Consider the following 144179-nt stretch of genomic DNA (forward strand, 5'->3'; position numbering starts at 1 on the left):
TATTTTCCTACTCTGCAACAAAGTGGAGTAAGTACTGGGCTTGACACCTGTTTTTGAGACCTGGCCCTAGACAGTCAGCTTTTACAATGGTTTTCTATGGGATTGTGCAAGTGGGGCAGTATTGGTCATATGATAATTTCTGATGTGTAGGTGGTAAATATTCTAATCATAATGTACTTAGGTAAATTGGTGATGTTGAGGATTAAGCCAGGAATGAGTAGTATATGGACAAAATAGTTTGTTGTTCTCCACAGCACTTCCCTAGTCCATATTTGCCATTTCTAGACTTTTATAAATCCAAAATTACAATTAATTTTAAAACCCTTTCACACATCTTTCACAGAAGATGTTTCAGAGGACTTTAGAAGCAGCCTTGTTTGTGTCAAAATTCTTGTGTCCAATGTGTTGACAGTAGTGAATGGAGAGAAAAAAGGCTGAGTTGTATTTGCCTTGTGATCAGGGCATGAGTTGTACTTTACAGCAGCCCATATTTCTGTTCCTTACCCTGAGGTGTATCATTTGGCATGATCAGACATTCTAGCAAACACCCTCTCCCCCTCCTCCCCTATTATCCTTGGAAGTTGTCGCTAGAAGGCTCTTTCATGTATTACCCTTTAAAGCAATTATCTTTTCCTTGAAGAATATTCAGAGCATCAAGTTAGCTAAAAAATAGGCTTCATGACATTTCCACGTTAAAAGTTCTTATTTGTAAACAATTTTTGACATTATTCTTTGATTTTGACAGTAATGAAATCTTCATTGCACCATCAGGGGTGCAGAAGGAAAGGATAGAGGTAAATAGTTCATACTTTCAGAGCAAAAAAGCTTTGCCAAGCTGTTTTTAAATTTATTTTCATTTCTTCCTTCACTCTTTAATGAACAAAAAATTATGTTAATACTAATGGCCTTATTAGACAGTCTGCAACCTCATAAAAATACTTTTTTGTTGTTCTTTATATTTCATATACAACTGTAACTATTGAGAAAACACCAGTTGTGACTTTACACATTCATCTCAACACAATTTGATTTTTTCTCTTATGTTTTGTTCCTTGTAGCCTGAAGACATGTTTGTGTGTGACATGGATGAAAATGAGCTTTGTTCTCCTCCTCCAGAGTAATTATAATTTCAATACATTCCTTAACATTTATCTGCTTTTAAAAAATGTGAATAGAGAAATTAACCTGTACTTTATTTATTATGTCATCTGTTATTTCTAACTTAGAGTATTTTCTGATTCATATCACACATTACAGGAAGAAACTCAAGAAAAGCCAATGTACTCCTTTATTTATGAATGCCTTCACAATGAGAGGTAACCACATACACAGTATTATTACACTTCATGGTTCCATTTAATAATGAGTGAGCAACACACCAGAAAATTTTGTAGCCAATGGAGACAAATCTGATCACCTGTGTGCAGAATTTGCCAGCAAATTTTTTCCAATAATTGACTTTTGCAGTGTACGCCATTTTGAATAGTATTATAATGATGAAAAATGTGTGAACCAGAAAAGTTGACTTTAATTCACAGCAATAAGCAAAGAAAGATGACAGTGATGGGTACGTAAGCTAATGATAGTGAATTTTATATACAGTAAGTATATCTAGTGAGACTGATATTAGCCTTTTAATCATGATCAGCCAATTGCTAAAATTTGCAAAAATTCCCATCCCAGCTTGTAACGTACTGTGAGCAATTCAGTGTTCTTTCCTCAAAGCAGTTGCTTGTTTATCATGTTAGGAGCTGGAGCAGTGATTCACTCGCACTCCAAGCACTGTGTTATGGTCACTCTACTGTACCCCGGAAAGGAATTCCACATCACTCATCAAGAAATGATTAAAGGGTTGAAGAAAGGTACAACAGGTGTGAATTACAGGTGAGTGAGGAGGTTTTGTTTTATTACAGTGTTGGGGTAAGGTGCAGAGTGTTTAAGTGTAACCTTATTCCTGAGGTGTTTGTTTTTCAAGAAGAAAGATCCTAGGAAAGGAATTAGTTCAAGGTGTCTTTTCTCACTGTCAAAGATGCCAAAGGTTTGACTTTTCCACCTTTGTGGGATTTTGTGAAAGGTATTTATTATACCCTCAAGAGAGAGCATGTGAAATCAGTTTCTTTAAAATGTTGTTTTTGGTGAGGTTCTTTCAAGTCATATTTCTGTGAAGTTAAAAGTAAGTTGTACATAATTATTAATTTTATACGAGTCATTGAAGATTGGAAGAATCTTTTCACATCTGAGAAAAAGAGACTGGAAAGTAATTCTAAGGGAAGGATGTTATTATAAAATAGGTTTTTGTCAGGAATATTTCTAAGGGGAAGGAGATACAAGTGGTTCTTTTTAATAGTAGATGAAGAGCCCTTCCTTGAAATTTCATTAAAGGTGAACTGAAATCAGACAAACATTTTTTCTTTTTTTTTTTTAGATATGATGAGGAGCTTGTTGTTCCTATAATTGAAAACACACCAGAGGAACGAGACTTGAAGGTGTACAATGCTAGGATTTAGGGATTGAAATATCTGTACTGACTTTTGTGTGTATCCTGCACATAAAAGGTGTTTTGTATTAGGTATAAGTGTTAATTCATTAATGTTTAGTAATACATGAAAAAGCATTGAATTTAAGTACAACACTTGGAGTGAACCCTGAAGTCAAATGGGGATCTGTAAGGCAGGTTAACCTCTAAAAACTATTGCATTAGAATGTAGTACTGGTGCCTAGTAACAAATTTAATATATGTGGAGTTTATATGAAATAATTCATATTTGTACTGCGGTTGTAGATGAAAGTGGAAATGTGATCATCGCAGTAAATTTTCCAATTTAAGCAATTGGAAAGAAGAAGCCTGAAAAAAATCAGGGCTTCAACGGGATTCGAACCCGTGACCTCCGCGATACCGGTGCGATGCTCTACCAACTGAGCTATGAAGCCACACATTGGGAGCAAGGTCAATTTATTGAGTTCATATCTTCCCGTGCAGTGAAATGATGTGGAGTTTATATGAAATAATTCATATTTGTACTGCGGTTGTAGATGAAAGTGGAAATGTGATCATCGCAGTAAATTTTCCAATTTAAGCAATTGGAAAGAAGAAGCCTGAAAAAAAATCAGATATGAACTCAATAAATTGACCTCGCTCCCAATGTGTGGCTTCATAGCTCAGTTGGTAGAGCATCGCACCGGTATCGCGGAGGTCACGGGTTCGAATCCCGTTGAAGCCCTGATTTTTTTCAGGCTTCTTCTTTCCAATTGCTTAAATTGGAAAATTTACTGCGATGATCACATTTCCACTTTCATCTACAACCGCAGTACAAATATGAATTATTTCATATAAACTCCACATCATTTCACTGCACGGGAAGATATGAACTCAATAAATTGACCTCGCTCCCAATGTGTGGCTTCATAGCTCAGTTGGTAGAGCATCGCACCGGTATCGCGGAGGTCACGGGTTCGAATCCCGTTGAAGCCCTGATTTTTTTTTTTTTTCAGGCTTCTTCTTTCCAATTGCTTAAATTGGAAAATTTACTGCGATGATCACATTTCCACTTTCAAATTTAATATAATTATTCGAAAGTAAACAACTGAAGACAAAGGTTTTGAGACAGCTCTGTAAAGTCATGATTTGATATCTCAACAGCTTTATGGCAGAACTTATTTTATCTGTTTTGGTTTAATTGGTGCATGCATTTGTATGCATTTATAAATAATTTATGAAGTAGGAGGATTGGAGAGCACAAAAGTTGTGTAAGAGTTGCTCTAGGTGCAGCTGTAAGTAATTCTAGTGTCTCACATGCTCACCAAACTTTACAAGTGCTTTATATCTTGATGGTGGCACATGACACTATTGTTTCATAGCATTTTTGACAGGAAATGTTAATGATTTGTTGAAGAACATTTATAATAAATGTGCTAAGCTTCGTTATATTCACTGACATAATCAGCATGTTTAATAAGAGACAGTGTGAAATGTGCTCACACTATTGAATTTAGGTAAATAAATTTTCCAGCTTGATGTAATAGGTATTTCTGACTATAATGACAACTCATTCAGTATGTCTTTACACCCAAAAGGAAAGTATGGCAAAGGCCATGGAGCAGTATCCAGACTCTTGTGCAGTCCTTGTACGTCGACATGGAGTGTATGTCTGGGGAGATACATGGCAGAAAGCAAAAACAATGTGAGTGGTATATGTGTGATGAATCATAACTTACAGATTGTGATGTATAATATCAGTCTAATAAGTGTTTATGGTGCAGCTGAGGAGATTGTCATGTTGTGTCTCTCAGTATTGCTCAATGGCCTTAAGAGAGATTCTACGAAAAGGTACAGTCAGTACCTGTTTATTCTCCTGACTGAAGGGTTTACTGTAGGAAAACTACTGTCACTAAAACAGACTAAGATAAAAACCTAGAATTCTCCAAGCGAATTCCTCATTTGTCACCATCAGTACCAGTCTTGTTTTTTTGTGTGTGTTGTTTGACTAGCCATGTTTGTTAATCCATTACATCCTAACATCAGTATGCATATTCTCCATACTGTTCTCAATACATTTCCCAAGATGCTCACCAGAAGAATTTTGAGCAACAATCAAGACCTTTTGTAGTTGGTGATCATTTCCTTTATTCTTGTAACCATATTGTGTAATCCAGGGGCAATATTAGTAGGAGAAAGTACATGCTAGTCACTCTTAGGAGTTTAAAGGGTTTAATGTCTGAACTCAGTTTACTTACTTCTCTATTTCAAATAACTTCTCTTGGATTTACAAATTTAGTCCTTCATGTGAAGCCTTCCTAAGGCTTTGGATTTTAGTTATTCTTAAGAAGAATTGGAGTGTTTTGTGTTACCTTGTTCTTTCAGTAATAAATGACCTACTTAAAGTCCTCTAAGGAATGAATGCATCACTTAAGTCAAAGAGGATAATTGCCAAAAAAACAGTTGTACAAGAAACGAAAACGAAATTTTATGGTGCCTAATTTGTCTCTTTTTGGACTTTTCCACATCCTTTTTCCCAGGTGTGAGTGTCTGGATTACTTGTGCGACATTGCTGTACAGATGAAGAGTCACGGACTGGATCCTACAGAAAAACCAAAACCCAGGGAAGATATGGACAATGGGATCTTATAGAAGGACATCTGTTTAAACTGGTTTACATTGTTGACCATACAAATATTTGTAGCTTTATGGTAAATTTGGCCTGGAGATACCAGTGCATCATGTATACAGGCAGCAAGGTGGTGGTTCTGAGTGCAAGGGCTTGTGGGATACGTGATAATGATGATGATGATAAACTTTTAGTATGAAAAAGGGTTTCCTACAAAGAAATTTTATAATAATGGTCAAATGAAATTATTTCATTTAAGAAAGTCTAAGTACGGTAGGTTGTAAATATACCAAGAGTTCCAAACTGCAAGAATACAAGTGATGAATTTAAATAAAATTTAGACGAAAATATTGATATTTATTGCTCACAGCTGCACGTGCAATATTAATGAAAATCATGGTAAAAAATTCTCATATGAAGGCCGTACGCCATAGTGCGAGCATGGCAAGAAATAACCCACACGACCCACACTCCTAGACACATTTGTTGGGGCCCTCTGCCTCCCCTGCCCCTCTCCTTGTTGGTTTGTAAGATGGCGCAGGAACATTGGCGATTGATAACCTTGGAGGGGAGAGAGGAGTGAAAAAACCTCATAGTCGTGTTTCTGAAGTAGTGTCTCAACTATTTTTGTCTGGGAGTTTCGCTCGTTTTTCGTTTCTTTTTTCGATATAACGTGACTTGGAATATGAGCTGATCACCGGAGTTGAGTGAACCAACCAGAACACTAGAAATGCAAAACTCGGAATTGAAAATTTAACAACAGCTTCTAATCAGCTTCAAAAACTGATGAATCCGGGGATATTTACATAGATTAAGAAAGGGAGCAAGAATCGTTACCTCGTTAGAATATATGTAGGATTTGAAGGTTTTTAACCTGTCATCAATACGTCCACATATCAGCTTACAACTTTCAACACACGTTGAAAAAACTAACAAAACCTCTAAAATCTCTATAACTATAAACTTTTACAATTTAAAATACGCCATTTTCCCTATTAAAAAAAAAAAAAACAAAACAAAAAAAAACAGCAACAACAACAGTAACACAACACGACTGGAAATTTGATACATTAAAGCACGCGGTACTCTATGCTGCAATGAAGCCGCTACATCTTTAACAGCGAAAAGATAACAATGATAAAGTGGCAGAGATGGAGCAAATATGAAACATGAAACAAACTTAACGTTAAAATTAAAAAAACAGCAGCGTTTCCACCGACATTGAGATAAATAACTGTTTGATAAACAGATTCTGTTGCCCTGCGTCGGTTCAATGATAGATCACGTGGAGATGACGACAAAATGTGGCGAGAACAAAAAAGTGGCACACGAGGCACAGCCAAGTGAATTGTTGATGTTCTTATCTCATTTTGGCCTCGTCTTTCGTCTAGTACTGTGCAGTTCCCGGCCACATAAAATATTTTTGTTTTGTATTGTAATAAAGAAAATATTGTTAATGGTGACGTCATATATGTAATAGCTAATCGTATTATTTCGTAAGTACCACACAAGTTGAATTATAAGTGGAACAAAAAAATTCTCTTTTTATTTCTGTAAAATGATAGGAAACTGGAAAATCTTGCACCCTGCGCAATACATGCGCATTAGCGATTGAGTGGTGTACCAGGAGTGGTATGTTAGGGAAAGCGGCTAAGAGTTCCTCTAAAACAAACTGATTACCCCAAATATATTCTGAAATAAATTTAGACACCAGTTTAAATGATTGAAAAGGGGAAACACGATTTCGAAAGAGGTCCCTACACGGATGTCAAAAAGAGAGATCATTTGTTATGTATCACAATCGTCTGTCTGATATTTGACACTTAGGGAGTTCTATCATTGGCAAAGCTATCAAAGTCTTCCAGCTTTTACTTGCTACACTTTCGAAAACCCGCTTTAATGACGTATGAAAAACCAAACTTCAACTTATTGAAACTAGTGGTTTAGCTCCCCGTCAAAAAGATTCCTTTTCCCTTTTCGTATTCAGCTCATGCTATTTCAGAAAATGGCATTTCATCTATACGACACTGTTTTACCGTAAATTATAAGAGCACCATTTTGGTAAATATCATTGATTCTGCTTTTTATCACCGAACGAATCTTAATCAACGATTCATGTTACATATGTCAATTTTCGTGCTGATGTAATCATTTTCCCGTCAGATCGTGAGGTGTCATTATCCCCAACGTCTTCCAAGCGTTCTATCATTCACCTGTTATCATCTGATAGTCTTATAATGTAATGGTAGACATTCTCTCTGTTTCTTGTCAAACTCCTTCAAATAAGTTTGATATCAAACACAACCTTTTCTCTTCATAGTAGCTCATAAAATATCAAGAATAACATGCTACGAAAACAGTTTTTTCCAATTTTTCAGCCAAGAATAACAGGATTTCACGTGAACTGTTGAAATTAATGAAAAAAATTAGGCTAAACAGCGGGTGGACAAGACTTTCATTCTTCGTGCGATTCAACGTAGAATTTCTTCACGCTGTAGGAAAGGAAAGAGTACTGTAATTCAATAAACCAAACAGGTTTCTACAAGTGACAATCAAAAGAAATTCCAATCCATCATCGAAACTGTACTAAAAGAACGGGGAAAAGGATGGAACATTGAGCAGAATCGAAAAACGGATGAAGAAACTGAGGAGAAAAAGCGGTAGTTTCCCGATTTTAGATATTTACTTCAACGCCAAATTAGGAACACTCAACTGAATAAAAGAGGAGAGAAACATCACTCGGCATCAAAATCAACTTCAGAGAGAAAAGAAACAAGAACAAGTCAACAAAAAATACTAAGGAATTGAGTTATGGAGGTTTACAAGGTAAAAAAATTAACCATGGCTATTGTAAAACGTTTTTATAGAATTCAATAATTTCTTTATTTTTAATTCCTCAGTTAGGTATTTTATTTTACATGGTTTTACCTGGTGATGATGGTGTTCGTTCTGATGCAGTTTAACAATGTCAATTGTGTTATACGATGTTGTTAATAAGTTGACAAAGGATCTCGATGTTTTAGGTTCTCGTCGTTATCCTCGCAATTTATCTTCACCATGGAAATTGCCGGGCATCTACATTAAACAAAATCGTCCGTAGAATTCAAGATGGCGGAGTCCAGTCCAAGCTGGGTGCTGCCGCATGGAGACAAAAGAGGTCCCCTGGTGACGAGCCCGGTTGTTACACTGGCACGTATGCGTCACTCACTTTGCAAAGCAACAGAACAGTTACTGTTCCTCTTTGTAAGACAATTACGTCTTACAAAACTGCATGTTTCAGTTCGATGGCAAACAACAACAACCAGAGGAAATGTGTTCCGTCTCAGATAGTCACAATGGAAGGAATGGCGTTTAACACAGCCTGTTCATGTGCACCATAGAATACTTAAAAACCAAACCGTTTGGACTCGTGTATGTACCAGGGTCTGTCAGGAACACATTGACTATAATTATATCGAGTAGCAACTGCTGTTGAAAACTGCTGCATTATTTATCATTATATTATGTATATGCCGCGTATTTATTTGTATGTATTTATAACCTTATCCAAATTCAAGTGATGCTTGATGGCTGTCCTTGTAAACCGTTTTCACAAAACCGTCAATAAAGTTTTTAAATCCGCAGTCGTTATATTCCAAGTAATTTTACTGGATCAATTAAACATGTTGACCTCACTGGTTAGGGCGGTGGATTCTAGGTTGGAAAGTCCAGGTTTACAGCCTTGCGGTATCACTGTGTTGTGCTCCGAGGCGAAACACTTTACTCTCACAATGCTTCTGTCCACCCAAGATTTTTTTTGATCATATATCATTGAATTATCCTGCAGGGAAGCCGGATGAAATGTTGGGGAGTTACCTTGTAACCTCGTGATGGACTGGCATCCCATCCATGGGGGAGTAATAACTTTTCTTGTTGCCTCATGCAACGCGGAAACCGGGATAAACTCCGGCTGTATGGGCCACCATAAACTCCGGCTACATGGGCCACTTGGCTCGAATACAAACTAAACCTTTGTTAATGATATATCTTATTATATGAGAATTAAGTCTTAAGGCAAATCTGAGCGTTCTGATTGGTTCTTGCTTGGTCTGTATTTTGCCGTGCTATCCGTAAGGACCGTTTGTACTGGGAAACTACCGCTTTTCTCCCTGGAACTCTTTATCCTTTCAAGGTTCCATTCAGTTTCGATGAGGGATAAGAAATTCAAAAGACTGTTTGGAAACTGATTTGATGGGATCAGCAAATACAATTGTTCTATTTTAAGGGATAGAGGAGTATTAACGGCGTTGCATTTTATTGTCAGAAGTCTGTTCGGTTAATAGTTATTTTATAGTTTCTTTTTCTGTATGAGAAGCTGCTGCGTGGAGAAATTTTATGTTGAATCACACGAGGAAGGAAAATCAAGTTAATCAGCTGTTTATTCTATTTGTTCATTACTTCTAACAGTTAAAACGAAATCCTTCTATTATTGACCGAAAAATTGAAAACAATTTTTGTGGCATATTACTCATTTCATTAGCTGCTATCAAGGAAAAAGGTTGTATGATACCAAAATGATTTGAATAAGTCTGAAAGGAGACAGAGAGAATGTTTAGATTTATGTCATATGACCATCAGATAATAGCAAGTAAATGACGTAATTCTTGGAAGAAATTGAAAGTCATGTTACCTTAAAATCTACGAGGATATAATTACAACAGCACGAAAGCGTACTTAAGTAACATGAACCTTGATAAATATTCGTTCAGTGACAAATGTATTATCATATTTATCAAAACAGTGTTACAGTGATTTTCAGTAAAACGGTCTAAGACAGGGTCACATAGATGAAATTCCATTTTCTAAAATAACATGAGCTAAACACAAAACAAGGAATACGAATAATTTTGATAGGGAGTTAAACCCCGTGTTTCAATAAGATGATGCTTGGTTTTTTAGACTTCATTGAATTCAAGGAGGTTTTCGAAAGTGTAGCAAGTAAAAACTGTAAGACCTCGGTAGCTTTGCTAAGGAGAGAACTTCCCAAAACTATTTAGCGTCCGGCATAAATACAATACTACGAAGGAAAGTTGTGGCAATTGTGATAAGTGGCAAATGATCTCTCCTTTTGGCATCCGTGACGGGACCTCTTTCGAAATCGTGTTTCCCGTTTTAAATCATATAAACGTTGCTCCAAAATATTTCAGAATATATTCAGATCCCAAAGAGAAAGTAATGTTTATAGTATTAGAGGAATTAACAGGTACTCTTTCTCATTTACCGCTCCCTGGACAATACCTGATCGCAGACGCCCACTCACTGCTTGGAGCACATGATTTTAAAGTTTCTGAGTATTTGATAGAAAGAAAATGATGTTTTAGTCCGTTTTTAATTCAGCTTATGTGGTATATACAAAAACAATTTTTCACCTCAGTGTCGGTGGAAATGCTTATCTGGTTATTGCAGTTTTACGTCATCAGTTTTTTGCCTTATTCTTATTCGCCTGATTACGGGATTTTTATGCGCAGTACAGGATACGTAAGGAAATACTAAGGAATCACCTCAAGGACATAGAGGTTACGTGTAAACGACAGAGAATTAAAGTCAGCAATTTTTTTTTAATATGGGTAAGTTCTTAAAAATACATATATATAAGTATGAAACGTACAGATGATGCAATAATAAATATTAAAATGTTCGATATAAATTTAGTCCTTGTGTTCCAGACACATTGTAGAGTAAAGGCGTTTCTAGCTTTAAATATCCTATGGTGCGCATGAACAGGCTGTGTTAAACGACACTCCTTCCATCGTGATCGTACGGGACGGAACACATTTCCTCTGGTTGTTGTTGTTTGCCATCGAACTGAAACATGCAGTTTTGTAAGACGTTATTGTCTTACAAATCGGAACAGATACCTTGTTGTTGCTTGGCAAAGTGAATGACACAACTCTGCCAGTGTAACAACTGGGCTCGTCATCAGGGGACCTCTTTTGTCTCCATGCGGACGTGTCTAGCGTGGACGGGACTCCGCCATCTTGAGCTCTACGCCCCATTTTATTAAACCAAGTTGCCCGGCCATTTCCACGGTGAAGGAAAATTGCGAGCATAACGATGAAAACCTAAAGAATATAGATATTTTATCAGCTTATTATCAACAGCATATATCTTACAATCGATTTGATGGTAAAACTGCAGCTGAATGATGATTCATTAAGTCAGTTGACCAGAAAAAGTCAGGAAGTGTTCTTTGTTGTCATGCAAATCCATTTAGAAAAATTTCTAATTGTGGGATGATATTTAGAAATGAGAAGAATTCTCAAGCACGCGTTTAACAAGAATTAAGGTATATTGTTTTACCATGTAAACTTCCATGACTCAATTCCTTAGCTAATTTTTTTTGTTAGCCTCTGCAAAGAGTCTTCACAACTTGTTTCTTTTTCTTCTTGAAAGTGGATTTTGATGCCGAGGAAATTTTCTCTTCTTTTAAATACAATTCAGTGTTCCTAATTTGGCTCTGATGTAGATATCTAAAATTGGATGACTACCGCTTTTCTTCCTGAGTTTCATGTTGTTTTGGTACAGTTTCGATGATGAAGTAGAACTTCTTTGATTTATCTTATAACAGGAGTTTAAAAACGTCTTTCTAAAGAAATTTATCAGAAATCCGTTTGGAAACTTATTAGATAATACAGCAAATAAAATTGTTCTATTTAAAGAGATAAAGGAATGCTAATAGCGTAACATTTTACTAGTAGAAACGTGTTTGTTTTAACGAATCCATGAGCACATGGAGAAATTCTATGTTGCATTGCAGGAGAAATGAAAATCATGTTAATCCTCTATTTGTTCATTCATTTTGACAGTTCACACAAAATCCAGGTATTATCGACTGAAAAATTGAAAAGAAAATTTAAAAGTACATGAAGCAACACTTGGTCGAAGCGTAATTAAGTAAAAGGAATTCTTTATTCGCTCAGTGATAAATGCAGAATCATATTAACCAAAACAGTGCTATGGTGATCTACAGTAAAACGGCATGAAACAGTCTCACATAAATGAAATGCCATTTTCTGGGGTATCATGAGCTGAACACAAAAAGAGGAAAACGAATGTTGGGTTTTTCAGACGTCATTAAAGACGGTTTCCGAAAGTGTAGCAAGTAAAAAATGGAAAACTATGATAGCTTATGACTGCAGAACAACAGAATTGCAAATTTGTCACACTTAACCATTAATTTTTTGGTACTCTATTTCAATGCTGTAGTGATGTATTAACTGCGAAAAAAGAACAATGATAAAGTGGAAGAGATAGAGCAAACAGACAAAAAACTGATGACGTAAAAATATACTCTGAAATGATTTTAGATTCGAGTTAAAATAGTTCAAAACGGGGAATCACGATTTCGAAAGAGGTCCTCCGTGTCACGGTGTCAAGGAGAGATCATTTGTCACGTATCACAGTCGTATCACAACTTTTCTCTTCAGTATCATTTATAACTCTTCTGGGAAGTTCTTTCTTTGGCTAAGCTACCATATTCTTCCATTTTTACTTGCTACACTTTCGAAAACCCCCTTTAATGACGTTTCAAAAACCCAACATTCGTTTTCCTCCTTTTGTGTTCAGCTCATGATATCCAAGAAAATGGCATTTCATTTATGTGAGACTTTTAGGCTGTTTTACTGTAGATTACTATAGCACTGTTTTGGTTGATATTATTCTGCATTTATCACTGAGCAAATAAAGAATTCCTTTTATTTATGTTCGCTTCGTCCAAGTGTTACTTCATGAACTTTTTAAAATATTTTTTTAATTTTTCAGTCGATAATACCTGGATTTTGTGTGAACTGTAAGAAAAAAATGAACAAATAGAGGATTAACATGATTTTCATTTCTCCTGCAATGCAACATAGAATTTCTCCATATGCTTATGGATTCTTTAAACCAAACACGTTTCTAATAGTAAAATGTTACGCTATTAGCATTCCTTTATCTCTTAATATAGAACAGTTTTATTTGCTGACTCTATCTAATAAGTTTCCAAACGGATTTCTAATACATTTCTTTAGAAAGACGTTTTTAAACTCCCGTTATAACATAAATCAGAGAAATTCTACTTCATCATCGAAACTGTACCAAAACAACATGAAACTCAGGAAGAAAAGCGGTAGTCTTCCAATTTTAGATATCTACATTAGAGCCAAATTAGGAATACTGAATTGTATTTAAGGGAAGAGAGAGTTTCTCGGCATCAAAATCAACTTTATACAAGAAAAAGAAACAAGTTGTGAAGGCTTTTTGCAGAAGCTAACAAGAAACATTAGCTAAGGAATTGAGTCATGGAAGTTTACATGGTAAAACAACGTACCTTAATTCTTGTTAAACGTATGCATGAGAATCCTTCTCATTTTTAAATACCATTCCACAATTAGATATTTTTCTAAATTGATTTACATGGCAACAACGAACACTTTCTGACTTTTTCTGGTCAAATAATGTAAAAACACTTTTGGAAGGAAAAAAAGTACTTTAATGATCATCATTCAGCTGCAGTTTTACCATCAAATCAATTGTAAGACATATACTGTTGATAATAAGTTGATAAAAGATCTATATTCCCAAGGTTCTCATCGTTATCCTCGCAATTTTCCTTCACTGTGGAAATGGCCGGGCAACTGGGTTTAATAAAATGGGGCGTACAGCTCAAGATGGTGGAGTCACGTCCACACTAGGTGATGCCGCATGGAGACAAAAGAGGTCCCCTGATGACGAGCCCAGTTGTTACACTGGTAGAGTTGTGTCATTCACTTTGCCAAGCAACAACAAGGTATCTGTTCCTATTTGTAAGACAGTAACGTCTTACAAAACTGCATGTGTCAGTTCGATGGCAAACAACAACAACCAGAGGAAATGTGTTCCGTCCCGTACGATCACAATGGAAGGAGTGTCGTTTAACACAGCCTGTTCATGCGCACCATAGAATATTTAAAGCCAGAAACTTCTTAACTCTACAATGTGTCTGGAACACAAGGACAAAAGTTAAATCGAACATTGCAATATTTATCATTGTACCATTTGTACGTTTTATATTTATATATATGTATATTTACGAACTTATCCATATTAAAAAAATTCCTGACTTTATTTCTCTGTCGTTTGCACGTAACCTCCATATCCTTAAGGTGATTCCTTAGTATTTCCTTACGTATCCTGTACTGCGCATAAAAATCCCGTAATCAGGCGAATAAGCGCGTGCGATTTCCGGGAACATGGCCTCTGTACTAATTAACTAACTTATGTTGTGGTATAAGCTAACAATAACAAGGGCTAAAAAGGTAAATTGATATGAAAGATTTGACTTAATCAACTCCAGTGGAGTTTACCTTAAAATACAATTTTTACATTCTGAGAAAGAAACATTTTCCTTTAATCGACACCTTTAACAGCTTTTATCGCATACATTGCGCTGTTTTATAACGATTTCTAGGGCCTGAGAAAAGCCCCAACAGTACACGTCTAAAATTAGGATAATTTTCAATTTCTTTTGACACGGCACTGTCCTTCGCTCCACTCTGTCAGACTGATGAATGAATGGTGAAGCGCTCACAATTCTCTATTTTTCGGCACAAAAAATTCTGATGTATCATGGTAAATCTACGTACACGAAAATGAGGGGCTTGATTTTACCTCATTAGAATATAAGTAAGATGAAGAGGTTTTTAACCTGTCATCAAATCGTCCACATATCAACTTACAACTTTCAACACACGTTGAAAAAACTAGCAAATTCCCCAAAACTACTATTTCAAATACAATATTTTACCTGAAAAACTAAACTGTAGCACAACAGAATTGAAAAAATGACACATTTTAGCACATGGTACTACATTTCAAATGCTGTAATTAAATACATATTCAACGGCGAATAATAATAACCACGATAAAGTGGCAGAGATGGAGCGAACAGGCAAGAAACTGATGACATAAAAACACAATAACCAGATAAGCATTTCCACCGATACTGAGGTGAAAAACTGTTTTCGTCTATACCGCATAGGCTGAATTACAAGCGGACTAAAACATCATTTTCTTTCTATCACATGCTCAGAAACTTTAAAATCATGTGCTCCAAACAGTGTGTATGAGCCTGCGATCAGGTGCCGCAAAAGGAGCGGTATTTGAGAGAGAGCACCTATCAGTTCCTCTAACATAAGCATTACTATCACTTTGGGCTCCGAATATATTCTGAAATAATTTGGAGCAATGTTTATATGATTTAAAAAGGGAAACACAATTTCGAAAGAGGTCCTGTCACGGATGGCAAAAGGAGAGATCATTTGTCACGTATCACAATCGTATCACAACTTTTCTTAGTAGTATTGTATTTATGTTTGACATTTAATACCTATAGGAAGTTCTCTCTTTAGCAAAGCTATCAAAGTCTTCCAGTTTTTACTTGCTACACTTTCGAAACCCCCTTAAATTAAATGAAGTCTTAAAAAAACCAAACATCAACTGGTTGAAACGCGGGGTTGAGGTCCCAGTCAAAATTATTCGTATTCCTTTATTTGTGTTCAGCCTATGCTATCCCAAAAAATGGCATTTCATCTTTGTGACACTTTTTCACACCGTTTTACTATAAATCACTATAGCGCTGTTTCGGTTATTTTGATTATGCATTTATCACTAAACGAATCTTAATCAAGGATTCGTGTTACATAAGTACGTTTTCGTGCTGCTGTAATTATATCCTAGTAGATGTAAAGGTATCATTACTCTCAATTTCTTCTAAGAATTGCGTCATTCACTCGTTATGATCTGATAGTCATATGACGTGATTCTAAACATTGTTTCTGTCTCTTTTCAGACTTATTCAAATCATTTCAGTATGATACAACCTTTTTTCCTTTGATAGTAGTTAGTGAAATGAGTAATATGCCACGAAAATGGTTTTCAAATTTTTGGTCAATGATAGAAGGGTTTTGTGTTAACTGATAGAATTAATGAACAAATAGAATAAAAAGCTAATGAACTTGTTTTCTTTCCAAGTTTTATGCAACGTAAAATCTCTCCACGCAGTAGCTTCTCATACAGGAAAAGAAATCATAAAATAGTTATTAACCAAACAGATTTCTAACAATAAAATTTTGCGCCGTCAATACTCTACTTTCATTTAAAATAGAACAATTTTATTTGCTGATCCTATCAAATCAGTTTCCAAACAGAGTCCTACGAATTTCTTAAAAAAAGACATTCAAATTTCAGTCAGTGGATCAGTCAAAGAAATTCTTACCCATCATCGAGACTGTAATCAAAAAAGGATGGAATCTTGAACAGATACAGAGTCTCAGGCAGAAAAGCGGTAGTTTCCCAATTTTAGACATTTACTTTAGCACCAAATTAGGAACACTCAATCGTATATAAGAGGGAAGAAAAGCATTTCTCGGCATCAAAATCAACTTCAGAGAAGAAAAGAAACAAGTTGTGAAGACTCTTTACAGAAGCCACAAGAAATACTAAGAAATTGATGGAGTTTTACAAGGTAAAACAATGTATCATGGTTATCGTAAAACGTGTTTCTAGTAATTCCTTCATTCATTCAATTTTATTCCTCAGTTAGGTATTTTTGATATGGTTTACTGGGCAACACGGCGGGCTTTTCTGAATTTTCTGGTAAAACAATTTAGAAATCTTTTTCAAAAGTATAAAAAAACAAGGTTTTTTTCAGATCTCTATTAGGTTGCAGTTTAACCATGAATATCATTACAATATTTGTAACTTAGAGCGCAAAATTACAAAATGCTGATTGCCTGAGACAAAGGGCATTATTTCTTAACTTTCTCAATTGCCCTGGGAAATTATAAAAATTTGGAAATCATTATGATTGCACTGATGGCGAATGTTTTCCAGCAGGGTTGCTTTCATCGCTTTACCGTTGTTGTACAAAAATATAATTTTATTCAGCTGACTCCTGCGTTTTACAGTCCTTTGACTCTAATTGAACACTAAACAAGCTTCCTAGAGTGTGCGTTGATCTTCTTTAGAAAATAAAAATTGCCCTTTATATTATAAACAAGCAATGGCTCGTTTCCTCGTAAAAGGGAGGGATTAATATCACTTGTGTTTTCAGAAGTTGCAGAAATTGCCCACGTCGCTACGCGACTCGAGCAATTTCTGGAACTTCTGAAACGCGCGTGAAATATTAATCCTAAATCTTACTCGGCCCCATGCAATTAGCTATAAGCATCGTTGAAAATAAATTGACAATGGATCCTGTATTATAGGTTCTCGTCGTTTTCCTTGCAATTTATCTTCACTGTGGAGATTGCCGGGCAGCTGCTTTGACCAAAATCATGGGTAGGATCCAAAATGGCGCAGTCCCGTCCACGCAGGGTGCTGCAGCATGGAGACAAAAGAGGTCCCCTAGTGATGAGCCTAGTTGCTACACTGGTACACATGCGTCACTCGCTTTGCCAAGCAACAACACGGTATCTGCTCCTATTTGTAAGACAATAACGTCTTACAAAACTGCATGTTTCAGTTTGATGGCAAACAACAACAACCAGAGGAAATGTGTTCCGTCCCATATGATCACGATGCAAGGAGTGGCGTTTAACACAGCCTGTTCATGTGCACAATAGAATACTTAGAGCTAGAAACTTAACTCTAGAATGTGTCTGGAACACAAGGACTATAGCTATATCAACCAGCAACTGCCACGTAGAACTGTTGTAGTATTTATTATTGTATCATGCACGCTTCTTATTTATATGTATGTATTTATGACCCTATTACTGGATCAATAAAGTATGTCATATTTTTTCACTTTTTGTATCAAATCGTTCTTCACATAACCAAATGACGGAATACTTCGAGGAATACTCTGAAGATAAACAGTTTTGGTGCAAAGATAGCTATATCGCGGAGCATTTTTTAAAATTTATTTGACTGCAAACTCTGTAGAACATAGATTAGCGTGATTTTGCTCTTTTTGCCGCCTTTGTGAATGTGGAGTCTAGTTTTTGTGATAGATTTCGTCTGTTGTATTTGGTGTGCTTATATCGTTGCGTAATGCTGGAAATAGAGAGGGCAAATTCTAAGCCTGGTGGCGTTTTAGTGAAAGATGATGTTATTCAGTGAATGACACAGCCATTTTGTTTATTGTGTTTTCGCGACTTACTTGCCAGTCGATAAAATAACTTTTTGCACTCAATTGCAACTCTCTGCACTACTTGCGATTAATTGAAATGTTCTCGGCCGATGAGCATGCTGATATGTTTGCATGTAAGGTATTGATATAAGTATACACATGATTTCGAGTGCAATTTCGGATAAATTATCACGTGTAAACTTTTCATAGGCTAACCAAATTACACGAGCCCATAAGGCAAGTGCAATTTGTAGTCTTTTACACGAAAGCTGCTCGCTCGTAATCTTCACTGTCTATCGTACCAACTGTTGCGTATTACTCCTCGAGAATTTCATGTTATTCTGGACCACGGGTTCGTACCTTTATGTCCATTTTGGAAGGCAGACTTGAAGCTATTTATTTTCTCTTTGTTGGGTTTTTTTGTTTTGGTTTTCTCTCTCAAACTCGGAATTAAAACGTTGTTACTTTCTCCTCATCTGTTCGCCATTTTGTTTTGTTGTGCTTTCCTGACTTACCTGTCAATCAATTTAATTTCAACTCTCTGCACTCAATTTCAATTTTCTGCACTGTTTTGCATTAAATGACGTATTCTCAGCCACTAAGCATGCAGAGATTATTTCATGTTTATTCACGAATCGCACCATTTTATGCTCAAAACTGCATCTTTCATCCAACCAATGAGACAGCTTCACTAAGTCACAACAACCAATCAGACTTCAACGCTTGTTTTAAGAAATCTACCAAATTGCAGGAAAATGAAAGACAGCTTTATCAACTTTTTACAAAACAGCTGAATACTGGATAAATAAAATATTTTTGCAGATAAAAAAACCGTATTTTGAATGACTGAATTTTATGATTTCAAATGCAATTTTGGTCTGATTTCAAATCCCACCAATAATTTCAGACCTAAAAATACATTTGCCTAAATTTCAGCATGCTCAAGATTTACTCGTGCTGATTTATCCCAAATTGCACTCGAAATCATGTGATTACCTCTACTCATTGACTGCCTGATACCCGCTTTATTGCCTATAAAGACCTATTCAGAATAAGAAGTTTTGAAAGGTCATTTCCATTCAAGTATGTACAACAACAACCTTCGTGTCGTGTTTTCACGATCTTCATTGTACAAACATGAAACATGACGGGCAGAAGCGGATTGGTGAGCACATCAAAAACAACAGTTGCCTCACACGACTTTGTGCCCTTTGACGATTACGCGATGAATCGAAACAAAAATTAACTATAGAACACAGCATTTTTTCTGCGTGTTCCATAAAAAATGGACAGCTGCTTTAAAATTGACGGCAAAGAGTACAAACATACCTGACGGCCATCTCTTCTAATCGTCAAGTAAACTTGCTCAATCAACCACCAACGGCCGCCACATGGGCACTCACAAAGTTTTTTCTTTCTCTCAAGGTGATCGCGTGGAACTCTGGGTAGACAAAGCAAACAATCAAAAATTTGACGAACAAAGTTGATGTCCTCCAAAACTTATCGAGTTAAGCATGGTCGCTATGTTGTGACGTCATGGGCTTATCAAATTTGATAACTGTGCCGGACTGGTTATGTTCTAGACATTTCGCAGTTACGTAACATTAAATATAGTTACTGTGAACCTATTGGAATCTTTTTCGTTTCACTGAAGCTTTTATATATGGGATCGTATGGCAAAATATGGACCAAGCAAGAACCAATCAGAACGCTCGAATTTGCCTTAAGACTCATTTGCCATATAATGACATGTATCATTAAAAAAGGTTAAGTTTGTATTCGAGCTAATTAAGTGGCCCATATAGCCAGAGCTTATCCCTGTTCCCACGTAGCATGAGGCGACAAGAAAAGTTATTACTCGCCCCTGGATGGGATGCCAGTTAATCACAACGTTACCAGGTAACTCCCCAGCATTTCATCCGGCTTCCCTGCAGGATAATTCACTGGTATATACTCAAACAAACTCCTGGGTGGGGAGACACATTGCGAGAGTAAAGTGTTTTGCCTAAGAACACAACACAATGATACGGCACCCCCCTAACCAGTATATTTAATTAATCCAGTAAAATTACTCGGAATATAACAACTGCGGATTTGAAAATTTTATTAACGGTTTTGTGAAAACGGTTGACAAGGCAGGCCATCAAGTATCTCTTGAATTTGGATAAGGTTATAAATACATACAAATAAATACGAGGCACATACATGACATAATGATAAATACTGCAGCAGTTCTCAACAGCAGTTGCTGCTCGATACAATTATAGTCATTGTGTTCCTGACAGACTCTGGTACATAAAGGAGTCCAAAAAGTTGGATTTTTAAGAGTTCTATGGTGCACATGAACAGGCTGTGTTAAACACGACTCCTTCCATTGTGAGCATATGGGACGGAACACATTTCCTCTGGTTGTTGTTGTTTGCCATCGAACTGAAACATGCAGTTTTGTAGGATGTTACTGTCTTACAAATGGGAACAGTTACTGTTTTGTTGCTTGGCAAAGTGAGTGACTCATGTGTACCAGTGTAACAACCGGGCTCGTCACCAGGGGACCTCTTCTGTCTCCATGTGGCAGCACCCAGCTTGGACTGGACTCCGCCATCTTGAATTCTGCGGACGATTTTGTTTAATGCAGATGCCCGGCAATTTCCACGGTGAAGATAAACTGCGAGAATAACGACGAGAACCTAGAATATAGAGATCATTTGTCAAATTATTATTAACATCGTATAATCGAATTGACTTTGTTAAACTGCATCAGAATGAACATCTTTAAAAAAGCCCTTTCTTGTTATTACATTTCAAGAATATTTCTAAATCATTCAACCAGAAAAGATCAGAAAGTCTGCCATGTTGCCAAGTAAAACCATGTAAAATAAAATACCTAACTGGGGAATTAAAAATAAAGAAATTATTGAATTCTATAAAAACATTTTACAATAGCCACGGTTAATTTTTTACCTTGTAAACCTCCATAACTCAATTCCTTAATATCTCTTGAATTCTTCTCTTTCTTTTCTCTCTGAAGTTGATTTTGATGCCGAGTGATGTTTCTCCCTCTTTTATTCAGTTGAGTGTTCCTAATTTGGCGTTGAAGTAAATATCTATAATTGGGAAACTACCGCTTTTCCTCCTCAATATCTTCATCCGTTTTTCTATTCTGCTCAATGTTCTATCCTTTTTCCCGTTCTCATGACGAGCTTTGCTCAAGAAAAGAATTCTCACCAGGGATGCGTAAAATGATCCATAGGCTTGTCAAAGTAAAGCGAGAGGGCTCAATTAGCAAGTGAAAGCGAGGTGTTTTGCTTCGAGCGTGAAATTAATTGAAGTTAACAATTAAAATGTAAACAGGCGTGAGGATCCGCGCGGCTTGCGCGTTAGGAATGCTACTTAAATTTAGGACTCTTTTGCACAATTTTCTCTTTGGAAATAACTACGCATTCATGGCGTGGATGGCAATTTTCATAATTATAGAATGGTTCGGCGACAAGAACGGCTTAGCTAAGCCGTAGTGTGTCATGGCATTTGAGGATAGCCTGGTTGTAGTGCGTGACATGACTATCAAGTAACAGTTGTTGTACCCAGCATGTTTTGTCCGTGATCTACAGATTTATTGGTTTGTGACGCAAAGAGCGATTATCTGTTCTGTCACGACAATACCAAAATTAAATTGTGTTAGCCAACTTATATTTCACTCTGATCAGACCTTTGACTCTAAGTCAGCATGGAGGCCGGTGAGCCGCTCGGTAAGGACCTTGTTTTCAAGAGAGATTTCGACTGCGGTATGTTCTGGAGATACAAGAGTATCATTTAACACTTGAAACGATTGGGTAGATATTTTGATAATACTTTTTTGGCGTCCATACTAAGGAGCTCTTTCAGTATAAAATATCATTTTAGTAAGTCCCAATCATCAGGTAAGCGCGGGAACTTATCCCGCGAAAATTCTGTGCGAAGGTACGAGTGTATCCGGCGATATCTGCGAAAAGGGGCCATCGTTCTTTCCTTAAGGTAAGGTCTTAACTGTGTATTACTTCGCGAGGAAGAAATTCTACTCGCTGGCCTGTCCAATTTGGCTTTTAGGTAAGGTTGTATGCCTAATAATTTCTGTCTAGAGCTATATGATGACGCGCGATAAATCTCGCTGCTTAATAACCTTTGAGCGGAAAATGATGATGCCCAAACCATTTAATCAGCAAAGCAAGGTTTACCTTTACTTCTGCATTATTTCTGTGATGGTTAGGTGACAGATGCTTAAAATCACATGGTGTATTATCCAACTGTTGAAACCTAACATGAGCAAGATGAACTAATTATGGAATGAACCCTGACATCACAGCTCAAATATTCCTTCCCTATAAGATGACGCGCTCTTGGCAGGTTAGTGTGTTTTCTTACTAATCGTACTGTACTATTTCGCACTTTCGAAAGTAGAATCCTAAAAATGCTCTCGTTCTTTTATTATTTCTTACCCACTCTCTCGGGTAATCAGTCTTTAGTTACCTGACTTATCTCCGTGAGGGAAGAACCTTCATTTTTTAATTTTTTTCCCGATTTTGTCATTCGTATGTGAGCTGTTGATATCTGAAAGCAGAACCTTTCCTTTTTTCTTTTCATCTGGTACTGTCTCTCTTGGGTAGTCAGTTCTGTCTGGGCTGTTGTTATCTGAAGGCAGAACCTTTCCTTTTTTTTCCACCTGGCTCTGCCTCTCTTGGGTAGTCAGTCCTATTTGGGCTGTTGTTATCTGAAGGCAGAACCTTTCCTTTTTTTTTTCACCTGGTTCTGGCTCTCTTGGGTAATCAATCCTATTTGGGCTGTTGTTATCTGAAGGCAGAACCTTTCCCTTTTTTTCACATGGTTCTGTCTCTCTTGGGTAGTCAGTCCTATTTGGGCTTTTGTTATCTGAAGGCAGAACCTTTCCCTTTTTTTCACCTGGTTCTGTCTCTCTTGGGTAGTCAGTCCTATTTGGGCTGTTCTTTTCTGAAGGCAGAACCTTTCCTTTTTTTTCCACCTGGTTCTGTCCCTCTTGGGTAGTCAGTCCTATTTGGGCTGTTGTTATCTGAAGGCAGAACCTTTCCTTTTTTTTTCACCTGGTTCTGTCTCTCTTGGGTTGTCAGTCCTATATTTGGAGCGTTGTTATCTGAAGGCAAAATCTTTCATTTTTTTATTTGGTTCTGTCTCTCTTTGGGAGTTGTTTCATTTTAGACTGTGCGTTTTCATCTTATGACAAACTAATTTTGAATTGCGACATAATTGAATTTACTTGTCTTGATTTTTTTTCCTTTGCAGATTTAATTGAACGTTAACCGCGGAAAGTCGTGATGAAAAAGCAATGTTTGTTGTAATAAAAAAAGATGGTTTTCCTGTTGAGATGACCAACCAACCTTAACTTAATTAGACATCATAAGTGCACGTTCCGTTGACTGGTAATTTTTACGTCGATGTTGTGTTTGCCTCGGTGGTGTTTGTCCTCAAATCCCGTGATGTTTCAATTAAAAATAAATAACGAATTTAGGAATAAAATTACCAACGAGTGAAATACCTCTTCTCGTAACGTATTAAATTGCATTTACATTTCCAACTCTTGCTTCAGACACGAGATGTAAAATCGGTCATAGATTGTAAAAGAGATTTGTGAGTAAAGAACTTTTTCTACTTGTCCTTTTTTATTTTCTCGCAGCCTTATACAATGAGGTTCGTTGTGTTCGCAGTGGTGCGCCAGGAAACCCCAGCAGGAAAATTTTTTTTCAAGATTTTACTCCTTTAATGATCTCTTTAAAGTAAATTACTTCCTTAGCATTTAGCCAATTATATGGTGCCGGCGGAGGGTGCAAAAAAAACTCCGTTACATATTTCTTTACAGAATGAGTTCTGTTTCGCTGTGTGATCCATGAGTGTTCTCATCGCGGTTAGGGCTTGCTGTTGTTTGCGGTATTATTTTCCGGAGTGGACATACATTACTACATTTTTGTTAGCGTTTAAAAATCGGAAATACATAAAAACTTCATCTTTTTCAACTCTTAAAGACTGTCGAGTTGTGTGTATCAATAAAGTGGGTCAGCAAATTTGCATTTATGTTGCGCAAGGGGCAAGAGAAAATGGTTGACTTCCCGCGAGTGAAGCTGACGCTCTAGGTCGATGTCGATCCATTCTTATCCTTTGTAAACAAAATTACGATCGTGGAGTTAAATTATAAAATGTACAGTTTCGATGATGGATTAGAATTTCTTTTGATTGTCACCTATAGAAACCTGTTTGGTTTATTGAATTACAGTACTCTTTCCTTTCCTACAGCATGGAGAAATTCTACGTTGAATCGCTCGAGGAATGAAAGTCATCTTCACCCGCCTTTAGCATAGTTCTTTTTTTCATGAATTTCAACAGTTCACGTGAAATCTTGTTATTCTTGGCTGAAAAATTGGAAAAAAAACTGTTTTCATAGCATGTTATTCTTGATATTATATGTGCTACTATGAAGAGAAAAAATTGTGTGATATCAAACTGATTTGAAGGTGTTTGACAAGAAACAGAGAGAATGTCCACCATTACATTATATGGCTATCAGATGATAACAGGTGAATTATATAACGCATGGAAGACATTGACAATAATGATACCTCACGATCTTACGAGAAAATGAATACATCAGCACGAAAATGGACATACGTAACATGAATCGTTAATTAAAATTCGATCAATGATAAAAAGCAGAATCAATGATATTTACCAAAATAGTGATCTTATGATTTACAGTAAAACAGTGTCACATAGATGAAATGCCATTTTCTGAAATAGCATGAGCTGAATACGAAAAGAGAAAAGGAATCTTTTTAACGGGGAGCTAAACCACGTATCCCAATAAGTTGATGTTTGGTTTTTTAGACTTCATTTTACTCCACGAGGGGATTTTTCGAAAGTGTAACAAGTAACAACTGAAAGACTTTGACAGTTTTGCCAAAGAGAGAACTTCCCAAAAGTATTAAATATCGGCAGACATAAATACAATTATATGATGAAAAGTTGCAGTACGATTGTAATACGTGAGAAATGATCTCTCCTTTTTGCATCCGTGACAGGACGTCTTTCGAAATCGTGTTTCCCGTTTTCAATCATTTAAACTGGTTTCTAAATTTATTTCAGAATACACTTGGGGTAATCATTTTGTTTTAGAGGAACTCGTAGCCGCTTTCTCTCATATACCAATCCTAGTGCACCACTCATCGCGCAGGGTGCAAGATTTTCCAGTTTCTTATCATTTTACAGAAATAAAAAGATAACTTTTTTGGTCCACTTATAATTCAGCTTGTGTGGTGTTTACGAAATTATACGATTAGCTAAATTATACACGCATTTTGATTGCATGACTCTTACTGATGATCTATTAGAAGATATACCGTGATCTATAATGTCACCATTAACAATATTTTCTTATACAATACAAAACAAAAATATTTCATGTTTGCCGTCGTTCTGTTCAGTAGTAGATGAAAGATGAAGGAAAAATGTGGTAAGAACATCAGAAACTCACTCGGCTCTGCCTCGTGTGCCACTTTTTCGCTCTCACCACATTTTGACGTCATCTGCACGTGATCTTTCGTTGAACCGACGCAGGGTAGCATGGAATCTGTTTTTTAAACGATTATTTATCTCAGTTATTTATCTAACGTTAACAGTTTTTTTCATGTTTCATATTTGCTCTGTCTCTGCACCTTAAAGATGTAGCTGCTTCACTACAGTTGTGTTGTGCTACTACAGCATAGAGCACCATGTGCTTTAATGTGTCAAGTTTTCAGTTGTGTTGTGCTACTGTTATGTTTTTTTTTCAAGTAAAATTATTTATTTGAAATTGTAGTCATTTTTTTCAAAGTGTGTTGAAAGTTGTAAGCTGATATGTGGACGTTTTGATGCATTTCTAGTGTTCTGATTGGTTCACTCAGCTCCGGTGATATCCGCTTATATTCCAAGTCACGTTATATCGAAACGCATAACGCAAACTGTTTTGGAGCTGAAAAACGCTCCAAATGACCAAACTTTCAGGATTTAATGAAATTTAATAAAGCGATTATTCCATTCGCACTTGTTTGATAAAAAATTTTACCCTTTTTTACATTTAAAGAAAGATGTAAGGTAAAGAAGGCTTTGGTCAGGGCAGAGTTTTTTGCTTTAAATAAATTAGAACTAGAGTATGATCGGATAGATGCGATGTTGTACACTGGTCAGTTGACAGGGCTGGGAGCAGAGCAAGGAATAAATGCAAATAGAATGGGTATTTGATTCACTTTAAAAGTATGGAGACTCGAAATGTCAACATCTATTTCAAGTAACTATGAAGGAATGATCTCCGCTTACTTTGCACAACGGAAATATCGTCTCCTCTCAATCAAGAACGCTGGTTCTCGATCTCTAATGACATCTTTTTTTTTATTTCTTTTTTCTTTTTCTCTATCAACGTTCTTTAAAAGAATATGTTTTTCTCGTTTTGTCTTGGAAGTCACCATCACTGTTGTTGAGTTACAGATCCGCTGCATTTGTCTTTTCTTTTCCTGCTTTTGGGAAAAAAGGGGGGTTCTAATCAGTTAGTGGACGAATATTCAAATTCGGGATCGGCAAGGTTTGTACAGAAGATCCATAAATACTGAAATGTAAGACGGCAAATGGCCCCCGCCCCGACGGTGTATTTATCCGAGCATCTACGTAATATGTACACAAAGCTTATGCCCGCACTTTTAATATGCTGATTTCAAATCTCAGTTAACAGTTAAATACGCGTTCTTTCCTAACAGACTGTTCAATGTTTTACCAATTCTTAGTTACTAGTGAAGTCGAGCCTCACAAAGAACTGTTTGACATGCCAAAGCCTTCTTCGCTGGTCAGCGGACTTACCAAAAAGATAAGGACTTACTTACAGCACTAAGCCGACACCTCGTCTTGCTCACGTTATTTTTTACTTATGTTTTCTTTGTGATTTATTCTCAATCATGGACGAGACCGAAGTAGTCAGAATTGTGGAATCGACTGTTTCAAAGAAGAACGAGAATCTATTAGCGTCTATGAAATCGTTTCTTGATGACTCGATCCTTAAACGAGCTGAAACGTTCGCATGTGGATACCGCAGATTCCCACCTCAAAGAAATCAAGAAGCTTAAGAACCCTTATTCTAGGTAGTTGTATAACGTATTGTTATATGTGCGGTGCTCGGCCGAATCAGCTATAAGAAACCTGATGGTTTTTCTAATTTATGTTGTACTGCGTGGTACATTTCATTTCATTAGCTGCTATCAAAGGAAAAGGTTGTATGATACCAAAATGATTTGAATAAGTCTGAAAAGAGACAGAAAGAATGTTTAGAATCACGTCATATGACTATCAGATAATAACAAGTAAATGACATAATTCTTGGAAGAAATTGAGAGTCGTGTTACCTTTAAATATACGAGGATATAATTACAGAAGCACGAAAACGTGCTTAAGCAACATGAACCCTGATAAATATTGGTTTAGTGATAAATGTATTATCATATTTAAGTAAAACGGTCTAAGACAGGGTCACATAGATGAAATGCCATTTTCTGGGATAGCATGAGCTAAACACAAAATAAAGGATACAAATAATTATGACAGGGAGCTAATCCCCGTGTTTCGACAAGTTGATCTTTGGTTTTTTTAAGACTTCATTTAATTCAAGGGGGTTTTCGAAAGTGTAACAAGTAAAAACTGGAAGACTTTGATAGCTTTGCTGAAGAGAGAACTTCAGTGTCCGAAATATATACAGTACTACGATGAAAAGTTATGATAAGACTGTGATACGTGACAAACGATTTCTCCTTTTGGCATCCGTGACAGGACCTCTTTCGAAATCGCGTTTCCCGTTTAACATCATCTAAATATTGCCATAAACTATTTCAAAAAATATTCAAAGCCCAAAGAGAAAGTAATGTTTATAGTATTAGAGGAACTAATAGGTACTCTCTCTCATCTACCGCTCCTTGGGCAGAACTTGATCGCAGGCGCACATTCACTGCTCGGAACACATGATTTTAAAGTTTCTGAGCATGTGATAGAAAGAAAATGATGTTTTAGTCCGCTTGTAATTCTGCTTATGTGGTATATGCGAAAAACGTTTTTCACCTCAGTGTCGGTGGAAATGCTTATCTGGTTATTTTTTCGCCGTTAAAGATGTATTTCATTAGAGCATTTGAAATGTAGTACCATGTGCTAAAATGTGTCATATTTTCAATTCTGTTGTGCTAAAGTTAAGTTTTTTCAGGTAAAATATTTCATTTGAAATAGTAGTTATGGGGAATTTGCTAGTTTTGTCAACGTGTGTTGAAAGTTGAAAGTTGATGTGTGGACGATTTGATAACAGGTTAAAAACTTCTTCATCTTACATATATTCTAAGAAGGTGAAATCTAGCCCCTCCATTTTCGTGTGCATAGATATATTATGATACCTCGGAATTTTTTGTACCGAAAAAAATAGAGAATTGTGAGCGCTTTGCCATTCATTTATCAGTCTGACAGAGTGGAGCAAAGGGCAAGTGACGTGTCAGCAACTGATTGGCGATATCAAACACACGTTGAAAATTATCCTAATTTTAGACGTCCTTTCACAGGCCCTGAAATCGTTGTAAAACAGCGCAATGTATGCGATAAGTATAGGAAATCGTATGAACGCGAGTGCATTTCGTGATTTATGGGCACGAGTGATGTTTTGAAAGTTCTCAAAATTGCAAGAGCCGTAGGCGAGTGCAATTTGAGAACTTTCAAAACATCACGAGTGACCATAAATCACGAAATGCACGAGCAGGTTCATACGATTTTTTATTTATTATATTCTCGATTTTTTTATAATTTGGTGTTCAAATTTGGCGCTTCCCCGGTGTTTCCATGGCAACTTCTCCGTATTGCACTCTATAACCTCTATTGCACTCTATAACCTATTTATGCATTCATCATTGACCAATCAGAAACGCGATATTTTGTTGAGTATATAATAAAAGCAGTTAAAGGTGTCGATGAAAGGAAAATGCTTCTTTCTTAGAATGTAAAAATTGTATTTTAAGGAAAACTCTACTGGAGTTGATTAAGACAAATCTTTCATATCTATTTACCTTTTTAGCCCTTGTTATTGTTAGCTTATACCACAACATAAGTTAGTTAATTAGTACAGTGGCCATGTTCCCGGAAATCGCGTGCGCTTATTCGCCTGATAACTAGATTTTTATGCGCAATACAGGATACGTAAGGAAATACTAAGGAATCACCTTAAGGATATGGAGGATAAGTGCAAACGACAGAGAAAGAAAGTCAGCAATTTTTTTTAATATGGATAAGTTCTTATAAATACAATACATAAATATGAAACGTACAAATGATGCAATGATAAATATTAAAAAGGTTCGATTTAAATTTAGTCCTTGTGTTCCAGACACATTGTAGAGTTCAGAAGTTTCTAGCTTTAAATATCCTATGGTGCGCATGAACAGGCTGTGTTAAACGACACTCCTTCCATCGTAATCGTACGGGACGGAACACATTTCCTCTGGTTGTTGTTGTCTGCCATCGAACTGACACATGCAGTTTTGTAAGACGTTATTGTCTTACAAATAGGAACAGATACCTTGTTGTTGCTTGGCAAAGTGAATGACACAACTCTGCCAGTGTAACAACTGGGCTCGTCATCAGGGGACCTCTTTTGTCTCCATGCGGCAGCACCTAGCGTGGATGGGACTCCGCCATCTTGAGTTCTACGCACCATTTTATTAAACCCAGTTGCCCGGCCATTTCCACGGTGAAGGAAAATTGCGAGGATAACGATGAAAACCTAGAGAATATAGATACTTTCTCAACTCATTATCAACAGTATATATCCTACAATTGATTTGATGGTGAAACTGCAGCTGAATGATGATCTATAATTTACTTTTTTCACGCCAAAAGTGTTTTTGCATCGTTTGACCAGAAAAGGTCGGAAAGTGTTCGTTGTTGCCATGTAAACCCATTTAGAAAAATATATAATTGTGGGATGATATTTAAAAATAAGAAGAATTCTCAAGCATACGTTTAACAAGAATTAAGGTACATTGTTTTACCATGTAAACTTCCATGACTCAATTCCTTAGCTAAAGTTTCTTGTTAGCTTCTCCAAAGAACCTTCACAACTTGTTTCTTTTTCTTCTTTAAAGTTGTTTTGATGCCGAGAAAAGTTTCTCTTCCCTTCAATACAATTGAGTGTTCCTAATTTGGCGCTGATGTATAGATCTAAAAGTGAATAACTACCGCTTGTCTTCCTGAGTTTCATGTTGTTTTGGTACAGTTTCGATGATGAAGTAGAATTTCTCTGATTTATGTTATAAAGGGAGTTTAAAACGTCTTTCTAAAGAAATTCATTAGACTCTGTTTGGAAACTTGCTAGATAGGATTAGGATTAAAATTGTTCTATTTTAAGAGATACGAGAGTGCTAATAACGTAACATTTTACCTTTAGAAACGTGCTTGGTTTATAATACTGACATGGAGAAAGTCTATGTTGTATCAAAATCATGTTCATTTTCTGTTTTTTCAATTTGTTCATTTATTTTAACAGTTCACACGACATCTAGGTATTATTGACTGAAAAGTTGAAAAAAGGTTTCTAAAAAGTACACGAAGTAACACTTGGACTAAACGTACGTAAATAAAAGGTATTCTTTATTAATATTCGTTCAGTGATAAATGTACAATCACAGTATCAAAACAGTGCTATAGCGATTTACAATAAAACGGTCTAAAACAGTGTCACCTAGATGAAATGCCATTTTCTGGGATAGCATGAGCTGAACACAAAACAAGGAATACGAATAATTTTTACAGGGGGCTAAACCCCGTGTTTCAAGAAGTTGATGTTTGGTTTTTTAGACTTCATTTGATTTAATAGGGTTTTCTAAAAAGTAGTGAGTAAAAACTGGAAGACTATGATAGCTCAGCCAAAGAAAGAACTTCCTAGATGAGTTAAATAAAAGACATAAAAATGATACTTTAAAGAAAAGTCGTGACACGATTGTGATGTGACAAATGATCTCTCCTTGACACCGTGACACGGAGGACCTCTTTCGAAATCGTGATTCCCGTTTTGAACTATTTTAACTAGTGTCTAAAATCATTTCAGAGTACATTTTTACGTCATCAGTTTTTTTGCAATTCCGTTGTTCTGTAGTTATTTTTTCGGGTAGAACAAACAGCGGATGAACATGATTTTCCTTCCTCCTGCAATGCAACATAGAATTTTTCCATGTGCTCATGGATTCTTTAAACCAAACACGTTTCTAATAGTAAAATGTTACGCTATTAGCATTCCTTTATCTCTTGAAATAAAACAATTTTATTTGCTGACTCTATCTAATAAGTTTCCAAACGGATTTCTAATAAATTTCTTTAGATAGACGTTTTTAAACTCCCGTTATAACATAAATCAGAGAATCGAAACTGTACCAAAACAACATGAAACTCAGGAAGACAAGCGGTAGCCATCCAATTTTAGATATCTACATCAGAGCCAAATTAGGAATACTGAATTGTATTTAAGGGAAGAGAAATTTTTCTCGGTATCAAAATCAACTTTAAAGAAGAAAAAGAAACAGAAGCTAACAAAAAATATTAGCTAAGGAATTAAGTCATGGAAATATACATGGTAAAACAATGTACCTTAGTTCTTGTGAAACGTGTGCAAGAGAATTTTTCTCATTTCTAAAAATCATCCCACAATTAGATATTTTTCTAAATGGGTTTACATGGCAACAACAAACACTTTCTGACCTTTTCTGGTAAAATAATTTAGAAATACTTTTGGCGTGAAAAAAGTACCTTATAGATCATTATTCGGCTGCAGTTTTACCAACAAATCAATTTTAAGAAATATACTGTTGATAATAAGTTGAGAAAGGATCTATATTCACTAGGTTCTCATCGTTATCCTCGCAATTTTTCCTTCACTGTGGAAATGGCCGGGCTACTGGGTTTAATAAAATGGTGCAAAGAACTCAAGATGGCGGAGTTCCGTCCACGCTAGATGCTGCCGCATGGAGACAAAAGAGGTCCCCTGATGACGAGCTCAGTTGTTACACTGGCAAAGTTGTGTCATTCACTTTGCCAAGCAACAACAAGGTATCTGTTCCTATTTGTAAGACAATACAAAACTGCATGTGTCAGTTCGATGTCAGACAACAACAACCAGAGGAAATGTGTTCCGTCCCGTACGATCACGATGGAAGGAGTCTCGTTTAACACAGCCTGTTCATGCGCACAATAGATATTTAAAGCCAGAAACTTCTGAACTCTTCAATGTGTCTGGAACACATGGACTAAATTTATATCGAACATCGCAATATTTATCATTGCATCATTTTTACGTTTCATATTTAGATATATGTATATTTACGAACTTATCCATATAAAAAAATTGCTAACTTTATTTCTCAATCGTTTGCACGTAACTTCCATATCCTTGAGGTGATTCCTTAGTAATTCCTTACGTATCCTGTACTTTGCATAAAAATCTCGTAATCAGGCGAATAAGCGCGCGCGATTTCTGGGAATATGGCCTCCGTACTAATTAACTAACTTATGTTGTGGTATAAGCTAACAATAACAAGGGCTAAAAAGGTAAATAGATATGAAAGATTTGTCTTAATCAACTCCAGTAGAGTTTAACTTAAAATACAATTTTTACATTCTGAGAAAGGAAACATTTTCCTTCCATCGACACCTTTGGCAGCTTTCATCGTATAACTTGCGCTGGAGTTACAAGGATTTCCAGGGCCCGAGAAAAGCCCCAACAGTACACGTCTAAAATTAGGATAATTTTCAACGTGTGTTTGATATTGCCAGTCAGTTGCTGACACGTCACTCGCCCTTCGCTGCACTCTGTCAGATTGATGAATGAATGGTGAAGCGCTCACCATTCTCTATTTTTTCGGCATAAAAAATTCTGATGTATCATGGTATATCTACGTACACTAAAATGAGGGGCTTGATTTTACCTCATTAGAATCTAAGTAAGATGAAGAGGTTTTTAACCTGTCGTCAAATCGTCCACATATCAACTAACAACTTTCAACACAAGTTGACAAAACTAGCAAATTTTCCATAACTAATATTTCAAATACAATATTTTTCCTGAAAAACTAAAGTGTAGCACCACAGAATTGGAAAAACGCACATTTTAGCACATGGTACATCATTTCAAATGCTGTAATTGAAATACATCTTTAACGGCGAAAAAATAACCGCGATAAAGTGGCAGAGATAGAGCAAACAGGCAAAAAACTGATGACGTAAACTCCAATAACCAGATAACATTTCCACCGACACTGAGGTGAAGAACTGTTTTCGTATATGCCACATAAGCTGAATTAAAAGCGGACTAAAACATCATTTTCTTTCTATCACATCCTCAGAAACTTTAAAATCGTGTGCTCGAAACAGTGCATATGACAAGGAGCGGTATATGAGAGAGAGCACCTATCAGTTCCTCTAACATAAACATTACTATCACTTTGGGCTCCGAATATATTCTGAAATAACTTAGAGTTATGTTTAAATGATTTAAAACGGGAACACGATTTTGAAAGAGGTCCTGTCACGGATGTCAGAAGGAGAGATCATTTGTCTCGTTTCATAATCGTATCACAACTTTTCATCGTAGTATTGTATTTATGCCGGACATTTGATTCTTCTAGGAAGTTCTCTCTTTGGCAAAGCTATCAAAGTCTTCCAGTTCTTACACTTTCGAAACCCCCCTTAAATTAAACGAAGTCTAAAAAACCAAACATCAACTGGTTGAAACGCGGGCTCCCTGTCAAATTATTCTTATTCCTTGTTTTGTGTTCAGCCTATGCTATCCCAGGAAATTGCCCTTTTTATCTACGTGACACTTTTTCACACCGTTTTACTATAAATCACTATAGCATTGTTTTGGTTATTGTGATTATGTATTTATCACTAAACGAATCTTAATCAAGGATTCATGTTACTTAAGCACGTTTTCGTGCTGTTGTAATTATATCCTGGTAGATTTAAAGGTATCATTCCTCCAGATTTCTTCCCAGAATTGCGTCATTCACTCGTTAGTATCTGATAGTCGTATGACGTGATTCCAAATATTCTCTCTGTCTCTTTTCAGACTTATTCAAATCATTTCAGTATGATGCAACCTTTTTCCTCTGATAGTAGCTTGTGAAATGAGTAATATGCCACGAAAATGGTTTTCAATTTTTCGTTCAATGATAGAAGGATTTTGTGTTAACTGATAGAATTTATGAACAAATAGAATCAAAAGCTAATGAACTTGTTTTCTTTCCTAGTTTGATGCAACGTAAAATCCCTCCACGCAGCAGCTTCTCATACAGGAAAAGAAACCATCAAAATAATTATTAACCAAACAGATTTCTAACAATAAAGTTTTGCGCCGTTAATAGTACACTTTGCCTTAAAATAGAACAATTTTATTTGCTGATCCTATCAAATCAATTTCCGAACAGAGTCCTACGCATTTCTTAAAAAAGACATTTCAAATTTCAGTCAGTGGATCAGTCAAAGAAATTCTTACCCATCATTGGAACTGTAATAAAAAAAAAGGATGGAACTTTAAACGGATACAGACGCTTAGGAAGAAAAGCGGTACTTTCCCAATTTTAGACATTTACTTTAGCACCAAATTAGGAACACTCAATCGTATATAAGTGGGAAGAAAAACATTCCTCGGCATCAAAATCAACTTTAGAGAAAAAAAGAAACAAGTTGTGAAGACTCTTTAACAGAAGCCACAAGAAATACTAAGAAATTGATGGAGTTTTACAAGGTAAAACAATGTATTATGGTTATCGTAAAACGTGTTTCTAGGAATTCCTTCATTCATTCATTCAATTTTATTCCTCAGTTAGGTATTTTTGATATGGTTCACCGGGAAACACGGCGGACTTTTCTGAATTTTGTGGTTAAATAGGTTAGAAATCTTTTTTAAAAGAATAATAAACAAGATTTTTTTCAGATCTCTTTAGGTTGCAGTTTAACCATGAATATCATTACAATATTTGTGACTTAGAGCGCAAAATTACAAAATGCTGATTGCCTAAGACAAAGGGCATTATTCCTTCACCTCGTCAATTGCCCTGGGAAAGTGCAAAAATTTAGAAATCATTATGATTTCACTGATGGCGAATGTTTTCCAGCAGGGTTGCTTTCATCGCTTTACCGTTCTCGTACAAAAATATAATTTATTCAGCTGACTCCTGCGTTTTACAGTCCTTTGACTCTAATTGAACACTAAACAAGCTTCCTAGAGCGTGCGTTGATCTTCTTTACAAAAGAAAAATTTGCCCTTTATATTATAAAGAAGCAATGGCTCGTTTCCTCGTAGAAGGGAGGGATTAATATCACTTATGTTTTCAGAAATTGCAGATATTGCCCACGTCGCTGCGCGACTCGAGCAATTTCTGGAACTTCTGAAACGCGCGTGAAATATTAATCCTTAATCTTTCTCGGCCCCATGCAATTAGCTATAAGCATCGTTGAAAATAAATTGACAATGGATCCTGTATTATAGGTTCTCGTCGTTTTCCTCGCAATTTATCTTCACTATGGAAATTGCCGGGCAGCTGCTTTAACCAAAATCATGGGTAGGATCCAAAATGGCGCAGTCCCGTCCACGCAGGGTGCTGCAGCATGGAGACAAAAGAGGTCCCCTGGTGATGAGCCTAGTTGCTACACTGGTACACATGCGTCAATCACTTTGCCAAGCAACAACACGGTATCTGTTCCTATTTGTAAGACAGTAACGTCTTACAAAACTGCATGTTTCAGTTCGATGGCAAACAACAACAACCAGAGGAAATGTGTTCCTTCCCATATGATCACGATGGAAGGAGTGGCGTTCAACACAGCCTGTTCATGTGCACCATAGAATACTTAGAGCCGGAAACTTAACTCTACAATGTGTCTGGAACACAAGGACTATAGTTATATCAACCAGCAACTGCCATTTAGAGCTGTTGCAGTATTTATCATTGTATCATGCATGTTTCTTATTTATATGTATGTATTTATGACCCTATTACTGGATCAATAAAGTATGTCATATTTTTTTACTTTTTGTATCAAATCGTTCTTCACATAACCAAATGACGGAATACTTCGAGGAACACTCTGAAGATAAACAGTTTTGGTGCAAAGATAACTATCTTGCAGGGCATTTTTTTAAAGTTTATTTGACTGAAAACTCTGTAGAACATAGATTTTCGTGATTTTGCTCTTTTCGCCGCCTTTGTGAATGTGGAGTCTAGTTTTTGTGATAGATCTCCTCTGTTGTACTTGGTGTGCTTACATCGTTGCACAATGCTGGAAAAAAAGAGGGTAAATTCTAGGCCTGGTGGCATTTTAGTGAAAGATGATGTTATTCAGTGAATGACACAGCCATTTTGTTTATTGTGTTTTCCCGACTTACTTGTCAGTGGATTAAAATTCAACTTTTTGCACTCAATTGCAACTCTCTGCACTATTTGCGATTGATGTTCTCGGCCGATGAGCATGCTGAAATATTTGCATGTAAGGTATTAATATAAGTAAACACATGATTTCGAGTGCAATTTGCGATAAATCATCACAAGTAAACTTTTCATGGGCTAACTAAATTGCACGAGCCCATAAGGCAAGTGCAATTTGTAGTCTTTTACACGAAAGCTGCTCGCTCGTAATCTTCACTGTCTATCGTACCAACTGTTGCGTATTACTCCCCGAGAATTTCATGTTATTCTGGACCTCCTTGTCAATTTTGAACAGCAGACTTAAAGCTATTTGTTTTCTCTTTGTTGAGTTTGTTTTCTCTTTGTTGGGTTTGTTTTTGTTGTTAGCATTCTCTCTCAAACTCGGAATTAAAACGTTGTTACTTTCTCCTCATCTGTCCGCCATTTTGTTTTGTTGTGCTTTTCTGACTTACCTGTCAATCAATTTAATTTCAACTCTCAGCACTCAATTTCAACTTTCTGCACTGTTTTGGAATAAATTACGTATTCTCAGCCAATAAGCATGCTGAGATTTTTTCATGTTTAGTCACGAATCGCAGCATTTTATGCTCAAAATTGCATCTTTCATCCAACCAATGAGACAACTTCACTAAGTCACACCATTAATCAGACCTCAACGCTTGTTTTAAGAAATCTATCAAATTGCAGGAAAATGAAAGACACCTTTATCAACTTTTTACAAACCAGCTGAATACTGGATGAATAAAATATTTTTGCAGATGAAAAAAACCGTATTTGAATGACTGAATTTTGCGATTTAAAAAGGCAATTTTGGTCTGATTTCAAATCACACCAATAATTTCAGACCTAACAATACATATGCGTAAATTTCAGCATGCTCAAGATTTACTCGTGCTGATTTATCCCAGCTTGCACTCGAAATCATGTGATTACCTCTACTCATTGACTGCCTGATACCCGCTTTATTGCCTAAAAAGACATATTCAGAATAAGAAGTTTTGAAAGGTCATTTCCATGCAAGTATGTATAACAACAACCTTCGTGTCGTATTTTCACGATCTTCATTGTACAAACCGTGAAATATGACGGGCAGAAGCGGAATTGGTGAGCACATCAAAAACAACAGTTGCCTCATACGACTTTGTGCCCTTTGACGAGTTCGCGATGAATCGAAACAAAAATTAATCATATAACACAGCATTTTTTCTGCGTGTTCCATAAAAAATGGACAACTTCTTTAAAATTGAAAAGCCAAAAATTTGACGAACAAAGTTGATGTCCTCCAAAACTTATCGAGTTATGCATGGTCGCTATGTTGTGACGTCATGGGCTTATCAAATTTGATAACTGTTCCGGACTGGCTATGTTCTGGACGTTTCGTAGTCATGTAAGGTTAAATATAGTTATTGTGAACCTACTGGAATCTTTTTCGTTGCACTGAAGCTTTTATATATGGGATCGTATGGCAAAAAATGGACCAAGCAAGAACCGACCAGAACGCTCGGATTTACCTTAAGACTCATTTGCCATATAATAACATGTATCATTAAAAAAAGTTAAGTTTGTATACAAGCTAATTAAGTGGCCCATATAGCCGGAGCTTATCCCTGTTTCCACGTAGCATGAGGCGACAAGAAAAGTTACTACTCGCCCCTGGATGGGATGCCAGTTAATCACAACGTTGCCAGGTAACTCCCCAGCATTTCATCCGGCTTCCCTGCAGGATAACCCACTGGTATATACTCAAACAAACTCTTGGGTGGGGAGACACATTGTGAGAGTAAAGTGTTTTGCCTAAGAACACAACACAATGATACGGCACCCCCCTAATCAGTATATTTAATTAATCCAGTAAAATTACTCGGAATATAACAACTGCAGGTTTGAAAATTTTATTAACGGTTTTGTGAAAACGGTTGACAAGGCAGGCCATCAAGTATCTCTTGAATTTAGATAAGGTTATAAATACATACAAATAAATACGAGGCATATGCATGATATAATGATAAATACTGCAGCAGTTCTCAACAGCAGTTGCTGCTCGATACAATTATAGTCATTGTGTTCCTGACAGACCCTGGTACATAAAGGAGTCCAAAAAGTTGGATTTTTAAGAGTTCTATGGTGCACATGAACAGGCTGTGTTATAGGCGACTCCTTCCATTGTGAGTATATGGGACGGAACACATTTCCTCTGGTTGTTGTTGTTTGCCATCGAACTGAAACATGCAGTTTTGTAGGATGTTACTGTCTTACAAATGGGAACAGTTACTGTTTTGTTGCTTGGCAACATGAGTGACGCATGTGTACCAGTGTAACAACTGGGTTCGTCACCAGGGGACCTCTTCTGTCTCCATGCAGCAGCACCCAGCTTGGAGTGGACTCCGCCATCTTCAATTCTGGGGACGATTTTGTTTAATGCAGATGCCCGGCAATTTCCACGGTGAAGATAAATTGCGAGAACAACGACGAGAACCTAGAATATAGAGATCATTTGTCAAATTATTATTAACATCGTATAATCGAATTGACTTTGTTAAACTGCATCAGAATGAACATCTTTAAAAAAGTCCTTTCTTGTTATTACATTTCAAGAATATTTCTAAATCATTCAACTAGAAAAGATCAGAAAGTTTGCCATGATGCCGAGTAAAACCATGTAAAATAAAATACCTAACTGGGGAATTAAAAATAAAGAAATGATGGAATTTCTATAAAAACGTTTTAAAATAGCCATAGTTAATTTTTTTACCTTGTAAACCTCCATAACTCAATTCCTTAGTATCTCTTGAATTCTTCTCTTTCTTTTCTCTCTGAAATGGATTTTGATGCCGAGTGATGTTTCTCCCTCTTTTATTCAGTTGAGTGTTCCTAATTTGGCGTTGAAGTAAATATCTATAATTGGGATACTACCGCTTTTCCTCCTCAGTTTCTTCATCCGTTTTTCTATTCTGCTCAGTGTTCCATCCTTTTTCCCGTTGTTTTAGTATAGTTTCGATAATGGATTAGCATTTCTTTTGATTGTCACGTATAGAAACCTGTTTGGTTTATTGAATTACAGTACTCTTTCCTTTCCTACAGCATGGAGAAATTCTACGTTGAATCGCTCGAGGAATGAAAATCATCTTCATCCGCCTTTAGCATAGTTTTTTTTTTCATTGCTTTCAACAGTTCACGTGAAATCTTGTTATTCTTAGCGAAAAAATTGGAAAAAAACTGTTTTCGTAGCAAATTATTCTTGATATTTTATGAGCTACTATGAAGAGAAAAGATTGTGTGATATCAAACTGATTTGAAGGTGTTTGACAAGAAACAGAGAGAATGTCAACCATTACATTATATGACTATCAGATGATAGCAGGTGAATGATAGAACGCTTGGAAGACATTGGCAATAATGATACCTCACGATCTTATGAGAAAATGAATACATCAGCACGAAAATGGACATACGTAACATGAATCGTTAATTAAAATTCGATCAGTGATAAAAAGCAGAATCAATGATGTTTACCAAAATAATGCTCTTATGATTTACAGTAAAACAGTGTCACATAGATGAAATGCCATTTTCTGAAATAGCATGAGCTGAATACGAAAAGAGAAAAGGAATCTTTTTAACGGGAAGCTAAACCACGTATTCCAATAAGTTGATGTTTGGTTTTTTAGACTTCATTTTATTCCAAGGGTGGGTTTTCGAAAGTGTAACAAGTAACAAATGAAAGACTTTGACAGTTTTGCCAAAGAGAGAACTTCCCAAAAGTATTAAATATCGGCAGACATAAATACAATTATAAGATGAAAAGTTGCAGTACGATTGTAATACGTGACAAATGATCTCTCCTTTTTGCATCCGTGACAGGACGTCTTTCGAAATCGTGTTTCCCGTTTTCTCATCATTTAAGCTGGTTTCTAAATTTATTTCAGAATATACTTGGGGTAATCATTTTGTTTTAGAGGAACTCGTAGCCGCTTTCTCTCATATACCAATCCTAGTGCACCACTCAATCGCTAATGCGCATGCATTGCGCACGGTGCAAGATTTTCCAGTTTCTTATCATTTTACAGAAATAAAACGATAATTTTTTTGGTCCACTTATAATTCAGTTTGGGTGGTGTTTACGAAATTATACGATTAGCTAAATTATACACGCATTTTGATCGCATGGCTCTTACTGATGATCTATTAGAAGACATACCGTGATCCATGACGTCACCATTAACAATATTTTCTTTTTTACAATACAAAACAAAAATATTTCATGTTGCCGTCGTTCTGTTCAGTAGTAGATGAAAGATGAAGCAAAAATGTGGTAAGAACATCAGCAACTCACTCGGCTCTGCCTCGTGTGCCACTTTTTCGCTCTCACCACACTTTGACGTCATCTGCACGTGATCTTTCGTTGAACCGACGCAGGGAAGCGTGGAATATGTTTGTTAAACGATTATTTATCCCAGTTAACAGTTATTTATTTAACGTTAACAGTTTTTTTATGTTTCATATTTGCTCTGTCTCTGCACCTTAAAGATGTAGCGGCTTTACTACAGCATAGAGCACCATGTGCTTTAATGTGTCAAGTTTTCAGTTGTGTTGTGCTACTGTTTTGTTTTTTTTCAAGTAAAATGATTTATTTGAAATTGTAGTCATTTTTTTCAACGTGTGTTGAAAGTTGTAAGCTGATATGTGGACGTTTTGATGCATTTCTAGTGTTCTGATTGGTTCACTCAGCTCCGGTGATATCCGCTCATATTCCAAGTCACGTTATATCGAAACGCATTACGCAAACTGTTTTGGAGCTGAAAAACGCTCCAAATGACCAAACTTTCAGGATTTAATGAAATTTAATAAAGCGATTATTCCATTCGCACTTGTTTGATAAAAACCTTTTTACTTGGTTATTTGGTAAAAGCTATTTACCACCTCATACCCAACGCGCTTATGGAATAATTGTTAATTAACCCTATGATCACCAACTAAAGAAGTTCTTGATGGTTAAACAAATTCTCCTTGTCTGCACCTTAGGAAATGTACAGGGAACAGTAAGGAGAATATCTATCCTGATGTTAGGGTGTAGAGGTTGTAAATGTTTTCAGAATTTACTTTACTGGTGTGAAAAGTTACATGCAAAATTTGGTGGTGATTTATAAACTAAAATTACCTTCTTTACAATTTGTCTTGGTCTTACTCTTTTTACATCTAAAGAAAGATGTAAGCTAAAGAAGGCTTTGGTCAGGGCAGAGTTTTTTGCTTTAAATAAACTAGAACTAGGTTATGATCGGATAGATGCGAGATGATGATTTTTTTTTTTTATTCTCTATCAACGTTCTTTGAAAGAATATGTATTTCTCGTTTCGTCTTGGACGTCACCATCACTGTTGTTGAGTTACAGATCCGCTTCATTTGTCTTTTCTTTTCCTACTTTTGGGAAAAAAGGGGGGCTCTAATCAGAAAGTGGACGAATATTCAAATTTGGGATCAGCAAGGTTTGTACAGAAGATCCATAACTACTGAAACGTAAGACGGCAAATGGCCCCCGCCTCAAAGGTGTATTTATCCGAGCATCTAAGAACACATACGTGATATGTACACAAAGCTTATGCCTGCACTTTTAATTTGCTGATTTCAAATCTCAGTTAACAGTTAAATACGCGTTATTTCCTAACAGATTGTTCAATGTTTTACCAATTCTTAGTTACTGGTGTAATCGAGCCTCACAAAGAACTGTTTGACAAGCCAAAGCCTTCTTCGCTGGCCAGCGGACTTACCAAAAAGTTAGGGACTTACTTACAATACTAAGCCGACACCTCGTCTTGCTCATGTTATTTTTTACTTATGTCTTCCTTGTGATTTATTCTCAATCATGGACGAGACCGAAGTGGTCAGAATTGTGGAATCGACTGTTTTAAAGAAGAACGGGAATCTTTTAGCGTCTATGAAATCGTTTCTTGATGACTCGATCCTTAAACGAGCTGAAACGTTCGCATGCGGACACCGCAGATTCCCACATCAAAGAAATCAAGAAGCTTAAGAACCCTTATTCTAGGTTGTTGTATAACGTATTGTTATATGTGCGGTGCTCGGCCGAATCAGCTATAATAAACCTGATGGTTTTTCTAATTTATGTTGTACTGCGTGGTACATTTCATTTCATTAGCTATTCATTTCATTTCATTTCATTTCATTTCATTTCATTTTCATTAGCTTTTCAAAGGAAAAAGGTTGTATGATACCAAAATGATTTGAATAAGTCTGAAAAGAGACAGAAAGAATGTTTGGAATCACGTCATATGACTATCAGATAATAACAAGTAAATGACGTAATTCTTGGAAAAAATTGAGTCATGTTACCTTTAAATATACGAGGATATAATTACAGCAGCACGAGAAATGGTATTTCTGACGAATGAGTCTGCGAATAAGGCAGAAATAGATATTTTGTCGGCACGAGATACGACAAGGCCTGGGCCTTAGGCCCGAGCATCATGGGTAATGATGCAGTGGTATATAAGGGAAAGTATAGCACGTGATGTCCATCTAGGCCTCAGAACCAACCGTTCACCTCTGGCTGATGACAAATTTATTTTAGTTTGAAAACATATTTTCTTTAGCTGTGAAGCCTCGTAGGATGGGCTGCCAACTGCTCTGAGTTTGGGCCATGGTTCCTACCCAGATTTCCTGTCATGTTTTTCCCCAAAGGGGTTTTTTCTGGCAGGTTTTTTCTGGCCTCTGTATAACCGTAGTTATGTCCTTGTAAGCGGTTGCCCATCTCTGTTAATCCAGACTTGGTGAAGTTTGCATGTTAGTAATGTATACCTTTTTTTTAATGTCTAAGGAATTGACTGTATATCAGGATTGTATATGGTATATCAGTTGCGAAGATATGTATGTATGCATTCCCCGGGCTATATATGCCTCGGGTTGGTTCTCGGCAGGCTTCCCTAAATAAACTTATTTGGTGTACACTACTGTGTTATTTGTTGTGTAGTGGAGACAAAATCGTGCTTAAGTAACATGAACATTGATAAATATTGGTTTAGTGATAAATGTATTATCATATTTAAGTAAAACGGTCTAAGACAGGGTCACATAGATGAAAGCCATTTTCTGGGATAGCATGAGCTAAACACAAAATAAAGAATACAAATAATTATGACAGGGAGCTAATCCCCGTGTTTCAATAAGTTGATCTTTGGTTTTTTAGACTTCATTTAATTCAAGGCGGTTTTCGAAAGTGTAACAAGTAAAAACTGGAAGACTTTGATAGCTTTGCTAAAGAGAGAACTTCAGTGTCCGAAATATATACAGTACTACGATGAAAAGTTATGATACGATTGTGATACGTGACAAACGATTTCTCCTTTTGGCATCCGTGACAGGACCTCTTTCGAAATCGTGTTTCCCGTTTAACATCATATAAATATTGCCATAAACTATTTCAAAAAATATTCAAAGCCCAAAGAGAAAGTAATGTTTATAGTATTAGAGGAACTAATAGGTACTCTCTCTTATCTACCGCTCCTTGGGCAGAACTTGATCGCAGGCGCACATTCACTGCTCGGAACACATGATTTTAAAGTTTCTGAGCATGTGATAGAAAGAAAATGATGTTTTAGTGCGCTTGTAATTCAGCTTATGTGGTATATACGAAAACAGTTTTTCACCTCAGTGTCGGTGGAAATGCTTATCTGGTTATTGGAGTTCTACGTCATCAGTTTTTTGCCTGTTTGCTCTATCTCTGCCACCCTATCGTGGTTATTTTTCGGCCGTTAAAGATGTATTTCATTATAGCATTTGAAATGGAGTACCATGTGCTAAAATGTGTCATATTTTCAATTCTGTTGTGCTAAAGTTAAGTTTTTCAGCTAAAATATTGTATTTGAAATAGTAGTTATGGGGAATTTTCTAGTTTCGTCAACGTGTTTTGAAAGTTGAAAGTTGATGTGTGGACGATTTGATAACAGGTTAAAAACCTCTTCATCTTACATACATTCTAATATGGTGAATTCTTGCCCCTCATTTTCGTGTGCATAAATATATCATGATATATCGGAATTTTTTATACCGAAAAAATTGAGAATTGTGAGCGCTTTACCATTCATTCATCAATCTGGCAGAATGGAGCGAAGGGCGAGTGACGTGTCAGCAACTGATTGGCGATATCAAACACACGTTGAAAATTTTCCTAATTTTAGACGTGTACTGTTGAGTCTTTTCAAAGGCCCTGAAATCATTGCAAAACAGCGCGATGTATGCGATAGAAGCTGTTAAAGGTGTCGATGAAAGGAAAATGTTTCTTTTTCAGAATGCAAAAATTGTATTTTAAGGTAAACTTTACTGGAGTTGATTAAGACAAATCTTTCATATCTATTCACCTTTTTAGCCCTTGTTATTGTTAGCTTATACCACAACATAAGTTAGTTAATTAGTACAAAGGCCATTTTCCCGGAAATCGCGCGCGCTTATTCGCCTGATTACGAGATTTTTATGCGCAGTACAGGATACGTAAGGAAATATTAAGGAACCACCTCAAGGATATGGAGGTTACGTGCAAACGACAGAGAAATAAAATAACCATTTTTTTTAATATGGATAAGTTCTTATAAATACAATACATAAATATGAAACGCAGAAATGATGCTATGATAAATGTTGTAATGTTCGATATAAATTTAGTCCTTGTGTTCCAGACACATTGTAGAGTTAAGACGTTTCTAGCTCCAAATATTCTATGGTGCGCATGAACAAGCTGTGTTAAACGACACTCCTTCCATCGTGATCGTACGGGACGGAACACATTTCCTCTGGTTGTTGTTGTTTGCCATCGAACTGACACGTGCAGTTTTGTAAGACGTTATTGTCTTACAAATAGGAACAGATACCTTGTTGTTGCTTGGCAAAGTGAATGACACAACTCTGCCAGTGTAACAACTGGGCTCGTCATCAGGAGACCTCTTTTGTCTCCATGCAGCATCACCTAGCGTATATGGGACTCCGCCATCTTGAGTTCTACGTAACATTTTATTAAACCCAGTTGCCCGGCCATTTCCACGGTGAAGGAAAATTGCGAGGATACCGATGAGAACCTAGAGAATATAGATCCTTTCTCAACTTATAATCAACAGTATATATCCTACAATTGATTTGATGGTAAAACTGCAGCTGAATGATGATCTACAATTTACTCTTTTCACGCCAAAAGTGTTTTTGCATCATTTGACCAGAAAAGGTTAGAAAGTGTTCGTTGTTGCCATGTAAACCCATTTAGAAAAATATCTAATTGTGGGATGATATTTCACAATAAGAATTCTCATGCATACGTATAACAAGATAAAGGTACATTGTTTTACCGTGTAAAGTTCCATAACTCAATTCCTTAGCTAATGTTTCTTGTTAGCTTCTGCAGAGCCTTCACAACTTGTTTCTTTTCCTTCTTTAAAGTTGATTTTGATGCTGAGAAAAGTTTCTCTTCCCTTAAATACAATTCAGTGTTCCTAATTTGGCGCTGATGTATAGATCTAAAAGTGAATAACTACCGCTTGTCTTCCTGAGTTTCATGTTGTTTTGGTACAGTTTCGATGATGAAGTAGAACTTGTGATAAGAATACATGAAAGTCATATATTTGTACTGCGGAAAATACATTTTGAGCAAATGAAGATCAACGCAGTATATACTCAACTTAAGCAGTTGAGAAATAAGGCCTGAAAAAAATTCAGGCCTGAACGGGAATCGAACCCATGACCTCTGCGATACCGGTGCAGCGCTCTAACCAACTGAGCTATCAAGCCAACTGGGAGCTGGTCAATTGTGAGTTCGTTATATACCCGTAGATGGAGAAGGTGTGATAAGAATACATGAAAGTCATATATTTGTACTGCGGAAAATACATTTTAAGCAAATGAAGATCATCGCAGTATATACTCAACTTAAGCAGTTGAGAAATAAGGTCTTTGCTTTTTAAAATATTTTTTCAATTTTTCAGTCGATAATACCTGGATTTTGTGTGAACTGTAAGAAAAAATGAACAAATAGAGGATTAACGTGATTTTCATTTCTCCTGCAATGCAACATAGAATTTCTCCATATGCTTACGGATTCTTTAAACCAAACACGTTTCTAATAGTAAAATGTTACGCTATTAGCATTCCTTTATCTCTTAATATAGAACAGTTTTATTTGCTGACTCTATCTAATAAGTTTCCAAACGGATTTCTAATAAATTTCTTTAGAAAGACGTTTTTAAACTCCCGTTATAACATATATCAGAGAAATTCTACTTCATCATCGAAACTGTACCAAAACAACATGAAACTCAGGAAGAAAAGCGGTAGTCATCCAATTTTAGATATCTACAGTAGAGCCAAATTAGGAACACTGAATTGTATTTAAGGGAAGAGAGAGTTTCTCGGCATCAAAATCAACTTTATACAAGAAAAAAAAACAAGTTGTGAAGGCTTTTTGCAGAAGCTAACAAGAAACATTAGCTAAGGAATTGAGTCATGGAAGTTTACATGGTAAAACAACGTACCTTAATTCTTGTTAAACGTATGCATGAGAATCCTTCTCATTTTTAAATACCATTCCACAATTAGATATTTTTCTAAATTGATTTACATGGTAACAACGAACACTTTCTGACTTTTTCTGGTCAAATAATGTAAAAACACTTTTGGAAGGAAAAAAAGTACTTTAATGATCATCATTCAGCTGCAGTTTTACCATCAAATCAATTGTAAGACATATACTGTTGATAATAAGTTGATAAAAGATCTATATTCCCAAGGTTCTCATCGTTATCCTCGCAATTTTCCTTCACTGTGGAAATGGCCGGGCAACTGGGTTTAATAAAATGGGGCGTACAGCTCAAGATGGTGGAGTCACGTCCACACTAGGTGATGCCGCATGGAGACAAAAGAGGTCCCCTGATGACGAGCCCAGTTGTTACACTGGTAGAGTTGTGTCATTCACTTTGCCAAGCAACAACAAGGTATCTGTTCCGATTTGTAAGACAGTAACGTCTTACAAAACTGCATGTGTCAGTTCGATGGCAAACAACAACAACCAGAGGAAATGTGTTCCGTCCCGTACGATCACGATGGAAGGAGTGTCGTTTAACACAGCCTGTTCATGCGCACCATAGAATATTTAAAGCCAGAAACTTCTTAACTCTACAATGTGTCTGGAACACAAGGACAAAAGTTAAATCGAACATTGCAATATTTATCATTGTACCATTTGTACGTTTTATATTTATATATATGTATATTTACGAACTTATCCATATTAAAAAAATTCCTGACTTTATTTCTCTGTCGTTTGCACGTAACCTCCATATCCTTAAGGTGATTCCTTAGTATTTCCTTACGTATCCTGTACTGCGCATAAAAATCCCGTAATCAGGCGAATAAGCGCGCGCGATTTCCGGGAACATGGCCTCTGTACTAATTAACTAACTTATGTTGTGGTATAAGCTAACAATAGCAAGGGCTAAAAAGGTAAATTGATATGAAAGATTTGACTTAATCAACTCCAGTGGAGTTTACCTTAGAATACAATTTTTACATTCTGAGAAAGAAACATTTTCCTTTAATCGACACCTTTAACAGCTTTTATCGCATACATTGCGCTGTTTGATAACGATTTCTAGGGCCTGAGAAAAGCCCCAACAGTACACGTCTAAAATTAGGATAGTTTTCAATTTTTTTTGACACGGCACTGTCCTTCGCTCCACTCTGTCAGACTGATGAATGAATGGTGAAGCGCTCACAATTCTCTATTTTTCGGCACAAAAAATTCTGATGTATCATGGTATATCTACGTACACTAAAATGAGGGACTTGATTTTACCTCATTAGAATATAAGTAAGATGAAGAGGTTTTTAACCTGTCATCAAATCGTCCACATATCAACTTTCAACTTTCAACACACGTTGACAAAACTAGCAAATTCCCCAAAACTACTATTTCAAATATAATATTTTACCTGAAAAACTTAAGTGTAGCACAACAGAATTGAAAAAATGACACATTTTAGCACATGGTACTACATTTCAAATGCTGTAATTAAATACATATTCAACGGCGAATAATAATAACCACGATAAAGTGGCAGAGATGGAGCGAACAGGCAAGAAACTGATGACATAAAAATACAATAACTAAATAAGCATTTCCACCGACACTGAGGTGAAAAACTGTTTTCGTCTATAACGCATAGGCTGAATTACAAGCGGACTAAAACATCATTTTCTTTCTATCACATGCTCAGAAACTTTAAAATCATGTGCTCCAAACAGTGTGTATGAGCCTGCGATCAGGTGCCGCAAAAGGAGCGGTATTTGAGAGAGAGCACCTATCAGTTCCTCTAACATAAGCATTTCTATCACTTTGGGCTCCGAATATATTCTGAAATAATTTGGAGCAATGTTTATATGATTTAAAACGGGAAACACAATTTCGAAAGAGGTCCTGTCACGGATGGCAAAAGGAGAGATCATTTGTCACGTATCACAATCGTATCACAACTTTTCTTAGTAGTGTTGTATTTATGTTTGACATTTAATACTTATAGGAAGTTCTCTCTTTAGCAAAGCTATCAAAGTCTTCCAGTTTTTACTTGCTATACTTTCGAAACCCGCTTAAATTAAATGAAGTCTTAAAAAAACCAAACATCAACTGGTTGAAACGCGGGGTTGAGGTCCCTGTCAAAATTATTCGTATTCCTTTATTTATGTTCAGCCTATGCTATCCCAAAAAATGGCATTTCATCTTTGTGACACTTTTTCACACCGTTTTACTATAAATCACTATAGCGCTGTTTCGGTAATTGTGATTATGCATTTATCACTAAACGAATCTTAATCAAGGATTCATGTTACTTAAATACGTTTTCGTGCTGCTGTAATTATATCCTAGTAGATTTAAAGGTATCATTACTCCAGATTTCTTCCCACAATTGCGTCATTCACTCGTTATTATATGATAGTCGTATGACGTGATTCTAAACATTCTCTCTGACTCTTTTCAGACTTATTCAAATAACTTCGGTATGATACAACCTTTTTCCTCTGATAGTAGTTAGTGAAATGAGTAATATGCCACGAAAATGGTTTTCAAATTTTTGGTCAATGATAGAACGATTTTGTGTTAACTGATAGAATTGATGAACAAATAGAACCAAAAGCTAATGAACTTGTTTTCTCTCCTAGTTTTATGCAACGTAAAATCTCTCCACGCAGCAGCTTCTCATACAGGAAAAGAAATCATAAAATAGTTATTAACCAAACAGATTTCTAACAATAAAATTTTGTGCCGTTGATACTCTACTTTCATTTAAAATAGAACAATTTTATTTGCTGATCCTATCAAATCAGTTTCCAAACAGAGTCCTACGAATTTCTTAAAAAAAGACATTCAAATTTCAGTCAGTGGATCAGTCAAAGAAATTCTTACCCATCATTGAGACTGTAATCAAAAAAGGATGGAATCTTGAACGGATACAGAGTCTCAGGCAGAAAAGCGGTAGTTTCCCAATTTTAGACATTTACTTTTGCACCAAATTAGGAACACTCAATCGTATATAAGTGGGAAGAAAAACATTTCTCGGTATCAAAATCAACTTCAGAGAAGAAAAGAAACAAGTTTTGAAGACTCTTTACAGAGGCCACAAGAAATACTAAGAAATTGATGGAGTTTTACAAGGTAAAACAATATATCATGGTTATCGTAAAACGTGTTTCTAGGAATTCCTTCATTCATTCAATTTTATTCCTCAGTTAGGTATTTTTGATATGGTTTACCGGGAAACACAGCGGACTTTTCTGAATTTTCTGGTAAAATAATTTAGAAATCTTTTTCAAAAGTATAAAAAAACAAGGTTTTTTTCAGATCTCTATTAGGTTGCAGTTCAACCATGAATATCATTACAATATTAGTAACTTAGAGCGCAAAATTACAAAATGCTGATTGCCTGAGACAAAGGGCATTATTTCTTAACTTTGTCAATTGCCCTGGGAAATTGCCAAAATTTAGAAATCATTATGATTGCACTGATGGCGAATGTTTTCCAGCAGGGTTGCTTTCATCGCTTTACCGTTGTTGTACAAAAATAGAATTTTATTCAGCTGACTCCTGCGTTTTACAGTCCTTTGACTCTAATTGAACACTAAACAAGCTTCCTAGAACGTGCGTTGATCTTCTTTAGAAAATAAAAATTGCCCTTTATATTATAAACAAGCAATGGCTCGTTTCCTCGTAAAAGGGAGGGATTAATGTCACTTGTGTTTTCAGAAGTTGCAGAAATTGCCCAACTCGCTGCGCGACTCGAGCAATTTCTGGAACTTCTGAAACGCGCGTGAAATATTAATCTTTAATCTTACTCGGCCCCATGCAATTAGCTATAACTATCGTTGAAAATAAATTGACAATGGATCCTGTATTATAGGTTCTAGTCGTTTTCCTTGCAATTTATCTTCACTGTGGAGATTGCCGGGCAGCTGCTTTGACCAAAATCATGGGTAGAATCCAAAATGGCGCAGTCCCGTCCACGCAGGGTGCTGCAGCATGGAGACAAAAGAGGTCCCCTGGTGATGAGCCTAGTTGCTACACTGGTACACATGCGTCACTCACTTTGCCAAGCAACAACACGGTATCTGCTCCTATTTGTAAGACAGTAACGTCTTACAAAACTGCATGTTTCAGTTCGATGGCAAACAACAACAACCAGAGGAAATGTGTTCCGTCCCATATGATCACGATGGAAGGAGTGGCGTTTAACACAGCCTGTTCATGTGCACCATAGAATACTTAGAGCTAGAAACTTAACTCTACAATGTGTCTGGAACACAAGGACTATAGTTATATCAACCAGCAACTGCCATTTAGAACTGTTGTAGTATTTATCATTGTATCATGCATGTTTCTTATTTATATGTATGTATTTATGACCCTATTATTGGATCAATAAAGTATGTCATATTTTTTTACTTTTTGTATCAAATCGTTCTTCACATAACCAAATGACGGAATACTTCGAGGAATACTCTGAAGATAAACAGTTTTGGTGCAAAGATAGCTATATTGCGGGGCATTTTTTTAAAATTTATTTGACTGCAAACTCTGTAGAACATAGATTTTCGTGATTTTGATCTTTTCGCCGCCTTTGTGAATGTGGAGTCTAGTTTTCGTGATAGATTTCGTCTGTTGTATTTGGTGTGCTTATATCGTTGCGTAATGCTGGAAATAGAGAGGGTAAATTCTAAGCCTGGTGGCGTTTTAGTGAAGATGATGTTATTCAGTGAATGACACAGCCATTTTGTTTATTGTGTTTTCGCGACTTACTTGCCAGTCGATAAAATTTAACTTTTTGCACTCAATTGCAACTCTCTGCACTATTTGCGATTGATGTTCTCGGCCGATGAGCATGCTGAAATGTTTGCGTGTAAGGTATTAATATAAGTAAACACATGATTTCGAGTGCAATTTGCGATAAATCATCACAAGTAAACTTTTCATGGGCTAACGAAATTGCACGAGCCCATAAGGCAAGTGCAATTTGTAGTCTTTTACACGACAGCTGCTCGCTCGTAATCTTCACTGTCTATCGTACCAACTGTTGCGTAGTACTCCTCGAGAATTTCATGTTATTCTGGACCTCCTTGTCAATTTTGAACAGCAGACTTAAAGCTATTTGTTTTCTCTTTGTTGGGTTTTTTTTGTTTTTAGCATTCTCTCTCAAACTCGGAATTAAAACGTTGTAACTTAATCCTCATCTGTCCGCCATTTTCTTTTGTTGTGCTTTCCTGACTTACCTGTCAATCAATTTAATTTCAACTCTCTGCACTCAATTTCAACTTTCTGCACTGTTTTGGAATAAATTACGTATTCTCAGCCAATAATCATGCTGAGATTATTTCATGTTTATTCACGAATCGCACCATTTTATGCTCAAAATTGCATCTTTCATCCAACCAATGAGACAGCTTCACTAAGTCACAACAACCAATCAGACTTCAACGCTTGTTTTAAGAAATCTATCAAATTGCAGGAAAATGAAAGACAGCTTTATCAACTTTTTACAAACCAGCTGAATACTGGATAAATAAAAATTTTGATGTGCTCACATTTCGCAGTTACGTTACGTTGCACTGAAGCTTTTATATATATGGGATCGTATGGCAAAATATGGACCAAGCAAAAACCAATCAGAACGCTCGAATTTGCCTTAAGACTCATTTGCCATATAATAACATGTATCATTAAAAAAGGTTAAGTTTGTATTCGAGCTAATTAAGTGGCCCATATAGCCGGAGCTTATCCCTGTTCCCACGTAGCATGAGGCGACAAGAAAAGTTACTACTCGCTCCTGGATGGGATGCCAGTTAATCACAACGTTACCAGGTAACTCCCCAGCATTTCGTCCGGCTTCCCTGCAGGATAATTCACCGATGTATACTCAAACAAACTTCTGGGTGGGGAGACACATTGTGAGAGTAAAGTGTTTTGCCTAAGAACACAACACAATGATACGGCACCCCCCTAACCAGTATATTTAATTGATCCAGTAAAATTAATCGGAATATAAGAACTGCGGATTTGAAAACTTTATTAACGGTTTTGTGAAAACGGTTGACAAGGCAGGCCATCAAGTATCTCTTGAATTTGGATATGGTTATAAATACATACAAATAAATACGAGGCACATACATGACATAATGATAAATACTGCAGCAGTTCTCAACAGCAGTTGCTGCTCGATACAATTATAGTCATTGTGTTCCTGACAGACCCTGCTACATAAAGGAGTCCAAAAAGTTGGATTTTTAAGAGTTCTATGGTGCACATGAACAAGCTGTGTTATACACGCCTCCTTCCATTGTGAGCATATGGGAACGAACACATTTCCTCTGGTTGTTGTTGCTTGCCATCGAACTGAAACATGCAGTTTTGTAGGATGTTACTGTCTTACAAATGGGAACAGTTACTGTTTTATTGCTTGGCAAAGTGAGTGACGCATGTGTACCAGTGTAACAACCGGGCTCGTCACCAGGGGACCTCTTCTGTCTCCATGTGGCAGCACTCAGCTTGGACTGCACTCCGCCATCTTGAATTCTGCGGACGATTTTGTTTAATGCAGATGCCCGGCAATTTCCACGGTGAAGATAAACTGCGAGAATAACGACGAGAACCTAGAATATAGAGATCATTTGTCAAATAATTATTAACATCGTATAATCGAATTGACTTTGTTAAACTGCATCAGAATGAACATCTTTAAAAAAGCCCTTTCTTGTTATTACATTTCAAGAATATTTCTAAATCATTCAACCAGAAAAGATCAGAAAGTCTGCCATGTTGCCAAGTAAAACCATGTAAAATAAAATACCTAACTGGGGAATTAAAAATAAAGAAATTATTGAATTCTATAAAAACATTTTACAATAGCCACGGTTAATTTTTTTACCTTGTAAACCTCCATAACTCAATTCCTTAGTATCTCTTGAATTCTTCTCTTTCTTTTCTCTCTGAAGTTGATTTTGATGCCGAGTGATGTTTCTCCCTCTTTTATTCAGTTGAGTGTTCCTAATTTGGCGTTGAAGTAAATATCTATAATTGGGAAACTACCGCTTTTCCTCCTCAATATCTTCATCCGTTTTTCTATTCTGCTCAATGTTCTATCCTTTTTCCCGTTCTCATGACGAGCTTTGCTCAAGAAAAGAATTCTCACCAGGGATGCGTAAAATGATCCATAGGCTTGTCAAAGTAAAGCGAGAGGGCTCAATTAGCAAGTGAAAGCGAGGTGTTTTGCTTCGAGCGTGAAATTAATTGAAGTTAACAATTAAAATGTAAACAGGCGTGAGGATCCGCGCGGCTTGCGCGTTAGGAATGCTACTTAAATTTAGGACTCTTTTGCACAATTTTCTCTTTGGAAATAACTACGCATTCATGGCGTGGATGGCAATTTTCATAATTATAGAATGGTTCGGCGACAAGAACGGCTTAGCTAAGCCGTAGTGTGTCATGGCATTTGAGGATAGCCTGGTTGTAGTGCGTGACATGACTATCAAGTAACAGTTGTTGTACCCAGCATGTTTTGTCCGTGATCTACAGATTTATTGGTTTGTGACGCAAAGAGCGATTATCTGTTCTGTCACGACAATACCAAAATTAAATTGTGTTAGCCAACTTATATTTCACTCTGATCAGGCCTTTGACTCTAAGTCAGCATGGAGGCCGGTGAGCCGCTCGGTAAGGACCTTGTTTTCAAGAGAGATTTCGACTGCGGTATGTTCTGGAGATACAAGAGTATCATTTAACACTTGAAACGATTGGGTAGATATTTTGATAATACTTTTTTGGCGTCCATACTAAGGAGCTCTTTCAGTATAAAATATCATTTTAGTAAGTCCCAATCATCAGGTAAGCGCGGGAACTTATCCCGCGAAAATTCTGTGCGAAGGTACGAGTGTATCCGGCGATATCTGCGAAAAGGGGCCATCGTTCTTTCCGTAAGGTAAGGTCTTAACTGTGTATTACTTCGCGAGGAAGAAATTCTACTCGCTGGCCTGTCCAATTTGGCTTTTAGGTAAGGTTGTATGCCTAATAATTTCTGTCTAGAGCTATATGATGACGCGCGATAAATCTCGCTGCTTAATAACCTTTGAGCGGAAAATGATGATGCCCAAACCATTTAATCAGCAAAGCAAGGTTTACCTTTACTTCTGCATTATTTCTGTGATGGTTAGGTGACAGATGCTTAAAATCACATGGTGTATTATCCAACTGTTGAAACCTAACATGAGCAAGATGAACTAATTATGGAATGAACCCTGACATCACAGCTCAAATATTCCTTCCCTATAAGATGACGCGCTCTTGGCAGGTTAGTGTGTTTTCTTACTAATCGTACTGTACTATTTCGCACTTTCGAAAGTAGAATCCTAAAAATGCTCTCGTTCTTTTATTATTTCTTACCCACTCTCTCGGGTAATCAGTCTTTAGTTACCTGACTTATCTCCGTGAGGGAAGAACCTTCATTTTTTAATTTTTTTCCCGATTTTGTCATTCGTATGTGAGCTGTTGATATCTGAAAGCAGAACCTTTCCTTTTTTCTTTTCATCTGGTACTGTCTCTCTTGGGTAGTCAGTTCTGTCTGGGCTGTTGTTATCTGAAGGCAGAACCTTTCCTTTTTTTTCCACCTGGCTCTGCCTCTCTTGGGTAGTCAGTCCTATTTGGGCTGTTGTTATCTGAAGGCAGAACCTTTCCTTTTTTTTTTCACCTGGTTCTGGCTCTCTTGGGTAATCAATCCTATTTGGGCTGTTGTTATCTGAAGGCAGAACCTTTCCCTTTTTTTCACATGGTTCTGTCTCTCTTGGGTAGTCAGTCCTATTTGGGCTTTTGTTATCTGAAGGCAGAACCTTTCCCTTTTTTTCACCTGGTTCTGTCTCTCTTGGGTAGTCAGTCCTATTTGGGCTGTTCTTTTCTGAAGGCAGAACCTTTCCTTTTTTTTCCACCTGGTTCTGTCCCTCTTGGGTAGTCAGTCCTATTTGGGCTGTTGTTATCTGAAGGCAGAACCTTTCCTTTTTTTTTCACCTGGTTCTGTCTCTCTTGGGTTGTCAGTCCTATATTTGGAGCGTTGTTATCTGAAGGCAAAATCTTTCATTTTTTTATTTGGTTCTGTCTCTCTTTGGGAGTTGTTTCATTTTAGACTGTGCGTTTTCATCTTATGACAAACTAATTTTGAATTGCGACATAATTGAATTTACTTGTCTTGATTTTTTTTCCTTTGCAGATTTAATTGAACGTTAACCGCGGAAAGTCGTGATGAAAAAGCAATGTTTGTTGTAATAAAAAAAGATGGTTTTCCTGTTGAGATGACCAACCAACCTTAACTTAATTAGACATCATAAGTGCACGTTCCGTTGACTGGTAATTTTTACGTCGATGTTGTGTTTGCCTCGGTGGTGTTTGTCCTCAAATCCCGTGATGTTTCAATTAAAAATAAATAACGAATTTAGGAATAAAATTACCAACGAGTGAAATACCTCTTCTCGTAACGTATTAAATTGCATTTACATTTCCAACTCTTGCTTCAGACACGAGATGTAAAATCGGTCATAGATTGTAAAAGAGATTTGTGAGTAAAGAACTTTTTCTACTTGTCCTTTTTTATTTTCTCGCAGCCTTATACAATGAGGTTCGTTGTGTTCGCAGTGGTGCGCCAGGAAACCCCAGCAGGAAAATTTTTTTTCAAGATTTTACTCCTTTAATGATCTCTTTAAAGTAAATTACTTCCTTAGCATTTAGCCAATTATATGGTGCCGGCGGAGGGTGCAAAAAAAACTCCGTTACATATTTCTTTACAGAATGAGTTCTGTTGCGCTGTGTGATCCATGAGTGTTCTCATCGCGGTTAGGGCTTGCTGTTGTTTGCGGTATTATTTTCCGGAGTGGACATACATTACTACATTTTTGTTAGCGTTTAAAAATCGGAAATACATAAAAACTTCATCTTTTTCAACTCTTAAAGACTGTCGAGTTGTGTGTATCAATAAAGTGGGTCAGCAAATTTGCATTTATGTTGCGCAAGGGGCAAGAGAAAATGGTTGACTCCCCGCGAGTGAAGCTGACGCTCTAGGTCGATGTCGATCCATTCTTATCCTTTGTAAACAAAATTACGATCGTGGAGTTAAATTATAAAAGGTACAGTTTCGATGATGGATTAGAATTTCTTTTGATTGTCACTTATAGAAACCTGTTTGGTTTATTGAATTACAGTACTCTTTCCTTTCCTACAGCATGGAGAAATTCTACGTTGAATCGCTCGAGGAATGAAAGTCATCTTCACCCGCCTTTAGCATAGTTCTTTTTTTCATGAATTTCAACAGTTCACGTGAAATCTTGTTATTCTTGGCTGAAAAATTGGAAAAAAAACTGTTTTCATAGCATGTTATTCTTGATATTATATGTGCTACTATGAAGAGAAAAAATTGTGTGATATCAAACTGATTTGAAGGTGTTTGACAAGAAACAGAGAGAATGTCCACCATTACATTATATGGCTATCAGATGATAACAGGTGAATTATACAACGCATGGAAGACATTGACAATAATGATACCTCACGATCTTACGAGAAAATGAATACATCAGCACGAAAATGGACATACGTAACATGAATCGTTAATTAAAATTCGATCAATGATAAAAAGCAGAATCAATGATATTTACCAAAATAGTGATCTTATGATTTACAGTAAAACAGTGTCACATAGATGAAATGCCATTTTCTGAAATAGCATGAGCTGAATACGAAAAGGGAAAAGGAATCTTTTTAACGGGGAGCTAAACCACGTATCCCAATAAGTTGATGTTTGGTTTTTTAGACTTCATTTTACTCCACGAGGGGATTTTTCGAAAGTGTAACAAGTAACAACTGAAAGACTTTGACAGTTTTGCCAAAGAGAGAACTTCCCAAAAGTATTAAATATCGGCAGACATAAATACAATTATAAGATGAAAAGTTGCAGTACGATTGTAATACGTGACAAACGATCTCTCCTTTTTGCATCCGTGACAGGACGTCTTTCGAAATCGTGTTTCCCGTTTTCAATCATTTAAACTGGTTTCTAAATCTATTTCAGAATACACTTGGGGTAATCATTTTGTTTTAGAGGAACTCGTAGCCGCTTTCTCTCATATACCAATACTAGTGCACCACTCATCGCGCAGGGTGCAAGATTTTCCAGTTTCTTATCATTTTACAGAAATAAAAAGATAACTTTTTTGGTCCACTTATAATTCAGCTTGTGTGGTGTTTACGAAATTATACGATTACCTAAATTGTACACGCATTTTGATTGCATGACTCTTACTGATGATCTATTAGAAGATATACCGTGATCTATAATGTCACCATTAACAATATTTTCTTATGCAATACAAAACAAAAATATTTCATGTTGCCGTCGTTCTGTTCAGTAGTAGATGAAAGATGAAGGAAAAATGTGGCTAGAACATCAGAAACTCACTCGGCTCTGCCTCGTGTGCCACTTTTTCGCTCTCACCACATTTTGACGGCATCTGCACGTGATCTTTCGTTGAACCGACGCAGGGTAGCATGGAATCTGTTTGTTTAACGATTATTTATCTCAGTTATTTATCTAACGTTAACAGTTTTTTTCATGTTTCATATTTGCTCTGTCTCTGCACCTTAAAGATGTAGCTGCTTCACTACAGTTGTGTTTTGCTACTACAGCATAGAGCACCATGTGCTTTAATGTGTCAAGTTTTCAGTTGTGTTGTGCTACTGTTATGTTTTTTTTTTTCAAGTAAAATGATTTATTTGAAATTGTAGTCATTTTTTTCAACGTGTGTTGAAAGTTGTAAGCTGATATGTGGACGTTTTGATGCATTTCTAGTGTTCTGATTGGTTCACTCAGCTCCGGTGATATCCGCTTATATTCCAAGTCACGTTATATCGAAACGCATAACGCAAACTGTTTTGGAGCTGAAAAACGCTCCAAATGACCAAACTTTCAGGATTTAATGAAATTTAATAAAGCGATTATTCCATTCGCACTTGTTTGATAAAAAATTTTACTCTTTTTGCATTTAAAGAAAGATGTAAGGTAAAGAAGGCTTTGGTCAGGGCAGAGTTTTTTGCTTTAAATAAATTAGAACTAGAGTATGATCGGATAGATGCGATGTTGTACACTGGTCAGTTGACAGGGCTGGGAGCAGAGCAAGGAATAAATGCAAATAGATGGGTATTTGATGCACTTTAAAAGTATGGAGACTCGAAATGTCAACATCTATTTCAAGTAACTATGAAGGAATGATCTCCGCTTACTTTGCACAACGGAAATATCGTCTCCTCTCAATCAAGAACGCTGGTTCTCGATCTCTTATGACATCTTTTCTTTGATTTCTTTTTTCTTTTTCTCTATCAACGTTCTTTAAAAGAATATGTTTTTCTCGTTTCGTCTTGGACGTCACCATCACTGTTGTTGAGTTACAGATCCGCTGCATTTGTCTTTTCTTTTCCTGCTTTTGGAAAAAAAGGGGGGTTCTAATCAGTTAGTGGACGAATATTCAAATTCGGGATCGGCAAGGTTTGTACAGAAGATCCATAAATACTGAAATGTAAGACGGCAAATGGCCCCCGCCCCGACGGTGTATTTATCCGAGCATCTACGTAATATGTAGACAAAGCTTATGCCCGCACTTTTAATTTGCTGATTTCAAATCTCAGTTAACAGTTAAATACGCGTTATTTCCTAACAGACTGTTCAATGTTTTACCAATTCTTAGTTACTAATGAAGTCGAGCGTCACAAAGAACTGTTTGACATGCCAAAGCCTTCTTCGCTGGTCAGCGGACTTACCAAAAAGTTAAGGACTTACTTACAGCACTAGGCCGACACCTCGTCTTGCTCACATTATTTTTTACTTATGTCTTCCTTGTGATTTATTCTCAATCATGGACGAGACCGAAGTAGTCAGAATTGTGGAATCGACTGTTTCAAAGAAGAACGAGAATCTATTAGCGTCTATGAAATCGTTTCTTGATGACTCGATCCTTTAACGAGCTGAAACGTTCGCATGTGGATACCGCAGATTCCCACCTCAAAGAAATCAAGAAGCTTAAGAACCCTTATTCTAGGTTGTTGTATAACGTATTGTTATATGTGCGGTGCTCGGCCGAATCAGCTATAAGAAACCTGATGGTTTTTCTAATTTATGTTGTACTGCGTGTTACATTTCATTTCATTAGCTGCTATCAAAGGAAAAGGTTGTATGATACCAAAATGATTTGAATAAGTCTGAAAAGAGACAGAAAGAATGTTTAGAATCACGTCATATGACTATCAGATAATAACAAATAAATGAAGTAATTCTTGGAAGAAATTGAGAGTCATGTTACCTTTAAATATACGAGGATATAATTACAGAAGTACGAAAACGTGCTTAAGTAACATGAACCCTGATAAATATTGGTTTAGTGATAAATGTATTATCATATTTAAGTAAAACGGTCTAAGACAGGGTCACATAGATGAAATGCCATTTTCTGGGATAGCATGAGCTAAACACAAAATAAAGGATACAAATAATTATGACAGGGAGCTAATCCCCGTGTTTCAACAAGTTGATCTTTGGTTTTTAGACTTCATTTAATTCAAGGGGGTTTTCGAAAGTGTAACAAGTAAAAACTGGAAGACTTTGATAGCTTTGCTGAAGAGAGAACTTCAGTGTCCGAAATATATACAGTACTACGATGAAAAGTTATGATACGACTGTGATACGTGACAAACGATTTCTCCTTTTGGCATCCGTGACAGGACCTCTTTCGAAATCGTGTTTCCCGTTTAACATCATATAAATATTGCCATAAACTATTTCAAAAAATATTCAAAGCCCAAAGAAAAAGTAATGTTTATAGTATTAGAGGAACTAATAGGTACTCTCTCTCATCTACCGCTCCTTGGGCAGAACTTGATCGCAGGCGCACATTCACTGCTCGGAACACATGATTTTAAAGTTTCTGAGCATGTGATAGAAAGAAAATGATGTTTTAGTCCGCTTGTAATTCTGCTTATGTGGTTTATGCGAAAAAAGTTTTTCACCTCAGTGTCGGTGGAAATGCTTATCTGGTTATTTTTTCGCCGTTAAAGATGTATTTCATTAGAGCATTTGAAATGTAGTACCATGTGCTAAAATGTGTCATATTTTCAATTCTGTTGTGCTAAAGTTAAGTTTTTTCAGGTAAAATATTTCATTTGAAATAGTAGTTATGGGGAATTTGCTAGTTTTGTCAACGTGTATTGAAAGTTGAAAGTTGATGTGTGGACGATTTGATAACAGGTTAAAAACCTCTTCATCTTACATATATTCTAAGAAGGTGAAATTTAGCCCCTCCAGAAACGCGATATTTTGTTGAGTATATAATAAAAGCAGTTAAAGGTGTCGATGAAAGGAAAATGCTTCTTTCTCAGAATGTAAAAATTGTATTTTAAGGAAAACTCGACTGGAGTTGATTAAGACAAATCTTTCATATCTATTTACCTTTTTAGCCCTTGTTATTGTTAGCTTATACTACAACATAAGTTAGTTAATTAGTACAGAGGCCATGTTCCCGGAAATTGCGTGCGCTTATTCGCCTGATTACTAGATTTCCATGCGCAATACAGGATACGTAAGGAAATACTAAGGAATCACCTTAAGGATATGGAGGTTACGTGCAAACGACAGAGAAGTAAAGTAAATATTTTTTTTTAATATGGATAAGTTCTTATAAATACAATACATAAATATGAAACCTACAAATGATGCAATGATAAATATTGCAATGTTCGATATAAATTTAGTCCTTGTGTTCCAGACACATTGTAGAGTTCAGAAGTTTCTAGCTTTAAATATTCTATGGTGCGCATGAACAGGCTGTGTTAAATGACACTCCTTCCATCGTAATCGTACGGGACGGAACACATTTCCTCTGGTTGTTGTTGTTTGCCATCGAACTGACACATGCAGTTTTGTAAGACGTTATTGTCTTACAAATAGGAACAGATACCTTGTTGTTGCTAGGCAAAGTGAATGACACAACTCTGCCAGTGTAACAACTGGGCTCGTCATCAGGGGACCTCTTTTGTCTCCATGCGGCAGTACCTAGCGTGGACGGAACTCCGCCATCTTGAGTTCTACGCGCCATTTTATTAAACCCAGTTGCCCGGCCATTTCCACAGCGAAGGAAAATTGCTAGGATAACGATGAAAACCTAGAGAAGATAGATCCTTTGTCAACTTATTATCAACAGTATATATGTTACGATTGATTTCATGGTAAAACTGCAGCTGTAGATGATCTATAATTTACTTTTTTCACGCCAAAAGTGTTTTTGCATTATTTGACCAGAAAAGGTCAGAAAGTGTTCGTTGTTGCCATGCAAATCCATTTAGAAAAATATCTAATTGTGGAATGATATTTAAAAATAAGAAGAATTCTCATGCATACGCTTAACAAGATAAAGGTACATTGTTTTACCATGTAAACTTCCATGACTCAATTCCTTAGCAAGTATTTCTAGTTAGCCTCTGCAAAGAGCTTTCACAACTTGTTCCTTTTTCTTCTTTAAAGTTGATTTTGATGCCGAGAAACTCTCTCTTCCCTTAAAAACAATTCAGTGTTCCTAATTTGGCGCTGATGTATAGATCTAAAAGTGAATAACTACCGCTTGTCTTCCTGAGTTTCATGTTGTTTTGGTACAGTTTCGATGATGAAGTAGAACTTCTTTGATTTATCTTATAACGGGAGTTTAAAAAGGTCTTTCTAACGAAATTCATTAGACTGTTTGGAAACTGGCTAGATAGGATTGGCAAATAAAATTGTTCTATTATAAGGGATACGAGAGTGCTAATAACGTAACATTATACCATTAGAAACATGCCTTGTTTATAGAATCCAAGCCTGACATGGAGAAAGTCTATGTTATATTGCAGGAGAAATGAAAATCATGTTCATCCTCTGTTTGTTCAATTTGTTTATTTATTTTAACAGTTCACACGAAATCCAGGTGTTATTGACTGAAAAATTAAAAAAAGGTTTTTTAAAAGCACACGAAGTAACACTTGGACGAAACGTACGTACATAAAAGGTATTCTTTATTAATATTCGTTCAGTGATAAATGTACAATCGCAGTATCAAAACAGTGCTACAGCGATTTACAGTAAAGCGGTCTAAAACAGTGTCACTTAGATGAAATGCCATTTTCTGGGATAGCATGAGCTGAACAAAAAACAAGGGATACAATAATTTTGACAGAGGGCTAAACACCGTGTTTCAAGTAGTTGATGTTTGGTTTTTTAGACTTCATTTGATTTAAGAGGGTTTTCGAAAGTATGGTAAGTAAAAAAATGGAAGACTATGATAGCTTAGCCAAAGAAAGAACTGCCTAGAAGAGTTAAATAACAGACATAAAAAATGATACTCAAGAGAAAAGTTGTGACACGATTGTGATGTGACAAATGATCTCTCCTTGACACCGTGACACGGAGGACCTCTTTCGAAATCGTGATTCCCGTTTTGAACTATTTTAACTAGTGTCTAAAATCATTTCAGAGTATATTTTTACGTCATCAGTTTTTTGCAATTCCGTTGTTCTGCAGTTACATTTTTTCGGGTAGAACAAACAGCGGATGAACATGATATTCAATGCAACATAGAATTTTTCCATGTGCTCATGGATTCTTTAAACCAAACACGTTTCTAATAATAAAATGTTACGCTATTAGCATTCCTTTATCTCTTAATATAGAACAATTTTATTTGCTGACTCTATCTAATAAGTTTCCAAACGGATTTCTAATAAATTTCTTTAGAAAGACGTTTTTAAATTCCCGTTATAACATAAATCAAAGAAATTCGACACTATACCAAAACAAGATGAAACTCAGGAAGAAAAGCGGTAGTCATCCAATTTTAGATATCTACATTAGAGCCGAATTAGGAACACTCAATTGTATTTAAGGGAAGAGAAACTTTTTTTACCATCAAATCAATAAGACATATAGACACAAGTAAGACATATACTGTTGATAATAAGTTGACAAAGGATCTATATTCACAAGGTTCTCATCGTTATCCTCGCAATATTCCTTCACTGTGGAAATGGCCGGGCTACTGCGTTTAAAAAATGGTGCGTAGAGCTCAGGACGGCGGAGTCCCGTCCACGGTAGGTGCTGCCGCATGGAGACAAAAGAGGTCCCCTGATGACGAGCCCAGTTGTTACACTGGCAGAGTTGTGTCATTCACTTTGCCAAGCAACAGCAAGGTATCTATTCCTGTTTGTAAGACAATAACGTCTTACAAAACTGCATGTGTCAGTTCGATGGCAAACAACAACAACCAGAGGAAATGTGTTCCGTCCCGTACAATCACGATGAATGGAGTGTCGTTTAACACAGCTTGTTCATGCGCATCTTAGAATATTTAGAGCTAGAAACTTCTGAACTTTACAATGTGTCTGGAACACATGGACTAAATTTATATCGAACATTGCAATAATTATCATTGCATCATTTGTACGTTTCATATTTATACATATGTATATTTAGGAAGTTATCCATATTAAAAAATGGTTACTTTATTTCTCTGTCGCTTGCTCGTAACCTCCATATCCTTGAGGTGATTCCCTAGTATTTCCTTACGTATCCTGTATTGCGCATAAAAATCTCGTAATTAGGCGAATAAGCGCGCGCGATTTCCCGGGAATATGACCTCTGTACTAATTAACTAACTTATGTTGTGGTATAAGCTCACAATAACAAGGGCTAAAAAGGTAAATAAATATGAAAGATTTGTCTTAATCAACTTCAGTAGAGTTTACCTTAAAACACAATTTTTACATTCTGAGAAAGAAACATTTTCCTTCCATCGACACCTTTAACAGCTCCCATCGTATAACTTGCGCTGTTTTACAAGGATTTCCAGGGCCCAAGAAAAGCCCCAACAGTACACGTCTAAAATTAGGATAATATTCAACGTGTGTTAGATATCGCCAATCAGTTGCTGACGCAAGACTTGCCCTTCGCTTCACTCTATCAGGTTGATGAATGAATGGTGAAGCGCTCACAATTCTCTATTTTTTCGGCACAAAAAATTCTGATGTATCATGGTAGATCTAAGTACACTAAAATGAGGGGCTAGATTCTAACTCATTAGAATATGTGTAAGATGAAGAGGTTTTTAAACTGTCATCAAATCGTCTACATATCAACTTACAACTTTTAACACACGTTGACAAAATTAGCAAATTCCCCATGACTACTATTTCAAATACAATATTTTTCCTGAAAAACTTAACTGTAGCACCACAGAATTGAAAAAATGACACATTTTAGCACATGGTACACCATTTCAAATGCTCTAATGAAATACATCTTTAAGGGTGAAAAAATACCCACGATGAAGTGGCAGAGATAGTGCAAACAGGGAAAAACTGATGACGTAAAACTCCAATAACCAGATAAACATTTCCATCGACACTGAGGTGAAAAACTGTTTTGGTATATACCACATAAGCAGAATTAAAAGCGGACTAAAACATCATTTTCTTTTTATCACATGCTCAAAAACTTTAAAATCGTGTGCTCGAAGCAGTGCATGGAGAGCACCTATCAGTTCCTCTGACATAAACATTACTATCACTTTGGGCTCCGAATATATTCTGAAATAACTTAGAGTAATGTTTAAATGATTTAAAACGGGAACACGATTTTTAAAAAAAGGTCCTGTCAAGGATGCCAGAAGGAGAGATCACTTGTCACGTTTGATAATCGTATCACAACTTTTCATCGTAGTATTGTATTTATGCCGGACATTTGATTCTTTAAGGAAGTTCTCTCTTTGGCAAAGTCTTCCAGTTTTTACGCTTTCGAAACCCCCCTTAAATTAAACGAAGTCTAAAAAACCAAACATCAACTGGTTGAAACGCGGGGTTGAGGTCCCAGTCAAATTATTCGTATTCCTTGTTTTGTGTTCAGCCCATGCTATCCCAGAAAAAATTTCCCTTTTTATCTGTGACACTTTTTCACACCCTTTTACTATAAATAAATATAGCATTGTTTTGGTTATTGTGATTATGTATTTATCACTAAACAAATCTTAATCAAGGATTCATGTTACTTAAGCACGTTTTCGTGCTGCTGTAATTATATCCTGGTAGATTTAAAGGTTATCATTACTCTCAATTTCTTCCAAGAATTACGTCATTTGCTTGTTATTATCTGATAGTCGTATGACGTGATTCTAAACATTCTCTCTGTCTCTTTTCAGACTTATTCAAATAATTTCGGTATGGTTCAACCTTTTTCCTCTGATAGTAGTTAATGAAATGAGTAATATGCCACGAAAATGGTTTTCAATTTTTCGGTCAATGATAGAAGGATTTTGTGTTAACTGATAGAATTAAAAGCTAATGAACTTGTTTTCTTTCCTAGTTTGATGCAACGTAAAATCTCTCCACGCAGCAACTTCTCATACAGGAAAAGAAACCATAAAAATAGTTATTAACCAAACAGATTTCTAACGATAAAATTTTGCGTCGTTAATACTCTACTTACCCTTAAAATAGAACACTTTTATTTGCTGATCCTATCAAATCAGTTTCCAAACAGAGTCCTACGAATTTCTTAAAAAAGACATTTCAAATTTCAGTCAGTGGATCAGTCAAAGAAATTCTTACCCATCATCGAAACTGTAATAAAAAAAGGATGGAACTTTGATCGGATACAGACGCTCAGGAAGAAAAGCGGTAGTTTCCCAATTTTAGACATTTACTTTAGCACAAAATTAGGAACACTCAATCGTATATAAGTGGAAAGAAAGACATTTCTCGGCATCAAATCAACTTCAGAAAAGAAAAGAAACAAGTTGTGAAGACTCTTTACAGAAGCCACAAGAAATACTAAGAAATTGATGGAGTTTTACAATTTTATTCCTCAGTTAGGTATTTTTGATATGGTTTACCGGGAAACACGGCAGACTTTTCTGAATTTTGTGGTTAAATAATTTAGAAATCTTTTTTAAAAGTATAAAAAAACGAGGTTTTTTTCAGATCTCTATTACGTTGCAGTTTAACCATGAATATCACTACAATATTTGTAACTTAGAGCGCAAAATTACAGAAATGCTGATTGCCTGAGACAAAGGGCATTATTCCTTAACCTTGTCAATTGCCTTGGGAAAGTGCAAAGATTTAGAAATCATTATGATTTCACTGATGGCGAATGTTTTCCAGCAGGGTTGCTTTCATCGCTTTACCGTTGTTGTACAAAAATAGAATTTTATTCAGCTGACTCCTGCGTTTTACAGTCCTTTGACTCTAATTGAACACTTAACAAGCTTCCTAGAGCGTGCGTCGACATGAGCAATTTTTTGGAACTTCTGAAACGCGCGTGAAATATTAATCCTTAGTCTTACTCGGCCCCATACAATTAGCAATAATATCGTTGAAAATAAATTGACAATAGATCCTGTATTATAGGTTCTCGTCGTTTTCCTCGCAATTTATCTTCACTATGGAAATTGCCGGGCAGCTGCTTTAACCAAAATCATCCGTAGAATCCAAAATGGCGCAGTCCCGTCCACGCAGGGTGCTGCAGCATGGAGACAAAAGAGGTCCCCTGGTGATGAGCCTAGTTGCTACACTGGTACACATGCGTCACTCACTTTGCCAAGCAACAACACGGTATCTGTTCGTATTTGTAAGACAGTAACGTCTTACAAAACTGCATGTTTCAGTTCGATGGCAAACAACAACAACCAGAGGAAATGTGTTCCGTCACATATGATTACGATGGAAGGAGTGGCGTTTAACACAGCCTGTTCATGTGCACTATAGAATGCTTAGAGCTAGGAATTTAACTCTACAATGTGTCTGGAACACAAGGACTATAGTTATATCAACCAGCAACTGCCATTTAGAACTGTTGCAGTATTTATCATTGTATCATGCATGTTTCTTGTTTATATGTATGTATTTTTGACCCTATTACTGGATCAATAAAGTATGTCATATTTTTTCCTTTTTTTGTATCAAATCGTTCTTCACATAACCAAATGACGGCAAATATAACTATGTTGCGGGGCATTTTTTTAAAATTTATTTGACTGCAAACTCTGTAGAACATGGATTTTCGTGATTTTGCTCTTTTCGCCGCCTTTGTGAATGTGGAGTCTAATTTTTGTGATAGATTTCGTCTGTTGTATTTGGTGCGCTTACATTGTTGTGTAATGCTGGAAAAAAAGAGGTAAATTCTAGGCCTGATGGCGTTTTAGTGAAAGATGATGTTATTCAGTGAATGACACAGCCATTTTGTTTATTGTGTTTTCGTGACTTACTTGTCAGTCAATTAAAATTGAACTTTTTGCTCTCAATTGCAACTCTCTGCACTATTTGCGATTGACATGTTCTCGGCCGATGAGCATGCTGAAATTTTTGCAGGTAAGGTATTAATATAATTATACACATGATTTCGAGTGCAATTTGCGATAAATCATCACGAGTAAACTTTTCATAGGCTAACCAAATTGCACGAGCCCGTAAGGCAAGTGCAATTTGTAGTCTTTTACACGAAAGCTGCTCCCTCGTAATCTTCAGTGTCTATCGTACCAACTGTTGCGTATTACTCCTCGAGAATTTCATGTTATTCTGGACGTCCTTGTCCATTTTGAACGGCAGACTTAAAGCTATTTGTTTTCTCTTTGTTGGGTTTTTTTGTTTTTGTTTTTAGCAGTCTCTCTCAAACTCGGAATTAAAACGTTGTTACTTACTCCTCATCTGTCCGCCACTTTGTTTTGTTGTGCTTTCCTGACTTACCTGTCAATCAATTTAATTTCAACTCTCTGCACTCAATTTCAACTTTCTGCACTGTTTTGGAATAAATTACGTATTCTCAGCCAATAAGCATGCTGAGATTTTTTCATGTTTATTTACGAATCGCATCATTTTATGCTCCAAATTGCATCTTTCATCCAACCAATGAGACAGCTTCACTAAGTCACAACAACCAATCAGACCTCAACGCTTGTTTTAAGAAATCTATCAAATTGCAGGAAAATGAGAGACAGCTTTATCAACTTTTTACAAACCAGCTGAATACTGGATAAATAAAATATTTTTGCTAATGAAAAAAACCGTATTTGAATGACTGAATTTTGCGTTTTAAAAAAGCAATTTGGGTCTGATTTCAAATCACACCAATAATTTCAGACCTAACAATACATATACGTAAATTTCAGCATGCTCAAGATTTACTCATGCTTATTTATCCCAAATTGCACTCGAAATTATGTGATTACCTCTACTCATGGACTGCATGATACCCGCTTCATTGCCTAAAAAGACATATTCAGAATAAGAAGTTTTGAAAGGTCATTTCCAGTCAAGTATGTCTAACAACAACAACCTTCGTGTCGTGTTTTCATGATCTTTACTGTACAAACCGTGAAACATGACGAGCAGAAGCGGAACTAGTGAGCACATCAAAAACAACAGTTGCCTCATACGACTTTGTGCCCTTTGACGAGTTCGCGATGAATCGAAACAAAAATTAATCATATAACACAGCATTTTTTCTGCGTGTTCCATAAAAAATGGACTTCTTTAAAATTGAAAAGCCAAAAATTTGACGAACAAAGTTGATGTCCTCCAAAACTTGTCGAGTTATGCATGGTCGCTATGTTGTGACGTCATGGGCTTATCAAATTTGATAACTGTTCCGGACTGGCTATGTTCTGGACGTTTCGTAGTCATGTAAGGTTAAATATAGTTACTGTGAACCTACTGGAATCTTTTTCGTTGCACTGAAGCTTTTATATATGGGATCGTATGGCAAAAAATGGACCAAGCAAGAACCGACCAGAACGCTCGGATTTGCCTTAAGACTCATTTGCTATATAATAACATGTATCATTAAAAAAGGTTAAGTTTGTATTCAAGCTAATTAAGTGGCCCATATAGCCGGAGCTTATCCCTGTTTCCACGTAGCATGAGGCGACAAGAAAAGTTACTACTCGCCCCTGGATGGGATGCCAGTTAATCACAACGTTACCAGGTAACTCCCCAGCATTTCATCCGGCTTCCCTGCAGGATAACCCACTGGTATATACTCAAACAACCTCCTGGGTGGGGAGAGACATTGTGAGAGTAAAGTGTTTTGCCTAAGAACACAACACAATGATACGGCACCCCTCTAATCAGTATATTTAATTAATCCAGTAAAATTACTCGGAATATAACAGCTGCAGGTTTGAAAATTTTATTAACGGTTTTCTGAAAACGGTTGACAAGGCAGGCCATCAAGTATCTCTTGAATTTGGATAAGGTTATAAATACATACAAATAAATACGAGGCATATGCATGATATAATGATAAATACTGCAGCAGTTCTCAACAGCAGTTGCTGCTCGATACAATTATAGTCATTGTGTTCCTGACAGACTCTGGTACATAAAGGAGTCCAAAAAGTTGGATTTTTAAGAGTTCTATGGTGCACATGAACAGGCTGTGTTATAGGCGACTCCTTCCATTGTGAGTATATGGGACGGAACACATTTCCTCTGGTTGTTGTTGTTTGCCATCGAACTGAAACATGCAGTTTTGTAGGATGTTACTGTCTTACAAATGGGAACAGTTACTGTTTTGTTGCTTGGCAACATAAATGACGCATGTGTACCAGTGTAACAACTGGGCTCGTCACCAGGGGACCTCTTCTGTCTCCATGCAGCAGCACCCAGCTTGGAGTGGACTCCGCCATCTTCAATTCTGGGGACGATTTTGTTTAATGCAGATGCCCGGCAATTTCCACGGTGAAGATAAATTGCGAGAATAACGACGAGAACCTAGAATATAGAGATCATTTGTCAAATTATTATTAACATCGTATAATCGAATTGACTTTGTTAAACTGCATCAGAATGAACATCTTTAAAAAAGCCCTTTCTTGTTATTACATTTCAAGAATATTTCTAAATCATTCCACCAGAAAAGATCAGAAAGTCAGCCATGTTGCCGAGTAAAACCATGTAAAATAAAGTACCTAACTGGGGAATTAAAAATAAAGAAATGATGGAATTTCTATAAAAACGTTTTAAAATAGCCATAGTTAATTTTTTACCTTGTAAACCTCCATAACTCAATTCCTTAGTATCTCTTGAATTCTTCTCTTTCTTTTCTCTCTGAAATGGATTTTGATGCCGAGTGATGTTTCTCCTTCTTTTATTCAGTTGAGTGTTCCTAATTTGGCGTTGAAGTATAAATATCTATAATTGGGAAACTACCGTTTTTCCTCCTCAGTTTCTTCATCCGTTTTTCGATTCTGCTCAGTGTTCCATCCTTTTTCCCGTTGTTTTAGTACAGTTTCGATGATGGATTAGCATTTCTTTTGATTGTCACGTATAGAAACCTGTTTGGTTTATTGAATTACAGTACTCTTTCCTTTCCTAGAGCATGGAGAAATTCTACGTTGAATCGCTCGAGGAATGAAAATCATCTTCACCCGCCTTTAGCATAGTTTTTTTTCATTGCTTTCAACAGTTCACGTGAAATCTTGTTATTCTTAGCGAAAAAATTGGAAAAAAACTGTTTTCGTAGCAAATTATTCTTGATATTTTATGAGCTACTATGAAGAGAAAAGATTGTGTGATATCAAACTGATTTGAAGGTGTTTGACAAGAAACAGAGAGAATGTCAACCATTACATTATATGACTATCAGATGATAGCAGGTGAATGATAGAACGCTTGGAAGACATTGACAATAATGATACCTCACGATCTTACGAGAAAATTAATACATCAGCACAAAAATGGACATATGTAACATAAATCGTTAACTAAAATTCGATCAATTATAAAAAGCAGAATCAATGATATTTACCAAAATAATGCTCTTATGATTTACAGTAAAACAGTGTCACATAGATGAAATGCCATTTTCTGAAATAGCATGAGCTGAATACGAAAAGAGAAAAGGAATCTTTTTAACGGGGAGCTAAACCACGTATTCCAATAAGTTGATGTTTGGTTTTTTAGACTTCATTTTATTCCAAGGGTGGGTTTTCGAAAGTGTAACAAGTAACAACTGAAAGACTTTGACAGTTTTGCCAAAGAGAGAACTTCCCAAAAGTATTAAATATCGGCAGACATAAATACAATTATAAGATGAAAAGTTGCAGTACGATTGTAATACGTGACAAATGATCTCTCCTTTTTGCATCCGTGACAGGACGTCTTTCGAAATCGTGTTTCCCGTTTTCAATCATTTAAACTGGTTTCTAAATTTATTTCAGAATATACTTGGGGTAATCATTTTGTTTTAGAGGAACTCGTAGCCGCTTTCTCTCACATATCACTCCTAGTGCACCACTCAATCGCTAATGCGCATGCATTGCGCACGGTGCAAGATTTTCCAGTTTCTTATCATTTTACAGAAATAAAACGATAATTATTTTGGTCCACTTATAATTCAGTTTGTGTGGTGTTTACGAAATTATACGATTAGCTAAATTATACACGCATTTTGATTGCATGACTCTTACTGATGATCTATTAGAAGATATACCGTGATCTATAACGTCACCATTAACAATATTTTCTCTTTTACAATACAAAACAAAAATATTTCATGTTGCCGTCGTTCTGTTCAGTAGTAGATGAAAGATGAAGCAAAAATGTGGTAAGAACATCAGCAACTTTCTCGGCTCTGCCTCGTGTGCCACTTTTTCGCTCTCACCACATTTTGACGTCATCTGCACGTGATCTTTCGTTGAACCGACGCAGGGAAGCCTGGAATCTGTTTGTTAAACGATTATTTATCTCAGTAAACAGTTATTTATCTAACGTTAATAGTTTTTTTCATGTTTCATATTTGCTCTGTCTCTGCACCTTAAAGATGTTGCGTCTTTACTACAGCATAGAGCACCATGTGCTTTAATGTGTCAAGTTCTCAGTTGTGTTGTGCTACTGTTATTTTTTTTTTTTTCAAGTAAAATGATTTATTTGAAATTGTAGTCATTTTTTTCAACGTGTGTTGAAAGTTGTAAGCTGATATGTGGACGTTTTGATGCATTTCTAGTGTTCTGATTGGTTTACTCAGCTGAAAAACGCTCCAAATGACCAAACTTTCAGGATTTAATGAAATTTAATAAAGCAATTATTCCATTCGCACTTGTTCGATAAAAACTATTTACTAGGTTATTTGGTAAAAGCTATTTACCACCTCATACCCAACGCGCGCATGGAATAATTGTTAATTAACCCTATGATCACCAACTAAAAAAGTTCTTGATGGTTAAACAAATTCTCCTTGTCTGCACCTTAGGAAATGTACAGGGAACAGTATGGAGAATATGTATCCTGATGTTAGGGTGTGGAGGTTGTAAATGTTTTCAGAATTTACTTTACTGGTGTGAAAAGTTACATGCAAAATTTGGTGGTGATTTATAAACTAAAATTACCTTCTTTACAATTTGTCCTGGTCGAACTCTTTTTACATTTAAAGAAAGATGTAAGGTAAAGAAGGCTTTGGTCAGGGCAGAGTTTTTTGCTTTAAATAAATTAGAACTAGGGTATGATCGGATAGATGCGAGGTTGTACACTGGTCAGTTGACAGGGCTGGGAACAGAGCAAGGAATAAATGCAAATAGAATGGGTATTTGATGCACTTTAAAAGTATGGAGACTCGAAATGTCAACATCTATTTCAAGTAACTATGAAGGAATGATCTCCGCTTACTTTGCACAACGGAAATATCGTCTCCTCTCAATCAAGAACGCTGGTTCTCGATCTCTTATGACATCGTTTCTTTGATTTCTTTTTTCTTTTTCTCTATCAACGTTCTTTAAAAGAATATGTTTTTCTCGTTTCGTCCTGGACGTCACCATCACTGTTGTTGAGTTACAGATCCGCTGCATTTGTCTTTTCTTTTCCTGCTTTTGGAAAAAAAGGGGGGCTATAATCAGTTAGTGGACGAATATTAAAATTCGGGATCAGCAAGGTTTGTACAGAAGATCCATAAATACTGAAATGTAAGACGGCAAATGGCCCCCGCCCCGGTGTATTTATCCGAGCATCTACGTAATATGCACACAAAGCTTATGCCCGCACTTTTAATTTGCTGATTTCAAATCTCAGTTAACAGTTAAATACGCGTTGTTTCCTAACAGATTGTTCAATGTTTTACCAATTCTTAGTTACTAGTGTAATCGAGCCTCACAAAGAACTGTTTGACATGCCAAAGCCTTCTTCGCTGGCCAGCGGACTTACCAAAAAGTTAGGGACTCACTTACAGCACTAAGCCGACACCTCGTCTTGCTCACCTTATTTTTTACTTATGTCTTCCTTGTGATTTAATCTCAATCATGGACGAGACCGAAGTAGTCAGAATTGTGGAATCGACTGTTTTAAAGAAGAACGAGAATCTTTTAGCGTCTATGAAATCGTTTCTTGATGAATCGATCCTTAAACGAGCTGAAACGTTCGCATGCGGACACCGCAGATTCCCACATCAAAGAAATCAAGAAGCTTAAGAACCCTTATTCTAGGTTGTTGTATAACGTATTGTTATATGTGCGGTGCTCGACCAAATCAGCTATAATAAACCTGATGGTTTTTCTAATTTATGTTGTACTGCGTGGTACATTTCATTTCATTAGCCATTCATTTCATTTCATTTCATTTCATTTTCATTAGCTTTTCAAAGGAAAAAGGTTGTATGATACCAAAATGATTTGAATAAGTCTGAAAAGAGACAGAAAGAATGTTTAGAATCACGTCATATGACTATCAGATAATAACAAGTAAATGACGTAATTCTTGGAAGAAATTGAGTCATGTTACCTTTAAATATACGAGGATATAATTACAGCAGCACGAAAACGTGCTTAAGTAACATGAACCTTGATAAATATTGGTTTAGTGATAAATGTATTATCATATTTAAGTAAAACGGTCTAAGAAAGGGTCACATAGATGAAATGCCATTTTCTGGGATAGCATGAGCTAAACACAAAATAAAGAATACAAATAATTATGACAGGGAGCTAATCCCCGTGTTTCAATAAGTTGATCTTTGGTTTTTTAGACTTCATTGAATTCAAGGGGGTTTTCGAAAGTGTAACAAGTAAAAACTGGAAGACTTTGATAGCTTTGCTAAAGAGAGAACTTCAGTGTCCGAAATATATATAGTACTACGATGAAAAGTTATGATACGATTGTGATACGTGACAAACGATTTCTCCTTTTGGCATCCCTGACAGGACCTCTTTCGAAATCGTGTTTCCCGTTTAACATCATATAAATATTGCCCTAAACTATTTCAAAAAAATATTCGAAGCCCAAAGAGAAAGTAATGTTTATAGTATTAGAGGAACTAATAGGTACTCTCTCTTATCTACCGCTCCTTGGGCAGAACTTGATCGCAGGCGCACATTCACTGCTAGGAACACATGATTTTAAAATTTCTGAGCATGTGATAGAAAGAAAATGATGTTTTAGTCGGCTTGTAATTCTGCTTATGTGATATATACGAAAACAGTTTTTCACATCAGTGTCGGTGGAAATGCTTATCTGGTTATTGGAGTTCTACGTCATCAGTTTTTTGCCTGTTTGCTCTATCTCTGCCACCTTATCGTGGTTATTTTTCGGCCGTTAAAGATGTATTTCATTATAGCATTTGAAATGTAGTACCATGTGCTAAAATGTGTCATATTTTCAATTCTGTTGTGCTAAACTTAAGTTTTTCAGGTAATATATTGTATTTGAAATAGTAGTTATGGGGAATTTGCTAGTTTTGTCAACGTGTGTTGAAAGCTGAAAGTTGATGTGTGGACGATTTGATAACAGGTTAAAAACCTCTTCATCTTACATACATTCTAATATGGTGAATTCTTGCCCCACATTTTCGTGTGCATAGATATATCATGATATATCGGAATTTTTAATACCGAAAAAATAGAGAATTGTGAGCGCTTTACCATTCGTTCATCAATCTGGCAGAGTGGAGCGAAGGGCGAGTGACGTGTCAGCAACTGATTGGCGATATCAAACACACGTTGAAAATTTTCCTAATTCTAGACGTGTACTGTTGAGTCTTTTCAAAGGCCCTGAAATCATTGTAAAACAGCGCGATGTATGCGATAGAAGCTGTTAAAGGTGTCGATGAAAGGAAAATGTTTCTTTTTCAGAATGCAAAAATTTTATTTTAAGGTAAACTTTACTAGAGTTGATTAAGAGAAATCTTTCATATCTATTCACCTTTTTAGCCCTTGTTATTGTTAGCTTATGCCACAACACAAGTTAGTTAATTAGTACAAAGGCCATGTTCCCGGAACTCGCGCGCGCTTATTCGCCTGATTACGAGATTTTTATGCGCAGTACAGGATACGTAAGGAAATACTAAGGAACCACCTCAAGGATATGGAGGTTACGTGCAAACGACAGAGAAATAAAGTAACCATTTTTTTTAATATGGATAAGTTCTTATAAATACAATACATAAATATGAAACGTAGAAATGATGCTATGATAAATGTTGCAATGTTCGATATAAATTTAGTCCTTGTGTTCCAGACACATTGTAGAGTTAAGACGTTTCTAGCTCTAAATATTCTATGGTGCGCATGAACAAGCTGTGTTAAACGACACTCCTTCCATCGTGATCGTACGGGACGGAACACATTTTCTCTGGTTGTTGTTGTTTGCCATCGAACTGACACATGCAGTTTTGTAAGACGTTATTGTCTTACAAATAGGAACAGATACCTTGTTGTTGCTTGGCAAAGTGAATGACACAACTCTGCCAGTGTAACAACTGGGCTCGTCATCAGGGGACCTCTTTTGTCTCCATGCGGCAGCACCTAGCGTATATGGGAATCCGTCATCTTGAGTGCTACGTAACATTTTATTAAACCCAGTTGCCCGGCCATTTCCACGGTGAAGGAAAATTGCGAGGATAACGATGAGAACCTAGAGAATATAGATCCTTTCTCAACTTATAATCAACTGTATATATCCTACAATTGATTTGATGGTAAAACTGCAGCTGAATGATGATCTACAATTTACTCTTTTCACGCCAAAAGTGTTTTTGCATCATTTGACCAGAAAAGGTCAGAAAGTGTTCGTTGTTGCCATGTTAACCCATTTAGAAAAATATCTAATTGTGGGATGATATTTCACAATAAGAATTCTCATGCATACGTATAACAAGATACAGGTACATTGTTTTACCGTGTAAAGTTCCATAACTCAATTCCTTAGCTAATGTTTCTTGTTAGCTTCTGCAAAGAGCTTTCAGAACTTGTTTCTTTTTCCTCTTTAAAGTTGATTTTGATGCCCAGAAAAGTTTCTCTTCCCTTAAATACAATTCAGTGTTCCTAATTTGGCGCTGATGTATAGATCTAAAAGTGAATAACTACCGCTTGTCTTCCTGAGTTTCATGTTGTTTTGGTACAGTCTCGATGATGAAGTAGAACTTCTTTGATTTATGTTATAACGGGAATTTAAAACGTCTTTCTAAAGAAATTCATTAGACTCTGTTTGGAAACTGGCTAGGTAGGATTAGTAAATAAAATTGTTCTATTTTAAGAGGTACGAGAGTGCTAATAACGTAACATTTTACCATTAGAAACATGCCTTGTTTATAGAATCCAAGACTGACATGGAGAAATTCTATCTTGTATTGCTGGAGAAATGAAAATCATGTTCATCCTCTGTTTGTTCTTTTTGTTCATTTATTTTATCAGTTCACACGAAATCCAGGTATTATTGACTGAAAAATTGAAAAAAGGTTTTTAAAAAGTACACGAAGTAACACTTGGACGAAACGTACGTAAATAAAAGGTGTTCTTTATTAATATTCGTTCAGTGATAGATGTACAATCACAGAATCAAAATAGCGCTATAGCGATTTACAGTAAAACGGTCTAATACAGTGTCACTTAGATGAAATGCCACTTTCTGAGATAGCATGAGCTGAACACAAAACAAGGAATGCGAATAATTTTGACAGGGGACTAAACACCGTGTTTCAAGAAGTTGATGTTTGGTTTTTTAGACTTCATTTGATTTAAGAGGGTTTTCGAAAGTGTAGTAAATAAAAACTGGAGGACTATGATAGCTTAGCCAAAGAAAGAACTTCCTAGAAGAGTTAAATAACAGCCAAAAATGATACTCAAGAGAAAAGTCGTGACACGATTGTGATGTGACAAATGATCTCCTTTTGACACCGTGACACGGAGGACCTCTTTCGAAATCGTGATTCCCGTTTTGAACTATTTTAACTAGTGTCTAAAATCATTGCAGAGTATATTTTTACGTCATCAGTTTTTGCAATTCCGTTGTTCTGTAATTATATTTTTTCGAGTAGAACAAACAGCGGATGAACATGATTTCCAATTCTCCTGCAATGCAAAATAGAATTTTTCCATGTGCTCATGGATTCTTTAAACCAAACACGTTTCTAATAGTAAAATGTTATGCTATTAGCATTCCTTTATCTCTTAATATAGAACAGTTTTATTTGCTGACTCTATCTAATAAGTTTCCAAACGGATTTCTAATAAATTTCTTTAGAAAGAGGTTTTTAAATTCCCGTTATAACATAAATCAGAGAACTTCTACTTCATCATCGAAACTGTACCAAAACAACATGAAACTCAGGAAGAAAAGCGGTAGTCATCCAATTTTAGCTATCTACATCAGAGCCAAATTAGGAACACTGAATTGTATTTAAGGGAAGAGAAACTTTTCTCGGCATCAAAATCAACTTTAAAGAAGAAAAAGAAACAAGTTGTGAAGGCTCTTTGCAGAAGCTAACAAGAAACATTAGCTAAGGAATTAAGTCATGGAAGTTTACATGGTAAAACAATGTACCTTACTTCTTGTTAAACGTATGCATGAGAATTCTTCTTATTTCTAAATATCATCCCACAGTTATATATTTTTCTAAATGGGTTTACATGGCAACAACAAACACTTTCTGACCTTTCTGGTCAAAAAATTTAGAAATACTTTTGGCGTGAAAAAAGTACCTTAAAGATCATTATTCGGCTGCAGTTTTACCATCAAATCAATTGTAAGACATATACTGTCGATAATAATTTGACAAAGGATCTATATTCACTAGGTTCTCATCGATATCCTCGCAATTTTTCCTTCACTGTGGAAATGGCCGGGCTACTGGGTTTAATAAAATGGTGCGTAGAACTCAAGATGGCGGAGTTCCGTCCACGCTAGATGCTGCCGCGTGGAGACAAAAGAGGTCCTCTGATGACGAGCCCAGTTGTTACACTGGCAGAGTTGTGTCATTCACTTTGCCAAGCAACAACAAGGTATCTGTTCCTATTTGTAAGACAATAACGTCTTACAAAACTGCATGTGTTGGTTCGATGGCAGACAACAAAAGCCTGAGGAAATTACGTTTCATATTAGATATATGTATATTTACGAACTTATCCATATAAAAAAAAATTGCTGACTTTATTTCTCTGTCGCCTGCACGTAACTTCCATCTCCTTAAGGTGATTCCTTAGTATTTCCTTACGTATCCTATACTGCGCATAAAAATCTCGTAATCAGACGAATAAGCGCGCGCGATTTCCGGGAACATGGTCTCTGTACTAATTAACTAATTTATGCTGTGGTATAAGCTAACAATAACGAGGGCTAAAAAGGTAAATAGATATGAAAGATTTGTCTTAATCAACTCCAGTAGAGTTTACCTTAAAATACAATTTTTACATTCTGAGAAAGAAACATTTTCCTTCCATCAACACCTTTAACAGCTTTCATCGTATAACTTGCGCTGTTTTACATGGATTTCCAGGGCTCGAGAAAAGCCCCAACAGCACACGTCTAAAATTAGGATAATTTTCAACGTGTATTTGATATCGCCAGTCAGTTGCTGACACGTCACTCACCCTTCGCTTCACTCTGTCAGATTGATGAATAAATGGTGAAGCGCTCACCATTCTCTATTTTTTCGGCACAAAAAATTCTGATGTATCATGGTATATCTAAGTACACTAAAATGAGGGGCTTGATTTTACCTCATTAGAATATAAGTAAGATGAAGAGGTTTTTAACCTGTCATCAAATCGTCCACATATCAACTAACAACTTTCAACACACGTTGACAAAACTAGCAAATTCCCCATAACTACTATTTCAAATACAATATTTTTCCTGAAAATCTAAAATGTAGCACCACAGAATTGGAAAAATGACGCATTTTAGCACATGGTACACCATTTCAAATGCTCTAATGAAATACATCTTTAACGGCGAAAAAATAACCACGATAAAGTGGCAGAGATAGAGCAAACAGGCAAAAAATTGATGACGTAAAACTCCAATAACCAGATAAACATTTCCACTGACACTCAGGTGAAAAACTGTTTTCGTTTATACCACATAAGCTGAATTAAAAGCGGACTATCACATGCTCAGAAACTTTAAAATCATGTGCTCGAAACAGTGCATATGACGAGGAGCGGTAAACGAGAGAGAGCACCTATCGGTTCCTCTGACATAAACATTACTATCACTTTGGGCACCGAATATATTCTGAAATAATTTAGAGTTATGTTTAAATGATTTAAAACGGGAACACGATTTTGAAAGAGGTCCTGTCACGGATGTCAGAAGGAGAGATCATTTGTCACGTTTCATAACCGTATCACAACTTTTCATCGTAGTATTGTATTTATGCCGGACATTTGATTCTTTCAGGATGTTCTCTCTTTGGCAAAGCTATCAAAGTCTTCCAGTTTTTACACTTTCGAAACCCCCTTAAATTAAATGAAGTCTAAAAAACCAAACATCAACTAGTTGAAACGCGGGGTTTAGCTCCCTGTCAAATTATTCGTATTCCTTGTTTTGTGTTCAGCCTATGCTATCCCAGGAAATTGCCCTTTTTATCTATGTGACACTTTTTCACACCGTTTTACTATAAATCACTATAGCATTGTTTTGGTTATTGTGATTATGTATTTATCAATAAACGAATCTTAATCAAGGATTCATGTTACTTAAGCACGTTTTCGTGCTGTTGTAATTATATCCTGGTAGATTGAAAGGTATCATTCCTCCCCATTTCTTCCCAGAATTGCGTCATTCACTCGTTAGTATCTGATAGTCGTATGACGTGATTCCAAACATTCTCTCTGTCTCTTTTCAGACTTATTCAAATCATTTCAGTATGATTCAACCTTTTTCCTCTGATAGTAGCTAGTGAAATGAGTAATATGCCACGAAAATGGTTTTCAATTTTTCGGTCAATGATAGAAGGATTTTGTGTTAACTGATAGAATTAATGAACAAATAGAATCAAAATCTAATGAACATGTTTTCTTTCCTAGTTTGATGCAACGTAAAGTCTCTCCACGCAGCAGCTTCTCATACAGGAAAAGAAACCATCAAAATAATTATTAACCAAACAGATTTCTAACAATAAAGTTTTGCGCCGTTAATAGTACACTTTGCCTTAAAATAGAACAATTTTATTTGCTGATCCTATCAAATCAATTTCCAAACAGAGTCCTACGCATTTCTTAAGAAAGACAATTCAAATTTCAGTCAGTGGATCAGTCAAAGAAATTCTTACCCATCATTGGAACTGTAATAAAAAAAAGGATGGAACTTTGAACGGATACAGACGCTCGGGAAGAAAAGCGGTAGTTTCCCAATTTTAGAAATTTACTTTAACACCAAATTAGGAACACTCAATCGTATATAAGTGGGAAGAAAAACATTCCTCGGCATCAAAATCAACTTCAGAGAAGAAAAGAAACAAGTTGTGAAGACTCTTTACAGAAGCCACAAGAAGTACTAAGAAATTGATGGAGTTTTACAAGGTAAAACAATGTATCATGGTTATCGTAAAACGTGTTTCTAGGAATTCCTTCATTCATTCAATTTTATTCCTCAGTTAGGTATTTTTGATATGTTCTACCGGGAAACACGGCGGACTTTTCTGAATTTTGTAGTTAAATAGGTTAGAAATCCTTTTTAAAAGAATAAAAAACAAGGTTTTTTTCAGATCTCTTAACCATGAATATCATTACAATATTTGTAACTTAGAGCGCAAAATTACAAAATGCTGATTGCCTAAGAAAAAGGGAATTATTCCTTAACTTCGTCGATTGCCCTGGGAAAGTGCAAAAATTTAGAAATCATTATGATTTCACTGATGGCGAATGTTTTCCAGCAGGGTTGCTTTCATCGCTTTACCGTTGTTGTACAAAAATAGAATTGTATTTAGCTGACTCCTGCGTTTTACAGTCCTTTGACTCTAATTGAACACTAAAAAAACTTCCTAGAGCGTGCGTTGATCTTCTTTACAAAAGAAAAAATTGCCCTTTATATTATAAACAAGCAATGGCTCGTTTCCACGTAAAAGGAAGGGATTGATATCACTCGTGTTTTCAGAAGTTACGAGCATTTCTGGAACTTCTGAAACGCGCGTGAAATATTAATCCTTAGTCTTACTCGGCCCCATGCAATTGGCTATAAATATGGTTGAAAATAAATTGACAATGGATCCTGTATTATAGGTTCTCGTCGTTTTCCTCGCAATTTATCTTCACTATGGAAATTGCCGGGCAGCTGCTTTAACCAAAATCATGGGTAGAATCCAAAATGGCGCAGTCCCGTCCACGCAGGGTGCTGCAGCATGGAGACAAAAGAGGTCCCCTGGTGATGAGCCTAGTTGCTACACTGGTACACATGCGTCACTCACTTTGCCAAGCAACAGCACGGTGTCTGCTCCTATTTGTAAGACAGTAACGTCTTACAAAACTGCATGTTTCAGTTCGATGGCAAACAACAACAACCAGAGGAAATGTGTTCCGTCCCATATGATCACGATGGAAGGAGTGGCGTTTAACACAGCTTGTTCCTGTGCACCATAGAATACTTAGAGCCGGAAACTTAACTCTACAATGTGTCTGGAACACAAGGACTATAGTTATATCAACCAGCAACTGCCATTTAGAGCTGTTGCATTATTTATCATTGTATCATGCATGTTTCTTATTTATATGTATGTATTTATGACCGTATTACTGGATCAATAAATTATGTCATATTTTTTCACTTTTTGTATCAAATCGTTCTTCACATCACCAAATGACGGAATACTTCGGGGAATACTCTGAAGAAAAACAGTTTTGGTGCAAAGATAGCTATATTGCGGGGCATTTTTTAAAATTTATTTGACTGCAAACTCTGTAGAACATAGATTTTCGTGCTTTTGCTCTTCTCGACGCCTTTCTGAATGTGGAGTCTAGTTGTTGTGATAGATTCCGTCTGTTGCGTTTGGTGTGTTTATATCGTTGCGTAATGCTGGAAATAAAAAAGGTAAATTCTAAGCCTGGTGGCGTTTTAGTGAAAGACGATGTTATTCAGTGAATAACACAGCCATTTTGTTTATTGTGTTTTCGCGACTTACTTGTCAGTGGATTAAAATTCAACTTTTTGCACTCAATTGCAACTCTCTGCACTATTTGGGATTAATTGAAATGTTCTCAGCCGATGAGCATGCTTAAATGTTTGCATTAAGTTATTAACATAAGAATACACATGATATCGAGTGCAATTTGCGATAAATCATCACGAGTAAACTTTTCACGAGCGAACCAAATTGCACGAGCCCATAAGGCAAGTGCAATTTGTAGTCTTTTACACGACAGCTGCTCGCTCGTAATCTTCACTGTCTATCGTACCAACTGTTGCGTATTACTCCTCGAGAATTTCATGTTATTCTGGACCTCCTTGTCCATTTTGAACGGCAGACTTAAAGCTATTTGTTTTACTTGTTTGGTTTTTTTTTTGTTTTTAGCATTCTCTCTCAAACTCGGAATTAACACATTGTTACTTTCTCCTCATCAGTCCGCCATTTTGTTTTGTTGTGCTTACCTGACTTACCTGTCAATCAATTTAATTTCAACTCTCTGCACACAATTTCAACTTTCTATACCGTTTTCGAATAAATGACGTATTCTAAGCCAATAAACACGTGGAAATTTTTTCATGTTTATTCACGAATCGCACCATTTTATGCTCAAAATTGCATCTTTTATCCAACCAATAAGACAGCTTCACTAAGTCACAAAAACCAATCAGACTTCAACGCTTGTTTTAAGAAATCTATCAAATTGCAGGAAAATGAAAGACAACTATATCAACTTTTTACAAAACAGCTGAATACTGGATAAATAAAATATTTTTGCAGATGAAAAAAACCGTATTTGAATGACTAAATTTTGCGATTTCAAAAGGCAATTTAGGTCTGATTTCAAATCACACAAATAATTTCTGACCTAACAATACATATGCGTAAATTTCAGCATGCTCAAGATTTACTCGTGATGATTTATCTCAAATTGCACTCGAAATCATGTGATTACCTCTACACATTGACTGCATGATACCCGCTTTATTGCCTAAAAAGACATATTTTCACGATCTTCATTGTACAAACCGTGAAACATGACGGGCAGAAGCGGAATTAGTAAGCACATCAAAAACAACAGTTACCTCACACGACTTTGTGCCCTTTGACGAGTACACGATGAATCGAAATAAAAATTAACTATAGAACAGCATTTTTTCTGCGTGTTCCATAAAAAATGGACAACTGCTTTAAAATTGACGGCAAAGAGTACAAACATATCTGACGGCCATCTCTTCTAATCGTCAAGTAGACTTGCTCAATCAACCACCAACGGCCGCCACATGGGCACTCACAAAGTTTCTTCTTTCTCTCAAGATGATCGCGTGGAAGTCTGGGTAGAAAAAGTAATCAATCAAAAATTTGACGAACAAAGTTGATGTCCTCCAAAACTTATCAAGTTATGCATGGCCCTATTTTGTGACGTCATGGGATCATCAAATTTGATAACTGTGCCGGACTGGCTATGTTCTAGACGTTTCGCAGTCTTGTAAGGTCAAATATAGTTACTGTGAACCTATTGGAATCTTTTTCGTTGCACTTAAGCTTTTGTATATGGGATCGTATGGCAAAATAAGGAACCAAGCAAGAACCTATCAGAACGCTCGGATTTGCCTTAAGACTCATTTGCCATATAATAACATGTATCATTAAAAAAAGGTTAAGTTTGTACTTGAGCTAATTAAGAGACCCGTCCAGCCGGAGCTTATCCCTGTTTCCACGTAGCATGAGGCGACAAGAAAAGTTATTACTCCCTCCAGGTAACTCCCCAGCATTTCATCCGGCTTCCCTGCAGGATAATTCACTGATATATACTCAAACAAACTCCTGTGTGGGAAGAGACATTGCGAGAGTAAAGTGTTTTGCCTAAGAACACAACTCAAGGATACGGCACCCCCCTAACCAGTATATTTAATTGATCCAGTAAAATTACTCGGAATATAACAACTGCGGGTTTGAAAACTTTATTAACGGTTTTGTGAAACGGTTGACAAGGCAGGCCATCAAGTATCTCTTGAATTTGGATAAGGTTATAAATACATACAAATAAATACGAGGCATATACATGATATAATGATAAATACTGCAGCAGTTCTCAACAGCAGTTGCTGCTCGATACAATTATAGTCATTGCGTTCCTGACAGACCCCCTTACATAAAGGAGTCCAAACAGCTGGATTTTTAAGAGTTCTATGGTGCACATGAACAGGCTGTGTTATACGCGACTCCTTCCATTGTGAGCATATGGGACGGAATACATTTCCTCTGGTTGTTGTTGCTTGCCATCGAACTGAAACATGCAGTTTTGTAGGATGTTACTGTCTTACAAATGGGAACGGTTACTGTTTTGTTGCTTGGCAAAGAGAGTGACGCATGTGTACCAGTGTAACAGCTGGGCTCGTCACCAGGGGACCTCTTCTGTCTCCATGCGGCAGCAACCAGCTTGGAGTGGACTCCGCCATCTTGAATTCTGCGGACGATTTTGTTTAATGCAGATGCCCGGCAATTTCCACCGTGAAGATAAATTGCGAGAATAACGACGAGAGCCTAGAATATAGAGATCATTTGTCAAAATATTATTAACATCGTATAATCGAATTGACTTTGTTAAACTGCATCAGAATGAACATCTTTAAAAAAGCCCTTTCTTGTTATTACATTTCAAGAATATTTCTAAATCATTCAACTAGAAAAGATCAGAAAGTTTGCCATGTTGCCAAGTAAAACCATGTAAAATAAAATACCTAACTGGGGAATTAAAAATAAAGAAATGATAGAATTTCTTTGAAAACGTTTTAAAATAGCCATGGTTAATTTTTTTACCTTGTAAACCTCCATAACTCACTTCCTTACTATCTCTTGAATTCTTCTCTTTCTTTTCTCTCTGAAATGGATTTTGATGCCCAGTGATGTTTTTCCCTCTTTTATTCAGTTGAGTGTTCCTAATTTGGCGCTGAAGTAAATATCTATAATTGGGAAACTACCGCTTTTCCTCCTCAGTTTCTTCATCCGTTTTTCGACTCTGCTCAATGTTCCATCCTTTTTCCCTTTCTTTTAGTACAGTTTCGATGATGGATTAGCATTTCTTTTGATTGTCACTTACAGAAAACCTGTTTGGTTTATTGAATTACAGTACTCTTTCCTTTCCTACAGCGTGAAGAAATTCTACGTTGAATCGCACGAAGAATGAAAATCATGTTCACCCGCCTTTAGCATAGTTTTTTTTCATGAATTTCAACAGTTCACGTGAAATCTTGTTATTCTTGTTTTCGTAGCATATTATTCTTGATATTTTATGAGCTACTATGAAGAGAAAAGATTGTGTGATATCAAACTGATTTGAAGGTGTTTGACAAGAAACAGAGAGAATGTCCACCATTACATTATATGACTATCAGATGATAACAGGCGAATGATAGAACGCTTGGAAGACATTGACAATAATGATACCTCACGATCTTATGAGAAAATGAATACATCAGCACGAAAATGGACATTTGTAACATGAATCGTTAATTAAGATTCGATCAATGATAAAAAGCAGAATCAATGATATTTACCAAAATAGTGCTCTTATGATTTACAGTAAAACAGTGTCACATAGATGAAATGCCATTTTCTGAAATAGCATGAGCTGAATACGAAAAGGGAAAAGGAATCTTTTTAACGGTGAGCTAAACCACGTATTCCAATAAGTTGATGTTTGGTTTTTTAGACTTCATTTTATTCCAAGGGTGGGTTTTCGAAAGTGTAACAAGTAACAACTGAAAGACTTGTACAGTTTTGCCAAAGAGAGAACATCCCCAAAAGTATTAAATATCGGCAGACATAAATACAATTATAAGATGAAAAGTTGCAGTACGATTGTAATACGTGAGAAATGATCTCTCCTTTTGGCATCCGTGACAGGACGTCTTTCGAAATCGTGTTTCCCGTTTTCAATCATTTAGGCTGGTTTCTAAATTTATTTCAGAATATAATTGGGGCAATCATTTTGTTTTAGAGGAACTCGTAGCCGCTTTCTCTCACATATCACTCCTTGTGCACCACACAATCGCTAATGCGCATGCATTGCGCAGGGTGCAAGATTTTCTAGTTTCTTATTATTTTACAGAAATAAAAAGAGAATTTTTTTGGTCCACTTATAATTCAGCTTGTGTGGTGTTTACGAAATTATACGATTAGCTAAATTATACACGCATTTTGATTGCATGGCTTTTACTGATGATCTATCGGAAGAAATACCGTGATCTATGACGTCACCATTAACAATATTTTCTTTTCTACATTACAAAACAAAAATATTTTATGTTGCCGTTGTTCTGTTCAGTAGTAGATGAAAAATAAGGCCAATATGTGGTAAGAACATCAGCAACTCACTCGGCTCTGTAGTCATTTTTTTCAACGTGTGTTGAAAGTTGTAAGCTTATATGTGGACGTTTTGAACACAGGTTAAAACCTCCACATCCTACATATATTCTATCGAGGCAAAAATTCTAGCTCCCTTTCTAAATCTATGTAAATATCCCCGGATTCATCAGTTTTTGAGGCTGAATAGAAGCTGTTATTAAATTTTCAACTCGGAGTGTTGCATTTCTAGTGTTCTGATTGGTTCACTCAACTCCGGTGATATCCGCTCAAATTCCAAGTCACGTTCTATCGAAACGCATTACGCAAACTGTTTTGGAGCTGAAAAACGCTCTAAATGACCAAACTTTCAGGATCTAATGAAATTTTATAAAGACATTATTCCATTCGCACTTCTTCGATAAAAGCTATTTACTTGGTTATTTGGTAAAAGCTATTTACCACCACATACCCAACGCACTTATGGAATAATTGTTAATAAACCCTATGACCTCTAAGTGTCACGGGGACAAAAGGAAATGATCATCAACTAAAAAAGTTCTTGATGGTTAAACAAATTCTCCTTGTCTGCACCTTAGGAAATGTACAGGGAACAGTATGGAGAATATGTATCCTGATGTTAAGGTGTGGAGGTTGTAAATGTTTTCAGAATTTACTTTACTGGTGTGAAACGTTACATGCAAAATTTAGTGGTGATTTATAAGCTAAATTACCTTTTTCACAATTTGTCCCGGTCTAACTTTTTTTTGCATTTAAGGCAAGATGTAAGGTAAGAAGGACTTAGTCAGAGCAGAGTTTTTTGCTTTAAATAAATTAGAACCAGGGTATGATCGGATAGATGCGAGGTTGTACACTGGTCAGTTGACAGGGCTGGGAACAGAGCGAGGAATAAATGTAAATAGAATGGGTATTTGATGCACTTAAAAAGTATGGAGACTCGAAATGTCAACATCTATTTCAAGTAACCATGAAGGAATGATCTCCGCATACTTTGCACAACGGAAAAATCTTCTCCTCTCAATCAAGAACGCTGGTGTTCGATCTCTAATGACCTTTTCTTTGATTTCTTTTTTCTTTTTCTCTATCAACGTTCTTTAAAAGTATATGTTTTTCTCGTCTCGTCCTGGACGTCACCATCACTGTTGTTGAGTTACAGATCCGCTGCATTTGTCTTTTCTTTTCCTGCCTTTGGAAAAAAAGGGAGGCTCTAATCAGTCAGTGGACGAATATTCAAATTCGGGATCAGCAAGGTTTGTACAGAAGATCAAATGGGGGCAAATGGCCCCCCCGACAGTATATTTATCCGAGCGTCTAAGAACACATACGTAATATGTACGCAAACCTTATGCCTGCACTTTTAATTTGCTGATTTCAAGTCGCAGTTAACAGTTAAATACGCGTTATTTCCTGACAGATTGTTCAATGTTTTACCAATTCTTAGTTACTAGTGAAGTCGAGCCTCACAAAGAACTATTTGACATGCCAAAGCCTTCTTCGCTGGTCAGCGGACTTACCAAAAAGTTAGGGACTTACTTACAGTACTAAGCCGACACCTCGTCTTGCTCACGTTATTTTTTACTTATGTCTTCCTTGTGATTTATTCTCAATCATGGACGAGACCGAAGTAGTCAGAATTGTGGAATCGACTGTTTCAAAGAAGAACGAGAATCTTTTAGCGTCTATGAAATCGTTGTTTGATGACTCGATCCTTAAACGAGCTGAAACGTTCGCATGCGGACACCGCAGATTCCCACCTCAAAGAAATCAAGAAGCTTAAGAACCCTTATTCTAGGTTGTTGTATAACGTATTGTTATATGTGCGGTGCTCGACCGAATCAGCCATAGTAAACCTGATGGTTTTTCTAATTTATGTTGTACTGCGTAGTGGAGCCGAAATTTACTCATTTCATTAGCTAATATCAAAGGAAAGAGATTGTATGATACCAAAATGATTTGAATAAGTCTGAAAAGAGACAGAAAGAATGTTTAGAATCACGTCATATGACTATCAGATAATAACAAGTAAATGACGTAATTCTTGGAAGAAATTGAGAGTCATATTACCTTTAAATATACGAGGATATAATTACAGCAGCACGAAAACGTGTTTAAGTAACATGAACCTTGATAAATATTTATTTATCAAAACAGTGCTACGGTGATTTACAGTAAAACGTCCTACGACAGGGTCACATAGATGAAAGCCATTTTCTGGGATAGCATGAGCTAAACACAAAATAAAGGATACAAATAATTATGACAGGGAGCTAATCCCCGTGTTTCAGTAAGTTGATCTTTGGTTTTTTAGACTTCATTTAATTCAAGGGGGTTTTCGAAAGTGTAACAAGTAAAAACTGGAAGACTTTGATAGCTTTGCTAAAGAGAGAACTTCAGTGTCCGAAATATATACAGTACTACGATGAAAAGTTATGATACGATTGTGATACGTGACAAACGATTTCTCCTTTTGGCATCCGTGACAGGACCTCTTTCGAAATCGTGTTTCCCGTTTAACATCATATAAATATTGCCATAAACTATTTCAAAAAATATTCAAAGCCCAAAGAGAAAGTAATGTTTATAGTATTAGAGGAACTAATAGGTACTCTCTCTTATCTACCGCTCCTTAGGCAGAACTTGATCGCAGGCGCACATTCACTGCTCGGAACACATGATTTTAAAGTTTCTGAGCATGTGATAGAAAGAAAATGATGTTTTAGTCCGCTTGTAATTCAGCTTATGTGGTATATACGAAAACAGTTTTTCACATCAGTGTCGGTGGAAATGCTTATCTGGTTATTGGAGTTCTACGTCATCAGTTTTTTGGCTGTTTTCTCTATCTCTGCCACATTATCGTGGTTATTTTTCGGCCGTTAAAGATGTATTTCATTATAGCATTTGAAATGTAGTACCATGTGCTAAAATGTGTCATATTTTCAATTCTGTTGTGCTAAAGTTAGGTTTTTCAGGTAAAATATTGTATTTGAAATAGTAGTTATGGGGAATTTGCTAGTTTCGTCAACGTGTTTTGAAAGTTGAAAGTTGATGTGTGGACGATTTGATAACAGGTTAAAAACCTCTTCATCTTACATACATTCTAATATGGTGAATTCTTGCCCGTCATTTTCGTGTGCATAGATATATCATGATATATCGGAATTTTTTATACCGAAAAAATTGAGAATTGTGAGCGCTTTACCATTCATTCATCAATCTGGCAGAGTGGAGCGAAGGGCGAGTGACGTGTCAGCAACTGATTGGCGATATCAAACACACGTTGAAAATTTTCCTAATTCTAGACGTGTACTGTTGAGTCTTTTCAAAGGCCCTGAAATCATTGTAAAACAGCGCGATGTATGCGATAGAAGCTGTTAAAGGTGTCGATGAAAGGAAAATGTTTCTTTTTCAGAATGCAAAAATTGTATTTTAAGGTAAACTTTACTGGAGTTGATTAAGACAAATCTTTCATATCTATTCACCTTTTTAGCCCTTGTTATTGTTAGCTTATACCACAACATAAGTTTGTTAATTAGTACAAAGGCCATGTTCCTGGAAATCGCGCGCGCTTATTCGCCTGATTACGAGGTTTTTATGCGCAGTACAGGATACATAAGGAAATACTAAGGAACCACCTCAAGGATATGGAGGTTACGTGCAAACGACAGAGAAAGAAAGTCAGCAATTTTTTTAATATGGATAAGTTCTTATAAATACAATACATAAATATGAAACGTAGAAATGATGCTATGATAAATGTTGCAATGTTCGATATAAATTTAGTCCTTGAGTTCCAGACACATTGTAGAGTTAAGAAGTTTCTAGCTTTAAATATTCTATGGTGCGCATGAACAGGCTGTGTTAAACGACACTCCTTCCATCGTGATCGTACGGGACGGAACACATTTTCTCTGGTTGTTGTTGTTTGCCATCGAACTGACACATGCAGTTTTGTAAGACGTTGTTGTCTTACAAATAGGAACAGATACCTTGTTGTTGCTTGGCAAAGTGAATGACACAACTCTGCCAGTGTAACAACTGGGCTCGTCATCAGGGGACCTCTTCTGTCTCCATGCGGCAGCACCTAGCGTATATGGGACTCCGCCATCTTGAGTTCTACGTAACATTTTATTAAACCCAGTTGCCCGGCCATTTCCACGGTGAAGGAAAATTGCAAGGATAACGATGAGAACCTAGAGAATATAGATCCTTTCTCAACTTATAATCAACAGTATATATCCTACAATTGATTTGATGGTAAAACTGCAGCTGAATGATGATCTACAATTTACTCTTTTCACGCCAAAAGTTTTTTTGCATCATTTGACCAGAAAATGTCTGAAAGTGTTCGTTGTTGCCATGTAAACCCATTTAGAAAAATATCTAATTGTGGGATGATATTTCACAATAAGAATTCTCATGCATACGTATAACAAGATAAAGGTACATTGTTTTACCGTGTAAAGTTCCATAACTCAATTCCTTAGCTAATGTTTTTTGTTAGCTTCTGCAAAGAGCCTTCACAACTTGTTTCTTTTTCTTCTTTAAAGTTGATTTTGATGCCGAGAAAAGTTTCTCTTCCCTTAAGTACAATTCAGTGTTCCTAATTTGGCGCTGATGTATAGATCTAAAAGTGAATAACTACCGCTTGTCTTCCTGAGTTTCATGTTGTTTTGGTACAGTTTCGATGATGAAGTAGAACTTCTTTGATTTATGTTATAACGGGAGTTTAAAACGTCTTTCTAAAGAAATTCATTAGACTGTTTGGAAACTGGCTGGATAGGATTAGGATTAAAATTGTTCTATTTTAGGAGATACGAGAGTGCTAATAACGTAACATTTTACCATTAGAAACATGCCTTGTTTATAGAATCCAAGACTGACATGGAGAAATTCTATGTTGTATTGCTGGAGAAATGAAAATCATGTTCATCCTCTGTTTGTTCTTTTTGTTCATTTATTTTAACAGTTCACACGAAATCCAGGTATCATTGACTGAAAAATTGAAAAAAGGTTTTTAAAAAGTACACGAAGTAACACTTGGACGAAACGTACGTAAATAAAAGGTATTCTTTATTAATATTCGTTCAGTGATAGATGTACAATCACAGAATCAAAAGAGTGCTGTAGCGATTTACAGTAAAACGGTCTAATACAGTGTCACTTAGATGAAATGCCATTTTCTGAGATGGCATGAGCTGAACACAAAACAAGGAATGCGAATAATTTTGACAGGGGGCTAAACACCGTGTTTCAAGAAGTTGATGTTTGGTTTTTTAGACTTCATTTGATTTAAGAGGGTTTTCGAAAGTGTAGTAAGTAAAAACTGGAGGACTGTGATAGCTTAGCCAAAGAAAGAACTTCCTAGAAGAGTTAAATAACAGCCAAAAATGATACTCAAGAGAAAAGTCGTGACACGATTGTGATGTGACAAATGATCTCCTTTTGACACCGTGACACGGAGGACCTCTTTCGAAATCGTGATTCCCGTTTTGAACTATTTTAACTAGTGTCTAAAATCATTTCAGAGTATATTTTTACGTCATCAGTTTTTTGCAATTCCGTTGTTCTGTAATTATATTTTTTCGGGTAGAACAAACAGCGGATGAACATGATTTCCAATTCTCCTGCAATGCAAAATAGAATTTTTCCATGTGCTCATGGATTCTTTAAACTAAACACGTTTCTAATAGTAAAATGTTACGCTATTAGCATTCCTTTATCTCTTAATATAGAACAGTTTTATTTGCTGACTCTATCTAATAAGTTTCCAAACGGATTTCTAATAAATTTCTTTAGAAAGAGGTTTTTAAACTCCCATTATAACATAAATCAGAGAACTTCTACTTCATCATCGAAACTGTACCAAAACAACATGAAACTCAGGAAGACAAACGGCAGTCATCCAATTTTAGCTATCTACATCAGAGCCAAATTAGTAACACTGAATTGTATTTAAGGGAAGAGAAACTTTTCTCGGCATCAAAATCAACTTTATACAGGAAAAAGAAACAAGTTGTGAAGGCTCTGCAGAAGCTAGCAAGAAACATTAGCTAAGGAATTAAGTCATGGAAGTTTACATGGTAAAACAATGTACCTTACTTCTTGTTAAACGTATACATGAGAATTCTTCTTATTTCTAAATATCAGCCCACAATGATATATTTTTCTAAATGGGTTTACACGGCAACAACAAACACTTTCTGACCTTTTCTGGTCAAAAAATTTAGAAATACTTTTGGCGTGAAAAAAGTACCTTAAAGATCATTATTCGGCTGCAGTTTTACCATCAAATCAATTATAAGACATATACTGTCGATAATAATTTGACAAAGGATCTATATTCACTAGGTTCTCATCGTTATCCTGGCAATTTTTCCTTCACTGTGGAAATGGCCGGGCTACTGGGTTTAATAAAATGGTGCGTAAAACTCAAGATGGCGGAGTTCCGTCCACGCTAGATGCTGCCGCGTGGAGACAAAAGAGGTCCTCTGATGACGGGTCCAGTTGTTACACTGGCAGAGCTGTGTCATTCACTTTGCCAAGCAACAACAAGGTAGCTGTTCCTATTTGTAAGACAATAACGTCTTACAAAACTGCATGTGTTAGTTCGATGGCAGACAACAAAAACCTGAGGAAATGTGTTCCGTCCCGTACGATCACGATGGAAGGAGTGTCGTTTAACACAGCTTGTTCATGCGCACAATAGATTATTTAAAGCTAGAAACTTATGAACTCTACAATATGTCTGGAACACATGAACTAAATTTATATCGAACATTGCAATATTTATCATTGCATCATTTGTACGTTTCATATTAGATATATGTATATTTACGAACTTATCCATATAAAAAAAATTGCTGACTTTATTTCTCTGTCGCCTGCACGTAACTTCCATCTCCTTAAGGTGATTCCTTAGTATTTCCTTACGTATCCTGTACTGCGCATAAAAATCTCGTAATCAGGCGAATAAGCGCGCGCGATTTCCGGGAACGCGGTCTCTGTACTAATTAACTAATTTATGCTGTGGTATAAGCTAACAATAACAAGGGCTAAAAAGGTAAATAGATATGAAAGATTAGTCTTAATCAACTCCAGTAGAGTTTACCTTAAAATACAATTTTTACATTCTGAGAAAGAAACATTTTCCTTCCTGCAACACCTTTAACAGCTTTCATCGTATAACTTTACATGGATTTCCAGGGCTCGAGAAAAGCCCCAACAGCACACGTCTAAAATTAGGATAATTTTCAACGTGTATTTGATATCGCCAGTCAGTTGCTGACACGTCACTCGCCCTTCGCTTCACTCTGTCAGATTGATGAATAAATGGTGAAGCGCTCACCATTCTCTATTTTTTCGGCACAAAAAATTCTGATGTATCATGGTATATCTACGTACACTAAAATGAGGGACTTGATTTTACCTCATTAGAATATAAGTAAGATGAAGAGGTTTTTAACCTGTGATCAAATCGTCCACATATCAACTAACAACTTTCAACACACGTTGACAAAACTAGCAAATTCCCCATAACTACTGTTTCAAATACAATATTTTTCCTGAAAAGCTAAACTGTAGCACCACAGAATTGGAAAAATGATACATTTTAGCACATGGTACACCATTTCAAATGCTCTAATGAAATACATCTTTAACCGCGAAAAAATAACCACGATGAAGTGGCAGAGATAGAGCAAACAGGCAAAAAATTGATGACGTAAAACTCCAATAACCAGATCAACATTTCCACTGACACTGAGGTGAAAAACTGTTTTCGTACATACCACATAAGCTGAATTAAAAGCGGACTATCAATTGCTCAGAACTTTAAAATCATGTGCTCGAAACAGTGCATATGACGAGGAGCGGTAAACGAGAGAGAGCACCTATCGGTTCCTCTGACATAAACATTACTATCACTTTGGGCACCGAATATATTCTGAAATAATTTAGAGTTATGTTTAAATGATTTAAAACGGGAACACGATTTTGAAAGAGGTCCTCTCAAGGATGCCAGAAGGAGAGATCATTTGTCACGTTTCATAACCGTATCACAACTTTTCATCGTAGTATTGTATTTATGCCGGACATTTGATTCTTTCAGGATGTTCTCTCTTTGGCAAAGCTATCAAAGTCTTCCAGTTTTTACACTTTCGAAACCCCCTTAAATTAAATGAAGTCTAAAAAAACCAAACATCAACTAGTTGAAACGCGGGGTTTAGCTCCCTGTCAAATTATTCGTATTCCTTGTTTTGTGTTCAGCCTATGCTATCCCAGGAAATTGCCCTTTTTATCTATGTGACACTTTTTCACACAGTTTTACTATAAATCACTATCGCATTGTTTTGGTTATTGTGATTATGTATTTATCAATAAACGAATCTTAATCAAGGATTCACGTTACTTAAGCACGTTTTCGTGCTGTTGTAATTATATCCTGGTAGATTTAAAGGTATCATTACTCCAGATTTCTTCCCAGAATTGCGTCATTCACTCGTTAGTATCTGATAGTCGTATGACGTGATTCCAAACATTCTCTCTGACTCTTTTCAGACTTATTCAAATCATTTCAGTATGATTCAACCTTTTTCCTCTGATAGTAGCTTGTGAAATGAGTAATATGCCACGAAAATGGTTTTCAATTTTTCGGTCAATGATAGAAGGATTTTGTGTTAACTGATAGAATTAATGAGCAAATAGAATCAAAATCTAATGAACATGTTTTCTTTCCTAGTTTGATGCATCGTAAAGTCTCTCCACGCAGCAGCTTCTCATACAGGAAAAGAAACCATCAAAATAATTATTAACCAAACAGATTTCTAACAATAAAATTTTGCGCCGTTAATAGTACACTTTCCCTTAAATTAGAACAATTTTATTTGCTGATCCTATCAAATCAATTTCCAAACAGAGTCCTACGCATTTCTTAAAAAAGACATTTCAAATTTCAGTCAGTGGATCAGTCAAAGAAATTCTTACCCATCATTAGAACTGTAATAAAAAAAAGGATGGAACTTTGAACGGATACAGACGCTCGGGAAGAAAAGCGGTAGTTTCCCAATTTTAGAAATTTACTTTAGCACCAAATTAGGAACACTCAATTGTATATAAGTGGGAAGAAGAACATTCCTCGGCATCAAAATCAACTTCAGAGAAGAAAAGAAACAAGTTGTGAAGACTCTTTACAGAAGCCACAAGAAGTACTAAGAAATTGATGGAGTTTTACAAGGTAAAACAATGTATCATGGCTATCGTAAAACGTGTTTCTAGGAATTCCTTCATTCATTCAATTTTATTCCTCAGTTAGGTATTTTTGATATGGTTTACCGGGAAACACGGCGGACTTTTCTGAATTTTGTAGTTAAATAGGTTAGAAATCCTTTTTAAAATAATAAAAACCAAGGTTTTTTTCAGATCTCTTAACCATAAATATCATTACAATATTTGTAACTTAGAGCGCAAAATTACAAAATGCTGATTGCCTAAGAAAAAGGGAATTATTCCTTAACTTCGTCGATTGCCCTGGGAAAGCGCAAAAATTTAGAAATCATTATGATTTCACTGATGGCGAATGTTTTCCAGCAGGGTTGCTTTCATCGCTTTACCGTTGTTGTACAAAAATAGAATTGTATTTAGCTGACTCCTGCGTTTTACAGTCCTTTGACTCTAATGGAACACTAAACAAGCTTCCTAGAGCGTGTGTAGATCTTCTTTACAAAAGAAAAAATTGCCCTTTATATTATAAACAAGCAATGGCTCGTTTCCACGTAAAAGGAAGGGATTGATATCACTCGTGTTTTCAGAAGTTACGAGCATTTCTGGAACTTCAAAAACGCGGGTTAAAATATTAATCCTTAGTCTTACTCGGCCCCATGCAATTAGCTATAAGCATCGTTGAAAATAAATTGACAATGGATCCTGTATTATAGGTTCTCGTCGTTTTCCTCGCAATTTATCTTCACTATGGAAATTGCCGGGCAGCTGCTTTAACCAAAATCATGGGTAGAATCCAAAATGGCGCAGTCCCGTCCACGTAGGGTGCTGCAGCATGGAGACAAAAGAGGTCCCCTGGTGATGAGCCTAGTTGCTACACTGGTACACATGCGTCACTCACTTTGCCAAGCAACAACACGGTGTCTGCTCCTATTTGTAAGACAGTAACGTCTTACAAAACTGCATGTTTCAGTTCGATGGCAAACAACAACAACCAGAGGAAATGTGTTCTGTCCCATATGATCACGATAGAAGGAGTGGCATTTAACACAGCTTGTTCCTGTGCTCCATAGAATACTTAGAGCCGGAAACTTAACTCTACAATGTGTCTGGAACACGAGGACTATAGTTATATCAACCAGCAACTGCCATTTAGAGCTGTTGCATTATTTATCATTGTATCATGCATGTTTCTTATTTATATGTATGTATTTATGACCCTATTACTGGATCAATAAAGTATGTCATATTTTTTTACTTTTTGTATCAAATCGTTCTTCACATAACCAAATGACGGAATACTTCGGGGAATACTCTGAAGAAAAACAGTTTTGGTGCAAAGATAGCTATATTGCGGGGCATTTTTTAAAATGTATTTGACTGCAAACTCTGTAGAACATGGATTTTCGTTATTTTGCTCTTTTCGCCGCCTTTATGAATGTGGAGACAGCTTCACTAAGTCACAAAAACCAATCAGACTTCAACGCTTGTTTTAAGAAATCTATCAAATTGCAGGAAAATGAAAGACAACTATATCAACTTTTTACAAAACAGCTGAATACTGGATAAATAAAATATTTTTGCAGATGAAAAAAACCGTATTTGAATGACTAAATTTTGCGATTTCAAAAGGCAATTTAGGTCTGATTTCAAATCACACAAATAATTTCTGACCTAACAATACATATGCGTAAATTTCAGCATGCTCAAGATTTACTCGTAATGATTTATCCCAAATTGCACTCGAAATCATGTGATTACCTCTACACATTGACTGCATGATACCCGCTTTATTGCCTAAAAAGACATATTTTCACGATCTTCATTGTACAAACCGTGAAACATGACGGGCAGAAGCGGAATTAGTAAGCACATCAAAAACAACAGTTACCTCACACGACTTTGTGCCCTTTGACGAGTACACGATGAATCGAAACAAAAATTAACTATAGAACAGCATTTTTTCTGCGTGTTCCATAAAAAATGGACAACTGCTTTAAAATTGACGGCAAAGTGTACAAACATACCTGACGGCCATCTCTTCTAATCGTCAAGTAGACTTGCTCAATCAACCACCAACGGCCGCCACATGGGCACTCACAAAGTTTCTTCTTTCTCTCAAGGTGATCGCGTGGAACTCTGGGTAGAAAAAGTAAACAATCAAAAATTTGACGAACAAAGTTGATGTCCTCCAAAACTTATCGAGTTATGCATGGCCCTATGTTGTGACGTCATGGGATCATCAAATTTGATAACTGTGCCGGACTGGCTATGTTCTAGACGTTTCGCAGTCTTGTAAGGTCAAATATAGTTACTGTGAACCTATTGGAATCTTTTTCGTTGCACTGAAGCTTTTGTATATGGGATCGTATGGCAAAATAAGGAACCAAGCAAGAACCTATCAGAACGCTCGGATTTGCCTTAAGACTCATTTGCCATATAATAACATGTATCATTAAAAAAGGTTAAGTTTGTACTTGAGCTAATTAAGAGACCCATCCAGCCGGAGCTTATCCCTGTTTCCACGTAGCATGAGGCGACAAGAAAAGTTATTACTCCCTCCAGGTAACTCCCCAGCGTTTCATCCGGCTTCCCTGCAGGATAATTCACTGGTATATACTCAAACAAACTCCTGGGTGGGAAGAGACATTGTGAGAGTAAAGTGTTTTGCCTAAGAACACAACACAAGGATACGGCACCCCCCTAACCAGTATATTTAATTGATCCAGTAAAATTACTCGGAATATAACAACTGCGGATTTGAAAACTTTATTAACGGTTTTGTGAAACGGTTGACAAGGCAGGCCATCAAGTATCTCTTGAATTTGGATAAGGTTATAAATACATACAAATAAATACGAGGCATATACATGATATAATGATAAATACTGCAGCAGTTCTCAACAGCAGTTGCTGCTCGATACAATTATAGTCATTGTGTTCCTGACAGACCCCCTTACATAAAGTAGTCCAAACAGCTGAATTTTTAAGAGTTCTATGGTGCACATGAACAGGCTGTGTTATAAGCGACTCCTTCCATTGTGAGCATATGGGACGGAACACATTTCCTCTGGTTGTTGTTGCTTGCCATCGAACTGAAACATGCAGTTTTGTAGGATGTTACTGTCTTACAAATGGGAACGGTTACTGTTTTGTTGCTTGGCAAAGAGAGTGACGCATGTGTACCAGTGTAACAGCTGGGCTCGTCACCAGGGGACCTCTTCTGTCTCCATGCGGCAGCAACCAGCTTGGAGTGGACTCCGCCATCTTGAATTCTGCGGACGATTTTGTTTAATGCAGATGCCCGGCAATTTCCACCGTGAAGATAAATTGCGAGAATAACGACGAGAACCTAGAATATAGAGATCATTTGTCAAATTATTATTAACATTGTATAATCGAATTGACTTTGTTAAACTGCATCAGAATGAACATCTTTAAAAAAGCCCTTTCTTGTTATTACATTTCAAGAATATTTCTAAATCATTCAACTAGAAAAGATCAGAAAGTTTGCCATGTTGCCAAGTAAAACCATGTAAAATAAAATACCTAACTGGGGAATTAAAAATAAAGAAATGATAGAATTTCTTTGAAAACGTTTTAAAATAGCCATGGTTAATTTTTTTACCTTGTAAACCTCCATAACTCAATTCCTTAGTATCTCTTGAATTCTTCTCTTTCTTTTCTCTCTGAAATGGATTTTGATGCCCAGTGATGTTTTTCCCTCTTTTATTCAGTTGAGTGTTCCTAATTTGGCGCTGAAGTAAATATCTATAATTGGGAAACTACCGCTTTTCCTCCTCAGTTTCTTCATCCGTTTTTCGACTCTGCTCAATGTTCCATCCTTTCTCCCGTTATTTTAGTACAGTTTTGATGATGGATTAGCATTTATTTTGATTGTCACTTGTAGAAACCTGTTTGGTTTATTGAATTACAGTACTCTTTCCTTTCCTACAGCATGGAGAAATTCTACGTTGAATCGCTCGAGGAATGAAAATCATGTTCACCCGCCTTTAGCATAGTTTTTTTTCATGAATTTCAACAGTTCACGTGAAATCTTGTTATTCTTGTTTTCGTAGCATATTATTCTTGATATTTTATGAGCTACTATGAAAAGAAAAGATTGTGTGATATCAAACTGATTTGAAGGTGTTTGACAAGAAACAGAGAGAATGTCCACCATTACATTATATGACTATCAGATGATAACAGGCGAATGATAGAACGCTTGGAAGACATTGGCAATAATGATACCTCACGATCTTATGAGAAAATGAATACATCAGCACGAAAATGGACATACGTAACATGAATCGTTAATTAAGATTCGATCAATGATAAAAAGCAGAATCAATGGTATTTACCAAAATAGTGATCTTATGATTTACAGTAAAACAGAGCCACATAGATGAAATGCCTTTTTCTGAAATAGCATGAGCTGAATACGAAAAGGGAAAAGGAATCTTTTTAACGGTGAGCTAAACCACGTATTCCAATAAGTTGATGTTTGGTTTTTTAGACTTCATTTTATTCCACAGGTGGGTTTTCGAAAGTGTAACAAGTAACAAATGAAAGACTTTGACAGTTTTTCCAAAGAGAGAACTTCCCAAAAGTATTAAATATCGGTAGACATAAATACAATTGTATGACGAAAAGTTGCAGTACGATTGTAATACGTGACAAATGATCTCTCCTTTTGGCATCCGTGACAGGACGTCTTTCGAAATCGTGTTTCCCGTTTTCAATCATTTAAGCTGGTTTCTAAAATTATTTCAGAATATACTTGGGGCAATCATTTTGTTTTAGAGGAACTCGTAGCCGCTTTCTCTCACATATCACTCCTTGTGCACCACACAATCGCTAATGCGCATGCATTGCGGGGGTTGCAAGATTTTCCAGTTTCTAATTATTTTACAGAAATAAAAAGAGAATTTTTTTGGTCCACTTATAATTCAGCTTGTGTGGTGTTTACGAAACTATACGATTAGCTAAATTATACACACATTTTGATTGCATGGCTTTTACTGATGATCTATTGGAAGAAATACCGTGATCTATGACGTCACCATTAGCAATATTTTCTTTTCTACATTACAAAACAAAAATATTTCATGTTGCCGTCGTTCTGTTCAGTAGTAGATGAAAAATGAGGCCAATATGTGGTAAGAACATCAGCAACTCACTCGGCTCTGTAGTCATTTTTTTCAACGTGTGTTGAAAGTTGTAAGCTTATATGTGGACGTTTTGAACACAGGTTAAAACCTCCACATCCTACATATATTCTATCGAGGCAAGAATTCTAGCTCCCTTTCTGAATCTATGTAATTATCCCCGGATTCATTAGTTTTTGAGGCTGAATAGAGGCTGTTATTAAATTTTCAACTCGGAGTGTTGCATTTCTAGTGTTCTGATTAGTTCACTCAACTCCGGTGAAATCCGCTCATATTCCAAGTCACGTTATATCGAAACGCATTACGCAAACTGTTTTGGAGCTGAAAAACGCTCTAAATGACCAAACTTTCAGGATCTAATGAAATTTTATAAAGACATTATTCCATTCGCACTTCTTTGATAAAAGCTATTTACTTGGTTATTTGGTAAAAGCTATTAACCACCACATACCCAACGCACTTATGGAATAATTGTTAATTAACCCTATGACCTCTAAGTGTCACGGGGACAAAAGGAAATGATCATCAAATAAAAAAGTTCTTGATGGTTAAACAAATTCTCCTTGTCTACACCTTAGGAAATGTACAGGGAACAGTATGGAGAATATGTATCCTGATGTTAGGTTGTGGAGGTTGTTAATGTTTTCAGAATTTACTTTATTGGTGTGAAAAGTTGCATGCAAAATTTAGTGGTGATTTATAAGCTAAAATTACCTTCTTCACAATTTGTCCCGGTCTAACTTTTTTTGCATTTAAGGCAAGATGTAAGGTAAGAAGGACTTAGTCAGAGCAGAGTTTTTTGCTTTAAATAAATTAGAACTAGGGTATGATCAGATAGATGCGGGGTTGTACACTGGTCAGTTGACAGGACTGGGAACAGAGCAAGGAATAAATGTAAATGGAATGGGTATTTGATGCACTTAAAAAGTATGGAGACTCGAAATGTCAACATCTATTTCAAGTAACCATGAAGGAATGATCTCCGCTTACTTTGCACAACGTCTCCTCTCAATCAAGAACGCTGGTGTTCGATCTCTAATGACCCCTTTTCTTTGATTTCTTTTTTCTTTTTCTCTATCAACGTTCTTTAAAAGTATATGTTTTTCTCGTCTCGTCCTGGACGTCACCATCACTGTTGTTGAGTTACAGGTCCGCTGCATTTGTCTTTTCTTTTCCTGCCTTTGGAAAAAAAGGGAGGCTCTAATCAGTCAGTGGACGAATATTCAAATTCGGGATCAGCAAGGTTTGTACAGAAGATCCATAAATACTGAAATGTAGGACGGCAAATAACCCCCCCGACAGTATATTTATCCGAGCGTCTAAGAACACATACGTAATATGTACGCAAACCTTATGCCTGCACTTTTAATTTGCTGATTTCAAATCGCAGTTAACAGTTAAATATGCGTTATTTCCAAACAGATTGTGCAATGTTTTACCAATTCTTAGTTACTAGTGAAGTCGAGCCTCACAAAGAACTGTTTGACATGCCAAAGCCTTCTTCGCTGGTCAGCGGACTTACCAAAAAGTTAGGGACTTACTTACAGCACTAAGCCGACACCTCGTCTTGCTCACGTTATTTTTTACTCATGTCTTCCTTGTGATTTATTCTCAATCATGGACGAGACCGAAGTAGTCAGAATTGTGGAATCGACTGTTTCAAAGAAGAACGAGAATCTTTTAGCGTCTATGAAATCGTTGTTTGATGACTCGATCCTTAAACACGGAGCGAGCCTATAAATTGAGGCTGAGCGGCTCAGCCGTCAATCACAAATTGGAATACTCTGCTTTGATTGGCTTATTCACCCAGGCGTGTAGTACTCCCGCGTAATTCGCACGAAGTAATTTTTCAGGCGACTGCACAAGGGAAGGTTTTTCGCTTGTTTACTTCTCGGCTCTGTGAAAAGGTAAGCGAAAACAACAAGAATGGCATCTACAGAAGAAGAATTTAGACAGGTATCGTACTTCATATACATGCATGTTAACACCTTTTTTGTTGTTTCACTTGTGAAAGCATATCGATTGTTTTGGAGTTTGTTACTCAATGTAAATGCCGTGTTTTAGGTTGTACTTCTAATGCCAGTGAGTGAAATGGAATTTCTGCGTTCTTTTGTGGCCTTCAGCGGCGGGGAGGTTGTATCTGAAACCAAACCCAGCCGAAGGAAAAGAGCAAAAATAACACAAGATAGCAATGTCCGTGAAGAGGAAGATGCTGGTAAATTTATAAATATAGCTTGATTTACATGTCGCGTAATTTCAGCCGAGCTTGACAGAAATGTAATTCTTTGTAGATGCCCACGTTCAAACTACAATCAATCGTGAAAATTATTCTTTGTAGATGCCCACGTTCAAACTACAATCAATCGTGAAAATTATCAGTGAATGTGTATTTGCATTGTTTCAGTGCATGTTTATAGCGAAATTTGCTTGAATAAAGCTTGAATTGTCTTCAACACAACTCGAACACAGGGTAAATATTTGTAGTTCGCTTTCTGTGAGTGTATATAAGCTTCCCTTAGTGTAGAGGTGCATTTTATCGCGAGCAAAGATTTTTAGTATTCTGCTGGGTCTTGATGTAGCTGTCCTGGAACGATTCTGGGGGCGAGCTTGCGTTTGTCTCCTCTTCGATTACTGACTGCATACTATCAAAGTCCACAAAGTGTGCAGTTTCTAAACCATTTGCCTCGGTTTTGGCATTATGTACAAGCCAGTTGTCTACTAAAATTTCCATAAAACGAGCATTTGCTGCAGGTACGAGTTTGTTATCCAAATGCAGCTCTTTTTCTTGTTCTGAATAGAACAGTTTGGAGGTGCATTTGCACTATGGCGGCTTAGCATGGTCGCAAAACGTATACATACGAACACATAACTTCTGTTTGTTTTGTTGTTTTACTTTCCCGCCGCCAAAACTCAAAGTACAAGCCTCACTATCGTACAGAACCTACAGGCATGCTCAAGTTATAGAAATAGATGATCTTCATGATTGCAGTCCCATTTTCTCAACGGAGGACATGCGTTCATCGATCTTGAGCGCCCGCGAAATTTGAATTTTCTCCGAACGGGAAGGAAGTTTTCGCTCGTTTCTTGAGTTTTTTGTCCAAGAACGACATTTAAGACACTCTTGAAAAGGTAAGCAAATGGTGGGGGTTTTAAATAAATAATTTAATGTATCATTTCTTGAAAGCAGACAACAAGAGATTTAGCAGAAGATTTATAACGATAGTGACCGTTGCAGAAAGCCGCCATTATCGGTGCGAAGGAAGCCAACAAAGTGCAAACCGCTGACCTTTTATAGGCTCGCTCCGTGTTTAAACGAGCTGAAACGTTCGCATGCGGACACCGCAGATTCCCACCTCAAAGAAATCAAGAAGCTTAAGAACCCTTATTCTAGGTTGTTGTATAACGTATTGTTATATGTGCGGTGCTCGGCCGAATCAGCCATAGTAAACTTGATGGTTTTTTTAATTCATGTTGAACTAGCTAATATCAAAGGAAAAAGGTTGTATGATACCAAAATGATTTGAATAAGTCTGAAAAGAGACGGGAAGAATGTTTAGAATCACGTCATATGACTATCAGATAATAACAAGTAAATGACGTAATTCCTAGAAGAAATTGAGAGTCATATTACCTTTAAATATACGAGGATATAATTACAGCAGCACGAAAACGTGCTTAAGTAACATGAACTTTGATAGATATTTATTTATCAAAACAGTGCTACGGTGATTTACAGTAAAACGTCCTACGACAGGGTCACATAGATAAAATGCCATTTTCTGGGATAGCATGAGCTAAACACAAAATAAAGGATACAAATAATTTTGACAGGAAGCTGATCTCCGTGTTTCAATAAGTTGATCTTTGGTTTTTTAGACTTCATTTAATTCAAGGGGGTTTTCGAAAATGTAACATGTAAAAACTGGAAGACTTTGATAGCTTTGCTAAAGAGAGAACTTCAGTGTCCGAAATATATACAGTACTACGATGAAAAGGTATGATACGATTGTGATACGTGACAAACGATTTCTCCTTTTGGCATCCGTGACAGGACCTCTTTCGAAATCGTGGTTTCTGTTTAACATCATATAAATATTGCCCTAAACTATTTCAAAAAATATTCAAAGCCCAAAGAGAAAGTAACGTTTATAGTATTAGAGGAACTAATAGGTACTCTCTCTCATCTACCGCTCCTTGGGCAGAACTTGATCGCAGGCGCACATTCACTGCTCGGAACACATGATTTTAAAGTTTCTGAGCATGTGATAGAAAGAAAATGATGTTTTAGTCCGCTTGTAATTCAGCTTATGTTGTATATACGAAAACAGTTTTTTACCTCAGTGTCGGTGGAAATGGTAATCTGGTTATTGGAGTTCTACGTCATCAGTTTTTTGCCTGTTTGCTCTTTCTCTGCCACTTTATCGTGGTTATTTTTCCGCCGTTAGAGATGTATTTCATTATAGCATTTGAAATGGAGTACCATGTGCTAAAATGCGTCATATTTTCAATTCTGTTGTGCTAAAGTTAAGTTTATCAGGTAAAATATTGTATTTGAAATAGTAGTTATGGGGAATTTTCTAGTTTTGTCAAAGTGTGTTGAAAGTTGAAAGTTGATGTGTGGACGATTTGATAACAGATTAAAAACCTATTCATTTTACATATATTCCAATAAGGTGAAATCTAGCCCCTCATTTTGGTGTGCATAGATATATCATGATACATCGGAATTTTTTGTGCCGAAAAATAGAGAATGATGAGCGCTTCACCATTCATTCATCAATCTGACAGAGTGGAGCGAAGGAAGAGTGCCGTGTCAAAGTATTCTGTTGGGGTTTTTCACAGGCCCTGGAAATCCTTGTAAAACAGCGCAATGTATGCGATAAAAGCTGTTAAAGGTGTCGATGGAAGGAAAATGTTTCTTTCTCAGAATGTAAAAATTGTATTTTAAGGTAAACTCTACTGGAGTTGATTAAGAGAAACCTTTCCTATCTATTTACCTTTTTAGCCCTTGTTGTTGTTAGCTTATACCACAACATAAGTTAGTTAATTGGTGCAGAGGCCATTTCTCGGAAATCGCGCGGGCTTATTCGCCTGATAACGAGATTTCATGCGCAGTACAGGATTCGTAAGGAAATACTAAGGAATCACCTTAAGGATATGGAGGTTACGTGCAAACGACAGAGAAATAAAGTCAGCAATTTTTTTAATATGGATAAGTTCGTAAATATACATATATATAAATATAAAACGTACAAATGATACAATGATAAATATTGCAATATTCGATATAACTTTAGTCCTTGTGTTCCAGACACATTGTAGCCGGAGTTAAGAAGTTTCTGGCTTTAAATATTCTATGTTGCGCATGAACAGGCTGTGTTAAACGATACTCCTTCCATCGTGATCGTACGGGACGGAACACATTTCCTCTGGTTGTTGTTGTTTGCCATCGAACTAAAACATGCAGTTTTGTAAGACGTTACTGTCTTACAAATCGGAACAGATACCTTGTTGTTGCTTGGCAAAGTGAATGACACAACTCTGCCAGTGTAACAACTGGGCTCGTCATCAGGGGACCTCTTTTGTCTCCATGCGGCAGCACCTAGCGTGGATGGGACTCCGCCGTCTTGAGGTCTACGCACCATTTTATTAAACCCAGTTGTCCGGCCATTTCCACGGTGAAGGAAAATTGCGAGGATAACGATGAAAACCTAGAGAATATAGATACTTTTTCAACTTATTACCAATAGTATATATCTTACAATTGATTTGATGGTAAAACTGCAGCTGTAGATGATCTATAATTTACTTTTTTCACGCCAAAAGTGTTTTTGCATTATTTGACCAGAAAAGGTCAGAAAGTGTTCGTTGTTACCATGTAAATCCATTTAGAAAAATATCTAATTGTGGGATGATATTTAAAAATAAGAAGAATTCTCATGCATACGTTTAACAAGAATTAAGGTACATTGTTTTACCATGTAAACTTCCATGACTCAATTCCTAAGCTAATGTTTCTTATTAGCTTCTGCAAAGAGCTTTCACAACTTGTTCCTTTTTCTTCTTTAAAGTTGATTTTGATGCCGAGAAAATTTCTCTTCCTTTAAATACAATTTAGTGTTCCTAATTTGGCGCTGATGTATAGATCTAAAAGTGAATAACTACCGCTTGTCTTCCTGAGTTTCATGTTGTTTTGGTACAGTTTCAATTATGAAGTAGAATTTCTCTGATTTATGTTATAACGGGAGTTTAAAAACGTCTTTCTAAAGAAATTCATTAGACTCTGTTTGGAAACTGGCTGGATAGGATTGGCAAATAAAATTGTTCTATTTTAAGAGATACGAGAGTGCTAATGACGTAACATTTTATCCTTAGAAACGTGCTTGTTTTATAGAATCCAAGCCTGACATGGAGAAATTCTCTGTTGTATTGCAGGAGAAATGAAAATCATGTTCATCCTCTGTTTGTTCAATTTGTTCACTTATTTTAACAGTTCACACGAAATCCAGGTATTATTGACTGAAAAATTGAAAAAAGGTTTTTAAAAAGTACACGAAGTAACACTTGGACGAAACGTACGTAAATAAAAGGTATTCTGTATAAGTATTCGTTCAGTGATAAATGTTCAATCAAAGTATCAAAACAGTGCTATAGCGATTTACAGTAAAACGGTCTATTACAGTGTCACTTAGATGAAATGCCATTTTCTGGGATAGTATGAACTGAACACAAAACAAGGAATACGAATAATTCTGACAGGGGGCTAAGCCCCGTGTTTCAAGAAGTTGATGTTTGGTTTTTTAGTCTTCATTTGATTTAAGAGGGTTTTTGAAAGTGTAGTAAGTAAAAACTGGAAGACTATGATAGCTTAGTCAAGGAAAGAACTTCCAAGATGAGTTAAAAATGATACTGAAGAGAAAAGTTGTGATACGATTGTGATGTGACAAATGATCTCTCCTTGACACCGTGACACACATGGTAAAACAACGTACCTTAAATCTTGTTAAACGTGTGCGTGAGAATTCTTCTCATTTCTAAATATCATCCCCCAATTAGATATTTTTCTAAATGGGTTTATATGGCAACAATGAACAGTTTCTGACCTTTTCTGGTCAAAAAATTTAGAAATACTTTTGGCGTGAAAAAAGTACCTTAAAGATCATTATTCGGCTGCAGTTTTACCATCAAATCAATTGTAAGACATATACTGTTGATAATAACTTGACAAAGTATCTATATTCACTAGGTTCTCATCGTAATCCTCGCAATTTTTCCTTCATTGTGCAAATGGCCAGGCTACTGGGTTCAATAAAATGGTGCGTAGAGCTCAAGATGGCGGAGTTCCGTCCACGCTAGATGCTGCCGCATGGAGACAAAGGAGGTCCCCCTGATGACGAGCCCAGTTGTTACACTGGCAGAGTTGTGTCATTCACTTTGCTAAGCAACAACAAGGTATCTGTTCCTATTTGTAAGACAATAACGTCTTTCAAAACTGCATGTGTCAGTTCGATGGCAGACAACAACAACTAGAGGAAATGTGTTCCGTCCCGTACGATCACGATGGAAGGAGTGTCGTTTAACACAGCTTGTTCATGCGTACCAAAGAATATTTAAAGCTAGAAACTTCTGAACTCTACAATGTGTCTGGAACACATGGACTAAATATATAGCGAACATTTCAGTATTTATCATTGCATCATTTGCATGTTTTTTAGATATATGTATATGTACGAACTTATCCATGTAAAAAAAATTGCTGACTTTATTTCTCTGTCGCCTGCACGTAACCTCCATATCCTTGAGGTGTTTCCTTAGTATTTCCTTACGAATCCTGTACTGTAAACTGTGCATAAAAATCTCGCAATCAGGCGAATAAGCGCGCGCGATTTCCGGGAACATGGTCTCTGTACTAATTAACTAACTTATGTTGTGGTATAACTAACAATAACAAGGGCTAAAAAGGTAAATAGATATGAAAGATTTTTCTTAATCAACTCCAGTGGAGTTTACCTTTAAATACAATTTTTACATTCTGAGAAAGAAACATTTTCCTTCCATCGACACCTTTAACAGCTTTCATCGTATAACTTGCGCTGTTTTACAAGGATTTCCAGGGCCCGAGAAAAGACCCAGCAGTACACGTCTAAAATTAGGATAATTTTCAACGTGTTTGATATCGCCAATCAGTTGCTGACACGTCACTCGCCCTTCGCTTCACTCTATCAGATTGATGAATGAATGGTGAAGCGCTCACCATTCTCTATTTTTTCGGCACAAAAATTCTGATGTATCATGGCATATCTACGTACACTAAAATGAGGGACTTGATTTTAACTCATTAGAATATAAGTAAGATGAAGAGGTTTTTAACCTGTCATTAAATCGTCCACATATCAACTTACAACTTTCAACACACGTTGACAAAACTAGCAAATTCCCCATAACTACTATTTCAAATACAATAATTTTCCTGAAAAACTTAACTGTAGCACAACAAAATTGAAAAAATGACACATTTTAGCACATGGTACACCATTTCAAACGCTCTAATGAAATACGTCTTTAACGGCGAAAAAATAACCACGATAAAATGCAGAGATAGAGCAAACAGGCAAAAAACTGATGACGTAAAACTCCAATAACCAGATAAACATTTCCACCGACACTGAGGTGAAAAACTGTTTTCGTATATACCACATAAGCTGAATTAAAAGCGGACTAAAACATCATTTTCTTTCTATCACATGCTCAGGAACTTTAAAATCGTGTTCTCGAAACAGTGCATATGAGAAGGAGCGGTATATGAGAGAGAGCACCTATCAGTTCCTCTAATATAAGCATCACTATCACTTTGGGCACCGAATATATTCTGAATAACTTAGAGTAATGTTTAAATGATTTAAAACGGGAACACAACTTCGAAAGAGGTCCTATCACGGATGTCAGAAGGAGAGATCATTTGTCACGTTTCATAATAGTATCACAACTTTTCATCGTAGTATTGTATTTATACCGGACATTTGATTCTTTTAGGAAGTTCTCTCTTTGGCAAAGCTATCAAAGTCTTCCAGTTTTTACACTTTCGAAACCCCCTTAAATTAAATGAAGTCTAAAAAACCTAACATCAACTGGTTGAAACGCGGGCCTTAGCTCCCTGTCAAATTATTCTTATTCCTTGTTTTGTGTTGAGGAAATTGCCCTTTTTATCTATGTGACACTTTTTCACACCGTTTTTCTACAAATCACTATAGCATTGTTTTGGTAAGATTATGTATTTATCACTAAACGAATCTTAATCAAGGATTCATGTTACTTAAGTACGTTTTCGTGCTGCTGTAATTATATCCTAGTAGATTTAAAGGTTATCATTACTCTAGATTTCTTCCCACAATTGCGTCATTCACTCGTTATTATCTGATAGTCATATGACGTGATTCTAAACATTCTCTCTGTCTCTTTTCAGACTTATTCAAATAACTTCGGTATGATACAACCTTTTTCCTCTGATAGTAGTTAATGAAACGAGTAATATGCCACGAAAATGGTTTTTAATTTTTCGGTCAATGATAGAAGAATTTCATGTTAACTGATAGAATTAATGAACAAATAGAATAAAAAGCTAATGAACTTGTTTTCTTTTCTAGTTTGATGCAACGTAAAATCTCTCCAAGCAGCAGCTTCCCATACAGGAAAAGAAACCATAAAAATAGTTATTAACCAAACAGATTTCTAACAATAAAATTTTGCGCCGTTAATAGTCTACTTCCCTTAAAATAGAACAATTTTATTTGCTGATCCTATCAAATCAATTTCCAAACAGAGTCCTACGAATTTCTTAAAAAAGACAATTCAAATTTCAGTCAGTGGATCAGTCAAAGAAATTCTCACCCATCATCGGAAACTGTAATAAAAAAAGGATGGAACTTTGATCGGATACAGACGCTCAGGAAGAAAAGTGATAGTTTCCCAATTTTAAACATTTACTTTAGCACCAAAGTAGGAACACTCAATCGTATATAAGAGGGAAGAAAAACATTTCTCGGCATCAAAATCAACTTCAGAGAAGAAAAGAAACAAGTTGTGAAGACTCTTCACAGAAGCCACAAGAAATACTAAGAAATTGATGGAGTTTTACAAGGTAAAACAATGTATCATGGTTATCATAAAACGTGTTTCTGGGAATTCCTTCATTCATTCAATGTTATTCCTCAATTAGGTATTTTTGATATGGTTTACCGGGAAACACGGCGGACTTTTCTGAATTTTGTGGTTAAATAGTTTAGAAATCTTTTATAAAAGTATAAAAAACAGGGTTTTTTCAGATCTCTTTTAAGTTGCAGTTTAACCATGGATATCGTTACAATATTGGTAGCTTAGAGCGTAAAATTAGAAAATGCTGATTGCCTGAGACAAAGGGTATTATTCCTTAACTTTGTCAATTGCCCTGGGAAACTGCAAAAATTTAGAAATCATTATGATTTCACTGATGGCGAATGTTTTCCAGCAGGGCTACTTTCATCGCTTTACCGTTGTTGTACAAAAATAGAATTGTATTTAGCTGACTCCTGCGTTTTACAGTCCTTTGACTCTAATTGAACACTAAACAAACTTCCTAGAGCGTGCGTTGATCTTCTTTACAAAAGAAAAATTTGCCCTTTATATTATAAACAAGCAATGGCTCGTTTCCTCGTAAAAGGGGGGGATTAACATCACTTGTGTTTTCAGAAGTTGCAGAAATTGCCCACGTCGCTGCGCGAGACGAGCAATTTCTGGAACTTATGAAACGCGCGTGAAATATTAATCCTAAATCTTACTCGGCCCCATGCAATTGGCTATAAATATGGTTGAAAATAAATTGACAATGGATCCTGTATTATAGGTTCTCGTCGTTTTCTTCGCAATTTATCTTCACTATGGAAATTGCCGGGCAGCTGCTTTAACCAAAATCATGCATAGAATCCAAAATGGCGCAGTCCCGTCCACGCAGGGTGCTGCAGCATGGAGACAAAAGAGGTCCCCTGGTGATGAGCCTAGTTGCTACACTGGTACACATGCGTCACTCACTTTGCCAAGCAACAACACGGTATCTGCCCCTATTTGTAAGACAGTAACGTCTTACAAAACTGCATGTTTCAGTTCGATGGCAAACAACAACAACCAGAGGAAATGTGTTCCGTCCCATATGATCACGATAGAAGGAGTGGCGTTTAACACAGCCTGTTCGTGTGCACCATAGAATACTTAGAGCTAGAAACTTAACTCTACAATGTGTCTGGAACACAAGGACTATAGTTATATCAACCAGCAACTGTCATTTAGAGCTGTTGCATTATTTATCATTGTATCATGCATGTGTTTCTTATTTACATGTATGTATTTATGACCCTATTACTGGATCAATAAAGTATGTCATATTTTTTCACTTTTTGTATCAAATCGTTCTTCACATAATCAAATGACGGAATACTTCGAGGAATACTATGAAGATAAACAGTTTTGGTGCAAAGATAGCTATATTACGGGGCATTTTTTAAAATTTATATGACTGCAAACGCTCTAGAACATAGATTTTCGTGCTTTTGCTCTTTTCGCCGCCTTTGTGAATGTGGAGTCTAGTTTTTGTGATAGATTTCGTCTGTTGTATTTGGTGTGTTTGTATTGTTACGTAATGCTGGAAATAACGAGGGTAAATTCTAAGCCTGGTGGTGTTTTAGTGAAAGACGATGTTATTCAGTGAATGACACAGCCATTTTGTTTATTAAGTTTTCGCGACTTACTTGTTAGTCGATTGAAATTCAACTTTTTGCACTCAATTGCAACTTTCTGCACTATTTGCGATTAATTGACATGTTCTCGGCCGATGAGCATGCTGAAATGTTTGCATGTAAATTATTAATATTAGTATACACATGATTTCAAGTGCAATTTGGGATAAATCATCACGAGTAAACTTTTCATAGGCTAACCAAATTGCACGAGCCCATAAGGCAAGTGCAATTTGTAGTCTTTTACACGAAAGCTGCTCGCTCGTAATCTTGTCTATCGTACCAACTGTTGCGTATTACTCCTCGAGAATTTCATGTTATTCTGGACCACGGGTTCGTACCTTTAGGTCCATTTTGGAAGGCAGACTTGAAGCTATTTATTTTCCCTTTGTTGGGTTTTTTTGTTTTTGTTTTTAGCATTCTCTCTCAAACTCGGAATTAAAACGTTGTTACTTTCTCCTCATTTGTTCGCCATTTTGTTTTGTTGTGCTTTCCTGACTTACCTGTCAATCAATTTAATTTCAACTCTCTGCACTCAATTTCAATTTTCTGCACTGTTTTGGATTAAATGACGTATTCTCAGCCCATAAGCATGCTGAAAGTTTTTCATGTTAACTCACGAATCGCACCATTTTATGCTCAAAATTGCATCTTTCATCCAACCAATGAGACAGCTTTGCTAAGTCACAACAACCAATCAGACTTCAACGCTTGTTTTAAGAAATCTATCAAATTGCAGGAAAATGAAAGACAGCTTTATCAACTGTTTACAAACCAGCTGAATACTGGATTAATAAAGTATTTTTGCAGATGAAAAAAACCGTATTTGAATGACTGAATTTTGCGATTTCAAAAGGCAATTTAGGTCTGATTTCAAATCACACCAATAATTTCAGACGTAACAATACATATGCGTAAATTTCAGCATGCTCAAGATTTACTCGTGCTGATTTATCCCAAATTGCACTCGAAATCATGTGATTACCTCTACTCATTGACTGCATGATACCCACTTTATTGCCTAAAAAGACATATTTAGAATAAGAAGGTCATTTCCAGTCAAGTATGTACAACAACAACCTTCGTGTCGTGTTTTTATGATCTTCATTGTACAATCATGAAACATGACGAGCAGAAGCGGAATTGGTGAGCACATCAAAAATCACAGTTGCCTCACACGACTTTGTGCCCTTTGACGAGTACGCGATGAATCGAAACAAAATTTAATTATAGAACACAGCATTTTTTCTGCGTGTTCCATAAAGAATGGACAACTGCTTTAAAATTGACGGCAAAGAGTACAAACATACCTGACGGCCATCTCTTCTAATCGTCAAGTAAACTTGCTCAATCAACCACCAACGGCCGCCACATGGGCACTCACAAAGTTTCTTCTTTCTCTCAAGGTGACCACGTGAAGCTTTGGGTATGAAGACAAAGCAAACACAACCAAAACTTTGACGAACAAAGTCGATGTCCTCCAAAACTTATCGAGTTATGCATGGTCGCTATGTTGTGACGTCATGTGGTTATCAAATTTGATAACTGTGCCGGACTGGCTATGTTCTAGACGTTTCGCAGTCATCTAAGGTTAAATATAGTTATTGTGAATCTATTGGAATCTTTTTCGTTGCATTGAAGCTTTTATATATGGGATCATATGGCAAAATATGGACCAAGCAAGAACGCTCGGATTTGCCTTAAGACTCATTTGCCATATAATAACATGTATCATTAAAAAAGGTTAAGTTTGTATTCGAGCTAATTAAGTGGCCCATATAGCCAGAGCTTATCCCTGTCTCCACGTAGCACGAGGCGACATGAAAAGTTACTACTCGCCCCTGGATGGGATGCCAGTTAATCATAACGTTACCAGGTAACTCCCCAGCATTTCATCCGGCTTCTCTGCGGGATAATTCACCGGTATATACTCAAACAAACTCCTGGGTGGGGAGAGACATTGTGAGAGTAAAGTGTTTTGCCTGAGAACACAACACAATGATACGGCACCCCCCTAATCAGTATATTTAATTGATCCAGTAAAATTACTCGGAATATAACAACTTCGGATTTGAAAATTTTATTAACGGTTTTGTGAAAACGGTTGACAAGGCAGGCCATCAAGTATCTCTTGAATTTGGATAAGGTTATAAATACATACAAATAAATACGAGGCATATACATGATATAGTGATAAATACTGCAGCAGTTCTCAACAGCAGTTGCTGCTCGATACAATTGTAGTCATTGTGTTCCTGACGGACCCTGGTACATAAAGGAGTCCAAACAGTTGGAATTTTAAGAGTTCTATGGTGCACATGAACAGGCTGTGTTAAACGCCATTCCTTCCATTGTGACTATCTGAGACGGAACACATTTCCTCTGGTTGTTGTTGCTTGCTATCGAAGTGAAACATGCAGTTTTGTAAGACGTTACTGTCTTACAAATAGGAACAGATACCGTGTTGTTGCTTGGCAAAGTGAGTGACGCATGTGTACCAGTGTAACAACTGGGCTCGTCACCAGGGGACCTCTTCTGTCTCCATGCGGCAGCACCCAGCTTGGAATGGACTCCGCTATCTTGAATTCTGCGGAGGATTTTGTTTAATGCAGATGCCCGGCAAGTTCCACGGTGAAGATAAATTGCGAGAAGAACCACGAGAACCTAGAATATAGAGATCATTTGTCAAATTATTATTAACATCGTATAATCGAATTGACTTTGTTAAACTGCATCAGAATGAACATCTTTAAAAAAGTCCTTTCTTATTATTACATTTCAAGAATATTTCTAAATCATTCCACCCGAAACGATCAGAAAGTCAGCCATGTTGCCAAGTAAAACCATTTAAAATAAAATACCTAATTGGGGAATTAAAAATAAAGAAATGATGGAATTTCTATGAAAACGTTTTACAATAGCTATGGTTAATTTTTTTTACCTTGTAAACCTCCATAACTCAATTCCTTAGTATTTTTTGTTGACTTGTTCTTGTTTCTTTTCTCTCTGAAGTTGATTTTGATGCCGAGTGATGTTTCTCTCTTCTTTTATTCAGTTGAGTGTTCCTAATTTGGCGCTGAAGTAAATATCTATAATTGGGAAACTACCGCTTATCCTCAGTTTCTTCATCCGTTTTTCGATTCTGCTCAATGTTTCATCCTTTTTCCCGTTGTTTTAGTACAGTTTCGATGATGGATTGGAATTTCTTTTGATTGTCACTTACAGAAACCTGTTTGGTTTATTGAATTACAGTACTCTTTCCTTTCCTACAGCATGGAGAAATTCTACGTTGAATCGCTCGAGGAATGAAAATCATGTTCACCCGCCTTTAGCATAGTTTTTTTTTTCATTACTTTCAACAGTTCACGTGAAATCTTGTTATTCTTAGCTAAAAAATTGGAAAAAAACTGTTTTCGTAGCAAATTATTCTTGATATTTTATGAGCTACTATGAAGAGAAAAGATTGTGTGATATCAAACTGATTTGAAGGTGTTTGACAAGAAACATAGAGAATGTCCACCATTACATTATATGACTATCAGATGATAACAGGTGAATGATAGAACGCTAGGAAGACAATGGAAATAATGATACCTCACGATCTTACGAGAAAATTAATACATCAGCATGAAAATGGAGATATGTAACATGAATCGTTAATTAAAATTCGATCAGTGATAAAAAGCAGAATCAATGATATTTACCAAAATAGTGCTCTTATGATTTACAGTAAAACAGTGTCACATAGATGAAATGCCTTTTTCTGAAATAGCATGAGCTGAATACGAAAAGAGAAAAGGAATCTTTTTAACGGGGAGCTAAACCACGTATTCCAATAAGTTGATGTTTGGTTTTTTAGACTTCATTTTATTCCACGGGGGAGTTTTCGAAAGTGTAACAAGTAACAACTGAAAGACTTTGACAGTTTTTCCAAAGAGAGAACTTCCCAAAAGTATTAAATATCGGCAGACATAAATACAATTATAAGATGAAAAGTTGCAGTACGATTGTAATACGTGACAAATGATCTCTCCTTTTTGCATCCGTGACAGGACGTCTTTCGAAATCGTGTTTCCCGTTTTCAATCATTTAAGCTGGTTTCTAAATTTATTTCAGAATATACTTGGGGTGATCATTTTGGTTTAAAGGAACTCGTAGCCGCTTTCTCTCATATACTACACCTAGTGCACCACTCAATCGCTAATGCGCACGCATTGCGCAGGGTGCAAGATTTTCCAGTTTCTTATCATTTTACAGAAATAAAAAGATAATTATTTTGGTCCACTCAAAATTAAGCTTGTGTGGTGTTTACGAAATTATACGATTAGCTAAATTATACACGCATTTTGATTGCATGGCTCTTACTGATGATCTATTAGAAGAGATACCGTGATCTATAATGTCACCATCCTTTTACAATACAAAACAAAGATATTTCATGTTGCCGTCGTTCTGTCCAGTAGTAGATGAAAGATGAGGCAAAATGTGGTAAGAACATCAGCAACTCACTCGGTTCTGCCTCGTGTACCACTTTTTCGCCCTCACCACATTTTGACGTCATCAGCACGCGATCTTTCGTTGAACCGACGCAGGGAAGCATGGAATCTGTTTGTTAAACGATCATTTACCTCAGTATCGGTGGAAACGCTTCTGGTTATTGAATATTAACGTTAACAGTTTTTTTCATGTTTCATATCTGCTCTATCTCTGCACCTTCAAGATGTAGCTGCTTCACTACAGCATAGAGCACCATGTGCTTCAATGTGTCAAGTTTTCAGTTGTGATGTGCTACTGTTATGTTTTTTTTTTCAAGTAAAATGATTTATTTGAAATTGTAGTCATTTTTTTCAACGTGTGTTGAAAGTTGTAAGCTGAGATGTGGACGTTTTGATGCATTTCTAGTGTTCTGATTGGTTCACCCAACTCCAGTGATGTCCGCTCATATTCCAAGTCACGTTATATCGAAACGCATTACGCAAACTGTTTTGGAGTTGAAAAACGCTCCAAATGACCAAACTTTCAGGATTTAATGAAATTTAATAAAGCAATTATTCCATTCGCACTTGTTCGATGAAAGCTATTTACTTGGTTATTTGATAAAAGCTATGGATCAATATCAGTATCTGGGCAACTGCCCACCCACCCCTCCCCTAACTCAACAACAGTCAATTGACAACAATTTAAGGTTAATGTTGGGTTAGGGGAGGGGTAGGTGGGCAGTTGCCCAGATACTGATATTGATCCAAAGCTATTTACCACCTCATGCCCAGAATTTACTTTACTGGTGTGAAAAGTTACATGCAAAATTTGGTGGTGATTTATAAACTAAGATTACCTTCTTCTAACTTTTTTTACATTTGAAGTAAGATGCAAGGTAAGGAGGACTTGGTCAGAGCAGATTTTTTTGGTTTAAATAAATTAGAACTAGGGTATGATCGGATAGATGCGATGTTCTACACTGGTCAGTTAACAGGACCGGGAACAGAGCAAGAAATAAACGCAAATAGAATAGGTATTTGATGCACTTTAAAAGTATGGAGACTCGAAATATCAGCATCTATTTCAAGTAACCATGAAGGAATGATCTCCGCTTACTTTGCACAACGGAAAAATCTTCTCCTCTCAATCAAGAACGCTGGTGTTCGATCTCTAATGACACCTTTTCTTTGATTTCTTTTTTTCTTTTCTCAACAACGTTCTTTAAAAGAATATGTTTTTCTCGTCTCTTCCTGGACGTCACCGTCACTGTTGTTGAGGCGCTGCACTTGTTTTCTTTTCCTGCTTTTGGAAAAAATGAGGGGCTGTAATCAGTCAGTGGGCGAATATTCAAATTCGGGATCAGCAAGGTTGTACAGAAGACCCATAAAGACTGAAATGTAAGACGGCAAATGGCCCCCCCAACGGTATATTTATCCGAGGGTCTAAGAACACATACGTAATATGTACGCAAATCTTATGCCTGCACTTTTAATTTGCTGATTTCAAATCTCAGTTGACAGTTAAATACGCGTTATTTCCTAACAGACTGTTCAATGTTTTACCAATTCTTAGTTACTATATTTGTTACTATATAAACTGTTTGACATGCCAAAGCCTTCTTCGCTGGTCAGCGGACTTACCAAAAAGTTAGGGACTTATTTACAGCACTAAGCCGACACCTCGTCTTGCTCACGTTATTTTTAACTTGTCTTCCTTGTGATTCATTTTCAATCATGGAGGAGACCGAAGTAGTCAGAATTGTGGAATCGACTGTTTCAAAGAAGAACGAGAATCTTTTAGCGTCTATGAAATCGTTGCTTGATGACTCGATCCTTAAACGAGCTGAAACGTTCGCATGCGGACACCGTAGATTCCAACCTCAAAGAAATCAAGAAGCTTAAGAACCCTTATTCTAGGTTTTTGTACAACGTATTGTTATATGTGCGGTGCTCAGCCGAATCAGCCATAATAAAGCTGATGGTTTTTCTAGTTTATGTTGTACTGCGTAGTGGAGCCGAAATTTACTCATTTCATTAGCTGTTATCAAAGGAAAAAGGTATGATACCAAAATGATTTGAATAAGTCTGAAGAGAGACAGAAGGAATGTTTTGAATCACGTCATATAACCATCAGATAATAACAAGTAATGACGTAATTCTTGGAAGAAATTGACAGTCATGTTACCTTTAAATACAGTAATAACCCGCGTATAAAAACCTGAATTTTTCAATTTAGCCTAAATAGGTTCTTATATAAATGGTACTTAAAGGAAATTTAGCCTAAACAGGTTCTTAAATAGGTTCTTAAATTTGCATATGTATTTCATCGGAATATATTGTATGTTGAATGACAAACACAATAGACAGATGGTACTTAGCTTAAAAGAAAAATGTCATTTCATGTTACTTTTAAATAGATGATGATCTTAATTCAGCAGACACTTTTACAGCAATCCCACTGATAAGAACCTAACTTAAAATTTTAGGCTAAATAGGTTCTTATGTAGAGGGGGCTTAAATTGAGAATTTTAGCCTAACAGGTTCTTAAAACCCAGGTTCTTATACGCGGGTTATTACTGTATACGAGGATATAATTACAGCAGCACGAAAACGTGCTTAAGTAACATGAACCTTGATAAATATTCGTTCAGTGATAAATGTATTATCATATTTATCAAAACAGTGCTAAAGTGATTTACAGTAGAGCGGTCTAAGACAGGGTCACATGGATGAAATGCCATTTTCTGGGAGAGCATGAGCTAAACACAAAATAAAGGATACAAATAATTTTAACAGGAAGCTAATCCCCGTGTTTCAATAAGTTGATCTTTGGTTCTTTAGAATTCATTTAATTCAAGGGGGTTTTCGATAGTGTAACAAGTAAAAACTGGAGGACTTTGATGGCTTTGCTAAAGAGAGAACTTCATGATCAGTGTCCGAAATAAATACAGTACTACGATGAAAAGTTGTGATACGATTGTGATACGTGACAAATGATTTCTCCTTTTGGCATTTGTGACAGGACCTCTTTCGAAATCGTGTTTCCCCTTTAACATTATATAAATATTGCTCTAAACTATTTCAAAAAATATTCAAAGCCAAAAGAGAAATCAACGTCTATAGTATCAGAGGAACTAATAGGTACTCTCTCTCATCTACCGCTCCTTGGGCAGAACTTGATCGCAGGCGCACATTCACTGCTCGGAACACATGATTTTAAAGTTTCTGAGCATGTGATAGAAAGAAAATGATGTTTTAGTCCGTTTGTAATTCAGCTTATGTGATATATACGAAAACAGTTTTTCACCACAGTGTCGGTGGAAATGCTTATCTGGTTATTGGAGTTCTACGTCATCAGTTTTTTGCCTGTTTGCTCTATCTCTGCCACTTTATCATGTTTATTTTTCCGCCGTTAAAGATGTATTTCATTATAGCATTTGAAATGTAGTACCATGTGCTAAAATGTGTCATAAATTCAATTCTGTTCTGCTAAAGTTAAGTTTTTCAGGTAATATATTGTATTTGAAATAGTAGTTATGGGGAATTTGCTAGTTTTGTCAACGTGTGTTGAAAGCTGAAAGTTGATGTGTGGACGATTTGATAACAGATTAAAAACCTCTTTATTTTACATATATTCTAATAAGGTGAAATCTAGCCCCTCATTTTGGTGTGCATAGATATACCATGATACATCGGAATTTTTTGTGCCAAAAAATAGAGAATGATGAGCGCTTCACCATTCATTAATCAAACTGACAGAGTGGAGCGAAGGGTAAATGCCGTGTCAAAGTGTTCTGTTGGGGCTTTTCACAGGCACTGGAAATCCTTGTAAACCAGTGCAATGTATGCGATAAAAGCTGTTAAAGGTGTCGATGGAAGGAAAATGTTTCTTTCTCAGAATGTAAAAATTGTATTTTAAGGTAAACTTTACTGGAGTTGATTAAGAGAAACCTTTCATATCTATTTACCTTTTTAGCCCTTGTTATTGTTAGCTTATACCACAACATAAGTTAGTTAATTGGTGCAGAGGCTATTTCTCGGAAATCGCGCGGGCTTATTCGCCTGATAACGAGATTTCATGCGCAGAACAGGATTCGTAAGGAAATGCTAAGGAATCACCTTAAGGATATGGAGGTTACGTGCAAACGACAGAGAAATAAAGTCAGCAATTTTTTTTAATAAGGATAAGTTCGTAAATATACATATATATAAATATAAAACGTACAAATGATACAATGTTAAATATTGCAATGTTCGATATAACTTTAGTCCTTGTGTTCCAGACACATTGTAGCCGGAGTTAAGAAGTTTCTGGCTTTAAATATTCTATGGTGCGCATGAACGGGCTGTGTTAAACGACACTCCTTCCATTGTGATCGTACGGGACGGAACACATTTCCTCTGGTTGTTGTTGTTTGCCATCGAACTAAAACATGCAGTTTTGTAAGACGTTACTGTCGGAACAGATACCTTGTTGTTGCTTGGCAAAGTGAATGACACAACTCTGCCAGTGTAACAACTGGGCTCGTCATCAGGGGACCTCTTTTGTCTCCATGCGGCAGCACCTAGCGTGGATGGGACTCCGCCGTCTTGAGGTCTACGCACCATTTTATTAAACCCAGTTGTCCGGCCATTTCCACGGTGAAGGAAAATTGCGAGGATAACGATGAAAAGCTAGAGAATATAGATACTTTCTCAACTTATTACCAATAGTATATATCTTACAATTGATTCGTTGTTCCCATGTAAATCCATTTAGAAAAATATCTAGCTGTGGGATGATATTTAAAAATAAGAAGAATTCTCATGCATACGTTTAACAAGAATTAAGGTAAATTGTTTTACCATGTAAACTTCCATGACTCAATTCCTTAGCTAATGTTTCTTGTTAGCTTCTGCAAAGAGCTTTCACAACTTGTTCCTTTTTCTTCTTTAAAGTTGATTTTGATGCCGAGAAAATTTCTCTTCCCTTAATTACAATTCAGTGTTCCTAATTTGGCGCTGATGTATAGATCTAAAAGTGAATAACTACCGCTTGTCTTCCTGAGTTTCATGTTGTTTTGGTACAGTTTCGATGATGAAGTAGAATTTCTCTGATTTATGTTATAACGGGAGTTTGAAAACGTCTTTCTAAAGAAATTCATTAGACTCTGTTTGGAAACTGGCTGGATAGGATTGGCAAATAAAATTGTTCTATTTTAAGAGATACGAGAGTGCTAATAACGTAACATTTTATCCTTAGAAACGTGCTTGTTTTATAGAATCCAAGCCTGACATGGAGAAATTCTATGTTGTATTGCTGGAGAAATGAAAATCATGTTCATCCTCTGTTTGTTCAATTTGTTCATTTATTTTAACAGTTCACACGAAATCCAGGTATTATTGACTGAAAAATTGAAAAAAGGTTTTTAAAAAGTACACGAAGTAACACTTGGACGAAACGTACGTAAATAAAAGATATTCTTTATATATATTCGTTCAGTGATAAATGTTCAATCAAAGTATCAAAACAGTGATAATGTATCAAAACAATGAAATGCCATTTTCTGGGATAGTATGAACTGAACACAAAACAAGGAATACGAATAATTTTGGCAGGGGGCTAAGCCCCGTGTTTCAAGAAGTTGATGTTTGTTTTTTTAGACTTCATTTGATTTAAGAGGGTTTTTGAAAGTGTAGTAAGTAAAAACTGGCCGACTATGATAGCTTAGCCAAAGAAAGAACTTCCTAGATGAGTTAAATAACAGACATAAAAATGATACTCAAGAGAAAAGTTGTGATACGATTGTGATGTGACAAATGATCTCTCCTTGACACCGTGACACGGAGGACCTCTTTCGAAATCGTGATTCCCGTTTTGAACTATTTTAACTAGTGTCTAAAATCATTTCAGAGTATATTTTTACGTCATCAGTTTTTTGCAATTCCGTTGTTCTGTAGTTATATTTTTTCGGGTAGAACAAACAGCGGATGAACATGATTTTCAATTCTCCTGCAATGCAACATAGAATTTTTCAAACGGATTTCTAATAAATTTCTTTAGAAAGACGTATTTAAACTTCCGTTATAACATAAATCAGAGAAATTCTACTTCATCATCGAAACTGTACCAAAACAACATGAAACTCAGGAAGAAAAGCGGCAGTCATCCAGTTTTAGATATCTACATCAGAGCCAAATTAGGAACACTAAATTGTATTTAAGATAAGATAAACTTTTCTCGGCATCAAAATCAACTTTATACAAGAAAAAGAAACAAGTTGTGAAGGCTTTTTGCAGAAGTTAACAAGAAACATTAGCTAAGGAATTAAGTCATGGAAGTTTACATGGTGAAACAACGTACCTTAATTCTTGTTAAACGTGTGCGTGAGAATTCTTATCATTTCTAAATATCATCCCACAATTAGATATTTTTCTAAATGGGTTTATATGGCAACAACGAACACTTTCTGACCTTTTCCGGTCAAAAAATTTAGAAATACTTTTGGCGTGAAAAAGTACCTTAAAGATCATTATTCGGCTGCAGTTTTACCATCAAATCAATTGTAAGACATATACTGTTGATAATAAGTTGACAAAGTATCTATATTCACTAGGTTCTCATCGTAATCCTCGCAATTTTTCCTTCACTGTGGAAATGGCCGAGCTACTGGGTTTAATAAAATGATGCGTAAAACTCAAGATGGTGGAGTTCCGTCCACGCTAGATGCTGCCGCATGGACACAGAGGAGGGCCCCTGATGACGAGCCAAGTTGTTACACTGGCAGAGTTGTGTCATTCACTTTGCCAAGCAACAACAAGGTATCTGTTCCTATTTGTAAGACAATAACGTCTTTCAAAACTGCATGTGTCAGTTCGATGGCAGACAACAACAACCAGAGGAAATGTGTTCCGTCCCGTACGATCACGATGGAAGGAGTGTCGTTTAACACAGCCTGTTCATACGTACCAAAGAATATTTAAAGCTAGAAACTTCCGAACTCTACAATGTGTCTGGAACACATGGACTAAATATATATCGAACATTTCAATATTTATCATTGCATTATTTGTACGTTTCATATTTAGATATATGTATATTTACGAACTTATCCATGTAAAGAAAATTGCTGTCTTTATTTCTCTGTCGCCTGCTGTTTTACAAGGATTTCCAAGGCCCGAGAAAAGCCCCAACAGTACACGTCTAAAATTAGGATAATTTTCAACGTGTGTTTGATATCGCCAATCAGTTGCTGACACGTCACTCGCCCTTCGCTGCACTCTGTCAGATTGATGAATGAATGGTGAAGCGCTCACCATTCTCTATTTTTTGGGCACAAAAAATTCTGATGTATCATGGTATATCCACGTACACTAAAATGAGGGGCTTGATTTTACCTCATTAGAATATAAGTAAGATGAAGAGATCTTTAACCTGTCATCAACTCGTCCACATATCAACTTACAACTTTCAACATACGTTGACAAAACTAGCAAATTCCCCATAACTACTATTTCAAATATTTTTCCTGAAAGACTTAACTGTAGCACAACAAAATTGAAAAAATGACACATTTTAGCACATGGTACACCATTTCAAATGCTCCAATGAAATGCATCTTTAACGGCGAAAAAATAACCACGATAAAGTGGCAGAGATAGAGCAAACAGGCAAAAAACTGATGACGTAAAACTCCAATAACCAGATAAACATTTCCACCGACACTCAGGTGAAAAACTGTTTTCGTATATACCACATAAGCAAAATTAAAAGCGGACTAAAACATCATTTTCTTTCTATCACATGCTCAGAAACTTTAAAATCGTGTGCTCGAAACAGTGCATATGACAAGGAGCGGTATATGAGAGAGAGCATCTATCAGTTCCTCTAACATAAGCATCACTATCACTTTGGGTTCCGAATATATTCTGAAATAACTTAGAGTAATGTTTAAATGATTTAAAACGGGAACACGATTTTTAAAAAAAGGTCCTGTCAAGGATGCCAGAAGGAGAGATCATTTGTCACGTTTCATAACCGTATCACAACTTTTCATCGTAGTATTGTATTTATGCCGGACATTTGATTCTTCTAGGAAGTTCTCTCTTTGGCAAAGCTATCAAGGTCTTCCAGTTTTTACACTTTCGAAACCCCCTTAAATTAAATGAAGTCTAAAAAATCAAACAACTGGTTGAAACGCGGGGTTTGGCTCCCTGTCAAATTATTCGTATTCCTTGTTTTGTGTTAAGGAAATTGCCCTTTTTATCTATGTGACACTTTTTCACACCGTTTTACTATAAATCATTATAGCATTGTTTTGGTAAGATTATGTACTTATCTTTAAACGAATCTTTATCAAGGATTCATGTTACTTAAGCACGTTTTCGTGCTGCTGTAATTATATACAGGTAGATTGAAAGGTATCATTCCTCCCGATTTCTTCCCAGAATTGCGTCATTCACTCGTTATTATCTGATAGTCATATGACGTGATTCAAAACATTCTTTCTGTCTCTTTTCAGACTTATTCAAATCATTTCAGTATGATACAACCTTTTTTTTCTCTGATAGTAATTAATGAAATGAGTAATATGCCACGAAAATGGTTTTCAATTTTTCGGTCGATGATAGAAGAATTTTGTGTCAACTTATAGAATTAATGAACAAATAGAATAAAAAGCTAATGAACTTGTTTTCTTTTCTAGTTTGATGTAACGTAAAATCTCTCCACGCAGTAGCTTCCCATACAGGAAAAGAAGCCATAAAAATAGTTATTAACCAATGAGATTTCTAACAATAAAATTTTGCGCCGTTAATAGTACACTTTCCCTTAAAATAGAACAATTTTATTTGCTGATCCTATCAAATCAATTTCCAAACAGAGTCCTACGAATTTCTTAAAAAAGACATTTCAAATTTAAGTTGGTGGATCAGTCGAGGAAATTCTTTCCCATCATCGGAAACTGTAATAAAAAAAGGATGGAACTTTGAACGGATACAGACGCTCAGGAAGAAAAGCGGTAGTTTCCCAGTTTTAGACATTTACTTCAGCACCAAATTAGGAACACTCAATCGTATATAAGAGGGAAAAAAACATTTCTCTACATCAAAATCAATTTCAGAGAAGAAAAGAAACAAGTTGTGAAGACTCTTCACAGAAGCCACAAGAAATACTAAGAAATTGATGGAGTTTTACAAGGTAAAACAATGTATCATGGTTATCGTAAAAAGTGTTTCTAGGAATTCCTTCATTCATTCAATTTTATTCCTCAGTTAGGTATTTTTGATATGGTTTACCGGGAAACACGGCGGACTTTTCTGAATTTTCTGGTTAAATAAATTAGAAATCTTTTTTAAAAGAATAAAAAACAACGTTTTTTTCAGATCTCTTTTAGGTTGCAGTTTAACCATGAATATCATTACAATATTTGTAACTTAGAGCGCACAATTACAAAATACTGATTGCCTGAGACAAAGGGCATTATTCCTTAACTTTGTCAATTGCCCTGGGAAATTGCAAAAATTTAGAAATCATTATGATTTCACTGATGGCGAATGTTTACCAGTAAGGTTGCTTTCATCGCTTTACCGTTCTCGTACAAAAATAAAATTTATTCAGCTGACTCCTGCGTTTTACAGTCCTTTGACTCAAATTAAACACTAAACAAGCTTCCTAAAGCGTGCGTTGATCGTCTTTACAAAAAAAATTTACCCTTTATATTATAACCAAGCAATGACTCGTTTCCTCGTAAAAGGGAGGGATTAATATCACTTGTGTTTTCAGAACTTGCAGAAATTTCCCACGTCGCTGCGCGACTCGAGCAATTTCTGGAACTTCTGAAACGCGCGTGAAATATTAATCCTTAATCTTACTCGGCCCCATGCAATAAGCTATAAATATGGTTGAAAATAAATTGACAATGGATCCTGTATTATAGGTTCTCGTCGTTTTCCTCGCAATTTATCTTCACTATGGAAATTGCCGGGCAGCTGCTTTCACCAAAATCATGCGTGGAATCCAAAATGGCGCAGTCCCGTCCACGCAGGATGCTGACAAAAGAGGTCCCCTGGTGATGAGCCTAGTTGCTACACTGGTACACATGCGTCAATCACTTTGCCAAGCAACAACACGGTATCTGTTCCTATTTGTAAGACAGTAACGTCTTACAAAACTGCATGTTTCAGTTCGATGGCAAACAACAACAACCAGAGGAAATGTGTTCCGTCCCATATGATCACGATGGAAGGAGTGGCTTTTAACACAGCCTGTTCATGTGCACCATAGAATACTTAGAGCCAGAAACTTAATGTACGATGTGTCTGGAACACAAGGGCTATAGTTATATCAACCAGCAACTGCCATTTAGAACTGTTGCAGTATTTATCATTGTATCATGCATGTTTCTTATTTATATGTATGTATTTATGACCCTATTACTGGATTAATAAAGTAAAGTTTATTTGACTGAAAACTCTGTAGAACATAGATTTTCGTGATTTTGCTCTTTTCGCCGCCTTTGTGACTGTGGAGTCTAGTTTTTGTGATAGATCTCCTCTGTTGTATTTGGTGTGCTTACATCGTTGCGTAATGCTGGAAAAAAAGAGGGTAAATTCTAGGCCTGGTGGCGTTTTAGTGAAAGATGATGTTATTCAGTGAATGACACAGCCATTTTGTTTATTGTGTCTTCCCGACTTACTTGTCAGTGGATTAAAATTCAACTTTTTGCACTCAATTGCAACTCTCTGCACTATTTGCGATTGATGTTCTCGGCCGATGAGCATGCTGAAATGTTTGCATGTAAGGTATTAATATAAGTATACACATGATTTCGAGTGCAATTGCGATAAATCATCACGAGTAAACTTTTCATAGGCCAATCAAATTGCACGAGCCCATAAGGCATGTGCAATTTGTAGTCTTTTACACGAAAGCTACTCGCTCGTAATCTTCACTGTCTATCGTACCAACTGTTGCGTATTACTCCTCGAGAACTTCATGTTATTCTGGACCTCCCTGTCCAATTTGAACGGCAGACTTAGAGCTATTTGTTTGCCCTTTGTTGGGTTTTTTTTTGTTTTTAGCATTCTTTCTCAAACTCGGGGTTAAAACGTTCTTACTTACTCCCCATCTGTCCGCCATTTTGTTTTGTTGTGCTTTTCTGACTTACCTGTCAATCAATTTAATTTCAACTCTCTACACTCAATTTCAACTTTCTGCACTGTTTTGGATTACATGACGTATTCTCAGCCAATAAGCATGCTGAAATTTTTTCATGTTTATTCACGAATAGTACCATTTCATTCTCCAAATTGCATCTTTTATCCAACCAATGAGACAGCTTCACTAAGTCAGAACAACCAATCAGACCTCAACGCTTGTTTTAAGAAATCTATCAAATTGCAGGAAAATGAAAGACAGCTTTATCAACTTTTTACAAACCAGCTGAATACTGGATAAATAAAATATTTTGCAGATGAAAAAAACTGTATTTGAATGACTGAATTTTGCGATTTCAAAAGGCAATTTTGGTCTGATTTCAAATCACACCAATAATTTCAGACCTAAGAATACATATGCGTAAATTTCAGCATGCTCAAGATTTACCCGTGCTGATTTATTCCAAATTGCACTCGAAATCATGTGATTACCTCTACTCATTGACTGCATGATACCCGCCTTACTGCCTAAAGACATATTCAGAATAAGAAGTTTTGAAAGGTCATTTCCAGTCAAGTATGTACAACAACAACCTTCGTGTCGTCATACAAACCGTGAAACATGACGGGCAGAAGCGGAATTGGGGAGCACATGAAAAACAATTGTTGCCTCACACGACTTTGTGCCCTTTGACGAGTACGCGATGAATCGAAACAAAAATTAATTATAGAACACAGCATTTTTTCTGCGTGTTCCATGAAAAATGGACAACTGCTTTAAAATTGACGGCCAAGAGTACAAACATATCTGACGGCCATCTCTTCTAATCGTCAAGTAAACTTGCTCAATCAACCACCAACAGCCGCCACATGGGCACTCACAAAGTTTCTTCTTTCTCTCAAGGTGATCGCGTGGAACTCTGGGTAGACAAAGGAAACAATAAAAAATTTGACGAGCAAAGTTGATGTCCTCCAAAACTTATCGAGTTATGTCGCTGTGTTGTGACGTCATGGGCTCACCAAATTTGATAACTGTGCCGGACTAAGTATATTCTAGAAGTTTCGCAGTCACTTAAGGTTAAATATAGTTACTGTGAACCTACTGGAACTTTTTTCGTCGCACTGAAGCTTTTATTTTTTTTTTTCGGAGTATCTTTGAAGTGTTCCGTCATTTGCATGTAGGTGAAATTGAAACAAATTTAATAACTTCTTACTAATGCGCCTGGTCCGTGCAGCCAACACCGCGGGCCAATATTCCCCAGTACGTCTCGAACAAGCAAGGTTAGTAAGCAGTTTATTATATGGCACTCGGCAAACTTGTTCAATATGAATTTGCTGGCTTTCTCGAACAAACGTACGCGGCTCATGACCGTTTCCATACAAACGGTCCTTATGGGATCGTATGGCAAAATAGGGACCAAACAAGAACCAATCAGAACGCTCGGGTTTGCCTTAAGACTCATTTGCCATATAACAACATGTATCATTAAAAAAGATTAAGTTTGTGCTCGAGCTAGTTAAGAGGCCCATCCAGCCGGAACTTAACCCGGTTTCCACTTAGAATGAGGCCACAAGAAAAGTTACTACCCCCTTGGACGGGATGCCAGTTAATCACAACGTTACCAGGTAACTCCTCAGCATTTCATCACTTCCCTGCAGGATAATTCATGATTATGAGAATAAAGTGTTTTTCCTAAGAACACAACACAATGATACGGCACCCCCCTGACCAGTATATTTAATTGATCCAGTAAAATTACTCAGAATATAGCTGCGGATTTAAAAACTTTATTAAAAGTTTTGTGAAAACGGTTGACAAGGCAGGCCATCAAGCATCACTTGAATTTGGATAAGGTTATAAATACATAAAAATAAATACGAGGCATATACATGATATAATGATAAATACTGCAGCAGTTCTCAACAGCAGTTGCTGCTCGATATAATTATAGTCATTGTGTTCCTGACAGACTCTGGTACATACACGAGTCCAAACAGCTGGATTTTTAAGAGTTCTATGGTGCACATGAACAGGCTGTGTTATACGCGACTCCTTCCATTGTGAGGATATGGGACGGAACACATTTCCTCTGGTTGTTGTTGTTTGCCATCGAACTGAAACATGCAGTTTTGTAAGATGTTACTGTCTTACAAATGGGAACAGTTACTGTTTTGTTGCTTGGCAAAGTGAGTGACGCATGTGTACCAGTGTAACAACTGGGTTCGTCACCAGGGGACCTCTTCTGTCTCCATGCGGCAGCACCCAGCTTAGACTGGACTCCGCCATCTTCAATTCTGCGGACGATTTTGTTTAGTGCAGGTGCTCGACAATTTCCACGGTAGAGATAAATTGCGAGGATAACGACGAGAACCTAGAATATAGAGATCATTTGTCAAATTATTATTAACATCGTATAATCGAATTGACTTTGTTAAACTGCATCAGAATGAACATCTTTAAAAAAGCCCTTTCTTGTTATTACATTTCAAGAATATTTCTAAATCATTAAACTAGAAAAGATCAGAAGGTTTGCCATGTTGCCAAGTAAAACCATGTAAAATAAAATACTAAACTGGGGAATTAAAAATAAAGAAATGGTGGAATTCCTATAAAAACGTTTTAAAATAGCCATGGTTAACTTTTTTTACCTTGTAAACCTCCATAACTCAATTCCTTAGTATCTCTTGAATTCTTCTTGTTTCTTTTCTCTCTGAAGTTGATTTTGATGCCGAGTGATGTTTCTTCCTCTTTTATTCAGTTGAGTGTTCCTAATTTGGCGCTGAAGTAAATATCTATAATTGGGAAACTACCGCTTTTCCTCCTCAGTTTCTTCATCCGTTTTTCGACTCTGCTCAATGTTCCATCCCTTTTCCCGTTCTTTTAGTACAGTTTCGATGACGGATTAGAATTTCTTCTGATTGTCACTGGTAGAAACCTGTTTAGTTTGATTTGGTTTGAATTACAGTACTCTTTCCTTTCCTACAGCATGGAGAAATTCTACGTTAAATCGCACGAGGAATGAAAATCATGTTCACCCGCCTTTAGCATAGTTTTTTCATTAATTTCAACAGTTCACGTGAAATCCTGTTATTCTTGGCTGAAATATTGGAAAAAACTGTTTTCGTAGCACATTATTCCTGATATTTTATGACCTACTATGAAGAGAAGAGGTTGTCTGATATCAAAATGATTTGAAGGAGTTTAACAAGAAACAGAAAGAATGTCCACCATTACATTATATTACTATCAGATGATAACAGGTGAATGATCGAACGCTTGGAAGACATTGGCAATAATGATACCTCACGATCTTACGGGAAAATGATTACATCAGCACGAAAATGGACCTATGTAACATGAATCTTTAATTAAGATTCGATCGGTGATAAAAAGCAGAATCAATGATATTCACCAAAATAGTTCTCTTATGATTGATAATAAAACAGCGTCAAATAGATGAAATGCCATTTTCTGAAATAGCATGAGCTGAATATGAAAAGGGGAAAAAGAATCTCTTTGACGGGGAGCTAAACCACGTGTTCCAATAAGTTGATGTTTGGTTTTTTAGACTTCATTTTATTCCACGGGGGAGTTTTCGAAAGTGTGATAAGTAAAAACTGGAAGACTTTGATAGTTTTGCCAACGAGAGAACTTCCTAAAAGTATGAAATATCGGCAGACATAAATACAATTATAAGATGAAAAGTTGGAATACGATTGTAGTACGTGACAAATGATCTCTCTTTTTGGCATCCGTGACAGAACCTCTTTCGAAATCGTGTTTCCGTTTTCAATCATTTAAACCGGTTTCTAAATTTATTTCAGAATATATTTGGGGTAATCATTTTGTTTTAGAGGAACTCGTAGCCGCTTTCTCTCATATACCACTCCAAGTGCAGAACTCAATCGCTAATGCGCGTGCATTGCGTAAGGTGCAAGATTTTTCAGTTTCATAACATTTGTCAGAAATGATATTGATCTATAAGTGATCACCTTGCTCGTAAAATAAAATACTCGCTCGTAAAATGAAACACAGAGTTGAGCTTCAGTTAAACATTTTGTATCATTTTTTTGCATTCAGTTCATGATTTCCCAGCGGCTGCCCTTTAATCTACTACGACTGTTCAACTAGTGAGTATGAAAGCAGTCCTGCGATATGGTTTGATTTAAATGATGAAGACAATTTAATCAGAGATTTATGTTACAGATTTTCGTTTTCGTGCAACTGAAATTACTTCCCTCGTAAGATTTAACAGCATCATTACTTCTAGTTTCTTGCAAGCTATTAAGGACACTAGCCAGTGGGTTCATTTTTATTTAATTGATTATTGATTAGTTTAATTATTTCTATTATCCTAGATATGAACATAGTTACAATGTTTATCCGTTTGTTTTTGTTTCTATTTTTTTTGGTAATCGGACCTTTCAGCGTCACCACGTGCATATAAAAGCGAGTTTAGCGTCCCTACCATCAGTTCTTCACAATTTTTTGATTAGTCCTAGTGAACTTTCGTTTTTCGTTTTGAACGTTTGACACAAGCGGGACCAATATTTTAGGATCGATCGTTCGTTCGATTGATTGATTGATTGCAAGATTAAAGATTCGTGTAAACCGTCAACTTTGGTCTATTTCAATATCGATCTGTAAAATAGCCTCAAACACTTCGTTAACCGCGTCGCGGAGCGACACCGCTTAAAATCCTATGAATTAGATTTTTGGTCGCCGCAAGCGTTACACAAGCGTTACACATGCGTTACATCGTACTCTTGTTAACATCTGATGGCTAATTGTTGTGTTGGTAGTCGATTAGCTACCTCATGTAAAATTTAACCAAATCACATTGGTACCAGACCACCTAATTCTCTTGATGGTAACTACTAAATGTAATAACACAAAATGTCCAGAGTAATATTTTAAGTAATGAGTTATACGATGATCTAATGAAATGAGAAAGAAAACGGTGTTCCAAATTTTCAGTCAAGAACGGCAAACTTAAGAATTTGATACATCCTAAAGAGTATCTATACACCAAACAGCTTTCTAATTATAAAGCTGCTTCTACATATTATACGTAGGATTTGACTGAAAACATTAGTACTCACATTAGTCTTTAAATAGAACGATTTCATTCGCTGATCCCATAAACAGTTTTCAAATGAATCTTTTAGAACAGTTTACTGAATTTCTGTCATAAGATCATTCAGAGAAATTCTAATTCATCATCGAAACTGCGCTACAGCAACGTGACTCAGGATAAAACATTGAGTAGAACTGAATTGAAACGGTATTTCCCCAATTGAAGATATTTACTTCAGCGCCACATTAGGACCACTGAATTGTGAAAAGTGAAGAGACAAATTTCCCGGTATAAGAGTCATTTTCAAAGAAAAAAAGAATCAAATAGGCAATTTGTGAAGAATCTTTACAAAAACAAAGGAGAAATAAAAAGAAATTGAGTTATGGAGGCTTACAACAAGCTAAAACAATTTACCCTAGCTCTTGCAAAACGTGTTTAGAAGAATTCCTTCTACTCTTCAATTTCATTCTTCAATTAGATATTTTTCTAAATAGTTTTGCCGCAGACTTGATGATCATTTCTGGTTATATAATTTTGAAATACTCTTGAAAAGTGAAAAAGGAGTTTTAAAAGAAATTCATTCTGAAGAAGTTTAACCAAGAAAATTATGATGATATACACTGTTGACAGCGAGTTGACAAATAATCTATATATTCTAGGTACTCGTTGTTATCCTCGCAATCGATCTTCTTTTTAAAAGAACAATTATTATCAGTAAGTAATCGCTTGTTTCCTCCGAAAAAGGAAGGATTTCAGAAGTTGCAGAAATTGCCCTCGTCGCTGTGCAACCCATGCAATTTCTAGAACTTCTGAAACACGCGTGAAATATTTATTCATAATTTTACTCGGCCTCGTGTAATTAGCTATACATATCGTTGAAAATAAATTGACAATGGATCCTGTATTATAGGTTCTCGGGGTTATCCTTGCAATTTTACATCACCGTGGAAATGGCCAGGCGACTAGGTTCAACAAAATCGTCCTTAGAACTTAAGAAGGCGAAGTCCCGTCTACGCCGGGTGCTGCCGTATGGAGACCAAAGAGGTTCCCTGGTGACGAGCCCAGTTGTTACTGATATAATTAGTCTGAACTCTACAATTTTTCAAGAGCAGAAAGACTTGATAGATATCGAACGTTGCAATATCATTGTATCATATATATGTCGGTAGTATAGGAGAGTAGTCAGTGTCCTAACCTAACAGCGCAGCATTTTGTCCCTGTGGCACCAAAGAGTTCACACCCTAAAACAATAGATTGTCGGCATTTTCACTAAGGAGAACAGTAGAACATTGGACAATTAACGTCACACGACCGTGGAGTATGACACCATCACTACGACTGTAGTCAAAACGTAAACGCAGATGACATCAAGCCTAGGTATTCATAACGTGTATCTAGACGACACCCTCTTGTGATGATTTATATGTGAACTGACGTGGTTCTTTATATGAGTCTAAGAGGGATGTTATATATGTGGGGCTGTTTTTGGAAAACGCGCATACGCAATCCAATTATTCATGACAATAACCTTTCTAAGTCGTGGGAGAATTTTACAACCTTAAAGCGCAATAAAAACCTATAGGTAAACTCAAGGGTAAGATGCTAAACCATACAATACAATACAATAAGAGTATCGCGAGCGCTCAACATTCCGCGTGTCCTCGTGGGACTCGAGTTCATAAGGCACGCATTCAGCATATTGCGCAAAAACAAACTCACAAACTTTTACATGAAGAAAGGGGTAAGTTTCTAAAGAAACTGTGGTGCTGCGTCGGTGGGAGAGTATAGCAGGTAATTTAGTGTTAACAACTGGGTTGAAAACGTAAATTAGCCACCGTGAAGAGTAAAAAAGCTGACGTTTCGAGCGTTAGCCCTTCGTCAGAGCGATAGCCAGACTTTTACATGAGTTAAGTTCAAGTGTGAGAGAGGGGGAGAATTTTACAACCTTAAAGTGCAATAAAAACCTATAGGTGGATTCAAGGGTAAAATTTCAATCTAGGTGGGAGTTGTTATGCTACGCATGCGCAGTAAAGACAGACAAAATTTCACTCTAAACATGTTTTAATGGTCTTAAACCGAAACTTAAATTTACAAAAACAGAACGATCTCTAAATTGGGGTAGTTTTACGTGGCTTGTAAATTTTGGAGAACATAGCGAAATCTTTGTATGGCTTCACGCGTGGTAGAGGCTAAAAAAGTGAGCAAAAAAGTTAATTTGACCATGTTGATGGAATTTTGATAAAATCATCTCGTTACTTAAGATATCATGAATAAACATGACACTACCGTCCCTTAACTAAAAACTGTAGGAAGACAGGATCTTGGTTTCCAGCTAAGGCTTCATTCCATTCACTGTTTCTAAAGTACATGCAGCTGGCTGCTGCTCGCCACCATAGTATATTCGGACTTTCTTGGTTTTGCACAGGTCTGTTGGGCAAATCTTCTGACAGATCAAATGTAGTTGAGCTCTACAGAGAGAAAAGGTATGTGTAAGTCCATGGATTTCTTGCGTTTCATACCATTTTCTTAAACAGGTTTCTGGATGGATTGCCTGACGGCAACATTCGGTCTTTTCGTTTGAGGGTGTCACACAGATCATACAGTTTCTGTCTGAAATAAGAAAGAGAACCATTTTTTGTTTGATACTTTCTTCCTTTAAAACGATACACATACTATTAGATACTTACCATCTGAAAATTCACTAGCAACACATTCACGCAGCAACAAGTTTTGATAGAGGGTCACAACATTGCTCTTTTATGTGTAAAACTATTGCCCGTGGGTTCTAGATCTTTCATGAATTTGAATACATGAAGTGTCGGTTACATGCGGACTCTTTGCTCAATCAAAGAAAGGGTCCATGCTATTCAAAGGTATCAACAAAGTCCCTTTACTCAGTCAAAGAAAGGGTCCATACTATTCAAAGGTATCAACAGTCTTTTTGCTCAATCAAAGAAAGGGTCCATGCTATTTAAAGGTGTTAATACGGTCCCTATAACTCAATCAAAGAAAGGGTCCATGCTATTCAAAGGTATCGACAAAGTCTATTTGCTAAATCAAAGAAAGGGTCCATGCTATCCAAAGGTATTGATACAGTCTATTTGCTCAATCAAGGAGAGGCTTCATGTTACTCAAAGGTATAAATACAGTCCCTTTACTCAATCAAAGAAGGGAACCATGCTTTTCAATGGTATCAATACAGTGTCTTTGCCCAATCAAAGAAAGGGTCCATGCTATTCAAAGGTATCAATTCAGTCTCTTTGCTTAATCAAAGAAAGGGTCCATGCAATTCAATGAATTCTACATTAACAAAGATGGTTTTGTATTAAATGTCACGTTCCAAAAAATTTTCTATCATTGGTTTCTAGAAACTTCCAGTTTTTCCATTTCTTTAATAACTTTCTTTTAAACTGTGAGACCAGTATGACCTGGTATCCTTGGTTTATTCCCCGTCATAATCCCTGAAGGCCACTGTGACCAGGTTCTTCATGAGCCAGGACTGGTGTGACCTATTATCCTTGGATTATTCCCTTTTATAATCCTTCAGGGCTACTGTGACCAGGCTCTTCATAAGCCAGGACTGGTGTGACCTGGTATCTTTAGATTATTCCCCTTCATAATCCCCCCAAGGCCTCTGTAACTAGGCTCTTCATAAACCAGGACAGGTGTGAACTAATATCCTTAGATTATTCCCCTTCGTAATCCCCCAAGGCCCACTGCAACTAGGCTCTTCATGAGCCAGGACTGATGTGACCTAGTATAGATAGATTATTCCCCTTTGTAATTCCCCAGGGCTACTGTGACAAGGCTGTTCATGAGCCAGGACCAGTGTGACCTGGTATCCAAAGATTACTCCCCTTCTTAATCCCCCAGGGCTACTGTGACCCGGCTCTTCGTGAGCCAGGTGCGCTTTCCGTTCAGCAAAAATCCCTCGTTCAAAATTTTCTGAATTTTCGCTGGTGGAATGGAACATGTCCAACCGCATCCCAGAATATTTTGAGGTCACTTGCTCTGCAACACAGGGCATGCTGGATGGACTTTGTTTTGTTTCAAAATGGCTGGCTTTTTAAACATTTACACAGCATTAGAACGAGATGACACTAAGATGGTGAGCTGTACCATTCTTGACAACAATAACGATGAAATACTTCTGGCTGCAGTTGCCTGCTTATGCGGAGAACATTAAATTGCATGAATGGGTTCTTCGAAGTTACAATTCCTGCCTATTTTCCAAGCTGCTGACAAGTGAAAGTCGAAGTTACTGTACTTCGAGTAAGATAAGAAAGCATCATGACAGCCAAAGCATACTGTTGCTGGTTGACGCAAACGAACTGCATTGACGCTAAAGGAAAACACCCAAATCTTTGCACAAAAACCCATAAGCTGCACACTGATATACTGGGAGTACTTCACCTGCCATTCAGGAAGACTAACACCGACATCTGTCGTGAATGTTCCATTCACGACAGTACACTCTTTATTTAAAGAAATATATGGTTTACAAAACTTCATGTCCTGCAAATAGCTACAATGCTAATCTAGGCAGGACAAGACTTTAACTAAAGGCGTTATTAAATTACATAAGAAAAAAGAAAAGAAGAAATACAAAAACATACAGAAAGAAACACCTTACATATAAATTCAAGTACAAGGGATTTTGTTATTTGAAAAAGACTAAAATTACAACTAGAGGTATATACAATATATCAGGTTAACTTCACAAAATATTCTATTAAAAAATTAACATTCAAATAATTATCTTCATTACCTAGAACGTTAAGGAATAGTGATTTAATTTTTTTACGAAAATTAGAAACGTTGAGAGTCTTAACTGAAAGTGGAATAGAATTCCAAAGACACACCGATTCTAGTAAAAGATTTTTTCATTTTTTCAGTTCTAGAGAATTTGACAGAGAAGCATTCTTTTGCAGATAATCGCGTATTATAATGATGTTCTGTATTGATTTTCGCAAACTTATCAAGAAGACTTTTAGGAGCTGTCTTAGCATGAACGTCATACATTAAATAGCTTAACTGTTGAAAGAACAAAGACTGCAAAGGAAGGCAGTTTGATTCAATAAAAAAAGGGATTGCATGGTCTCTGGGTTTAGAAAAATAAATCAAACGCAGAGCACGTTTTTGCAGAACAAGTATCTTATTGAGGTAGGTCTGTGGACAGTTGCCCCATGCACAGATACCATAATTTAAATAAGGAGAAATAAGTGCATGATATAAATCCAAAAGAAGACGCCGTGGAATGTAATGCCTCATTTTAGCAATTATTCCAACCGATCTACTAATTTTGTGACAGATAAAGTCAATATGATGCTTCCATGATAGTTCAGAATCAATCATTATACCCAAATATTTAACAAAGTCCTTTATCTCTAGAGTTACTCTAGTATTTAAAGTTGGATTAAAAATCTTAATTTGAGGAATGAAAGGCATTCTTTTTTGGTGGGGACGAAAAATGACATAATTAGACTTTTTGACGTTGAGCGTTAGTTTATTAGCATTAAGCCATTCGCTTACTTTCTCAAGTTCATTATTGACAGTTAGTTCAAGAGTACGTAAGTTGTTATTTGCATAAGTTAGACTTGTATCGTCTGCGAAAAGATAAAAAGTAAATTCCTTGGAAGATTTATGGATGTCATTAATATATAACAAAAATAACAAGGGTCCAAGTACAGAGCCTTGAGGTACTCCACATACGATCGTTTCAGTTTCAGATATGCATTTGTCTATTTCAATAGACTGTCGGCGATCTGAAAGATATCTAAACCAAGAATTTATAACTCCTCTTATTCCATAGTGTTCAAGTTTTGTCAAAAGAATCTCATGGTTAACAGTATTAAATGCTTTCTTAAGATCTATAAAAATTCCACATGAGTACTTTCTATTGTCCATATTAGAATGAATGGTGTTCACAAGATCAAGAATCGCGTGCTGGGTACTATGTCATTCACGTGGGACAGATGTCATTCATGTCGGAAACAGAATAATAGCATAGATATCAAATAGCGATTGTGAAATGTTTGTCTGGAAATTTTGTTATTCTTATGTCTGGAAGATTCGTATCTAGCCAATCAGCATTCTTTTTAACTAAGGTGTCCCGCAAAGATAAGAAACAATTGTCTGTGATTTATTTAGCTTTCAGTCGAAGTAATCTTTTATATCAGTCGAGTCGAGGAGCTGTGACAGTTGTGAAACCTAGCGAGAATAGAAGAGGAGAAGAATAAAAATCTAGTGAAGACGAGACAGTGTGGGCTATCCTTACTAATTCCCCACATTAGTGGCACCTCCGACGGGACCTGCAGTGATTTGGACAACCTATTAGTCAATGGAAGCTAAACTGGAGGCAGAACTTCAGCTTCTAAAGCTTACACAAGGAAGGACGAAATCTGTCGTGGAGAAGGGAAATATCGAGAAGATCACTTGACATAAAGAAACTCTGGGAAAGATTGTGGCATCTATAGAAGACTTGAAGCTAGACATCGAGAAAGGTAAGCTTGAAGCAGGGAAAAGCATTGACGAAGTTGATGAATGGGGAAAAATTATCGAGCAAACGATTGATGATGTAGATAAAGAAGTAGAAGATTTAAATCGTCATCTCGAAGAAGCTGGGGCAAAAGCAATAAACAAAAAACGGGAAGAGGAAGAGGCTCTTCTAGCCAAAAGGAGGGAGGATGAACTGATCTTTGAAAAACTTAAACTTGAGCAAAAATCAAAAATGCAGTCGCCCGATCAGCCCGCCGAAAAACCCCTAAGTAAGGGAAATGTCAAAATGCCAAAGCTGGTAATTACGAAATATGACGGCACCTACGAAAAGTGGCTTTCCTTTTGGAACAAGTTCAAAGCGGAAATCGATGCAGCCGATATTCCCCCGGTTACTAAATTTGCTCATCTCAAAGAATTACTGGAAAGTGATGTTTGTGAATCAATCGATGGCCTCCCATTTAGTCCTGAAGGTTATGAACGTGCTAAAAATATCTTGAAGTCCAATTATGGCAAGACAAGCGAGATTGTGAGGGCGTATATTGATAACATCAATGGTTTACCTGTGGTAACTGGATGCATCCCTAATGAAATTCAAAAATTTTGTCAGACTTTGAACTACAATGGTCAATCATTAGAGACTCTAGGTAAACTTTCTGGGTGTTTATTTATGGTGCGTGGCGTCCTAGACAAATTGCCAGACATAAAGGCAGACCTCGTGAGCGGAAAACCGGGATGGCAAGATTGGGGTTTCGGGGACCTTATGCAGGCTTTAGAAGAATGGAAAGCCATTCATCCGATGGAAACTCTGGGGGTAGAAAAGGCAAACGAAACGTCTCCAACTCCGCCGATTTATCACCCGCCGCGTCCGCCGCGTCCCCCACGTTTGCCTCGTGACAGAAGTTTCTACGCGCGACAGGGCGAACCCAACCCACGACACGCGTGTGTCTACTGCGATCGCGTGACACACAGATCTTGGGAGTGTGAGAACGTGACATCTCCAGCGAAGTGCCGTCGCATTCTACAAAACAAACGCTTGTGCTTCAACTGCACTGGGCCTCAACACAGCGCTTCACAATGCCGAAGCCGCGCATCTTGCGTACACTGCAAACAAAGGCACCACTCATCTATTTGCGACCGACCGTCGGCAACTGGACGCCAAAGAGCGAACAACGGCGGAGTGGCTCTAACTGCAACTCAAGAAGGAGAGAAAGTCTGCCATCCAATCGTACTGGTCAAGTTGAATGGCGTGACCTGTAGAGCCCTACTGGACACCGGTGCGATTGCGTCTTGTGCTTCAGGATACATCTTGGATCGTCTAAACCTCGTACCAGCTCGCACTCTAACACACCGTATACAAACTATCGTGGGCATAGTGACTAAGCAGACAGAAACTTACAATACGCAAGTGAGTGACACTAAAGGAAACAATGCAATTTCATTACAAGTAACTAGAGTAGACCGCACTGAACTATTGTCCGTGGAAAATCCTAACTATAAGGAAATGATCAGCAAATACCGCCATCTGGAAGGCGTTTCAATGGAAGACACCGACACTAAGAACTTACTTCCGGTCCATGTTATTCTGGGCGCGAGTGACTACGCGAAGATAAAAACTCGAGAATCCCAACGCACCGGAGCTATCGATGAGCCTGTGGCTGAGTACACTCTTTTTGGATGGACCATCATGTCACCAGGAACGGAGACAGACCTGGACAAGATGTTTCTAGCGCAGACGGCCTCGAATGACTATGAAGAGCTTTACCGGATGGACGTCCTAGGACTCGAAGACAAACCTAATGGCAATCAGAGCGTTGTTTATGAAGAATTCCTTGAACAACTCAGCCGCAGCCCTGAGGGTTGGTATGAAACTGGCCTTCCCTGGAAAGGGGACCATTCTCCGTTGCCCTCTAACAAGTCTGGAAGCTTAAAGCGACTGGGGAGCCTAGTCCAACGACTTAAGAAGACAGGAAGGCTAGACGACTATGATGCTATCATACAAGAACAGCTTAATGAAGGAATTATTGAAGAAGCAGAGATGCCAGCAACTCAAAGAGAATTCTACATCCCGCACAAAGCAGTAGTGAGAGAGAGTGCAGAAACTACCAAGATGCGTATTGTCTACGATGTCTCAGCAAGAGCGTACGACTCAGCCCCTTCCCTAAACGACTGTCTGGAAGTTGGACCACCCCTGCAGAATCAACTATGGAAGGTACTCCTAAGGGGACAGTTTCATTCAGTGGCTATCGCTGGTGATATTCGCAAAGCATTTCTTCAAGTGCGTATCCGAGAACAGGACCGAGATGCACTGCGGTTTCATTGGTTGGAAAGCAAGGATCCTTTTCGTGTTCGCACGTACCGATTCACCAGAGCTCTGTTTGGTTTGGGACCCTCGCCGTTTCTGCTTGGCGGCGTAATTCAGCACCATCTGAACACTTGCAGACCTACACACCCTGATCGCATAGCAGAAATCGAGCGAGAACTGTACGTTGACGATCTCATTTCTGGTGGAGGTACTATCCAAGAAGCGAAACAAAAGAAAGCTACAGCAACTGAGATGTTCCACCAGGCCACCTTTCACTTACACAAGTGGCATTCAAACGTGACTGAACTAGAGCTCACTGAACAAACTGAAACTGGGGATGACTTAAGCTACGCCAAGCAACAACTCGGAATCAAGCCGAGAGAATGTGGGCTGCTTGGTTTAAAGT

General features: G+C 36.6%; 16 protein-coding genes and 1 long non-coding RNA gene across 18 annotated transcripts in view; 8 read left to right on the forward strand and 9 right to left on the reverse strand.

The window, feature by feature from the left end:
- Positions 1–5453, forward strand: part of LOC113668252 (methylthioribulose-1-phosphate dehydratase) — a 6722-nt gene extending 1269 nt beyond the window's left edge. Inside the window, exons 3-9 of the mRNA XM_027184135.2 lie at positions 746–794; positions 1059–1117; positions 1258–1316; positions 1749–1884; positions 2426–2486; positions 4075–4181; positions 5017–5453. Coding sequence (XP_027039936.2) covers positions 746–794; positions 1059–1117; positions 1258–1316; positions 1749–1884; positions 2426–2486; positions 4075–4181; positions 5017–5128 — 583 coding nt within the window. The 3' untranslated portion in view covers positions 5129–5453. The remainder of the gene's footprint in view (positions 1–745; positions 795–1058; positions 1118–1257; positions 1317–1748; positions 1885–2425; positions 2487–4074; positions 4182–5016) is intronic.
- A 5396-nt stretch (positions 5454–10849) lies between these two features.
- LOC149038722 (uncharacterized) lies at positions 10850–11459 on the reverse strand. The gene is made up of 2 exons (XM_089184772.1): positions 11445–11459; positions 10850–11206 (listed from the first exon to the last, which is right to left on the reverse strand). Exons 1-2 carry the CDS (start codon positions 11457–11459, stop codon positions 10850–10852), a joined length of 372 nt encoding a protein of 123 aa, XP_089040898.1.
- Positions 11460–13423: 1964 nt separating this feature from the next.
- Positions 13424–14228, forward strand: LOC149038723 (uncharacterized). Its single transcript, XM_089185089.1, has 2 exons — positions 13424–13438; positions 13708–14228. Exons 1-2 carry the CDS (start codon positions 13424–13426, stop codon positions 14062–14064), a joined length of 372 nt encoding a protein of 123 aa, XP_089041215.1. The 3' UTR covers positions 14065–14228.
- A 6041-nt stretch (positions 14229–20269) lies between these two features.
- On the reverse strand, positions 20270–39627 carry LOC149038724 (uncharacterized). 2 transcript variants are annotated; one of them, XM_089183779.1, is made up of 2 exons: positions 39505–39621; positions 20270–20921 (listed from the first exon to the last, which is right to left on the reverse strand). In XM_089183779.1, the coding sequence occupies exons 1-2, from the start codon at positions 39517–39519 to the stop codon at positions 20565–20567; spliced, it is 372 nt and encodes a 123-aa protein (XP_089039905.1). In that variant the 5' UTR covers positions 39520–39621; the 3' UTR covers positions 20270–20564. The 2 variants fall into 2 exon arrangements, with proteins under 2 accessions (XP_089039905.1, XP_089039904.1); XM_089183778.1 differs by lacking the exon at positions 20270–20921 and adding an exon at positions 38625–39228 and having other exon boundaries at positions 39505–39627.
- On the reverse strand, positions 29702–30341 carry LOC149038725 (uncharacterized). Its single transcript, XM_089185831.1, has 2 exons — positions 30327–30341; positions 29702–30058 (listed from the first exon to the last, which is right to left on the reverse strand). Exons 1-2 carry the CDS (start codon positions 30339–30341, stop codon positions 29702–29704), a joined length of 372 nt encoding a protein of 123 aa, XP_089041957.1.
- On the forward strand, positions 35057–36172 carry LOC149038726 (uncharacterized). The gene is made up of 2 exons (XM_089183583.1): positions 35057–35071; positions 35816–36172. Exons 1-2 carry the CDS (start codon positions 35057–35059, stop codon positions 36170–36172), a joined length of 372 nt encoding a protein of 123 aa, XP_089039709.1.
- Positions 39628–47249: 7622 nt separating the features above from the next.
- On the forward strand, positions 47250–48054 carry LOC113668249 (uncharacterized). Its single transcript, XM_089185833.1, has 2 exons — positions 47250–47264; positions 47534–48054. The coding sequence occupies exons 1-2, from the start codon at positions 47250–47252 to the stop codon at positions 47888–47890; spliced, it is 372 nt and encodes a 123-aa protein (XP_089041959.1). The 3' UTR covers positions 47891–48054.
- Positions 48055–53502: 5448 nt separating this feature from the next.
- LOC113668248 (uncharacterized) lies at positions 53503–54330 on the reverse strand. Its single transcript, XM_089185163.1, has 2 exons — positions 54212–54330; positions 53503–53936 (listed from the first exon to the last, which is right to left on the reverse strand). Exons 1-2 carry the CDS (start codon positions 54224–54226, stop codon positions 53580–53582), a joined length of 372 nt encoding a protein of 123 aa, XP_089041289.1. The 5' UTR covers positions 54227–54330; the 3' UTR covers positions 53503–53579.
- Positions 54331–70563: 16233 nt separating this feature from the next.
- On the reverse strand, positions 70564–71549 carry LOC149038727 (uncharacterized). Its single transcript, XM_089184645.1, has 2 exons — positions 71427–71549; positions 70564–71151 (listed from the first exon to the last, which is right to left on the reverse strand). Exons 1-2 carry the CDS (start codon positions 71439–71441, stop codon positions 70795–70797), a joined length of 372 nt encoding a protein of 123 aa, XP_089040771.1. The 5' UTR covers positions 71442–71549; the 3' UTR covers positions 70564–70794.
- Positions 71550–82148: 10599 nt separating this feature from the next.
- On the forward strand, positions 82149–83226 carry LOC149038728 (uncharacterized). Its single transcript, XM_089185173.1, has 2 exons — positions 82149–82163; positions 82863–83226. Exons 1-2 carry the CDS (start codon positions 82149–82151, stop codon positions 83217–83219), a joined length of 372 nt encoding a protein of 123 aa, XP_089041299.1. The 3' UTR covers positions 83220–83226.
- Positions 83227–91962: 8736 nt separating this feature from the next.
- LOC113668250 (uncharacterized) lies at positions 91963–92598 on the reverse strand. The gene is made up of 2 exons (XM_027184133.2): positions 92584–92598; positions 91963–92319 (listed from the first exon to the last, which is right to left on the reverse strand). The coding sequence occupies exons 1-2, from the start codon at positions 92596–92598 to the stop codon at positions 91963–91965; spliced, it is 372 nt and encodes a 123-aa protein (XP_027039934.2).
- Positions 92599–100100: 7502 nt separating this feature from the next.
- On the reverse strand, positions 100101–101096 carry LOC149038729 (uncharacterized). The gene is made up of 2 exons (XM_089184172.1): positions 100974–101096; positions 100101–100697 (listed from the first exon to the last, which is right to left on the reverse strand). Exons 1-2 carry the CDS (start codon positions 100986–100988, stop codon positions 100341–100343), a joined length of 372 nt encoding a protein of 123 aa, XP_089040298.1. The 5' UTR covers positions 100989–101096; the 3' UTR covers positions 100101–100340.
- Positions 101097–104237: 3141 nt separating this feature from the next.
- LOC149038730 (uncharacterized) lies at positions 104238–105829 on the forward strand. The gene is made up of 2 exons (XR_016180078.1): positions 104238–104472; positions 104581–105829. It is a non-coding gene; the product is annotated as an uncharacterized LOC149038730 (long non-coding RNA).
- Positions 105830–107832: 2003 nt separating this feature from the next.
- On the reverse strand, positions 107833–108509 carry LOC149038731 (uncharacterized). Its single transcript, XM_089185836.1, has 2 exons — positions 108495–108509; positions 107833–108227 (listed from the first exon to the last, which is right to left on the reverse strand). The coding sequence occupies exons 1-2, from the start codon at positions 108507–108509 to the stop codon at positions 107871–107873; spliced, it is 372 nt and encodes a 123-aa protein (XP_089041962.1). The 3' UTR covers positions 107833–107870.
- A 4130-nt stretch (positions 108510–112639) lies between these two features.
- On the forward strand, positions 112640–113752 carry LOC149038732 (uncharacterized). Its single transcript, XM_089183582.1, has 2 exons — positions 112640–112654; positions 113396–113752. Exons 1-2 carry the CDS (start codon positions 112640–112642, stop codon positions 113750–113752), a joined length of 372 nt encoding a protein of 123 aa, XP_089039708.1.
- A 17972-nt stretch (positions 113753–131724) lies between these two features.
- LOC149038733 (uncharacterized) lies at positions 131725–132681 on the reverse strand. Its single transcript, XM_089183839.1, has 2 exons — positions 132545–132681; positions 131725–132267 (listed from the first exon to the last, which is right to left on the reverse strand). Exons 1-2 carry the CDS (start codon positions 132557–132559, stop codon positions 131911–131913), a joined length of 372 nt encoding a protein of 123 aa, XP_089039965.1. The 5' UTR covers positions 132560–132681; the 3' UTR covers positions 131725–131910.
- An 8205-nt stretch (positions 132682–140886) lies between these two features.
- LOC149038734 (uncharacterized) overlaps positions 140887–144179 on the forward strand; it is a 3451-nt gene continuing 158 nt past the window's right edge. Inside the window, exons 1-2 of the mRNA XM_089184317.1 lie at positions 140887–140923; positions 141450–144179. The exon at positions 141450–144179 is cut by the window's right edge and continues 158 nt beyond it. Coding sequence (XP_089040443.1) covers positions 140887–140923; positions 141450–144179 — 2767 coding nt within the window. The remainder of the gene's footprint in view (positions 140924–141449) is intronic.

The sequence above is a fragment of the Pocillopora damicornis genome, chromosome 10 (assembly GCF_964200805.1).
Source record: "Pocillopora damicornis chromosome 10, jaPocDami1.2, whole genome shotgun sequence".
NCBI classification, from domain to species: Eukaryota; Metazoa; Cnidaria; class Anthozoa; order Scleractinia; family Pocilloporidae; genus Pocillopora; species Pocillopora damicornis.